The sequence below is a fragment of the Bombina bombina genome, chromosome 5, assembly GCF_027579735.1.
Source record: "Bombina bombina isolate aBomBom1 chromosome 5, aBomBom1.pri, whole genome shotgun sequence".
NCBI lineage: Eukaryota > Metazoa > Chordata > Amphibia > Anura > Bombinatoridae > Bombina > Bombina bombina.
Window position 1 is genome coordinate 966049866 of NC_069503.1, and position 144179 is coordinate 966194044.

The following is a 144179-nucleotide window of genomic DNA, read 5'->3' on the forward strand; positions in this document are numbered from 1 at the left end:
ATTACTCAATCTTTTGTAAATTATGCTACAACACAACATAATGAAATGAGGGAGTTATATGTAATAACTAATAACCCTAGTGGATATGTTTATTTAACTGTTGGCAACATTGCTAAGTAAAAGGCAAATATTTTCTGGTTATCTAATACAAATAAAATGTTATACTAAATAAGCCTATAATTCACTATACAGACTGAAAATGTATCAATCTGAATAAATATAAGGTAAATTTACAATTAAAACAATGAACACAATATAAAATGATGTCTTCTTATATATGAACGATTATCTATAATATTGTTATATCATTGGGAGTAATACCTTACAGAGTGGCGGACTGAAATCATCCCGATCCAATCAGTATGACTGACACCTCCTGCTAGCGGCCAATTGGCCGCGAGTGTGCAGGGGCCGGCATTGCACAAACATTTCACTAGAAATGATTGTGCAATGATAAAGGTGCATCGTCCATGCTACCTGCGCATAAAAACACTTTTTTTAAAGCTCACAAATGATACTCTCATGCCTTCCCCTTCCGCTCACCCTTTGCTGTGAGATTCTTCCTCTCCCACTTTAGATAACGAGGAAGAAGATCTATCTGAAACTGTCCAGATCACCAAATCTTTTTTAGCCTTAATACCCTGCAAGAAAGATTTTAACAACCTCCTTGTCCAGGTACGCCAGTGTATCAAGGAATACATTTCTGAACTTTGCAAAAAGGCTAATGAAATAGGCAACAGGGTAAATACTTAGAGGAGGAAAATGAGACCATTAAATCAGAAATTGCCGCAGTCCAATATGATACTGTAATCCATTGTAAACAGATTTATGCTATGTTGCCCTTTTCTTTCCTTTGAGGATCACCTTTGAGGATTTTTCAGGCAATAAAGACTGTTTTACAATATACCAAGAACTGTTGACATTTGGATATTTTTATGGTCGTTAGCAAAAGTTTTAATATCACTTGATTTATAAACACACTTTTTTATCTGCTCTTATATCACTTTTGACAGAGCTCAAAGGGCCCTTAGGGCAAAGCCACCTGAACATGCACCTCCCAGGGATATAATACTTAAACTTAAATATTTTCAGGTCAAGGAAGACATTATGAGAGCGGCAAGACAACATAAATCAGATCTCATTTAGGGACCATGCCATCCAAATATATGCAGACCTTACACCACGGAGACTACAGCGATACAAAGAGTTCCAACTCTTGAATCCAAGGCCTCTGGAGGGAGGGGGAAAGGGGGGCACTTTCCCCCCCTGGAATTTGCAAGAACACAGCAATTGCCTCCTGTTGCCACTATAGATGATATTAATAGGATCTCAGTGACTGTTCATAAATATTTTTTGTACCTCACATTGTAGATGTACCGGTTGTGGCACAGCTGCTTTACTTTTATTTCCAGTCTGCTCGTTCCCTCATTTTAAAGTTCCTGTGCAGTGACTCACAAAAATTGGAGCGGATGCCTGAGTCATCATTTGCTAGGCTAACATTCTCTCCACCCATCTTGTGCTTCTACATGCTACTGAGGAGGAGAAGTGCAGAAGGGATGAGGAAACTAGCTGGTGCTCAGTTGTAAAATGGGTGTGGGAGCCAGCTAATGCTCAGAATGAAGTTTAGCCCCTGGAGTTCTGCTGTAGGAGATCAGCAACTGGCATGTAAGTGTCAATGTGTGTCACTGTAAGCAAATGTGTAAGTTTGTTCCTGTGTGTGTATGTGTGTCTGCCATAGTGTTAGTTTGTTCCTTTTTCTGTGTGTTTGTTACTGTGTCTGTATGTATGAGCAAGAGAGTGTGTTCCTGTGTGTGTGTGTGAGCAAGAGTGTGTTTGTTTCTGTGTGTTTGTGTAAGCAAGAAAGTGAGTTCGTTTGTGTGTGTGTGTGTGTGAGCAAAAGTGTGAGTTTGTTCCTGTGTGTGTGTAAGCAAGAGTGTGTTTGTTCCGGTGTGTTTGTGTAAGCAAGAAAGTGAGTTTGTGTGTGTGTGTGTGTGAGCAAAAGTGTGAGTTTGTTCCTGGGTGTGTGTAAGCAAGAGTGTGTTTGTTCCTGTGTGTTTGTGTAAGCAAGAAAGTGAGTTTGTTTGTGTGTGTGTGAGCAAAAGTGTAAGTTTGTTCCTGGGTGTGTGTGAGCAAGAGTGTGTTTGTTCCTGTGTGTTTGTGTAAGCAAGAAAGTGAGTTTGTGTGTGAGCAAAAGTGTGAGTTTGTTCCTGTGTGTGTAAGCAAGAGTGTGTTTGTTCCTGTGTGTTTGTGTAAGCAAGAAAGTGAGTTTGTTTGTGTGCGTGTGCGTGTGAGCAAAAGTGTGAGATTGTTCCTGTGTGTGTGTGTGTGTGTGTATAACCAAGAGAGTGAGTTTGTTCCTATGTGTGTGTGTGTGAGAAAGAGTATGGAGTAGATTTTTTTAAGCAGCAGATGCTGCTTTCTACGTTCATCGTTTCTGGCCCGCCTGAAAAGGAAGTTAAGAAGCAGCGGTCGTAAGACCGCTGCTCCTTAACTTCTCCACCACCTTTTAGGTGGCGGACTGAAATCATCCCGATCCGATCGGTATGACTGACACCTCCTGCTACTGGCCGATTAACTGCGAGTGTGCAATGAAATGCTTGTGCAATGATAAATGCCGACAGAGATTACTGTCTACAGCAAATCATGTCCACTCGACTGTTAATGAATCTACCTCAATGAGTTTTTTCCTGTGTTTCTGTATGTGTGTTTGTTTAAGAGTGACAGTTTTTCCTGTGTGTATGTGTGTGAGCAGGAGTGTGAGTTTGTTTGTGTGTGTGTGTGAGCAAGGGTGTTTGTGTGCCTGTGTGAGCAAGAGTGTGAGTTTGTGTGCATGTGTGAGCAAGAGTATGGGTGTGTTTGTGTGTGAGAAAGAGAGTGAGTTTGTTTCTATGTGTGTTTGAGCAAGAGTATGAGATTGTTCCTGTATGTCACTTTGTTCCTGTTAGTGTATGTGTTTGTCTAAGAGTGACAGTTTGTTCATGTGTGTGTAAAAGTGTGAGTTTGTTCCTGTTTGTGTATGTGTGAGCAGGAGTGTGAGTTTGTGTGTTTGTTAGAGAGTGTATGTTGTGTGTGTGTGTGAGAGTGTGAGCATTTGTGTGTGTCAAAGTGTGAGTTTGCGTGTGTGTGTCAAAAAAAGTGAGATATTTGGGTATATGAATGTGTGTGTGTATATATATATATATATATATATATATATATATATATATATATATATATATATATATATATATATATATACAGGTAGCCCTCAGTTTACGCCGGGGTTAGGTTCCTGAAGGAATGGTTGTAAATCGAAACCGTTGTAAATTGAAACCCAGTTTATAATGTAAGTCAATGGGAAGTGAGGGAGTTAGGTTCCAGGCCCCTCTCAAAATTGTCATAAGTAACACCTAATACATTATTTTTAAAGCTTTGAAATGAAGACTTTAAATGCTAGACAGCATTATAAACCTAATAAAATAATCACACAACACAGAATATATAATTAAACTAAGTTAAATGAACAAAAACATTTGCTAAACATCATTATAAACCTAATAAAATAATCACATAACACAGACTTTACTTGCATTTTTCTGCAAACAATTTTTTCTATGCATTCCAAACTGGACTGATTTATAGACAGGAAGATCTTGTTCCTTTGCAAGCTGCTCAATAGCTCAGGTCTAGTTATACTGATTAATTTTTAGCTTGCTTGGCTTGCATATCTTTGCTGCAACACAAGCGGACAGCTCCACCTACTGGCTATTTTATTCAATGCACTGCTTCTCAATGCTTTTCAATAGCAGTCACATGACTGGAAAAAAAAGGTTGTTATTCTGAAACGGTGTAAATTGAACCGTTGTAAACCAAGGGCCACCTGTGTATATATATATATATATATATATATATATATATATATATATATATATATATATACACACACATATATACATTTATTTATATATTTATGTATGTGTGTGTAAATAGAACATTTTCTCATCATATTGCAGCCCCAATTTTTGGGCTGGCTTCTAGTTTTTTTAATCATATTTATCAAACCCTGCCTTATATCTAAGTTACTCACTTGAGTCACACTTGACACCAAGGAGTTACCATGTTTAAAAATATTTGCAGCTCATGTTAGCAACAAGAAACTGGGTCTGCTTCACTAATATTATAATGCTTAGGGCATTTATATTTTTTTGCCCCGCCTCGAAAAATTTCTGCGGACGACCATGCTTGACCCTGTTACTGCGCTTCAAAGGAATTCAATATAGATGGGACTCTCCCTGTTTTCTGTCTGTGACCCATCAAGTTCAAAAACTTATCTTTAAACGATCTTGATCTCAGCTGTTATTTCTACTTTCTTATAATAATTTTTTTTTTCTTATACATGTTTAACCTGCTATTACTTTTATATCTGCTCACATTTATTATCTGTTTAGTAACGTTATCTAGTTTTCTGCTATATTGAAGAACTTAAATATAATATATTTCTTCTTATGATAACTTTCCTTACACAGTAGAGATGGCAGGGCCACACCCTCCCACTACCTTAGAGAATGATTGTAGCTGTTTGTTTTATTCACAATTATTGTGTTATTCACTGATACTTAATACTCTTGTCTAGTTCACCGAAGTCACAAATTGATTATTATTTTATTAATTGGTCTCATCACTTGGTTATACTTAACTTACATGTATTTTATTAGCTTTGAGCTCTGGGACATTAATACTCCTCATTTTGGTTTATTTTAGTTGAACCATTAGACAAATACAATTTTTTACTTAAAATGCTACAGGCCTAAATACCCCCCTTAAACATTCAATAGCCATTTTGGATTGTAAACTTAAACTAGGGGACATATTGTTTTTTTTTTCCAATAGACTTACATTTTTTTAAAGACAAAGAACCCTCTTACATCTCTCCTACCTATCCTATACACTTTCATAGTAGTAACAGAGAAAAAAAAGATAAATGGGTTTAGTATCTTAATCTGTAATACTATCCCTTTCTAACTGTTAAAAATCGATCAGGACACCAAAAGTCAATACCTGGGGGTCCAGGGGCTGATGTTCGGTTGACCAATAACTTTAGTCAACATCTATGCCCCAAACTCTCATCAAGCACCCTTTATCTGTAAGGTGAGGGATGCTATTCTAGAGATGGTTAAAGGCACTTTAGTACTAGCAGGAGATTTAAAGTTACCACTGGACCCCTCTATTGATAGCTCTAATCCTTATCCACAAATAGCTAAGAACAACCTTTAAACATACTTGGGCTAATCTACATTTCCTGCTGCTACACGATACTTGGCAACACTGACATCCAAATGTTTGTGATTATATCATCTTTTCCCACCCTACAAAAATGCACACCCATATAGATTATATCTTTATAGATCAACTAACACTAGGGAACTTAAAAGAATCCAAAATTCTCCCAACAGTTTGGTCAGATCATTCTTCAATAAGCAGCACCATAATTTGGTCTTCAGCACCCTTTAAACCCTTTACCTGGTGTCTAGATGACTCCACAATAAAAGACCCTCTAAATAAACAACATTTGAAACAATCCCTAAAACATTTCTAAGACAACAACACACATGATATCAATATTTTATGTATTATATGGGAGTCCCACAAATCTTTTATTCCTGGAGAGTTGATAAAAATTAAAGGGTACTGCACAAAGCAATTCACAAGAAAGTTAATTGAATTGGCAGACCTCCTATCACAATTAAACCAATCTCATAAACTCAACCCGACTGATGGCAATATCTTAACTAAGCTTTCCTAAACTAAGACTGCTCTTCATGACTTATTAAATGAGAAAGCCCATAAACAGGCACAAGCTTTACAGCAAAAATACTTTACTGAAGGGAACAAACCTGGGAAATTATTGGCTAGAGCTCTAAAAACCAAACCATCTCTGACATATATCCCATACTTAGAAGCCTCGACACATGGTAAGATAGAAGATACTACATCAATTGCATATGAGTTCTGTGACTTTTATTCCAACCTGTACAATTTAAACCCTGAAAAGGATAAGAGTACACATCTAAACTTGTGCCAGACTTACCTAGATAGAGTACGTACCCCCATGCTCACCCCTGAACAAGTGGACCTACTCACAAGTCCCATCAATTCCCAAGAAATAAAAAACTAAAAAAAACCCTGAAAAGATGATTGTGGGCTGATGATCAAAGGTTCGCCACCAAAAATGTGGAAAATTAGGTTTAGCCTTGCAGAGACCTACTTGGTACAATTATAAAAGAAAAAGGGCTGTCCTTCCAAGTGGTGAGATGTCTCCCTTAAAAATAATGAGAGCTCTCTGCTATGTGAAAGTTCACTATGGAGGACGAAGTATATAGGGAGAAACTGACATGCTTAAAGGGACACTGAACCCAAATTTTTTCTTTCGTGATTCATGTAGAGCAGGACATTTTAAGCAATTTTCTAATTTACTCCTATTATCAAATTTTCTTAATTATCTTGGAATCTTTATTTGAAGTGCAAGAATGTAAGTTTAGATGCCGGCCCATTTTTGGTGAACAACCTGGGTTGTTCTTGCTGATTGGTGGTTAAATTCATCCACCAATAAAAAATTGCTGTCCAGAGGCTGAACCAAAAAAAAGCTAAGATGCCTTCTTTTTCAAATAAATATAGCAAGAGAACGAAGAAAAATTGATAATAGGAGTAAATTAGAAAGTTGCTTAAAATTGCATACTCTATCTGAATCACAAAAGGAAAATTTTGGGTTCAGTGTCCCTTTAAACTTAATTTTTCCCCTAATATTAATCAAAATATGCTGTTCACTGTACCTTAAATAAATTGTTATTTTCAAATGCCTAGGTTTTTCTTTCAGAGTAATTAGTGTTTTGAAAATTTTGATAAAAGTTTGACACCTTATAACTGGCGAGAAAAACGTGTGAGATCTGTAGGGACTAAAGGTTTAAATAATTACGCTGGGATTTGAGAGACAATTTCATACATGCTCATTGAACACCCTTGTTGAGCTCATTTTACGAAAAAAACAACAATTACCCTTTGTATTTTGTATTTCTAAGTAGAAATTTCTAAATGCGTTTTGCTAACCCAGTGTACTTAAATAACAATTTACACTATGCATATTTACAGGGAGTGCAGAATTATTAGGCAAATGAGTATTTTGACCACATCATCCTCTTTATGCATGTTGTCTTACTCCAAGCTGTATAGGCTCAAAAGCCGACTACCAATTAAGCATATTAGGTGATGTGCATCTCTGTAATGAGAAGGGGTGTGGTCTAATGACATCAACACCCTATATCAGGTGTGCATAATTATTAGGCAACTTCCTTTCCTTTGGCAAAATGGGTCAAAAGAAGGACTTGACAGGCTCAGAAAAGTCAAAAATAGTGAGATATCTTGCAGAGGGATGCAGCACTCTTAAAATTGCAAAGCTTCTGAAGCGTGATCATCGAACAATCAAGCGTTTCATTCAAAATAGTCAACAGGGTCGCAAGAAGCGTGTGGAAAAACCAAGGCGCAAAATAACTGCCCATGAACTGAGAAAAGTCAAGCGTGCAGCTGCCAAGATGCCACTTGCCACCAGTTTGGCCATATTTCAGAGCTGCAACATCACTGGAGTGCCCAAAAGCACAAGGTGTGCAATACTCAGAGACATGGCCAAGGTAAGAAAGGGTGAAAGACGACCACCACTGAACAAGACACACAAGCTGAAACGTCAAGACTGGGCCAAGAAATATCTCAAGACTGATTTTTCTAAGGTTTTATGGACTGATGAAATGAGAGTGAGTCTTGATGGGCCAGATGGATGGGACCTTGGCTGGATTGGTAAAGGGCAGAGAGCTCCAGTCCTACTCAGACGCCAGCAAGGTGGAGGTGGAGTACTGGTTTGGGCTGGTATCATCAAAGATGAGCTTGTGGGGCCTTTTCGGGTTGAGGATGGAGTCAAGCTCAACTCCCAGTCCTACTGCCAGTTTCTGGAAGACACCTTCTTCAAGCAGTGGTACAGGAAGAAGTCTGCATCCTTCAAGAAAAACATGATTTTCATGCAGGACAATGCTCCATCACACGCGTCCAAGTACTCCACAGCATGGCTGGCAAAAAAGGGTATAAAAGAAGAAAATCTAATGACATGGCCTCCTTGTTCACCTGATCTGAACCCCATTGAGAACCTGTGGTCCATCATCAAATGTGAGATTTACAAGGAGGGAAAACAGTACACCTCTCTGAACAGTGTCTGGGAGGCTGTGGTTGCTGCTGCACGCAATGTTGATGGTGAACAGATCAAAACACTGACATAATCCATGGATGGCAGGCTTTTGAGTGTCCTTGCAAAGAAAGGTGGCTATATTGGTCACTGATTTGTTTTTGTTTTGTTTTTGAATGTCAGAAATGTATATTTGTGAATGTTGAGATGTTATATTGGTTTCACTGGTAAAAATAAATAATTGAAATGGGTATATATTTGTTTTTTGTTAAGTTGCCTAATAATTATGCACAGTAATAGTCACCTGCACACACAGATATCCCCCTAAAATAGCTATAACTAAAAACAAACTAAAATCTACTTCCAAAACTATTCAGCTTTGATATTAATGAGTTTTTTGGGTTCATTGAGAACATGGTTGTTGTTCAATAATAAAATTAATCCTCAAAAATACAACTTGCCTAATAATTCTGCACTGCCTGTAATACAATTTATTTCTGTGTGATTTACATACAAATTTTAAACGGATACTAAACCCAATTTTTTTTCTTTCATGATTCGGATAGTGCATGCAATTTTCAGCAATTTTCTAATTTACTCCTATTATCAATTTCTCTTCGTTCTCTTGGTATCTTTATTTGAAAAAACTGGAATAAAATCTTTGGAGCAGGACAATTTATGTTCAGCAATTGGGTTATGCTTGCTGATTGGATAGCTAAATGTAGCCACCAATCAGCAAGTACTATCCAGGGTGCTGAGCCAAAAATGGGCCAACTCCAAAGCTCTCATTCCTGCTTTTTCAAACAAAGATATCAAGAGAACAAAGACAAGTTTATAATAGGAGCCAATTAGAAAATTGCATAAAATTGCATGTTCTATCCAAATTATGAAAGAAAAAATTGGGTTTAGTATCCCTTTTTTTATAAAATACAATTTTGTGGTGAACAATTTGGTTAGAATTTTTGATGCCCCTTAACAATACATTTTGTTTCCTTTTGTATTTTGCTGTGACTGCTTCAATTATTTGTTTGCATAATTTTTAAATTATGAATTTGATTGTGCACTTTTGTAGTGTATGCATCTCCTCCCCATACGAAAATACAGTATATGCCCCCTAACGAGACGCCCTGATTTCATGGTATAAAAAGTGGCTTTAGATAATTCCACCAGGCAAATAAAAGTACTGGCAAGCATTCTTTAATAATCTCTCCAGCCCAGAGACCTTTAGATCATACTCATAATATTTCTATTTTTACCTAACTAATCATTTCAAGTTATACAGTCTGTATTCACCTGACACTTTAAATATTTATTTTTGTAATTATGGTTGCTCGCAAAATATGAGGGTAACAACATTCTATACAGCAATAGAAAAAATGCTGCTACTACAATAGTGCTTTGAATAATCTTTGTAAGAGTAACATTAAACACTTATCAACGTCATTATAGTATACAGTCAAATGGTGGTGGATTGCATGTGTTATAAGGAACTTCTAATAGTTTTTTTTGAGTAAGTACAATTACAAGAGCACAAAGCAGAATATATTCAAAATGTTGAAAGGAAAGCTAATGAAATTCTTGTTGTGTGGATGATGGTGTGTTTTATTGTAAGCTTCGTACATTCATAAATCATAAGTCAAATGTGACATAAATTACTGGAACCTTTGCCCTATTCACAAGCTGACAACCCTCATTGTATTATAGAATAAAAATATGGTTTAAAAATGTCATCGATGACCACACCTCCAAGTATATAGATATGCTACCATTTTGAATTGAAATGTTGACTGGTATCAACAGGGGAACTTCAGTGATAAAGCTTGGGTGTTAATTGAGTATGATCTTATCAGATCTCCTCCAATAGGAAGCATTTGTTGGCTATTAATTACCCAGACTGTTATCAATTAAATAATTTCCCATTATAAAAGAAACATTTGACACAAAGGATCTGTTACTGTTAGAAATGTAATAAGCTATCAACCATTCCTTCTCCTCTAACCTCTATCTATGCAATACTAATTAAGTCACCAAATAGTTATCTACCTACAAATGTTCATGCATTGCAAAAGAGCTTACCTTGCCAGCTTTCTATTAAAGAATGGCTTACTATTTACTTGTACAAATAAATCATTTTTACTCTGCTACAATATTAAAAACTAATTATAAGCTCCTTACCAGATGGTATTTGTCCCCCCCATCGATTAAATTTCCCTCTGCATTTGTGAAATATTGGAGGAAATGTGGTCAGACAGGAACACTTTATCCTATTTGGTGGGACTGTCCTAAAATCAACAAATTCTGGGAGTATATCAGATCTCATATTAAAGGGACAGTCTACACCACAATTTGTATTGTTTAAAAAGAAAGATAATCCCTTTATTACCCATTCCCTAGTTTTTCATAACCAACACAGTTATATTAATACACTTTTTACCTTTGTGATTACCATGTATGTATCTCAGCCTCTGCAGACTGCCTCCTTTTTTCAGTTCTTTTGACAGACTTGCATTTTAACCAAACAGTACTGACTCCTAGGTAACTCCACGGGCGTGAGCACAACGTTATCTTATGGCACACATGAATACCAAGAAAACAAAGCAAAATTGGAAAGTCGTTTAAAATTACATGCCCTATCTGAATCATGAAAGTTTATTTCTGACTAGACTGTCCCTTTAACTACTTTTTGGGACTACCACCAGATCTGTTTTTTTTAATTACATTTTATCCCTAAATCTCAATCTAATACATGATACATTGCTTCATATACCCCTTAGAAGAGCTAAACAATTAAACCCTTTTCTCTGGAAACAATATGTAATCCCCACTATACAAAACTGGATATCCCTAGTAACCTTGAATCTTTCTTTAGAAAAATATTTTTACATGTCCACAAATAAACTAGATTTTTATTATAACGTTGTTTTTATGGGAGTCACGGCCGCAAATACCTTTATCAGACTTACCTTACCTTAATTAATTATTGCCATATGCTAAGAGTTCTATGCCTTTTAGTTATGAATATCACTAATAAGGCTATATTTTGCTTTCACCTTATGTTTAATCATCGAATAATTATTTTGGGAATCAAGCCATTTATTCTTTTTAGTTCTTTGCATTTACATAAATCCGTTTTGTTGGAATGGGCCGAAATATAATCTCTATGATGCCTGCTCTTTTACTTGTCATTACTTCAGCCTTATCTGATATTTAACAAGATAGCATATTCTGACTTATGTGTGTTAACTATATTGTAAACACTGTAATATCTTAAAGTTATTTTGATATATGTATAGTGTGACCACTACTTTACAATGTACTCTTTATTTCTTATTAAAATTAATAAATACAATTAAGAAAAATGTCATCTATGTTCTCTTATTCGTTAACACCAACAGTAAAACCAATGGCCATGCTCAATAAAAAATATATTAATAACTATTATCTTGTAATTAGCAGTTCATCGGCTTACAATCCAATATTTTAACACAAGATCGACTACTTGTTCTGTTATTTCCATCTCATTAGAAAAAAGTTTAACGTTATTAAATACATTACTTGTTAAGGTTTCTGCCATGTCTCCTATCTTTTCTCCTCCAATCTTTACATATTAATTATCTTCTCTTCTCCAAACTTTACATATTAATTTATACACTGCTGAGATATTACCTCTAGAATAATTTTATATTTAAAGGGACAGTCTAGGCCAAAATACACTTTCATGATTCAGATAGAGCATGTAATTTTAAACAATTTTCCAATTTACTTTTATCACCAATTTTGCTTTGTTCTCTTGGTATTCTTAGTTGAATGCTTAACCTAGGAGGTTCATATGCTAATTTCTTAGACCTCTTTTCAGAATGCATTTTAACAGTTTTTAACCACTAGAGGGTGTTAGTTCACGTATTTCATATAGATAACACTGTGCTTGTGCACGTGAAGTTACCTGGGAGCAGGCACTGATTGGCTAAACTACAAGTCTGTCAAAAGAACTGAAATAAAGGGGCAGTTTGAAGAGGCTTAGATACAAGATAATCACAGACGTTAAAAGTATATTATTATAACTTTGTTGGTTATGTAAAACTGGGGAATGGGTAATAAAGGGATTATCTATCTTTTAAAACAATAAAAATTCTGGTGTAGACTGTCCCTTTAAGTTAATATAAACCAGACAAACCTACATTCTACTATATGTGCCCTTTTCGTGCAATTTTCAATAAAAATGATTATATATAAGTATTTATGTATTGCTTTGCAGAGGATATTTGCTTTGGTCACTTGCTCTATTTTAATAATGCAATGTGTGAGATAAATCTCTATGTATACTACTTATTTGGGGGACATGCCCCTCACCTGGCACCAAATGCCAAAGATTAAAAGATACTGGGGAGTTTGCTGAGGGGGCTTGTGAGGGTGAGATCATGTATGAAATTAATTTAACATTGCCTCCCCTATATTTTCTATATATTTGTTTATTTCTAGTTTATTTCATGAAAACTCAAACATGAAACAAGAGCCTATTGCTAAAATAATTACATATATAGCAACTTTGAAAACACACTTTAAACACGGTTAATGAAAATGTTTGTGAGTGTAAAATATTCTTATGTCTGTCTTGTATCTCACAAACCAGGGGACAGTCAGCATTCCATGGGTGTGTTCAGGATTTTTCACCTATACTAATGCCAAGCTTGCAGAATTCATATAGACTCTTGTCTTTTTGAAGCATCTTGTCTCATAATTGTTCTTTGCTATTGCAAAGATGATGAGGTTGTCTCAATTTCTCTTTTCTTTTTTCTTTCTGATTGGATTGTTTTATTGAGTGAGCTTTTGTCTAATTTTAATTTGTTTGTTCTATGTTTTGAAGGTATTTTCATAGTGGATGTCATCCTATGTGGTGATAGGTGGATGATTCCAAGACAGAGGCAGCTCCACTGACTATAATATAGCGTAACTCACAAATTGCGGTTGGGAGGAGGGGCGGGTACAAATCTCTTTGGATTCTTTAGTGAAGTTGCAGTTGGTTTTCTCAACAAGATAAAAGTTTTATGAAAAGTTTTTATTGAATCTAGGCCATTGTTTGTGTTGATTTATGTCAGTCTAGGAAGACAGTACAGCACAATGAAGTTTGTTGAGAAGCTACCCCAACTTTGTTTTGGTCCTTTAATAGATTAAGGGTTAGAATATGTGTCGAGTGCAAAATTGCGCTTTCGTGAGCGAGATATTTGCACTCCACTCAGTAATACCGGTGCACGCAAAATGGGGCCATTTTGGTAAAAGCTCATTTATATAAACCTGCAACTGAAAGTTAAAGGGACAGTCTGCTCCAGAATTTTTATTGCTTACAAACACCTAGATTACGAGTTTTGCGTTCGTGTTTTAACGCTGAAAAAAATGGCCATTTCAGCGTTAAAACAGCAACGCAGCCATTACGAGTCTTGTCGGTATAGCTGTACTGCAAGCCTTTTAGCCTGTAACGCAACGTCAGTCCCGCACTCAAAAAAAATGATGTTTTTGTGTGGGATTTCCATAGCGCTGCCATTACAAGTTTTGCGGTTAGGCTAAAAAGCTTGCGTTCCAGCCTATACCGACACGATCCGTTTCTCAATCTGAGACCAGTAGTTATGAGTTTCACGCAACAACACTGTTGCACAAAAACTCATAACTAAACTGTTACAAAGCAAACTAACACCCATAAACTACCTATTAACCCCTAAACCGAGGCCCTCCCGCATCGCAAACAATATATTAAAGTTATTAACCCCTAATCTGCTGCTTCCAACATCGCCAACACTAATAAAATTTATTAACCCCTATTCCACCGCTCCCCGACATTGTCGCCACCATAATTAAGTTATTAACCCCTATTCCCCCGCACCCCAACATTGCTGCCACTAAATAAAGTTATTAACCCCTAAACTTCTGGCCTTCCACATAACTACACTAAATATACCTATTAACCCCTAAACCACCAGCCCCCCACATCGCCAAAAACTAAATTAAACTATTAACCCCTAAACCTAACACCCCCCAACTTTAAATAAAAAATTACAAGATCTCTATCTTAAAACTTACCTGGGAAATTAAAAAAAACTACATTTAAACTATAAATTAAACTAACATTTCTATTATACTAAAATTAAAATAACCATCAATTAAATAAATTAAATTACTAATTAAAAAACCTAACCCTACTAAAAAAAAATATTTCTACAGTTACAAAAAAATATAAATACTAAATTACAAAAAATAAAAAAATACTAAATTACAAAAAAAAAATACTAAATTACGAAAAATAACAAAACAAAATTATCCAAAGCAAAATCAATTACACCATATCTAATAGCCCTATCAAAAAAAAAAAAAACCCTAGCCTACAATAAACTACCAATAGCCCTTAAAAGGGCATTTTGTAGGGCATTGCCCTAAAGAAATCATGTCTTTTCCCTGTAAAAAAAATACAAAGACCCCCAACAGTAAAACCCACCAACCCAACCAACCCCCCAAAATGAAAAACCTAACTATAAAAAAAAACTAAGCTTCCCATTGCCCTGATAAGGGCATTTGCATGGGCATTGCCCTTAAAAGGGCATTCAGCTCTTTTTCATTGCCCTTAAAAGGGCATTTAGCTCTTATAAAAATGCCCAAAACCCTAATATAAAAAAAACCCACCCAAAAAAAGTTTAAAAAAACCTAACACTAACCCCTGACGATCCACTTACAGTATTTGAGGTCCGGACATCCATTCTCATCCAGGCGGCAAAGTCTTCATCCAGGCGGCGAGGTCTTCATCCATCTAAGCGGCGTCTTCTATCTTCATCCAGGCGGCATCTTCTATCTTCATCTTGGTGGCGTGGAGCGGATCCATCCTGAAGACATCCGGCGCGGAGCATCCTCTTCATGCGGTCGCCGCCATACACTGAATCTTCAATGCAAGGGAGCCTTTTCAAAATGGCGTCCCTTGCATTCTATTGGTTGTTTTGATTTTGGAAATTTAAATCAGCCAATATGATGAGAGCTACTGAAATCCTATGACTGTTCAAATCAGTCAATAGGATGAGAGCTACTGAAACTCCACTGGTATGCAGCGATGGCATTTGTAATGTCAGTCGCTGTCGGCAGTTGCGAACGCATTCTCAATGGAATGTTGGCAGCACAAGGCAGCCAAAAGAAATCACCTGGATGCAGCAAAGGCAAACGGAGCATTACAAAAAAACAAAAACACCGCCCGCGCGAAGTATAACAAAAACAAACCTAACTTCCCACACAAAGTATTAACACCTAAACCCCAAACCCACACATCGCAAAATAATAACGTAATTAACCCCTAATCCGCAAATAACCTAACATATTAATTCCTTAACCATCAAACACCCACATCTCAATAAACCTAATTACCCTGTTAACCCCTAAATCGCAAACCCCCCACATCGCAATAAACCTAATTAGCCTATTAACCCAAAAACCGCAAAACCCGCACATCGCAATAAACCTAATTACCCTATTATACCCTTAAAGTGAATGTAAATTTTGATGCTCAAGTGCCCAGTTTTTAAAAATTTGATTATAAACAGGGGCACTTTAATTCATCAAAATTTACATTTCACTCCTGTTGAGAAAAAAAAACTACCTTTTAATCTTCACAGCACCTCCATCTTCCTCCGGTCGTTGCAAGCCATTTCTGACGTCAGAAATGATGGATAGGTCATCCTCCAATCACGACTTCCCCCCCGGGGGAATCAGTGCCTGATTCAACGCCGTGATTGGAGGAAGCTGGATTCCTAATTTTAGACCCAGGAAGAGGCTTTGCGACAGGCTGAGGAAGCTGGAGCTGCTGTAATGTTTAAAAGATACGTTTTTTCTCTCAAAAGGAGTGAAATGTAACTTTTGATGAATTAAAGTGCCCCTGTTTTTAATCGAATTTTTAAAAACTGGGCACTTTAGCATCAAAATTGACATTCACTTTAAACCGCCAAAACCCACAACGCAAATAACGAATTAACAGCTAGATTACGAGTTTGGCGTTATGAGTGAAAAAGCATTGTTATGCTTCATAACGATGCTTTTTCCCTAACGCCGCTATTACAAGTCTTGTCAGAATAGGTGTATCAAAATAAAAAAGCCCCCCCAAACTAAAAAAAACCCTAGCCTACACTAAACTGCCAATGGCCATTAAAAGGGTCTTTTGCGGGTCATTGCCCCAAAGAAATCAGCTCTTTTACCTGTAAAAAAAAATACAAACATCCCCCAACAGCAAAACCCACCACCCACACAACCAAACCCCCCAAATAAAATTCTATCTAAATAAACCTAAGCTAACCATTGCCCTGAAAAGGTCATTTGGATGGACATTGCCCTTAAAATGGCATTTAGCTCTTTTACATTGCCCAAACCCTAAACTAAAAATAAAGCCTACCCAATAAATGCTTAAAAAAAACCTAACACTAACCCCCGAAGATCCACTTACAGTTTTCGAAGACCGGGCATCCATCCTCATCCAGGTGGCAGAAGTTTTCATCCAAGCGGGCAGAAGTCCTCATCCAAGCCGGCAGAAGTCTTCATCCAAGCCGGCAGAAATCTTCATCCAGACGGCATCTTCTATCTTTATCCATCCGGCGCGGAGCATCTTCAAGGCATCTGGCGCGGAGCATCCTCTTCTTCCGATGATAGAATTCTATCAGCCAATAGGAATTAAAGGGGAAAAAATCCTATTGGCTGTTGCAATCAGCCAATAGGATTGTACTTTTCTCCTATTGGCTGATCCAATCAAACTTCAGAAACCATGAGTACCAACCTGGGGGTTAGACTTAGGGTTTTTTTTAATTTTTTTGGGGGGTTGTTTTATTTAGATTAGGGACGGGCAATTCTTAAAAGAGCTAAATGCCCTTTTAAGGGCAGCAAAAGAGCTAAATGCCCTTTTAAGGGCAATGCCCATATAAATGCCCTTTTCAGGGCAATGGGTAGTTTAGGTTTTTTAGTGTTAGGTATATTTAATTTGGGTGGTTTGGTGGGTGGTGGGTTTTTCTGTTAGGGGGGACTTAGATTTTTTTGTAACTGTAAAAGAGCTGTTTAACTTAGGGCAATGTCCTGCAAAAAGCCCTTTTAAGGGCTATTGGTAGTTCAGCATTAGATTGGGGGGGGCTTTTTATCTTCATAGGGATTAGGTTTATTTTTTTTATTTTTGATAATTTGTTTATTATTTTCTGTAATGTTAGACTTTTTTTATTTTTTGTAATTTTAGTTTAATTTAAACTTAGTTTTTTGATTTTTATAGTAGTTTTTATTTTAATTGTAATTTTGTATTTTTAATTTAGGTAATTGGGTTTAATTTAGGGGGTGTTAGGTTAGGGGGCTTAGTAATTTACAGCTAGATTATGAGTTTTCAGCGCTATATGGAAATTAACAAGCGTCACAAAAGCGTTGGTAATTCACCTACCTATAGCGCTGCTTTAACAAGTTTTTAAAAACCTGGCTTGTGCGGGCGATATGGTTGCATTGAGCTCCATACCTCACCCAAATACAAGCGGTGTTTTGACGTGCTCGTGCACGATTTCCCCATAGACATCAATGGGGAGAGCCAGCAAAAAAAAAGCCTAACACCTGCGATCGCGGAAAAAAAAGCTCCGTAACGCAGCCCCATTGATGTCTATGGGGAAAAAAAAACACCCTAACATAAAAACCACATCTAAACACCCCTAATCTGCCGCCCCCGACATCTCCAACGCCTGCCTACAGTTATTAACCCCTAATCTTCTGCCCCTAACATTGCCACCACCTAAATAAAACTATTAACCCTTAATCTGCCGCTCCCGATATCGCCTCCACCTAAATACACTTATTAACCCCTATTTTGCCGCCCCCAATGTCGCCACCATTATACTAAAGTTATTAACCCCTAAACCTCTGGCCTCCCACATCACTAACACTAAATAAATATATTAACCCCTAAACCTAACCCTAACCCTAACATAACAATAACCCTAAGTCTAACCCTAACCCCCATAACTTAAATATAATTAAATAAGTCCTCATCGAACCCAGTGGCGATCGGAAGAAGAGGATCCTCCCTGCTCCATGGCTCCGCGGTCTCCGGTCTTCAGTTCTGCCGTCACTGGTCTTCAGTTCCGCCATTGCTGGTCTTCAGTTCCGCTGTCCTGGATGAAGAAAGAAGAGGTCCCCGCTTGGAAGAAGATGTTGGCCCCTTGGAAGAAGCCTTCGATGCCTAGAAGAGAACCTTCTCCACCGGACTTCAGCAACCGTGAGTACCAACCTGGGGGTTAGACTTATGTTTTTTAAAAAATGTTTTTTTTTTTTTAGATAAGGGATGGGCAGCAAAAGAGCTGAATGCCCTTTTAAGGGCAATGCCCGTACAAATGCCCTTTTCAGGGCAATGGATAGTTTAGGTTTTTTAGTGTAAGGTTTTTTTTTGGGGGGGGGGGTTGGTGGGTGGTGAGTTTTACTTTTAGGAGGGACTTTGTTTATTTTTGTAAAAGAGTTGTTTAACTTAGAGCAATGCCCTACAAAAAGTCTTTTTAAGGGCTATTGGTAGTTTAGCATTAGATTAGGGGGTGTTTTTATTTGGGGGGCCTTTTTTATTTTCATAGGGATTAGGTTTAATTTTTTAAAGTTTGATAATTTTGTTTTTTTATTTTCTGTAATATTAGATTTTTTTATTTTCTGTAATTTTAGCTTAATTTAAATTTAGGTTTAATTTTTATTTTTTGGGGTTTAAACTTATTTTTTTTTTTTTTAAATGGGTTTTTGTTTTTTTAGATTAGGGTTATGGGCACTTCTTAAAAGAGCTGAATGCCCTTTTAAGGGCAATGCCCATACAAATGCCCTTTTCTGGGCAATGGATAGTTTAGGTTTTTTAGTGTTAGGTTTATTTATTTTGGGGGGTTTGGTGGGTGGTGGGTTTTACTGTTTGGAGGGACTTAGATTTTTTTGTAACTGCAAAGGAGCTGTTTAACTTAGGGCAATGCCCTACAAAAAGCCCTTTTAAGGGCTATTGGTAGTTTAGCATTAGATTAGGAGGTGTTTTTATTTTGGAGGGGCTTTTTTATTTTCATAGGGATTAGGTTGATTTTTTTTATTTTGGATAATGTGTTTATTTTTTTCTGTAGTTCTATTTTTTATTTTTTGTATTTACTGCCCTCTGGGCAAGCTTACCAACTAGTACATGATAAAAAGACAATGCATTAGCACTTGGGGTAGATTTATTAAATGTTGGACGGACTTGATCCGCTGTTCCCGACATTGCTTAATGCCGACAGCATATGCTGTCCACATTTAACATTGCACAAGCATTTATAGTGAAATGCTTGTGCAATGCCACCATCCTTCACATTCGCGGCCAATCGGCCGCTAGCAGTGGGTGTTAATCATCCCGATTGTATCTGATTGGGATGATTGCAGTTCGCCACCTCAGAGGTGGCAAAGAAGTTAAGGAACAGTGGTCTTACGACTGCCGCTTGTTAACTTCTTTTTCCGGTGAGCCAGAAACTACGGGGGTAGATTGCAGCATCCGCTGTTTAATTAATCTACCCCATAGGCTGAACTTCAAATGAGTAAACGTTTTTTTTCTGACAAATTTCAAAGTTATGTCTATTTCCACTCCCCCTGTATCATGTGACAGCCATCAGCCAATCACAAGTACAAATACGTATATTCTGTGAATTCTTGCACATGCTCAGTAGGAGCTGGTAACTCAAAAAGTGTAAATACAAAAATAATGTGCACAGTTTGCTAATGAAAGTAAATTGGCAAGTTGTTTAAAATTGCATGCTCTATCTGAATCATGAAAGTTTAGTTTTGACTTGAGTGTCCCTTAAATGCTGTTCCATATAATCCAAAAGTGTGCAAACAGGTTTCCTGTGTGGGAACCTTGTTCGCATGGACTAAATAAATGGGGGCCTAATTTTTTATTAAAGCTTTTCCTACAGATATCAGCTCCCAGTGCAGTTGCATTCTAGGAAGGATGACATCAAAATTAAATGGTAAATAGTTGAATGATTGCAAATATTTTATTATGTCTATTGACAAAATTAAACTTTTTATTTCAGATAATGGAATATTGCTTGTCAAAACAAATCAAATTAAAGGTGAATAAGAATATTGTATTTATATTAGTAGTAAAAATATCCTTTTGCAATGAATAAGCAAGCAGCATGCTGTAAAATTATATTCTTATGGAAAGCTAAAAAATATAGGGCTAAATTACAAGGGGAGTGCTAATTTATTGCGCTCAAATTTGCCTGTTTACGGGTGAGTGATAAATAACCAGCCATTACATTAGCGCTAAAAAAACAGAGGTCAGACCTATGGTTAATTTTTAAATGTGCCCCAATTACCCCAAAAATACAGTGTAGTGTGCCTTTTTTTTAAATAAAAAAATAGGAGCAACTGAATGAAGCAGTTTTTAGGGGATAAAGTTGGCGGTTGCCTTTACTTTGTGGTCTATGGGGATTGTGTGTTGGCTATAAATATATATGCATATGCTTATATACATATATATATATATATATATAAATATATATATATATATGTGTTAATGTGTATATATACATATATTAACACATAAATATATATATTTATATTTGCTGCCCATCACTGCACGACTTACCCCCTTTACTGCGCTAGTTCTAATGCCTCATCTCACGGCATGAGAATTAGCCACCCATTGGAGCCTATAGAAGCGCTCTCTCATGAGTGCAATGCTTCTGTGCAATGCGAATGTGAGGTCGCGTTCGCTTTGCACCTCACTTGTAATTCCAGCACACATTTACATGCAATGTTATTACTAAGTTGAGCGCAAATATTGCTATCGCACAAGCGATATTTTGGGCTCAACTTGTAATCTGGCCCAATATAAATGTATTTCCTGAAGTGCATTTTACTATATATCTTAGAAATAATTTACAAAATGTAATGCAAAGTTCACATAAAGATATTGGAAAACCTTAATGTTTCAAGGACTGTAATCCACAACATTTAAGTTATATGTGAGCAAGTGATGTTATTTTTTGGCAAGCATAGAGGGAAAGCTTTGTTTTGCTGCCTAATATAAGTTTCATTGTCTATAACTGAACAAATGATTTCACTGCAGCTTTAGTTTGGTGTGCATGACTGGAATTCTTTTCACTTAGAGAAATGAAACTATACACACTAGGCTGGCAGTTTTTATTCTTTCATTTAGTCTAATGTGAAGACATTGCCATGGTAATTGGAAAAAAAACACACAATTAAATTACATAAAAGTGGCTAAAAATAATTAAAGTGTTTTATTTTGTTTTTGTTAACTAGACATACTTATACATTTTATATTACAGTTTCAAAGTGTTTCATTCACTATTTAAGTGGCCAGTGGACCACTATTGTTGTGTTCATGTTTATTGGTTTAGATTTGTTGTCATGTGGGGGGTTTACATTTATCATTCAATCACAAAATGTTGCCATTTTAAATTTATATAAAATTTGTACTATTCACAATTTGAGCCATAGGCATCTATTTATCAAGCCGTCAACCACAAATACGCTGGAATTCCGCAGCGTATTTGTGGCGAGCCTGATTCTCCTTAGTTATCAAAGCCTACAGTCTGGCAAAAGTAGAAATCTGTGATGTAACATACGATCCACCGGTCTCAGTCTGACACAGATCGATGCTTACATCACTACAGATGTTCCGAAAGCAAGTTCGGCACTATCTGACTACTTTTGCTAGTTATCAAATTCCTAACAGGTACGCTCGGCACTATTCCGGCCCAGCGTACCTGGTTTTCAATCCACCGCCCTGGAGGCGGCGGATGCCATAGGAATCAATGGGAGTCTGAAAGCAGTGAAAGTTTATGTTCGCTGCTGCCCGATATCCCATTGATTCTTATGGGAAAATAAAGTTATGTTTACACCTAACTGCCTAACATGTACCCCGAGTCTAAACACCCCTAATCTGCCGCTCCCTTCACTGCCGCCTCCTACATTATATTATTAACCCCTTAAACGCCACTCCCGGAGCCCACCGCCACCTACATTATACTTATTAACCCCTAATCTGCCGTCCTCAATGTTGTCGTCACTACATTAAATTTATTAACCCCTAAACCTAAGTCTAACCCTAACCCCCCCTAATTTAAATGTGATTAAAAAAAATCTAAATAAAATTACTATCAGTAACTAAATTATTCCTATTTAAAACTAAATACTTACCTATAAAATAAACCCTAAGCTAGCTACAATATAACTAATAGTTACATTGTATCTAGCTTAGGGTTTATTTTTATTTTACAGGCAAGTTTGTATTTATTTTAACTAGGTAGAATAGTTACTAAATTGTTATTAACTATTTAATAAACTACCTAGCTAAAATAAATACAAAAGTACCTGTAAAATAAAACCTAACCTAAGTTACAATTACACCTAACACTACACTATAATTAAATTAATTCCCTAAATTAAATACAATTAAATAAAATTATCTAAAGTACAAAAACAAACAAACACTAAATTACAGAAAATAATAAACAAATTACAAGATTTTTAAACTAATTACACCTAATCTAATCCCCTAACAAAATAAAAAGCCCCCCCAAAATAAAAAAGCCCTACCCTACACTAAATTACAAATAGCCCTTAAAAGGGCCTTTTGCGGGGCATTGCCCCAAAGTAATCAGCTCTTTTACCTGTAAATAAAATTACAAATCCCCCCCATTAAAACCCACCACCCACACAACCAACTCTACTCTAAAACCCACCCAATACCCCATTAAAAAAACCTAACACTAACCCCTTGAAGATCACCTTACCGGGAGAAGTCTTCACCCAACCGGGCAGAAGTCCTCAACGAATCCGGCAGAAGTGGTCCTCAAGACAGGCAGAAGTGGTCCTCCAGATGGGCAGAAGTCTTCATCCAGACGGCATCTTCTTCTATCTTCATCCATCCGGCGCGGAGCGGGTCCATCTTCAAGACATCCAACGCAGAGCACCCTCTTCATCCGACGGCTCTTCTGGAATGAAGGTTCCTTTAAATTACATCATCCAAGATAGCATCCCTTCAATTCCGATTGGCTGATAGAATTCTATCAGCCAATCGGAATTAAGGTAGGAAAAATCCTATTGGCTGATGCAATCAGCCAATAGGATTGAAGTTCAATCCTATTGGCTGATCCAATCAGCCAATAGGATTGAGCTGGCATTCTGTTGGCTGTTCCAATCATTGCATCAGCCAATAGGATTTTTCCTACCTTAATTCTGATTGGCTGATAGAATTCTATCAGCCAATCGGAATTGAAGGGAGGCCATCTTGGATAACGTAATTTAAAGGAACCTTTATTCCGTCGGATGAAGAGGACGCTCCGGGTCGGATGTCTTGAAGATGGACCCGCTCCGCGCCGGATGGATGAAGATAGAAGATGCCGTCTAAATGAAGACTTCTGCCCGTCTGGAGGACCACTTCTGCCCATCTGGAGGACCACTTCTGCTGGATTCGTTGAGGATTTCAGCCCTGTTGGGTGAAGACTTCTACAGGTAAGGTGATCTTCAAGGGGTTAGTGTTAGGTTTTTTTAAGGGGGTATTGGGTGGGTTTTAGAGTAGGGTTGGTTGTGTGGGTTTTAATGTTGGGGGGGTTTGTAATTTTTTTTTACAGGTAAAAGAGCTGATTACTTTGGGGCAATGCCCCGCAAAAGGCCCTTTTAAGGGCTATTTGTAATTTAGTGTAGGGTAGGGCTTTTTTTTATTTTGGGGGGGCTTCTCTTTTGTTAGGGGATTAGATTAGGTGTAATTAGTTTAAAAATCTTGTAATTTGTTTATTATTTTCTGTAATTTAGTGGGGGGTTTTTGTACTTTAGATAATTTTATTTAATTGTATTTAATTTATGGAATTAATTTAATTGTAGTGTAGTGTTAGGTGTAATTGTAACTTAGGTTAGGTTTTATTTTACAGGTACTTTTGTATTTATTTTAGCTAGGTAGTTTATTAAATAGTTAATAACTATTTAATAACTATTCTACCTAGTTAAAATAAATACAAACTTGCCTGTAAAATAAAAATAAACCCTAAGCTAGATACAATGTAACTATTAGTTATATTGTAGCTATCTTAGGGTTTATTTTACAGGTAAGTATTAAGTTTTAAATAGGAATAATTTAGTTAATGATAGTAATTTTATTTATATTTATTTAAATTATATTTACGTTAGAGGGTGTTAGGGTTAGGCTTAGACTTAGGTTTTGGGGTTAATAAATTTAATATAGTGGCGGCGACGTTGGGGAAGGCAGATTATGGGTTGATAAGTGTTATGTAGGTTGCGGCGGTGTAGGGGGGCAGATCAGAGGTTAATAAAATAATGTAGGTGGTGGCGGTGTAGGGGGCGGAAGATTAGGGGTTAATCAGTATAATTTAGGTGGCTGTGGGCTCTGGAGCGGCGGTTTAGGGGTTAAACACTTTATTTAGTTGTGGCTGGGTCTGTGAGCGGCGGTTTAGGGGTTAATACATATATTAGAGTTTCGGTGGGCTCCTGGAGCGGCGGTATAGGGGTAAAACAGTTTAGTTTAGTGTGGGTGTTTAGTGACAGTTTACCAATAAAGCTGGGAACAAGCCGAAGAGCAGCAAGATCGATGACTGTTAGTTAACAACAATCCGCTGCTCATCGCCCTGTACTTGATGCGCGGCTTTTTGACAGCTTTTTTGGTAACTTTGGAGAACGTATTCAGGTCCGCGGCAGCGATGTTAGGCGATTTTAGGCGAGTGTATTGGTGCCGTTGAATGCAAGTAAGTTGACGGCTTGATAAGTAGATGCCATAAAACAAACAGTGTGATGATTTCCTTTTAGGAATTCTAAAATAGACCTCTACATATAAATGTTGAATTCTAATCTTAGATTTTAAACACTACTTCTATGTTTTATGATTAACAGTGGCAATTGTTGGGTCCTATTCTTATATTCTGAGGTTAGAGACCACTGTCAATTAGAGAGTTTAAACATTTATATCAAGCAGCTCTTTTATGTAGTTATAAAGCTACTGCTCTGTTTTTCTAACACAAAGGGTTTAAAGCATCACTATACAGTATGTGCTACCTGAACAAATTGGTTAAATCATTGCAATATGTGTTACTGGAAACATTGGGGATCAAGTAATTTATCTTTGTGTATTAGGGGCAGTTTGGACTGGAACACAGGGTAGAAATGGGGTAGATCAATGGTCCTGAAGTTGACCACAGTGCCATGAGTGTGTGTGTGTGTGTGTGTGTGGGGGGGGGGGGGGGATTCAGGTGGGCCTTAACAATTGTAGGGGCTCTCTTATATTTTTGTATTTTCCTTGATTGATAACCTTGTTGCTGACTCTGGGAACTGTTTGGTGGATTTACTTACTTGCCTGTACTGTCTGCTTTGTTGTATGGCATCCTGTAACCCTTTTGGTTCCTGGTCCTGGCGATAACTTTGACTACTCTTCTGCATTGCTGTGTAATTACCAGGGCTGGACTGGGAATAAAAAGCAGCCCTGGAAAAATATGAAGACCAGCCCTATTTTCTATTGAGTCGGTAGAATACACATGCCCCATTTTTCTCAAAGGGGATTGTTGGGACACTACTTCCCCAATATTTTTTTCAAAATTAAATTATATTACTTTGTATTAAAATACAAATGTCAGATTGATGTTATATAGCACCCCTACAACCAAACTGAATCCATTAATAACCATTTTAAATTGTAGCTTTCCAGCCCCAGCTGCTGCAGCCCACCGGGAAATCTCCTGGTGTCCTGGTAGGCCAATTCGGCCCTGGTAATTACCAACTCCAGTGTTCTTGCGATTATAATATCTGCAGTTCTCTCCGGTTTCTGGCCTGCCCCAAGGTAACTTTGAGTTAGCTTTATCATAACCAACCACCAACTTGCCCCCATCCCTAGTGGGTCAAAGACCTCTCCCCTTTTATTTCCCCTTACATTTAGGTATGAGGTTTAGATTACAGATTGTATTGTTAATTATTTGTGATTTATTTAAGAAGTTTGTATTTGTTTATTTATTTTGCTTCAGAGTAATTATGTAGGAATATCTCTTTGTTGCCTAAAAAGCATAGTTGAAAGCAAGCAAGTAGAACCTCTTGATAGAGCTTACAACACAAGGATACTGTAACATGCTAGTGTAAAAGTGAAAACATGTACAATAAATGTATTATACAAATAAACACAATAGGAGTGTGCACTATCAAACAGATATTTATCTAAAATGTAGGAATTTAAGATAAATATCTGTTTTCAGATGGTACACTCCTATTGTGTTCAAGTATGCACCGTGCACCAGCATTTTAAACACAACACTTGTTCAGAGAGTCTAAGGTGTTTGTACCATCTGGTAATGACTCAATTTGTTAATTGCTGAAATGATACAAGCCCACTGATAATATGAGCAGCTGCATTATTTAAAATGTGGGTGCAGTGAAAATATATAGCTATGCTTCACATGCACGTGCAGAGAAAAATGTTAACACTAAAGCAGTGATAAGTCTTAATAGAAACATTTTTGCCAATACATGTATACTGCAAATATGTTTCTATTCAAAGATGCAATAAATCTATGTGCATTTATATTTTGACTGGAATGTCCCTTTAATGTTTGCTATTGTTACAGGGGATAGCTCTAATGGAAGTTTTACACAGTACATTCTCAGTACTACCGCTGTGGTTTTATTTTTTATTTTTCTTCAATACTTACAAGTTTATAAACCAACCATACCTGTTCCAGGAGAAAATACATTTAATATTTTATGTCATTTTGTGTTTCTCTTCTAAGCATTGGGAGTAGACAGACGTTGTGTTCTCTGAGCATAAGCATTGACTAATCACACTTTAATTCACTAATCATCTGAGTTCTTTTACAAAGGTTGTGAAACTTTTGAGTAAATTAAGAGCTTTAATAATTACAAGATTTTACAATGAAATGAGCAACACCAGAACGAAGAAAGGAGATGATCTTCAGTTGAACAGCAGTGAGTTCAGGAGTAATTTTATTATGCAATTCAATGTGGTTGAATCATAAAATAGACTTCAGGTATAGGTAATAAAGTCATATATAGTAAGGAAATTAAATAATGTTTGGGAAAATCATAATATATATTGTACATCTGTTGCTATATTGTGACGTAATAAGGTTTAGTAACATATATATACAGGGAGTGCAGAATTAATAGGCAAGTTGTATTTTTGAGGATTAATTTTATTATTGAACAACAACCATGTTCTCAATTAACCCAAAAAACTCATTAATATCAAAGCTGAATAGTTTTGGAAGTAGTTTTTAGTTTGTTTTTAGTTATAGCTATTTTAGGGGGATATCTGTGTGTGCAGGTGTCTATTACTGTGCATAATTATTAGGCAACTTAACAAAAAACAAATATATACCCATTTCAATTATTTATTTTTACCAGTGAAACCAATATAACATCTCAACATTCACAAATATACATTTCGGACATTCAAAAACAAAACAAAAACAAATCAGTGACCAATATAGCCACCTTTCTTTGCAAGGACACTCAAAAGCCTGCCATCCATGGATTCTGTCAGTGTTTTGATCTGTTCACCATCAACATTGCGTGCAGCAGCAACCACAGCCTCCCAGACACTGTTCAGAGAGGTGTACTGTTTTCCCTCCTTGTAAATCTCACATTTGATGATGGACTACAGGTTCTCAATGGGGTTCAGATCAGGTGAACAAGGAGGCCATGTCATTAGATTTTCTTCTTTTATACCCTTTCTTGCCAGCCACGCTGTGGAGTACTTGGACGCGTGTGATGGAGCATTGTCCTGCATGAAAATCATGTTTTTCTTGAAAGATGCAGACTTCTTCCTGTACCACTGCTTGAAGAAGGTGTCTTCCAGAAACTGGCAGTAGGACTGGGAGTTGAGCTTGACTCCATCCTCAACCCGAAAAAGGCCCCACAAGCTCATCTTTGATGATACCAGCCCAAACCAGTACTCCACCTCCACCTTGCTGGCATCTGAGTCGGACTGGAGCTCTCTGCCCTTTACCAATCCAGCCACGGGCCCATCAAGACTCACTCTCATTTCATCAGTCCATAAAACCTTAGAAAAATCAGTCTTGAGATATTTCTTGGCCCAGTCTTGACATTTCAGCTTGTGTGTCTTGTTCAGTGGTGGTCGTCTTTCAGCCTTTCTTACCTTGGCCATGTCTCTGAGTATTGCACACCTTGTGCTTTTGGGCACTCCAGTGATGTTGCAGCTCTGAAATATGGCCAAACTGGTGGCAAGTGGCATCTTGGCAGCTGCACGCTTGACTTTTCTCAGTTCATGGGCAGTTATTTTGCGCCTTGGTTTTTCCACACGCTTCTTGCGACCCTGTTGACTATTTTGAATGAAACGCTTGATTGTTCGATGATCACACTTCAGAAGCTTTGCAATTTTAAGAGTGCTGCATCCCTCTGCAAGATATCTCACTATTTTTGACTTTTCTGAGCCTGCCAAGTTCTTCTTTTGACCCATTTTGCCAAAGGAAAGGAAGTTGCCTAATAATTATGCACACCTGATATAGGGTGTTGATGTCATTAGACCACACCCCTTCTCATTACAGAGATGCACATCACCTAATATGCTTAATTGGTAGTAGGCTTTCGAGCCTATACAGCTTGGAGTAAGACAACATGCATAAAGAGGATGATGTGGTCAAAATACTCATTTGCCTAATAATTCTGCACACAGTGTATGTGTGTGTGTGTGTACAGGGTGAAACTCAAAAAATTAGAATATCGTGAAAAGTTAATTTATTTCACTAATGCAACTTAAAAGGTGAAACTAATATATGAGATAGACTCATTACATGCAAAGCAAGATAGTTCAAGCCGTGATTTGTCATAATCGTGATGATTATAGCTTACAGAATCATGAAAACCCCAAATCCACAATCTCAGAAAATTAGAATATTACATGCAATCAATAAAACAAGGATTGTACATAGAATAATATCGGACCTCTGAAAAGTATAAGCATGCATACTGTATGTACTCAGTACTTGGTTTGGGCCCCTTTTGCAGCAATTTTTGCCTCAATGCGGCGTGGCATGGAAACTATCAGTCTGTGGCACTGCTGAGGTGTTATGGAAGACCAGGATGCTTCAATAGCAGCCTTCAGCTCTTCTGCATTGTTCGGTCTCATGTCTCTCATCTTTCTCTTGGCAATGCCCCATAGATTCTCTATGGGGTTCAGGTCAGGCGAGTTTGCTGGCCAATCAAGCACAGTAATTCCAAGGTCATTGAACTAGGTTTTGGTGCTTTTGGCAGTTTGGGCAGGTGCCAAGTCCTGCTGCAAAAATTAAGTCAGCATCCCCATAGTGCTCGTCTGTGGAAGGAAGCATGAAGTGCTCCAAAATCTCCTGGTAGATGGCTGCGTTGACCCTGGACTTAATAAAGCACAGTGAACCAACACCAGCAGATGGCATGGCTCCCCAAATCAACACAGACTGTGGAAACTTCACACTGGACTTCAAGCATCTTGCAGTGTGTGCCTCTCCATTCTTCCTCCACACTCTGGGTCCTTGGTTTACAAATGAGATGCAAAATTTGCTCTCATCAGAAAAGAGGACTTTGGACCACTGAACAACAGACCAGGTCTGTTTTTCTTTAGCCCAGGTAAGACGCTTCTGACGTTGTTTGTTGTTCAGGAATGGCTTGGCAAGAGGAATACGACATTTGAAGCCCATGTCAAGGATCCCTCTGTGTGTGGTGGCTCTTGTAAAAGTCCCCAACACTTTTGAATGGCCTTTTCTCCAGGCTGCGGTCATCCCTGCTGCTTATGCACCTTTTTTCTTACACACTTTTCCCTTTCACATAACTTTCTATTAAGGTGCTTTGATACAGCATTTTGGGAACATCCAACTTCTTTTACAATTACCTTTTGAGGCTTTCCCTCCTTATGGAGGGTGTCAATGATGGTTTTCTGCACAACTGTCAGGTCAGCAGTCTTTCCCATGATTGTGATTCCTACTGAACCAGACTGAGAGAACCCTTTGCAGGTGTTATGGCTTAATTAGCTGATTAGAGCGGGACACTTTGAGCCTAGAATATTGCACCTTTTAACAATATTCTAATTTTCTGAGATTGTGGATTTGGGGTTTTCATGAGCTGTAGCCATAATCATCACAATTATGACAAATAACGGCTTGAACTATCTTGCTTTGCATGTAATGAGTTTATCTCATATATTAGTTTTACCTTTTAAGTTGCATTAGTGAAATAAATTAACTTTTTCACGATATTCTAATTTTTCGAGTTTCACCTGTATATATACTGTATATATATTTTATACATAAAAAAGTCCAGCACTTGCTCACAAGCTCTCAGCTATATACAGTCCTGTTGTTCAGGAGTGGCTTGACAAGAGGAATACGACATTTGAAGCCCATGTACAGGATCCGTCTGTGTGTGGTGGCTCTTGATGCACTGACTCCAGCCTCAGTCCACTCCTTGTAAAAGTCCCCAACACTTTTGAATGGCCTTTTCCTGACAATCCTCTCCAGGCTGCAGTCATCCCTGCTGCTTGTGCACCTTTTTCTTCCACACTTTTCCCTTCCACATAACTTTCTATTAATGTGCTTTGATACAGCACTTTGGGAACATCCAACTTCTTTTGCAATTACCTTTTGAGGCTTTCCCTCCTTATGGAGGGTGTCAATGATGGTTTTCTGCACAACTGTCAGGTCAGCAGTCTTTCCCATGATTGTGATTCCTACTGAACCTGACTGAGAGACCATTTAAAGGCTCAGGAACCCTTTGCAGGTGTTATGGCTTAATTAGCTGATTAGAGTGGGACACTTTGAGCCTAGAATATTGCACCTTTTTACAATATTCTAATTTTCTAAGATTGTGGATTTGGGGTTTTCATGAGCTGTAAGCCATAATCATCACAATACAAATCACAGCTTGAACTATCTTGCTTTGCATGTAATGGCCCGAATTTATCAAAGTTTGGTGGACCTGATCCGTCAGTGCGGATCAGGTCCGCCAGACCTCGCTGAATACGGCGAGCAATACACTTGCCGTATTCAGCATTGCACCAGCAGCTCACAAGAGCTGCTGGTGCAACGCCGCCCCCTGCAGACTCGCGGCCAATGGGCTGCCAGCAGGGGGGTGTCAATCAGCCCGATCATACTCGATGGGGTTAATTTCTGGCGATGTCTGTCCGCCTGTTCTGAACAGGCGGACTGGTTATGAAGCAGCGGTCTTTGTGACCGCTGCTTCATAACTGCTGTTTCTGGTAAGTCTGAAGGCTCGCCAGAAACACAGGGCATCAAGATCCATTCGGAGCTTGATAGATAGGCCTCAATGAGTCTATCTCATATATTAGTTTCACCTTTTAATGAAATAAATGAACTTTTGCACGATATTCTAATTTTTCGAGTTTCCCCTGTATATGTTGTCAGGACAATTGTCCGGAAAAATTCACAATTTTGATAATTCATATTAATCACAAGTGTCTGTGCTTTATTATATAGGTGTAATACTGATCATCTGTATTTACTTATAGATTCAGGTACACACACACATATATATTAACTAGTGTTGCTTGTCAGTATATAATTGCTTACAGTGAAGTTTTTGTACTTTAACAAAATAATTCATATTTAGTTATTATGAAATTCAAGGTCCCCAACATAGCTGCATAATTCCTATCATTATAGTATTGGTATAAATATCAACAAATATCCCTATGTTATTCATGCATGGTTCCAGTAAGTGTCTTATTCTATAAACTTTAGTGGGGTTCAACCTTGATTAACGGTCAACTAGAAATGCAGACTTGTTTTTCAGAACATATTTACAAAAGACATATTTGTCTGTTATAGCTTAGTGACGAGTGCCATCTTCAGAGGGAAAAATATTCTTACTGCTTAATCTTAGCTCATTAACAAAAATGTTAATTAATCTGTAATTAGTGTTAGTCAATGATTTATGTGAACCTAACCTTATCAGTTGGGGTAGAGTTAAAAGTTTTCCATAAAATGCACATTCACCCACAGAAGGGGACACAAGCAGACGGCACAAGGGGCCACACTGAACGTGCATGATGATCACACCCTACTCAATCTGACAGCAAACAGCTACAGTGACTGAAAATTGGCAACTGCCAATGGACAATAATTCAAAGACTTAGACTATCTTTCATTTTAACAGATATTCTTTGACTCCAAGGATTATTTTAATAATCTTACACAAATCCCTGTTTCTGTGTGAAATGTACTCTTAAGTCTCTCTTTTGGTATGTAAATTGAGTCCTGCATTCAACCCCTGCCAAAATCCCTGTTTTCTGTTTGAAATGTACTCTTAAGTCTCTCTTTTGGTATGTGAATTGAGTCCTGCATTCAACCACTGCCAAAATCCCTGTTTTCTGTGTGAATTGTACTCTTAAGTCTCTCTTTCGGTATGTGAATTGAGTCCTGCATTCAACCACTGCCAAAATCCCTGTTTTCTGTATGAATTGTACTATTAAAAGGACAGTCAAGTCCAAAAAAAAAATTTTAGGTTTCAAATAGGGCATGCAATTTTAAACAACTTTCCAATTTACTTTAATCACCAATTTTGCTTTTTTCTTTGGTATTCTTAGTTGAAAGCTAAACCTAGGAAGGCTCATATGATAATTTCCAAGCCCTTGAAGGCCACCTCTTATCACATGCTTTTTAATTGCTTTTCACAATAGGGGAGAGCTAGTTCATGTAAACCATATTGATAACATTGTGATCAAGCCTGAGGATTGTGACAGACACTGCTCTAATTGGTTAAAATGAAAGTCAATAGATATTAAATAAAATGTCATGTGTTCAGTGGGCTGTCAGAAAATGCTTAGATACAAGTTAATCACAGAGGTAAAAAGAATATTAATATAACAGTGATGGTTATTCAAAACTGGGGAATGGGTAATAAAGGAATTATCTATCTTTTAACACAACAAAAAATTCTTGTGTTGACTGTCCCTTTAAGTCTCGCTTTTGGTATGTGAATTGAGTCCTGCATTCAACCCCTGCCAAAATCCCTGTTTTCTGTGTGAATTGTACTATTTAGTCTCTCTTTTGGTATGTGTCTTTATTACGTGAAATGTTACATATTTACTCTGCTGATATCTTGTCTTGATGTTCAAACCTTGTCAATACTTGTGATACTTGCTAAATTTATAATCTCACTAATGGTATAACCCCAGCCTCCTCCAAATTATATTGTCTGTTTTCTCAACTTATCTCACCCTAAATCAAATTTTCCCAATTGACCTTTTGACTGTCTTTAATCATGTCGTTAACTAATTTATTGCTATCAGCTAAATGCTCTGGGCTATAAATTTAACACTGCTATGGGGAAAGCATTGCTGGGGTGAGCATTGCAGTATTGTAACATCATCTGTTCATATCACTTAAGTGAACATCTATGAATTGGACAAAATAATTATACAAGAATTCAACAAGGAGTGGACAAGGCACGTTCTGTTGTAATTCTGTGTTTTATCCACTGTTTAACTATTTTGTAAAAATGCTCAATATCTTTATATTCCTTTTTGCCACCATTTGTCTCTATAACAAACTACTTTACTCAATTACTCCTTCCCCCTCATCACCTGCACTGCTCATTAGCCCATCTTTCTTAACCTCACCTTACTTTTGTATTCATGAACTTCACACATTCCTAAAGACTCTCTCTCCCCCTCACACTTCATCCCAAAAACAGTCTCATTACTGCAAATCTTCATCTGATCTCATGTCACTCTCCCTCTTGCTCATACTAGCTGCTGGTGACATTTCTCCTAATCCTGGTCCCCCACAACTTCCTAGCCTTGCACAACCATGTGTGCCTTTCAATAGACTTCAAAAACAAAACTCTGGTAACCTTAATCTCATTCCTCTTGCATCTAAAGCCTCCACCCCCTTCACTTGTGCACTCTGGAAATCTCGCTCTGTTTGCAAGAAGCTCACTTCTATCCATGACCTCTTTATCTCCCACTCTCTCAATCTTCTGGCTCTCACAAAAACCTGTCTCTCTCCTTCAGACCCAGTTTCTGCCGCTGCACTGTCACATGGGGTTCTTCACTTCAGCCACATTCCTAGGTCTGATAATAGATAAGGAGGTGGTGTTGGTATTTTACTTTCCTCTCACAGCACCTTTCAAAAAATACAGCCCTTTTTTTCCCTCACATTTTCTTCATTCAAAACACACACAATTTGCTTATTCTCTCCCCTTTCTATACGTATTGCAGTCATATACCGCCCCCCCTGGCTCATCAACTTTATTTTTAGATCACTTTGCTGCCTGGCCACCTTATTTCCTTTCCTCAGACACCCCTTCCCTCATTCTTGGCGACTTCAACCTCACTGTTGACAACCCCACTGCCTCCTGTGCAAAACAACTTCTGCAACTCACTTCCTCTTTTGGCCTGTCTCAATGGACACAAACTTCACAAACTCCCCTTTTCCTCTTTTAGACTATCATCTCCTCACTTGTAACATCACATCCCCTCCCTACAACTCTCCCTCCTTCTACCCCTCACACCAAACTTCACAGAAGCATTAAGTCAGTAGATCAGAAACAGCTTGCTAGCTCTCTCGACCTCTCTTCTCATCCACCCCCTCCTTTTTCTGCCCTAATTAATCTATCTTCCACTATAACTCCACCCTTACATCGGTCCTTGACAATCTGGTCCCACTTACCATAGCTCGGAAATCATACACTCATCCTCAGTCCTGGCATACTCGTCTGGCACAGTACCTATGCAGATGTTCACATACTGCTGAACGACACTGGAGAAAATCTCAGAGTTCAGCTGACTTTCTTCACTACAAGTTCATTTTGAACTCTTACTATTCTGCCCTTAATCTATATAAACAACATTACTTTGCCACTCTTATCTCTACTCTTTCTTCAAACTCAAAACATCTGTTCTCCATGTTCAATACTCTTCTCCGCCCACCCCCACATCCTATTACAACTTCTCTCTCAGATTAAGATGTTGCCAGCTCCTTCAATAACAAAATAGACTCCATCAGAAATGAAATCAGCTCTCAACATGCTACCGGTCTTAAACCACCTCAAAACCTCACTATCATCCAAAACCCACATAGCCATAAATGTATCTCTTTTGCCCCTGTTACAGATGATGAAGTTTCTACCCTTATACTATCCTCTCACCTAACTACCTGTCCCCTCAACCCCATCCCCTCACAGCTACTCCCCGCCCCTCTCTTCTACACTTACCCCTATATGTACACACATTTTCAACTTCTCCCTCAGCACTGGTATATTTCCCTCATCTCTTAAACATGCACTGGTCACACCTATCCTCAAAAAACCTTCTCTTGACCCAACTTCCCCTTCCAACTACCGCCCTAATTCCCTACTCCCTCTTGCCTCGAAGTTTCTCGAAAAGCTGGTATATGTATGTCTATCCCATTTCCTTACACTAAACTCCCTCCTTGACCCACTGCAATCTGGATTTACCCTCCACCACTCCACTAAGACAGCAATTGTTAAGGTCACCAATGACCTACTTACAGCAAAATCCAAAGGACACTTCTTTCTGCTTATCCTCCTTGATCTGTCGCAGCCTTTGATACTGTCGACCACCCTCTTTTGCTCCAAACCCTCCAATCCTTTGGCATTTGTGACACAGCTCTCTCATGGTTCTTTTCCTATCTGTCCAACCTTACCTTTAGTGTAGCCTTCTCTAGGGCATCCTCTGCCCCGTTACCACTTTCTGTTGGGGTACCGCAAGGCTCTGTCCTTGGTCCCCTTCTCTTCTCAATCTACACATCATTTTTAGGTTCCTTAATAAAGTCCCATGGGTTTTAATACCATTTGTATGCCGATGACACCCAAATCTACCTCTCTGCACCAGACCTATCTTCTTCCTTACAAACCCATGTCACAAACTGTCTTTCTCATAATCCTCTCACTACCTTAAGCTAAATCTCTCTAAAACTGAGCTCCTTATTTTCCCCTTTTCTTCAAAAATTTCCACCCCCAACTTCTCTATAACTGTCAATAACTCCATCATTACCCCTACCCCACATGCCAGATGTCTTGAGGTCACACCTGACTCAGATCTTTCTTTCATTCCTCACATTCAGTCCTTGGCTAAAGCCTGCTGCTTCCACCTTAAAAACATCTTTAAAATTAGACATTTTCTCTCTCATCCTTTCCCGACTCGATTACTGCAAATCCATCCTCTCTGGTCTCCCTAGCTGCCACCTAGCTCCTTTACAATCCATAATAAATGCCTCTGCCAGGCTCATCTTCCTTACACGTCGCTCTTCATCTGCTGCACCTCTCTGCCAATCCTTTCACTGGCTTCATCTTGCCTTCAGGATTAAACACAACATTCTTACTCAGACATACAAAGCCCTCAACTGCACTTCTCCCCCTACATCTCAGACCTTGTCTCCAGACACTCTCCCTCCTGACCCCTTTGCTCTGTCCATGATCTCCTACTCTCCTCCTCTCTTGTTACCTACTTACATTCCAGTTTACAGGACTTCTCCAGACTGGCTCACATCTTATGGAACTACCTCACTCCAGAAGACTCTCCCCTAGTTTTGAAAGCTTCAAGTGCTCCTTAAAGACACTAACCTTTTCTAACTCCACTGCTATCTCCTTGAACCCCGCGCACGTAAGCCTATGAGCCCAGCTGTTTGTAGATCACCCGCATAAGAGCCGATTACAACAGTGCAACTCTCTGCAGGGACCGCTACCCATTTGACCCCTATAAATGTTACCTTGTATACTGCCTATGTTTATAGAGCTGCAGAATCTGTTGGCGCTCTACAAATACCTGATAATAGCAATTTAAAAAATAATAAGGCTTTTGCCTCTATTTCTCTCTTGTTTATTTGAGCTTTAATAATTGTGTTTTAGCAAAGTAGTAATGATTATTTTTTTCAATGTATTTATAATAATTGTTCATATTCTCCTAGGAGGATATAAAATTATTTTGTTCTTTGAAAAAAAAGTTAAAAATATAGGGAACAATTACAAGAAATATCTATATATAACTAGTTTTAAACAATACAAATGAAATGTGGTTGGAGTTGCAGCACCAATTATTTCCTACTACACAGGCAAATGTCAACAGCAGATTAACTGAGCTAAATTCCAGCTTTGAAACCAAGATATTTAGCACCTTTGTCATCAAGTTACAGCCAATGGAGAACACTGAAAAGGCACATAGTGAGACATTGGTTACATTATATCAATTGTTTTCTACAAGGCGTTAAACTATTTCCACTTGTATTGTGCTGAGATTTTATAAGGTCTCTACAAAATCTTGTTGTTGTACTGTGAGCTTTTGTAATTATATGTATCTACATTTATATTGCTCTTTCATATTTAATTTTTTTTGGGTAACAATTAATTATGAATTTTCTGAATCTGCAATGAAGTTAATTTATTGGTCTTATACATTCCAGCATTAATATACATATCTATCACAATGAAAATTTAAAATGAAAATGTTTTAATCATGTCTTAAGTATCAGGCTTATTTTTTCTTTAGAAGATAAAAATAAAGAAGAAAGGGATAGCTATCAGAATTCTTTAAAATTCAAACTTGCAAAATCATTTTAAACAGACAGAAAAAAAAATGTCATTCATGTGTTACTTGCTTGAAAATGTTGGTAATTTAAGCTTATATAGGGCTAGATTACAAGTGGAGCAATAAATATTGCTAATGTGCGCTTTTATTACAAGTAAATCCAGATGCGAATGAGAGCTCACATTCGCATTGCTAGGAAGCATTTTGTTCATGAGAGCAGGCTTCCATAGGCTCCTATGGGAGCCTTGTTCAAATGCTCCCATAGGGAGCAGTGATGGCAGCATTTTTAAATTTATATTTATATGAATATATACATATATATTTATGTGTTAATATGTGTATATATACACATATTAACACATAAATATATATGTACATATATACACATATTAACACATAAATATATATGTACATATACACATATTAACACATAAATATATATGTACATATATACACATATTAACACATAAATATATATGTACATATACACATATTAACACATAAATATATATGTACATATACACATATTAACACATAAATATATATGTACATATACACATATTAACACATAAATATATATGTTCATATACACATATTAACACATAAATATATATGTACATATACACATATTAACACATAAATATATATGTTCATATACACATATTAACACATAAATATATATATGTACATATATACATATTTACACATAAATATATATGTACATATACACATATTAACACATAAATATATATGTACATATACACATATTAACACATAAATATATATGTACATATACACATATTAACACATAAATATATATGTACATATATACACATATTAACACATAAATATATATGTACATATACACATATTAACACATAAATATATATGTACATATATACACATATTAACACATAAATATATATGTACATATACACATATTAACACATAAATATATATGTACATATATACACATATTAACACATAAATATATATGTTCATATACACATATTAACACAAATATATATGTACATATATACACATATTAACACATAAATATATATGTACATATACACATATTAACACATAAATATATATGTACATATACACATATTAACACATAAATATATATGTACATATACACATATTAACACAAATATATATGTACATATATACACATATTAACACACAAATATATATGTACATATACACATATTAACACATAAATATATATGTACATATATACACATATTAACACATAAATATATATGTTCATATACACATATTAACACATAAATATATATGTACATATACACATATTAACACATAAATATATATGTTCATATACACATATTAACACATAAATATATATGTACATATATACACATATTAACACATAAATATATATGTACATATATACACATATTAACACATAAATATATATATGTACATATATACATATTTACACATAAATATATATGTACATATACACATATTAACACATAAATATATATGTACATATACACATATTAACACATAAATATATATGTACATATACACATATTAACACATAAATATATATGTACATATATACACATATTAACACATAAATATATATGTACATATACACATATTAACACATAAATATATATGTACATATATACACATATTAACACATAAATATATATGTACATATACACATATTAACACATAAATATATATGTACATATATACACATATTAACACATAAATATATATGTTCATATACACATATTAACACAAATATATATGTACATATATACACATATTAACACATAAATATATATGTACATATATATACATATTAATGCATAAATATATATGTACATATATACACATATTAACACATAAATATATATGTATATAAGCATAAACATATATATATTTACATTGGGGTCTATGGGAACACACAATTCCCATAGACCGCAATGTAAAGGCACTTTTCAATGCTGTTTTTCTCTAACACACCATTCCCATCAACTTTAAAGCCACAAAACTGCCTGGTGCAGTTATTTTTTTATTAAAAATAAATGCTACCTTTTGTTTTAATAAAAAACTATAATGCCCTCTATTTTGAGTGCATTTGGGGCACTTTTAGAAAATTAACTAGAGGTCTGCCCTCTGGTTAATTTTCGGGGAGCTAATTGCTACCACGAGTTTGCGATAGCAATAACCAGCTACTTGTAATGCCTTGGTAATTATCGCACTCCCGTAAACGTGCAAATTTGCCTGTTTGCAGGAGCGTGATAATTTAGCGCTCCACTTGTAATCTAGCCCATAGTATATTAATGAAAAATATGAATATCAACCAAAATTATTTTTATGTTTGGAGGTAATATAAGCATCAGCATTCTGTATTGTTAATTAATACTTGCCTCTATCATACATATTTATTTAAAATCTGTTACAGTAGCAAATTAATTTCCTGCCTTTTTAAAAACAAATGATTAAACAGCTGCTCTCAGAACTAGCATTATGTTGTCTAGAGGTATTATGTGACATCCACATGATTTAAAGTTGCTTGGGTGAGTACCAGTTTGGCAGCACAATATTAATAGTCCTTTGTCAAAGCTACACTGTGCTAAATCAATGGCTTCATAGGTTTGTTCCTGTTAAAGAAAACACCAGCTGAGCATTGTCACCAAACATAGAAATGTTCTTGTTTTTAGAAACCATCCCTGTAGAGTTCAGAGGTGCCAACACGTCTGGTACATTACCTCACCGGTCTTCTCTTGGGTCTAGATGCTGGATCATTTAGAAGCTCCACTAAAACCATTCTTTAGTTTTACAAATATAAACAATTTGTGAACAGTAGCATTAAAACTCCTAAAGGATAGAAAGTGTGAGGCGCGTATCTATGGGTGTAGCATGACATTAGACTTGCATATAGAGATAAAATAATGTACAGTATTAAGCTTAATCTTCACAAAGTTTTGTAAATTATAGCCTGCATATTTTGTGTCACACTCAGTAATGTATTTTTGCCCATGGCAGAAATTTTTTAAAAGATAGGTATACGGCCTGAAGCCATATATATAGATTATGAGTAAAGCGCAAATTAATGCTCCCGCTTGAGCGTTAATTGCACTAGAAGTAAGGTAGCGCTCGTATGAGTTGAAAGTAAAATCAAGATTGTGCTCATGGGATCGCGTTTACTATCAACTCGTAATACGGACCGTATGAGCGCAAACCCTCATGATATACCCCTTATTGCTTGGGTACAAGCATTTGCGCTCCACTTGTAATCTAGCTCTTAATATTTGATTTATTCATTTTATTATAAGTCAATGATACCTTGAGGGAATCAACTACAGCTGTGAGAAACATATGAGAGAAATATGAGCACAAAAACTAAACACATCACAGATGTCACTGTATTTCATTGCTGGAGTCACTGGATCATAATTAAAAAATGATTTAGAAGTGTCACATAAGTTTCACTAGGCATGTAGAATGAAATATTCCTAGAATAGGGCATAGAGGAATAGAAAAAATAAAACAGTAGACAGCCAGGTAAATTAAAGAATTTAGGTTTTAGAAGTTTTATGACTTGTGTCTGGCTAAAAATGAAGCTTATTGGAAGAAAATTGTGACATCTGGAGATTAAAGATAAAAATCAAGGGACTATAAAGTATTTGCTTATAGCAGTGGCTATTTTAAATGTTTAGTGCGTAGATGCAAAATAATGTCATTATGTGCCATGGGCTAGATCACAATCAGGCCTCACATCATGTGATAGATTAGTTAGGTAGAAACAACCTACAGTAACAATGAGCATCACCTGTAGCCCACTGCTCCCAAGTAATAGTGACACCAACATAGCAGCAGCACTGTCCTATGTCTGTCACCATTATGTGCATGTAGTTGTTAAACCCCTTTTTGTATCAGGCTGATTGGCCTTATGTAAAGTCCTTACACCATTAAGTTATCTCCCTACAATAAACTAGCCAATCAAATGAACCCTGAGTATGACCTCCATCCTTTAACTCCCTTTATCTAGAAACACCTGTACATATCCCCCAGATAAATCCAAATGAACAATAAATTCTCTTACAGCAACTCCCAAAACCTAAACCATCCCATATAAAATGGTTACTAAATTAATAAAATCCACTAAATAATCCTTAAATTTCTAAACTGCAGTACATTTAAAGAATATTCTTCCTTAAGCCTTCTTTCCGGCAGTAACAGGTCAGTTATAGTTTGCTTTCTCGCTTCAATCTGGGCCTTCTTTAGTGTTCCCTCATATATACAGATGATTTTATCAATCTTGCTTTGTTAAAAAAAAATAAAAAATGTTAACAATTGGGGAAGGTGGGAGATCATGTAGGGCCAGGCTGATGGGGCTTATAAAGCTTACAAGTAAACATGGTGAGGGTGCTGGTTTGTGGTTAGGGATAGTTCAAATGTTTTAGGTCAGCCATGGATAGAGTTCATTATGGTGAGAATATTGAGCTAAATGACTGTTGAGCTATAACACTGGTAGTTACATGACATAGAGTCCAGTGATATAGAGGCTGGGATTGGCAGCTCCTTACATGATTAGTTGTAGTGAATGGCCATAAGATGTTGCTACATTTTGATAAACTATATATAGAGCCCCATCATTCAGCCATGCCCACTGCTCCAGTTCAACCACTCACGTGAGATCAGGGCTTGTCAATCATCCTGGTCGGTCTTAAGAGATCTGCTTCTTAACTAGTGTGCTAGGGCTCCAAAGCTGAAATCGCAGCCCATAAATTTTAGTGTTAAAAAACATGTTGGTCTTTTGTGATACAGTCATACAAATAGTGATACTACATAAAATTTGTGGCTGCTAAATTTTTGTGTCTATTTGTAAGGCTTGAATGAATTCTCAAGTTTTCTGTTAGATAAATGTAGTAGAATAATTCAAGGTTTAAACATATTAAAATAGATATACCTAAAAAAAATAATTTAGACAAATTACCATGTTATTATTATTATTATTATCAGGTATTTGAAGAGCGCCAACAGACTCCGCAGTGCTAATATACCATGTGTACATTTTTTCATGTAGCAAATAACCTTTATTCCTTCATTACAGGGTCCATAGTAACAAACATCTACAGCATTTTGGGCCTACTATAGGCCCTTAGTCATGTATGTATGTTAATAACACCTGTAATTAACATACTTGACTAAGAGCCTATAGTAGGCCTGAAACGTTGTAGCTGTTTGTTACTATGGATCCTGCAATGAAAGAATAAAGGTTATTTTAAACAGAGGTTGGAATTGATTTGTATGTTTGTTGTTTGGAGAGGACTTGGCAGTCTGATTTTGTGCCTAGTATCGGGACTGTGCTGTTTTCCACAGTGTTGAAGAATTGTAAATTTTTTCATGTAACATTGCTTCATTTTCATGTAACAGTCATATACTGTACATCTTATAAGCCAGTTGCACATAGATTGCGCCACTATCTACTTTTTAAAAAGTTTTTAAAAATGGCCATGACATCTGTTCTACAATTTCCCATAATGTATTAAGTACTTTCTGAGTTAAATTGTATCATCTAGTTAATTATTTAACCCTTTATGTTAACTTGAAAATTTAAAAACACGTTTAAAGGAACATTATACACATTTTTTATTTCTTCCATATAAAAGTGTTGAAAAGTTTCAAAATATATTCCATTATTTTATTTTTTTTTACCTGTGTTTAATAAACCTATTGTTTGTTCTCATGCTTGTGAAGGATTGACCTTGTCTACCAAAAAGCCATTATTATCCAGTGACCAATTTATACTTCAGTATCAGACGGTATAAATAGGCATTTCCTGTTTCCTTTCATTTAATGTGATTTACTGAAACCTTTTTTTGTTTGTTTTTATATGTTTCATAGGTACATTTTTGTTTCTTCTCTTGTCCCTTTCTATACTATAATTGCATTTGTAATGTCAGTCGCCGTCGGCAGTTGCGCACGCATTCTCAATGGAATGTTGGCAGCGCAAGGACAAAAGAATTCACCTGGATGCAGCTTTGCTGCATCCAGGTGGATTCCAAAAATGGCAGGGTGGTGAAATAATCCACCTGAATGCAGCGTAAGCTGCATCCAGGTGGATTCTTACACAACCCTGCCGTTTTCAGAATCCACCTGTATGGCAGGGTGGTGAAAGGATCGATATGGATGCAGCATAAGCTGCATCCAGGTGAATTCAGAAAATGGCAGGGTGGTTCCGTCACCACTATAGACTGCCCTTCAGAAAATGGCAGGGTGGTTCCGTCACACTATAGACTGCCCTTCAGGAAATGGCAGGGTGGTTCCGTCACCACTATAGACTGCCCTTCAGAAAATGGCAGGGTGGTTCCATCACCACTATAGACTGCCCTTCAGAAAATGGCAGGGTGGTTCCGTCACACTATAGACTGCCCTTCAGGAAATGGCAGGGTGGTTCGGTGGTTCTGTCACCACAATAGACTGCCCTCTGGGCAGGCTTTCCCACTAGTAGATAATAAGATTTTTGGTCCAAGGCACTCCTCCTGTTTTATGCTTTATGTACACTTGGTGCAACCAAATTTGGCTTCGCTTCACAAAGAAATGATAACAATAATAAAAATGTTAATTTAATTTATAGTTAAAGGGACATGAAACCCAAACATTTTCTTTCATTAGTCTGATAAAGAATACAATTTCAAAAAAGTTTCTAATTTACTTCTACTATCAAATTTGCTTCGTTCTCCTGTTATTCTTTGTTGAAGAGGCACTACATGACAGGAAATAGTGCTGCCATCTAGTGTTCTTGCTAATGTATAACATTGTTGCAAAACTGCTGCCATATAGTGCTGAAGACACGTGCACATTCCCAAACTTACATCCTTGCTTTTCAAAAAAGAATAACAAGAAAACAAAGAAAATATGATAATAGAAGTAAATTGGAAAGTTTTTTTAAATTGTATGTACTATAGAATTCATGAAAGAACATATTATCTAATACCTATATCAATATAAAGAGAATGTAGAAGCACAATACAAAGATAAAGTTAATGTATTAATTTGTAATAATTTAATACCTAAAACAGATAATATCACATCATTTATATCATAAACGTTCCATATTTTCAGTGCACTTCATTTTAATTGTTATGGTTTTAAAGAACAAACCATCTGTTGTCTTCTTCATGATATAAATTTCCATTTTCTGGATGCCTGGCATTTAGTTTTTCATAATAAGATGTCAGATTTATAAAGGTAAAGATCATGCATGTGATAATCCTTTGAAATATTAAGTATTAGAGTGATACATTTTATCACTTCATATAGATGATTTGGTTACAGTCAGAATGACAATGCTCGTGCCCTTATGTAGTTGGCTTTTGTTATCCACTTGTGATCAGGTATAATATTTCTACTCTTTCCAATACTAAGAAGGGATTATAATATTTAGAGCAGTGTCCCAGGAGAGGGTATGGCTTGTTAAGCAAGATAACATTGTTATTGCCTCATTGTCCACTGACGACCAGAATAGGCTGTACTCAAATCAATCTGACAAGTACAAGTTAGTGAAGTCTATAAAATACAGCTCACAGCCCCGTGCAACTTGCCTCTCGCCTCGCAAGAAGAAGTGACAGATCAAATTAACTTACACGGTAATAGCAATGTCCCGAAGATATGATTGGGGATATGCCAGTAACAATGGTGAGTAGCTTCATTTTCAATCCAGTCAATTTAACACCTGTTCTAAGAAGTAAATAATTATTTAAGTAAGCATAAATATTAAATTCATAGTACTAATAATAATTGTAATAATAATAATAATAATAATAATTATAATAGCCTATCCATTTTGTCATGAGAGGACTATATTTTCCTTTTGTACCAATTACATTTTTTTATTTTTACACAGTAGAAAAATATATATTTATTTTTAGCATATTGTTTCATTTGATATTAATGAATATAATGCATTATTAATACTGTAGTATTTTCATCTTTAAAAGGAGTATGTATCCTGTTAAATAGAACATATCATTTTTGCACCATAAGGGCCCTTTAACTTATAATGAAAGTTTTATAATTCCACACATAGAAAAAAGTAAAAATAGCAGTAGTAATTCATTTCCACAACAAAAAGTAGACAGCATTTCTAGATTTTATGTCAAAAGCTGTTTGTCCCAGTGCAGAAGAATCAATACATCACCCAGTTAATAGGTTATAATGAATTCTATCCAATCATATGTTCAGCAATGTTTTCTTTTCAAAATGCTTAAATGGATAGAAAGGTCAAAACTGAAATATGCATAGGTACATTTCAACATTAAATGGAACTATTTTTGCAATATATTTCCATTAGCAAAAATGTTTGTAGTAAAAGTTATTAGTTTTTCAGCAGCATTCACACATATGCTGTGAGTGCCTGTGCACAAGTATCCAAGCTAAGAGAGCTGACAGTGAAATGTATTGAATCTGTGAATACTAAAAGGGACAGTTTACTCAAAAATGTTATCCTCTTTAATTTGTTCCCAATGATCCACTTTACCTGCTGGACTGTATTCAATTTTTTACATTTCCTTTACCCTTATATTGGCATTTGAAATGGTTGATTTAGCCTGTGGTATCCCCACCTATTCTGAAAGTTTCTGGCCTTAGGTCCAAGCTATAGATAATGTGTGTAAACACAGCCAGCAGAAAAAAATGCACTCCCAATGGGGTATAGAAGATATAAGGTAATGAAATGTTAATTTTCCATTGTTCTCTCCAAGTATTGGTCTTTGGTTTAAGGAAATATATAAGATTAAAGAAACATGTATATGTACTCAATGTGATTAAGTAATGAGAACTCATTATACTGACAAGCTCAACCCATTTTATTAGGTTGTAGCTTCAAAACACAAAACCAGTGCATTCATATACACAAATAAACATTAAAAAACAAATTTTAATACATTTTATACTCTGCAGCTGGAAAAAAAGTAATGGGAAAAAGGTTAAGGGAAAAACAATTCTTCCTGTTATTTTCGGAGTCAGAATGAATTGTACTAGTATACGGCTAGATTACGAGTTTTGCGGTAAGAGCTGCTCAGTACTAACTTGCAAGTTATTGTCACCGCTCACTTACCTACAGCTCTGGTATTACAGGTTTACAAAAACCCGGCGTTAGCAGGCAATAAGTGAGCGTAGAGCAAAATTGAGCTCCATACCGCAGTCCAATACCAGCGCTGCGGTAAGCTGGTTTTACGTGCTCGTGCACAATTTCCCCATAGCCATCAATGGGGAGAGCTAGCTGAAAAAAAGCCTAACACCTGCAATAAAGGAGCGTAAAGCTCCGTAACGCAGCCCCATTGATTCATATGGGGAAAGAAAATGTATGTTTACACCAAACACCCTAACATAAACCCTGAGTCTAAACACCCCTAATCTGCTGCCCCGACATTGCCGACACCTACATTATACTTATCAACCCCTAATCTGCGACTCCCAACATCGCCGACACCTACATTATACTTATTAACCCCTAATTTTCCGCCCCCGACATCGCCGACACCTACATTATACTAATTAACCCCAAATCTGCCGTGACCGACATCGCCAACACCTACATTATACTTATTAACCCCTAATCTGCTGCCTCCAACATCGCCGACACCTACATAATGTTATTAACCCCTAATCTCCAGCCACCAATGACGCCGCAACCTACCTACACTTATTAACCCCTAATCTGCCGCCCCAATGTTGCCGCCACTATACTAAATTTATTAACCCCTAAACCTAACTCTAAGTCTTACCCTAACCCTAACACCCACTAACTTTAATGTAATTAAAATAAATCTAAATAAAACCTACTATTAATAACTAAATAATTCCTATTTAAAACTAAATACCTATAAAATAAACCCTAAGTTTGCTACAATATAACTAATAGTTACATTGTATCTATCTTAGGTTTTATTTTTATTTCACAGGCAAATTTGTATTTATTTTATCTAGGTAGAATAGTTACTAAATAGTTATTAACTATTTACTAACTACCTAGCTAAAATAAATACAAATTTAGCTGTAAAATAAAACCCAACCTGTCTTACACTAACACCTAACCTTACACTACAATTAAATCAATTACATAAATTAAATACAATTTACTAAATTACAAAAACAAACAAACACTAAATTACACAAAATAGAAAAAGAAATTATCAGATATTTAAACTAATTACATCTATTCTAATAGTTCCAATCAGCCAATAGAATGCAAGCTCAATCCTATTGGCTGATTGTATTTATTTTAGCTAGGTAGTTAGTAAATAGTTAATAACTATTTAGTAACTATTCTACCTAGTTAAAATAAATACACACTTGCCTTTGAAATAAAAATAAAACCTAAGCTAGATACAATGTAAGTATTAGTTATATTGTAGCTAGCTTATATTTTATTTCACAGGTAGGTATTTAGTTTTAAATAGGAAATATTTAGTTATTAATAGTAGGTTTTATTTAGATTTATTTTAATTACATTAAAGTTAGTGGGTGTTAGGGTTAAGGTTAGACTTAGGTTTAGGGGTTAATAAATTTAGTATAGTGGCGGCAGATTAGGGGTTAATAAATGAAGGTAGGTGGCGGCGATGTTAGGGGTGGCAGATTAGGAGTTAATAATATTTAACTAGTGTTTGCGATGCGGGAGTACGGCGGTTTAGGGGTTAATATGTTTATTCTAGTGGCTGCTATGTCCAGAGCGGCAGATTAGGGGTTAATAATTTTATTTTGGTGTTTGCGATGCAGCAGGGCCTCGGTTTAGGGGTTAATAGGTAGTTTATGGGTGTTATTTTACTTTTTAGCACTTTAGTTATGAGTTTTATGCTGCAGCTTTGTAGCGTAACACTCATAACTACTGACTTTCAGTTTATGGTATGAATCTTGAAGTTTTAGGGTGTACCGCTCACTTTTTGGTCTCCCAAGCAGACTTGTAATAGCGGCGCAATGGAAGTCCCATTGAAAAATAACTTTTTGAAAGCTGCGGCAGTTACGTTGCATTACGGCCAAAAAAGTGTGCGGTGCCCCTAACCTGCAAGACTCGTAATACTAGCGGTAGTGAAAAAGAGCCTTAACGCTGCATTTTCACTCATACCGCAAAACTCGTAATCTAGCCGATATTTTGTTTTACTATTCTATACTTTATTTTATGTTTCCAATTTTATATTGATTTTCCAATTTCTATCTTTCTTTTTCTTTCTCTCTTTTCACTTTCCCTCTTCCTTCTGCCAATTTCACTGCTCTTTCTGTATTTCTCTGATATTCTTTCCCTCTTCTTTCTGTAAAACAGCCACATCTGAAAAAGCTGTTTGTTATATGTAAGATATTAGAATAAGGATGTAGGAAGGAGCGCCCAAAACAAGGGCTTAGGTACACTAAGAAAGCGTGAAAAAAAAGTACACACTTACTGTAGGTCTCGCACTTACTGTATATAACACAAAAATAGCGCAGAGGGCAAGTTGCACAAACGGAACAATGTTTAACGCAAAGAACAAGGATTAGAGGTATATCTATAAAGAGCCAATAAATATTGTTTTATGAGTTATCTCTTAGGGTAGGTATAACCAAATAGTAGGTAAGTGTAACCGGCGTGTAGCAAATTTGATTATCTATTTAAAACAGTGAAAGAAACTGTGTAGCAAATTGCTATGTAAATGACAACTAATAGTGACGGGTTAAGAAGGTCCTATACGGAGCTAAGGCAACAAATACTGAATATCTAAAGATGGATGAATTCTGATAAAATATAAGCAAGTGAATAAAATCCAATGGAATATGATTTTAAACAAATCCCTGTGAGCGATCAAAGTGGAGCTTAAGAAAAGCTGGACAAAGGGAGGAGCAATATACAGAAGTTGTCTGCATAATTATCAGCTGAAGATGTGTAAAAAAATATATATATAGTGAGACAAAAAGGGATGAGAAATAGATAGTGAAACAAATAATAAAAGGAAACAAATTGATGTGTTTTTGCGTGCAATATGTGTATGCTCCCACTGTTATAAAGTGAGACAAAGGAGCATATGTATCAAGCTCCGAATGGAGCTTGATGCTCCGTGTTTCTGGCGAGCCTGTAGGCTCGCCAGAAACAGCAGTTATGAAGCAGCGGTCACAAAGACCGCTGCTCCATAACCTGTCCGTCTGCTCTGAGCAGGCAGACACACATCACCGCAAATCAACCCGATCGAGTACGATCGGGTTGATTGACACCCCCCTGCTGGCGGCTGATTGGCCACAAGTCTGCAGGGGGCGGCGTTGCACCAGCAGCCCTTGTGAGCTGCTGGTGCAATGCTGAATACGGCGAGCGTATTGCTCGCCATATTCAGCGATGTCTGTTGGACCTGATCCACACTGTCGTATCAGGTCAGACAACATTGATAACTAGAGGCCAAAGTATCATATGGTTACGTTGAAGTGAAAAAACAAGTACTGTGGGCGCCTTAAAGGGCAGGTCAAAAGAATATATGAGTTGATTATGTCCTAATACATATGAAAAAATCTTTTAACAAATTATAGGTAAATGATCAAGAAGAAAAAAAAATCTTTTAACAAATGATAGGTAAATGATCAAGAAAAAAACAACAGCCAATTGAAATGAATGTTAAAATATAATTAAATTAGACTTTACTAAATGTATTAAAAGAGTTGTAAGCAAAATAATTCATACAATGAGATAAATATAAAAAGGCAATACTAAATGTACATAAATAAATGCATAAAAACTTGTTTATATAAAATGAGTAATTCTCTGTAAGTGACCTATCTATGTAGAGAGAAGACCTCTAAAGACACTTCAAAAAACTTAGCCTCTGCTGCAGACAGGGTTAAGGAAGCAAAAAAGCAGTACTAATGAGAGAAAATGAATCCTGGTTATTTAAGCAAAATAACAATGAGCTGCAACAATGATGCTCAATTCAATTTCAAAGTTTTAGTATTGGTGTAAAACGGCAATCCTGAGCAGGTTATAGCCGTGGAGAAACAGTACCTTAATTTGTTCAGGAGCTCCAAGTGTTTTTGTAATCCAGTGTAGCAGTTATACCGCCAGCATGAAACAGCTCTGGGAACCCTCTGTGTGTGATGGGAAGAAAGCCGCCGAGCTCCTCTCCCCTGCACACTCTGGAATTTCACCCTCAGCTGTGTGATGTCCGTTTGTTGCTTCAGTGTTTCCTGGAGTACGGTGTTCTTAGTGAGCCACAATAGTGTGATGAAAGTAGTTCCGGCAACGTTTCAGCTCTTAGCAGAGCCTTTGTCAAGCTTGAGTTTATTTTATTGTGGGGGGCTTTTGGTTTAGGGGTTAATAGTTTATATTAGTAAATTTCGCTGTGGGGGCTTACGATTTAGGGGTTAATAGGTTTAGTATAGCGGCGGTGTGGGCAGACGGCAGTTTAGGGGTTAATAAGTTTTTTATAGTGGCGACAATGTCGGGAAATGGCGGAATAGGGGTTAATAAATTTTTTTAGTGGTGGCGATGTCGGGAGCGGCAGATTAGGGTTAATAAATGTATTATAGTGTTTGCAATGCAGTAGTGCCTCAGTTTAGGGGTTAATAGGCTGTTTATGGGTGTTAGTGTACTTTTTAACACTTTAGTTATGAGCTTTATGTTACAGCTTTGTAGTGTAAAACTCATAACTACTGACTTTAGATGGCGGTACAGATTTTGTCGTTTTAGGCTGTAACGCTAACTTTTTAGCTTTACCGCAAAACTCGTAATTCCGGCGCTATGGGAATCCCATGAAAAAACGTCATTTTTACGTGTGTGCAACTGACTTTGCGTTACAGGCTAAAAGGTGTGCAGTAAAGCTATACCGACAACACTTGTAATAGCTGCGGTGCCATATTTTCAGCGTTACAAGCCGCAACACAAAACTCGTAATCTAGCTGTAAGTTTGTTAATAGAGGTAAATTGGAAATTTTGTTTAAACTTCGATGCTCTATCTGAATCATGAAAGTTTAATTTTGACTTGAGTGTCCCTTTAAGTTAAAACTGTTTACTTTTATTTTGAAACAATTAAGAAGTTTATGACTGTGCGATGGTTACTGGCTGATAAAGACAATAACCACAGCTCTGTTGGTGGACCATGAATAATGACCCATACTGACCACTAACCATAAATTATTTATACATTTATCAATTATATTTAACTTTTTTTGCTTTTTTTTTGGCATGTGCTTCCTCTTTAAGGGTGATCAGACAACTGATAAGATATATTTTCGTATTATTAAACAAACTTTAAGAAGATAAATGGGCATTATAGCATAATGTAAACTGTCAATGTCTATTCCAAATTAAGAATGCACCAAATAATTTAATACTTCTGGGTTTTTTTTCTATTTGTATTTATTTATTTATTTTAGGACCAGAACATTGGCCTGAGTTTTTTCGGACAGCAAAAGGAGAGCGCCAATCCCCCATCGAACTCCATACCAGATATATAAAACAAGATAGTTCTTTGCGTCCCTGGACTACCACCTACCACCCATCAACATCACTGACAATCGTAAATGACGGAACCACCTGTAGGGTGGTATTTGATGACTCAACTGATAAGTCAGGTGACCATTGTATCATATGATTTTAGCTATGTTTTATGACATAGAAAACAAGTTTTACCAGAAAAGTTTCATTATAAATTTGCATTTGTTGGATAATAAACTGTCTAAGGCAGTCTCATTGCTACTTAAGCATTCCCTGAGTCATATGAGAAATATCCACCTCCACTTAAAGATATATCTACCTAGACTGCTATTTATTCTTTTATTTTAAGGTGCTGGTATGTTAATATTTATAGTTTGAAAATATATATTAAGGGTCCATGAATGGCTCTATTTATTTGTTATATTTTCAGGTTCCAAGAGTAGCTCTATTTGCCCCCCCAACAATTCCCCCTCACTAGAAAACTATTATATAAGTGGCTTCTATTTATCATCTGGGGATATCCTTTTTGGCATGTTTTGATATTTGATAATAGGGGATATTTTCTGCCCATACTAACTTCCCCTTAACTCATGCTTACATTTTATGTGGTCTAAAAGGGGCCACATTTTTATTTAGCGTCAGCCTATTTCTTTTCAATATTTGTATGCTTCAAGGGGTTACCTGTTTAACGAATATATTGAGAAATTAGGTAACTAATTAGTGTTGATGTGCACAGCTATTTGTGTGTTGTCTTATTATTTGGTTGGCCAATCAGGCCTCCTTGCTGCATGTGCTTCTCCAGTGTATTACTTTGTATTTTATTACAAAAGAAATTCAAAGTCCCTTTGGTATCTGTGAATATCCCCCAATTAAAAAAACTGTCACAATGTTATCCAAGTGCACAAAATGTGTAGTTGGAGCACAATGTGGAAAGCGGTATGTGTCAGTATGGTTGTCGAAATACTAGCCCGTCAAAGAAGGCTACCTCTGCCTCCTCTGTTATAGCTGGGTCACTGTGCTGTCTCCAGATCCGGCTGGTGGGTTAATTTTAACAGACGCTGTGGCTTTTGCTCTGCAGCATTACTCACCCATGCAGCTCGACCCACTCCGCTATTGTTCTAAGAGGCGTCCGTAGAGGAATAAAGCTTTCAATAACAGGTGTCGTCTCGCTATTGTCTTGACTCCTTTATTCACATGTATCCATTACTGACACCGCTTCCAGTCTTCGGCCCGCTTCTATGATGTCATTGGGTTAGTGTCGCTGACCATATGGTTCTCAAGAAGGCTGCCTGGAATATAGTAAAGCACCTTCCGGATGGAATTCTGGTGCATAGGCAATATTAAAGTACGATGAATGGAGATCCAAACGGAGCAGCTAAAAATCTTCAATTCTTTATTATCAACATCTTAAAAACAGCAAACTTGCAAAATAACAGGTAATATGTACAGACTACATAGTCTAACGCGTTTCAGCTTACTCAGCCGTACTCATAGACCTATCTTAGGCCTAGATTTGGAGTTTGGCGTTAGCCGTGAAAACCAGCGTTAGAGGCTCCTAACGCTGGTTTTAGGCTACCGCCGGTATTTGGAGTCAGTGATTAAAGGGTCTAACGCTCACTTTTCAGCCGCGACTTTTCCATACCGCAGATCCCCTTACGTCAATTGTGTATCCTATATTTTCAATGGGATCTTTCTAACGCTGGTATTTAGAGTCGTTTCTGAAGTGAGCGTTAGAGCTCTAACGACAAAACTCCAGCCGCAGGAAAATAGCAGGAGTTAAGAGCTTTCTGGGCTAACGCCGGTTCATAAAGCTCTTAACTACTGTACCCTAAAGTACACTAACACCCATAAACTACCTATGTACCCCTAAACCGAGGTACCCCCACATCGCCGCCACTCGATTTAAATTTTTTAACCCCTAATCTGCTGACCGCCACCTACGTTATACCTATGTACCCCTAATCTGCTGCCCCTAACCCCGTCGACCACTGTATTACATTTATTAACCCCTAACCTGCCCCCCACAACGTCGCCGCCAGCTACTTACAATAATTAACCCCTAATCTCCAGACCGCAAAGCGCCGCCACCTACGTTATCCTTATGTACCCCTAATCTGCTGCCCCTAACACCGCCGACCCCTATATTATATTTATTAACCCCTAATCTGCCCCCCTCAACGTCGCCGACACCTGCCTACACTTATTAACCCCTAATCTGCCGAGCGGACCTGAGTGCTACTATAATAAAGTTATTAACCCCTAATCCGCCTCACTAACCCTATCATAAATAGAATTAACCCCTAATCTGCCCTCCCTAACATCGCCGACACCTACCTTCAATTATTAACCCCTAATCTGATGACCGGAGCTCATCGCTACTATAATAAATGGATTAACCCCTAAAGCTAAGTCTAACCCTAACACTAACACCCCCCTAACTTAAATATAATTTACATCTAACGAAATTAATTAACTCTTATTAAATAACTTATTCCTATTTAAAGCTAAATACTTACCTGTAAAATAAATCCTAATATAGCTACAATATAAATTATAATTATATTATAGCTATTTTAGGATTAATATTTATTTTACAGGCAACTTTGTAATTATTTTAACCAGGTACAATAGCTATTAAATAGTTAAGAACTATTTAATAGTTACCTAGTTAAAATAATAACAAATTTACCTGTAAAATAAATCCTAACCTAAGATATAATTAAACCTAACACTACCCTATCAATAAATTAATTAAATAAACTACCTACAATTACCTACAATTAACCTAACACTACCCTATCAATAAATTAATTAAACACAATTCCTACAAATAAATACAATTAAATAAACTAGCTAAAGTACAAAAAATAAAAAAAAACTAAGTTACAAAAAATAAAAAAATATTTACAAACATCAGAAAATTATTACAACAATTTTAAACTAATTACACCTACTCTAAGCCCCCTAATAAAATAACAAAGACCCCCCAAAATAAAAAATTCCCTACCCTATTCTAAATTAAAAAAGTTAAAAGCTCTTTTACCTTACCAGCCCTGAACAGGGCCCTTTGCGGGGCATGCCCCAAGAATTTCAGCTCTTTTGCCTGTAAAAAAAACACATACAATACCCCCCCCCAACATTACAACCCACCACCCACATACCCCTAATCTAACCCAAACCCCCCTTAAATAAACCTAACACTAAGCCCCTGAAGATCTTCCTACCTTGTCTTCACCATCCAGGTATCACCGATCCGTCCTGGCTCCAACATCTTCATCCAACCCAAGCGGGGGTTGGCGATCCATCATCCGGTGGCTGAAGAGGTCCAGAAGAGGCTCCAAAGTCTTCCTCCTATCCGGCAAGAAGAGGACATCCGGACCGGCAAACATCTTCTCCAAGCGGCATCTTCGATCTTCTTGCATCCGGTGCGGAGCGGGTCCATCTTGAAGCAGGCGACGCGGATCCATCCTCTTCTTCCGTTGTCTCCCGACGAATGACGGTTCCTTTAAGGGACGTCATCCAAGATGGCGTCCCTTGAATTCCGATTGGCTGATAGGATTCTATCAGCCAATCGGAATTAAGGTAGGAATATTCTGATTGGCTGATTCCATCAGCCAATCAGAATAAAGTTCAATCCGATTGGCTGATCCAATCAGCCAATCAGATTGAGCTCGCATTCTATTGGCTGATCGGAACAGCCAATAGAATGCGAGCTCAATCTGATTGGCTGATTGGATCAGCCAATCGGATTGAACTTGATTCTGATTGGCTGATTCCATCAGCCAATCAGAATATTCCTACCTTAATTCCGATTGGCTGATAGAATCCTATCAGCCAATCGGAATTCGAGGGACGCCATCTTGGATGACGTCCCTTAGAGGAACCGTCATTCGTCGGGAGACAACGGAAGAAGAGGATGGATCCGCGTCGCCTGCTTCAAGGTGGACCCGCTCCGCACCGGATGCAAGAAGATCGAAGATGCCGCTTGGAGAAGATGTTTGCCGGTCCGGATGTCCTCTTCTTGCCGGATAGGAGGAAGACTTTGGAGCCTCTTCTGGACCTCTTCAGCCACCGGATGATGGTTCGCCAACCCCCGCTTGGGTTGGATGAAGATGTTGGAGCCAGGACGGATCGGTGATACCTGGATGGTGAAGACAAGGTAGGAAGATCTTCAGGGGCTTAGTGTTAGGTTTATTTAAGGGGGGTTTGGGTTAGATTAGGGGTATGTGGGTGGTGGGTTGTAATGTCGGGGGGGGGTATTGTATGTGTTTTTTTTACAGGCAAAAGAGCTGAAATTCTTGGGGCATGCCCCGAAAAGGGCCCTGTTCAGGGCTGGTAAGGTAAAAGAGCTTTTAACTTTTTTAATTTAGAATAGGGTAGGGAATTTTTTATTTTGGGGGTCTTCGTTATTTTATTAGGGGGCTTAGAGTAGGTGTAATTAGTTTAAAATTGTTGTAATAATTTTCTGATGTTTGTAAATATTTTTTTATTTTTTGTAACTTAGTTCTTTTTTATTTTTTGTACTTTAGCTAGTTTATTTAATTGTATTTATTTGTAGGAATTGTGTTTAATTAATTTATTGATAGGGTAGTGTTAGGTTAATTGTAGGTAATTGTAGGTAGTTTATTTAATTAATTTATTGATAGGGTAGTGTTAGGTTTAATTATATCTTAGGTTAGGATTTATTTTACAGGTAAATTTGTTATTATTTTAACTAGGTAACTATTAAATAGTTCTTAACTATTTAATAGCTATTGTACCTGGTTAAAATAATTACAAAGTTGCCTGTAAAATAAATATTAATCCTAAAATAGCTATAATATAATTATAATTTATATTGTAGCTATACTAGGGTTTATTTTACAGGTAAGTATTTAGCTTTAAATAGGAATAAGTTATTTAATAAGAGTTAATTAATTTCGTTAGATGTAAATTATATTTAAGTTAGGGGGGTGTTAGTGTTAGGGTTAGACTTAGCTTTAGGGGTTAATCCATTTATTATAGTAGCGATGAGCTCCGGTCGTCAGATTAGGGGTTAATAATTGAAGTTAGGTGTCGGCGATGTTAGGGAGGGCAGATTAGGGGTTAATACTATTTATGATAGGGTTAGTGAGGCGGGTTAGGGGTTAATAACTTTATTATAGTAGCGGTGCGGTCCGCTCGGCAGATTAGGGATTAATAAGTGTAGGCAGGTGGAGGCGACGTTGTGGGGGGCAGATTAGGGGTTAATAAATATAATATAGGGGTCGGCGATGTTAGGGCAGCAGATTAGGGGTACATAGGGATAACGTAGGTTGCGGCGGTTTACGGAGCGGCAGATTAGGGGTTAATAATAATATGCAGGGGTCAGCGATAGCGGGGTCGGCAGATTAGGGGTTAATAAGTGTAAGGTTAGGGGTGTTTAGACTCGGGGTACATGTTAGAGTGTTAGGTGCAGACGTAGGAAGTGTTTCCCCATAGGAAACAATGGGGCTGCGTTAGGAGCTGAACGCTGCTTTTTTGCAGGTGTTAGGTTTTTTTTCAGCTCAAACAGCCCCATTGTTTCCTATGGGGATATCGTGCACGAGCACGTTTTTGAGGCTGGCCGCGTCCGTAAGCAACTCTGGTATCGAGAGTTGCATTTGCGGTAAAAATGCTCTACGCTCCTTTTTTGGAGCCTAACGCAGCATTTGTTTGAACTCTCGATACCAGAGTTAAATTTATGGTGCGGCCAGAAAAAAGCCCGCGGAGCGTTAACAGCCCATCTACCGCCAAACTCCAAATCTAGGCCTTAGTGTCTGACATGATGGTCTCTTATACACATGTTAATTAAAAACATCTGAACATATTTAGTATTTACATTCAATATAATCAATTCATTTTATATTACATCATAACACAATGTTTTTATTAATTTATTCATAGTTGGGTGTCTTTTCATTAGGAGAACAGAGAAAATCTAAAGCAAATTATCAGTTTTCTAATCTGTCTGTATGTTATATAGCATTTTAATGTGTTACCATTTGAAACAGTTTTATTTTGGAAGCTTTAACACTTTTGATATTTCTTGGTAAGTCAATGGATCAATTTACTAATTATCGGCTAGATTACAAGTGGAGTGTTAATTTATTGCACGCCATAAAGGGCAAATTGGCCCTGTTACAGGCGTGTGATAAATAACCAGCCAATACAAGTGGCTGATTATTGCTACTGCAATTTTTTTAAATGTCCCCCAATTGGCCCCCAAATTATGTATAATGTGCTTTTATTAAAATAATAACATGTAACATATTTATTTTATTAAAAATAACTGCACAAAGATTTTTGGGCTGAATGTTGGCTGGTGAAAACTGCCTTTGCATTGTCTTCTATGGGGAACTGTGTGTTCCCTGTTAATATATATGTGTACACATATAAACACATAAATATATATATATATATATATATATATATATATAATACATATATATTTCAAGCTGCTGCCCATCGCTGCATGAGCTACCCCATTCGCTGTGCAAGGTTCTCATGCCGTGTCTCACTGGAAGACATGGAATGAGAACTAGCACAGCTAACGAGGAAAGTCGCGGAGTGAAGGCAGCAAATTGTAAATATGTATATGAAAATATACATATATATATATATATATATATATATATATATATATATATATATATATATATATCCTGAACCCAAAAGTGTTCTTTCATGATTCAGATAGAGCATGAATTTTCAAGCAACTTTCTAATTTACTCCTATTATCAATTTTTTTTTGTTCTCTTGCTATCTTTATTTTAAAAGCATGAATATAAATCTTAACAGCCAGCCCATTTTAGGCTCAGCACCATGGATAGCGCTTGCTTATTGGAGGCTTACATTTACCCACCAATAAGCAAGCCTAACCCAGGCTCTCAACCAAAAATGGGCCAGCTTCTATGCATCACATTCCTGCTTTTTAAATAAAAATAGAAGCATATACTTACAGGTAACACACAGTTCCCATAGTGAACACATAGGGGACAATTTATTAATGTTCGAGCAGACATGATATGATGCAGCGTATCATGTCCGGTGCATATCAATAAATTCCAAGAGCATACGCTGTTGACATTTATCATTACACAAGCAGTTCTTGTGAACTGCTGGTGCAATGCCCCCCCCCCCCTGCAGATTCGCGGCCAATCGTAGCTTGATAATTTGGCCCCATAGTATTCACTATTCACAGCACTTATAGCCAGATCTGCATAATAAATAAAAAAACAACAACATTTATTTACTTTTAATTTACTTTTAATTATTTATTGAAAACAATATTAATCATTGTTTTATATTAAAGGGATAGTAAATTAATTATCATAGGTTTATATTATAAGTTTGTTATTTTTTCCAGTTTATTTTTAAGTTGTAACATTAATTTTCACAATATCACACAAGTACACCTTATCACAGTTTTAAAACACAAGGTGATAAACACATTATCATTTTTTCATTTACAATATCATTTCCAAAAATTGTTGTTATTGGACCACAGTAGTCAATGCATCACTTCATATTGATTTCCATTTTCCCAGTCATCAGATTCATAGCACCTTATTTTACATTGATTTCTCTGCTGAGTTTAAAATAAATGCAGACAAAATGAGAAACCAATTTTATTTTGTTACTGTTACAACTTATTTAAGCTGATTATCTGACAAAGGTACATTGTCAAGTATATGATCCAGACTGCAGTAGCTGTGTTTTTTGATGATGACGTTCTTCATGATCACGTGATTTCCTATGTCCAATCAGAAGTTGAAGTCATGCATAGATGATGATACATATGCTATTTAAGGCTGCTTCAGTGGCGACCTGTAACCTTTAAAAAAGTTGGCAAGGCGAAACACATCAGGGCAAGGTGGAACGATTGGGGACTTATTTTTAATGGGACTGAAGCACTTTATAATATACAACCCCAATTCCAAAAAAGTTGGGACAGTATGGAAAAGGCAAAAAACAAACTAAAATAGTAATTTGAAAATTCAATTCACCCTGTACTCTATTGAAAACACATTATTAACACATAATTTGATGTTTTACTTTGTGAATTTAATGTATTTTTAAAAATATACACTCATTTCAAATTTGATGACTGCAACACACTCCCAAAAAATTGTGACAGTCGACTGTTTACCACTGTGTAACATCACCTTTTCTTTCAATGACATGTATTAAGAATTTGGGAACTGAAGACATTGGTTGGTTAAGTTTAGCAAGCAGAATTTTCCCCCATTCGCCCATTATGCATGTCTTCAGCTGCGCAACTGTATGGTGCCTTCGTTGCCTTACTTTGCTCTTCATGATGCGCCACACATTCTCAATCAGAGACAGGTCAGGACTGCAGGCAGGCCATGCTAGCACCCGCACTCTCTGCTTATGCAACCTTACGCTTGTAATCTAGGCAGAATATGGTTTGGTTGGAAAATGCAGGGACGTCCCTGGAAAATACGACATCTGGATGGCAGCATATGTTGCTCCAAAATGTATACATATTTTTCTGCATTAATGGTGCCCTCACAGATATGCAAATTACCCATGCCATGCTGGCTTTTAGACCTGATGCCGATAACAGCTTGGATGGTCCTTTTCCCTTTTGACAGAGAGAACATGATGGCTGTTTTTTCCAAAACCTATTTGACATATTGCTTTGTCGGATCACAAAACACAATTCCACTGTGCTATTTTCGATCTCAGATGAGACCGAGCCCAGAGGAGTCGGCAGCGCTTCTGGACAGTGTTGATGTATGGCTTCTGCTTTGCATAGTAAAGCCTTAAAGGGACATGAAACCCAGATTTTTTCTTTCATGATTTAGAAAGAGCATGCAATTTTAAACATTTTAATTTACTTCTATTATCTAATTTGTTTTATTCTATTAACCCCTTAATGACCACAATGTAACCTGTATGTCACTGGTCGTTAAGGATTTTTTCAGGACATAAAAGCACAAGTCTAGCAAGAACATGCTATTAATGCCCTCCCTCCAGAAGGCTTTGTGGAATAGAGCAGTCTCAACGCTGGTGGCAAGACCGCACTATAAAACAATCAAGTCCCCAAAAAAGGCCAGCGACATACAGGGTACGTCGCTGGTCCTTAAGGGGTTAATATTCTTTGCTGAAAAGCATATCTAGATAGGCTCAGTAGCTGCTGATTGGTTGCTGCACATAGAAGCTTCATGTGATTGGCTCACCCATGTGCATTGCTTTTTCTTCAACTAAGGATATCTAAAAAAATGAAGCAAAATAAATAAAATAAGTAAATTGGATTGTTGTTTAAATTTGTATTATCTATCTGAATCATGAAAGAAAATTTTTGGGTTTAGTGTCCCTTTAACTTGCATCTGTGGATGCAGTGGCGAATTATGTTGACTGATAAAGGTTTACCAAAGTATTCCCAAGCCCATGTCAAGATATCCATTACAGACTCATGACGGATTTTGAAACAGTGATGTCTAAGAGATAGGAGATCACGCGCATTCAGAAGTGGTTATCAGCCTTGCCCTTTGCGCACCGAGACTTGAACGTATACTTTGAATCTTTTAATTATATTGTGCCCTGCAGAAGGTGAAATGCCCAAAATCCTATCAATTTGTTTTTGGGGAATGTTGTTCGCAAAGTGTTGGATTAGCCGCTGACGCATCTGTTGGCAGATTAGAGAGCCTCAACCCATCCTTGCTCTTGAAGGACTAGGCCTTTTTTGGAGGCTCCTTACATACTATGATTACATGATTGCCTCACCTGTTTCACATCACCTTCTTATTTCAACTTGTCACATCACTAATAGTTCTAAATTGCCCCTGTCCCAACTTTTTGGAACGTGTTGCAGTCATTAGATTTGAAATGAGTGGATATTTTCAAAAATACATAAAATTTAAGTAAAACATCAAATAATGTGTTAATAATGGCCTAGATTTAGAGTTTGGCGTTAGCCGTGAAAACCAGCGTTAGAGGCTCCTAACGCTGGTTTTAGGCTACCGCCGGTATTTGGAGTCACTCAAAATAGGGTCTAACGCTCACTTTTCAGCCGCGACTTTTCCATACCGCAGATCCCCTTACGTCAATTGCGTATCCTATCTTTTCAATGGGATTTTTCTAACTCCGGTATTTAGAGTCGTTTCTGAAGTGAGCGTTAGACATCTAACGACAAAACTCCAGCCGCAGGAAAAAAGTCAGTAGTTAAGAGCTTTCTGGGCTAACGCCGGTTTATAAAGCTCTTAACTACTGTGCTCTAAAGTACACTAACACCCATAAACTACCTATGTACCCCTAAACCGAGGTCCCCCCACATCGCCGACACTCGAATAATTTTTTTTAACCCCTAATCTGCCGACCGCCACCTACGTTATCCTTATGTACCCCTAATCTGCTGCCCCTAACACCGCTGACCCCTGTATTATATTTATTAACCCCTAACCTGCCCCCCACAACGTCGCCTCCACCTACCTACACTTATTAACCCCTAATCTGCCGACCGCAAAGCGCCGCCACCTACGTTATCCTTATGTACCCCTAATCTGCTGCCCCTAACACCGCCGACCCCTGTATTATATTTATTAACCCCTAATCTGCCCCCCTCAACGTCGCCTCCACATGCCTACACTTATTAACCCCTAATCTGCCGACCGGACCTGAGCGCTACTATAATAAAGTTATTAACCCCTAATCCGCCTCACTAACTCTATAATAAATAGTATTAACCCCTAATCTGCCCTCCCTAACATCGCCGACACCTAACTTCAATTATTAACCCCTAATCTGCCGACCGGAGCTCACCGCTATTCTAATAAATGTATTAACCCCTAAAGCTAAGTCTAACCCTAACACTAACACCCCCCTAAGTTAAATATCATTTTTATCTAACGAAATAAATTAACTCTTATTATATAAATTATTCCTATTTAAAGCTAAATACTTACCTGTAAAATAAATCCTAATATAGCTACAATATAAATTATATTTATATTATAGCTATTTTAGGATTAATATTTATTTTACAGGTAACTTTGTATTTATTTTAACCAGGTACAATAGCTATTAAACAGTTAAGAACTATTTAATAGCTAAAATAGTTAAAATAATTACAAATTTACCTGTAAAAGAAATCCTAACCTAAGTTACAATTAAAACTAACACTATACTATCAATAAATTAATTAAATAAACTACCTACAATTACCTACAATTAACCTAACACTACACTATCAATAAATTAATTAAATACAATTCCTACAAATAAATACAATTAAATAAACTTGCTAAAGTACAAAAAATAAAAAAGAACTAAGTTACAAAAAATAAAAAAATATTTACAAACATCAGAAAAATATTACAACAATTTTAAACTAATTACACCTACTCTAAGCCCCCTAATAAAATAACAAAGCCCCCCAAAATAACAAAATGCCCTACGCTATTCTAAATAACTAAAGTTCAAAGCTCTTTTACCTTACCAGCCCTGAACAGGGCCCTTTGCGGGGCATGCCCCAAGAAGTTCAGCTCTTTTGCCTTTTAAAGAAAACATACAATACCCAAGCCCCCCAACATTACAACCCACCACCCACATACCCCTAATCTAACCCAAACCCCCCTTAAATAAACCTAACACTAAGCCCCTGAAGATCTTCCTACCTTGTCTTCACCATACCAGGTTCACCGATCCGTCCTGAAGAGCTCCTCCGATGTCCTAATCCAAGCCCAAGCGGGGGGCTGAAGAGGTCCATGATCCGGATGAAGTCTTCATCCAAGCGGGAGCTGAAGAGGTCCATGATCCGGATGAAGTCTTCTATCAACGGCATCTTCAATCTTCTTTCTTCCGGATCCATCTTGCAGACCTCCGACGCGGAACATCCTGCTGGCCCGACGGACTAACGACGAATGACGGTTCCTTGAAGATGCCGTTGATAGAAGACTTCATCCGGATCATGGACCTCTTCAGCTCCCGCTTGGATGAAGACTTCATCCGGATCATGGACCTCTTCAGCCCCCCGCTTGGGCTTGGATTAGGACATTGGAGGAGCTCTTCAGGACGGATCGGTGAACCTGGTATGGTGAAGACAAGGTAGGAAGATCTTCAGGGGCTTAGTGTTAGGTTTATTTAAGGGGGGTTTGGGTTAGATTAGGGGTATGTGGGTGGTGGGTTGTAATGTTGGGGGGCTTGGGTATTGTATGTTTTCTTTAAAAGGCAAAAGAGCTGAACTTCTTGGGGCATGCCCCGCAAAGGGCCCTGTTCAGGGCTGGTAAGGTAAAAGAGCTTTGAACTTTAGTTATTTAGAATAGGGTAGGGCATTTTGTTACTTTGGGGGGCTTTGTTATTTTATTAGGGGGCTTAGAGTAGGTGTAATTAGTTTAAAATTGTTGTAATATTTTTCTGATGTTTGTAAATATTTTTTTATTTTTTGTAACTTAGTTCTTTTTTATTTTTTGTACTTTAGCAAGTTTATTTAATTGTATTTATTTGTAGGAATTGTATTTAATTAATTTATTGATAGTGTAGTGTTAGGTTAATTGTAGGTAATTGTAGGTAGTTTATTTAATTAATTTATTGATAGTATAGTGTTAGTTTTAATTGTAACTTAGGTTAGGATTTCTTTTACAGGTAAATTTGTAATTATTTTAACTATTTTAGCTATTAAATAGTTCTTAACTATTTAATAGCTATTGTACCTGGTTAAAATAAATACAAAGTTACCTGTAAAATAAATATTAATCCTAAAATAGCTATAATATAATTATAATTTATATTGTAGCTATATTAGGATTTATTTTACAGGTAAGTATTTAGATTTAAATAGGAATAATTTTTTTAATAAGAGATAATTAATTTCGTTAGATTAAAATTATATTTAATTTAGGGGGTGTTAGTGTTAGGGTTAGACTTAGCTTTAGGGGTTAATACATTTATTAGAATAGCGGTGAGCTCCGGTCGGCAGATTAGGGGTTAATAATTGAAGTTAGGTGTTGGCGATGTTAGGGAGGGCAGATTAGGGGTTAATACTATTTATTATAGGGTTAGTGAGGCGGATTAGGGATTAATAACTTTATTATAGTAGCGCTCAGGTCCGCTCGGCAGATTAGGGGTTAATAAGTGTAGGCAGGTGGAGGCGATGTTGTGGGGGGCAGATTAGGGGTTAATAAATATAATATAGGGGTCGGCGATGTTAGGGCAGCAGATTAGGGGTACATAAGGATAATGTAAGTAGCGGCGGTTTACGGAGCGGCAGATTAGGGGTTAATAATAATATGCAGGGGTCAGCGATAGCGGGGGCGGCAGATTAGGGGTTAATAAGTGTAAGGTTAGGGGTGTTTAGACTCGGGGTACATGTTAGAGTGTTAAGTGCAGACGTAGGAAGGGTTACCGCATAGCAAACAATGGGGCTGCGTTAGGAGCTGAACGCGGCTTTTTTGCAGGTGTTAGGTTTTTTTTCAGCTCAAACAGCCCCATTGTTTCCTATGGGGGAATCGTGCACGAGCACGTTTTTGAGGCTGGCCGCGTCCGTAGGCAACTCTGGTATCGAGAGTTGAAGCTGCGTTAAAAATGCTCTACGCTCCTTTTTTGGAGCCTAACGCAGCCTTTATGTGGACTCTCAATACCAGAGTTATTTTTATGGTGCGGCCAGAAAAAAGCCGGCGTTAGTTTTTCGGGTCGTTACCGACAAAACTCCAAATCTAGCCGAATGTGTTTTCAATATAGTACAGACTGAATTGAATTTTCTTTTACTCTTTTTATTTGTTTTTTTGCATTTTCCATACTGTCCTAACTTTTTCAGAATTGTTGTTGTATAACAAGGATCTCATACTAATTGAATATTAGTATGGCAGCTCACTACATAAGATTAACAATAGAATTTGTTGTATAGCGGACATGTTTGCTGCAATAATGTGATGATATGGAGATATAAACTCATTTAGTGATTGGCACAGTTACTGTATTGATAAATTAACCATTCATAATATAGAATCTATATAATTCAATTTGTGTATTTCAACATTGTAAATTCAAGTGTGAGACACACATTAGGTTCATACAGTACTATAATGTCATCTATTGGTCTGGACCGCCTCATACATTAAATTGTATATAGTAACCCCAGTTTTTCTTAATTTATGCAAATAAAAGTTACGTTTTATTAGTCATCTTCCAGAATCCCATTACTAGAATGCTGTAGGATTACCGCTTTTCAAATCTTCTTTTAGTTTGTGTATAAATATATCCTTTAAGAACTGTTCTCATATGCACAGTGTACACTAATTATATGTGTTTTTTTCTGGTTAATCTTTTCACATTTTTTGTTTATAATAGTGTACACTGTATTTACACTTTAATGTTTATATATTTATAGATTATACCAGTGTTAACATGTTATCCAATCTGATTAATTAATACTGTGCTTTGTTAGCCTTATAGCTGTCATAGTATAAATAATCATTAAAAAAGATATTAATTTAATATAGACGTGTCGCCAGTCTGAGGTTTTAGAAATGTGTGCACTATGTATCAGTTAGGAAGGCTTACAAAAACCACAAGCATAAACCTTTGTATAGCTACACACACAAAAAAGGTCTGGGAAGTTAATTTGCATACATTATAATTTTGTGTATATCTAATCTAGCTCTAAACCAGGTGTATTTACAAAAATCTAAAACTAAATTTCATGTATATCAAATTAAAATTTAAAATACAGACATTTCAGCAGGGGTCAAGTCCAGCAGGAATGCATGGAAATTGAGTTCCTGTACTATTTTTGCTGGTGAAACCCTGGACAGGGAACAGAAACACTTTAGTAAAGACTGCTGTTGCTAGTGGGAGGAGCTGGAGCACAGTCTGGTTAGAGGGATAGTGAGATCATCTAGTAATGGGCAGTAATATTTCCTACAATACACTAAGTGCAAACCTGTCAGCGGTCCTGGTGTGTGATCACCCTGCACTATGTGGAACACATGGTGCTTACATTTCTGTGTAGCTTGCTCTGAGTTTTTTTTTAAACTCCCCTGAGCAGAAATAGGTCTATTGCACCTTAAGCAGGGGAGACTCTTTGACAGAGGAGAAGTCTGGAGTTGCTGTCAGACATGGAGGTCTCAGCCTGCCCTGGAAAGGAAGTAGGGGGTAGAATGGAGAGTGTGAGGAACTGAAGCTAAGCTGGCGATGCACCATGTGATTTAAAAACTAATTATGGACACCCTGGATCTTGATATTCATGAGCGGGCAGGAGATGTCAATCTCCCCGATCAGAAGAGATCAGGAATATTGAAATTCTCCACCTAAGACAAATTGTTTAGTGCATTGCAAACATCATTACTGCTTTATGCATATCCCCAATGTTTTACATTTTCCATAACGTCCTAATCCCAGGCTGGAAATCTTTCTGTAGAGTAATACATTACTAAAACAAAAATAGACTTCAAGACCTGGGGTTGACTTTTATAAATCGAGGTCATAAGACTTAATTATAAAACCATTGATATGTAGGTAATCAATATGTTTTTAAACCATAAATGATTTATAAAGTTTAAATACCTGCGATGATAACATTATATTTCATCTCTGGGTGCTGACATCATCTTCACTAAAACCCTGGAGTAACGCTTAAAGGGACATTATACACTCATTTTTTCTTTGCATAAATGTTTTGTAGATGATCTATTTATATAGCCCATAAAGGTTTTTTTTTTAAATGTATAGTTTTGCTTATTTTTAAATAACATTGCTCTGATTTTCAGACTCTTAACCAAGCCCCAAAGTTTTATGAGAATACTGTCAGCTACCTTGTATGTATGGGGTACTTGTAAAGCATGGCTAATCACCCGTAAGGGTCTCAAGGCGCTGCTCATTTTATTGACCTTGGAAGGATGAAAGGCTGAGTGGACCTCGCTGGGGTTCAAACCTGCAACCCTTGGGTTGCTACAGAGCTCAGCCACAGTGCCTTAGCATGCTGAGCTATCTGTCCGGCCCCTTGCTCCTCTTTGTGTTAAGGGTCTTTTCATATGCAAAAGAAGGGGGAGTGGGAAGTGTCTTATTTCCCACTTGCAGTGGGCTTTCCAGCTACCTTTTCAACAGAGCTAAACTGAGAGCTTCTAAGTACGTTTTTAAACAGTTTTATACTGGATTTTTATATCAGTATCTGTGCATCTTATTCTTTATATTAGTGTATATTACATGCAGTTATATGAAAATTAGTGTATACTGTCCCTTTAAATGTTTTAACTTTTGGAAAACAGATTTTTTGTTAAATGGGTTGGTAACTTCTTGTAGGCAATTATGTTTCATGTATCGAGTAATAAAGCTGTGTGAAAGTTTTTTTTGTAGGTGCATAAGAAAATATTATATAATCATATATGTTGCTAGAACCATATGAGCAGAGAACACATGAAGAATATTGGATTCCAAAAAATATGTGAATAGTGGCAATATGTATATGTAATAATTGTGTCCGTAGCACCTCCAATTTCATTTTTTCTGCGTCGATAGTGTAGAAACAGGACAAATAACATAATTAAATAATACATAAATAAATGATTGTGCTACTGCACAGACAATACATATACAGTACTTTTTCTACTAATTGGAATGACATACTTTACCAAAGATTTTGTTTAAAATAATATAGGTTCAGATTAATTCTAATTTATTTGTAAATATATATTTCTATAGAGCTATAGATATTTGTTTTACAAAAAAAATATTCAGATATATACAGTGGGGAAAAAAAGTATTTAGTCAGCCACCAATTGTGCAAGTTCTCCCACTTAAGAAGATGAGAGAGGCCTGTAATTTTCATCATAGGTATACCTCAACTATGAGAGACAAAATGTGGAAACAAATCCAGACAATCACATTGTCTGATTTGGAAAGAATTTATTTGCAAATTATGGTGGAAAATAAGTATTTGGTCACCTACAAACAAGCAAGATTTCTGGCTCTCACAGACCTGTATCTTATTCTTTAAGAGGCTCCTCTGTCCTCCACTCATTACCTGTATTAATGGCACCTGTTTGAACTTGTTATCAGTATAAAAGACACCTGTCCACAACCTCAAACAGACACACTCCAAACTCCACTATGGTGAAGACCAAAGAGCTGTTGAAGGACACCAGAAACAAAATTGTAGACCTGCACCAGGCTGGGAAGACTGAATCTGCAATAAACAAGCAGCTTGGTGTGAAGAAATCAACTGTGGGAGCAATAATTAGAAAATGGAAGACATACAAGTCTAATGATAATCTCCCTCGATCTGGGGCTTCACGCAAGATCTCACCCCGTGGGGTCAAAATGATCACAAGAATGGTGAGCAAACATCCCAGAACCACACGGGGGGACCTAGTGAATGACCTGCAGAGAGCTGGGACCAGCATAACAAAGGCTACCATCAGTAACACACTACGCCGCCAGGGACTCAGATCCTGCAGTGCCAGACGTGTCCCCCTGCTTAAGCCAGTACATGTCCGGGCCCATCTGAAGTATGCTAGAGAGCATTTGGATGATCCAGAAGCGGATTGGGAGAATTTCATATGGTCAGATGAAACAAAAGTAGAACTGTTTGGTAGAAAAACAACTTGTCGTGTTTGGAGGAGAGAGAATACCATATCTACTGTGAAGCAGGGGGGTGGCAACATCATGCTTTGGGGCTGTTTCTCTGCAAAGGGAACAGGACGACTGATCCGTGTACATGAAAGAATGAATGGGGCCATGTATCGTGAGATTTTGAGTGCAAACCTCCATCCATCAGCAAGGGCATTGAAGATGAAACGTGGCTGGATCTTTCAGCATGACAATGATCCCAAACACACTGCCCAGGCAACGAAGGAGTGGCTTCGTAAGAAGCATTTCAAGGTCCTGGAGTGGCCTAACAAGTCTCCAGATCTCAACCCCATAGAAAACCTTTGGAGGGAGTTGAAAGTCTGTGTTGCCCAGCGACAGCCAAAAAAAATTACTGCTCTAGAGGAGATCTGCATGCAGGAATGGGCCAACATACCAGCAACAGTGTGTGACAACCTTGTGAAGACTTACAGAAAATGTTTGACCTCTGTCATTGCCAACAAAGGATATATAACAAAGTATTGAGATTAACTTTTGATATTGACCAAATACTTATTTTCCACTATAATTTGCAAATAAATTCTTTCCAAATCAGACAATGTGATTTTCTGAATTTGTTTCCACATTTTGTCTCTCATAGTTGAGGTATACCTATGATGAAAATTATAGGCCTCTCTCATCTTCTTAAGTGGGAGAAGTTGCACAATTGGTGGCTGACTAAATACTTTTTTTCCCCCACTGTATATAGAAATATATTTAAAAAATTAAAACATGACGGGCGGAGCCTGGCCACGCAGGGACATGGCTGCTTAAACCCTGGCTCCTATGCCCTGCGCCCAATGTTTTAAAATAATCTAAGGAAGCAGCCTTTAAAATCTAACTGCAACTCAGGGTACTAGTTTACAACCTCCCCTGGCACTGTATTGGAACCTATTTGGAGCCCCTCGCTACACCTAGGGAGCTGTTAGCAGTTGCGGCCTAATCAACATAGTGGAGGAACGGACTGGAGCCTCATAAACTGTGCCGCATCACCAACTAACTCTGCCGGAGATCACCCGACCGCTCATTGCCTATAGCGGTCATCTGCGGGCCACGGACTAGCTCTCCCCAGCGATAAGCCGGCAACCTCACCTGAATATCAGCCGACTGCGACACACAGCGATTGGGCTGCTCTCCACGCGGTTCACTCGCCAAAGAAGGTACGTCTGTCATCAGAGCCAGAGGATAAGGGGGCCCAGGCCTTCCACTTTCAAATCACCTCCTATACATACCACGCATCTGTGGGGAAGTAGGACTTCCGATTAATATAACGAGCATAACACTTAGACCTCTGGCTCACGGTGGCTGCTAATTATCAGGGGCTGTCAGGACCGACAAACACACAGAAATAGGCGAGTTTCTGAGCAATCCCACATTGACAAGCTACTGAGGGGAAACGATAATCTAGAGGGGGTGGGTTGTAGAGAGCTGACACAGACTCAGGGGGGAGATTGTGTGCCCTTACTCAGAATCTGCCACGGACAGGCCTGTTTCCTCACTTTATCAGCTCCTACAGTAATACAGGACTTTGATCTATCTGGGGGTTGCCTCATTGGCAGGGCCTAGCTCAGGAGAAGATCCTTTCCACATTGTATATAGCTCAATAGAATTATATCCTTTAATTCCCCTATTAGCAATGTCCAGCAGAAAAAACACGAAGGGGGACAAGGGGCCTAAGAGTGCCAGCCTTACCAACTACCTAAAGATGGCATCAACTGGACCTGACCTAGCAGGCAATGAACCCACGACATCTACCCCCCCCCTTAACAGCTATTTCTGATGCAGTACTGCCAACACAAACACAGGGACCACTATCTGGAGAGGACCTTAGTGTTCATTCCACTAAAGCTGACATTAATGTGGTATTGTCTGAGATGAGAACTCTCTTTGGGGACTTAAAAAAAGATTTCCATCAGGTTAGCCGGCGGGTTTGCACCTTGGAGACAAAGCAAGAGAATATGCAAGCTCAAGTGGCAGCTAACACTCAGAGAGCTCTTGCCCAGGAGGGGGATATTCAATTTCTGTTGTCCAGGGTTGAGGACTTGGACAACAGAGGCAGGCGGAACAACCTCAGGATTAGAGGAGTCCCAGAAACGGTCAATAATTCAGCAATAGACGGCTATTTACAGGACTTGTTTCGTACCATAAAGGGTACACCAAATTCCCCGGATGTTCTCTTGGAGAGGGCGCATCGTGCTCTCCGCCCTAAACCATCCCCCAAAGCCCCCCCACGAGACATTATCGTGAAATTTTTAAGTTACAGAGACAAAGATGCGTTTTCCCAGAAAGCTAGAGCTATTAAAGATCTTACTCATGCCGGCATTCCTATCCAAATATTCTCTGACTTGAGTCAACTCACGTTACAGAAGAGAAGAGACCTACGGTTTTTAACAAGTGCACTTCAGTCCCATAAGATACAGTACAAGTGGGGTTTTCCAGTTTGCCTCATCGCTGCTTGCAATGGGAAACAGGCAATTTACAGAACCCAGGAGGACCTACAGGATTTCTGCAAAACACTGGACATTGATATCCCTACCCCAGGAGAGGAGATTGCTCCCCCAAGAGACTAGAACATGCGGAATAGTTCTTCATTGACATAATGCTTGTTTGGCATTGGAATGCAGAGACACCCTCCTGGACTTCAGATAAGTAATGTATGCATAATATCACACTGTTGATAGGCTCTCTTCAATGTGACTGTCCACTGGCTCTACCTATGCTCTGTGTGTGACTTGGTTGTCTTTATTTGGTAGACGAAGATCACACTTAAAAGTTATCCAAAATGTTACCTGGACCATGCACGGGGCCCACTGGCACACTACTAAGATAAGCTCCTTTGGCCAGACGCATAGCAAGGCCTTTATAACTATAGTGCGTATACCTATTCCAAAATGGTGCACTAGGCAAATGGTAAATAATCATATAAGATGTTACATTTGTTATGATGTTTTTGTTTTGTTTAGTGTTTTTGTGGGGAGGAAAAAAAAATGTAGCTGGCCCTGGGCCAAGGTTTCTTACTGAGTTGGAGATTATGTTTTGCTTGAATTTGTTTAACTAAACATTTTGTCACTTTAGACTGCTCATAACGAATGGATGCCCACACCACATGCCAATCATTGTTTAGGCTTTTGTACTTATTATCCTGTTATTAATGTTTTTATATTGACATTTGCTTTGTGTAACCTTAAAAAGCTATTAACTGTGTTTTACATGAAAATGCTTCTTTCTGTGCCTTATTACTATATGTTACTCTGAGTTCCTTTTGAATGTCTACTTCGTCTGGGCATAATATGCCCCTTCCTTTCATCCTATATCTCTTCTCTAACGGCATTGGGCGCGGGGACACAGATCCCACACCTTTTCTCACTTCCTTATCTTCTATTCTTTTTGGTCGCTGTCTTGACTGGTCGCCTTCAGTGGCGGCTTGGCCAACTAGCGCCTCTCCCGGCCACTCTCCATTTTTTGGATATAGTGACCGGAACTTCTGTTTCTTATATACTATCTTATTCCCACATCACTCTTTCTTTCACTAGTCTATAACTTCCTTTGTTTCTTTTATCTCATTGCCCCATCTATCTTTCCTCTACCCTTACATTGATCCATCTTCCTTCCCCCTCCTAACCTCCTCTATCTCCTCCTCCCCCCCCCCTTTTTTTTTTTTTTTTCTTTTTCTCTCCCCACAAACATGGTCGGGCACGGCACGCACACCTTGTCCTTTATGACTTTAAACGCTAAAGGCTTAAATATCCCAGAAAAGCGATCACATTTAATTAGGGACGGGATAAGGGCACACTGCGACATTATGTTTTTGCAGGAAACCCATTTCTGTAGAGGTAAGGAACCAAAGTGGTTTACTCCTAAATTCCCAACCTCCTTTTTTGCCTCAGGACCCTCTAAGAAAAATGGGGTAGGTATCCTGATAAAGCACTCTTCCCCATTCTCCCCCACCCACATTGAGCGGGACCCGGAGGGTCACTATCTGCTTGTAGTGGGCACTCTCTTTAATAGAATAGTTACTCTTGTCAATGCCTACTTCCCTAATCAACACCAGAACAAATTCATGTCCGTCCTCACTAATAAAATCTCAGAACTACGCAAAGGCGCCTTGATTCTAGGAGGGGACTTCAATGTCCCTCTCAATCCAGTTTTGGACACCTCCGCAATGACAGCCTCAGTTGCCAAAAAGGTGCTTCGACAATGCAATGCTAGACTGGAGGAACTAGCGGTACACGACACTTGGCGCACACTTTACCCTACAAGACGTGACTACACTTTTTATTCCCACCCGCATGAGGTTTATAGCAGAATTGATTACTTCTTCACTGACCAGTCGACCTTAGCGGGGGTTATGTGTACTTAGATACTCCCGATGACCTGGTCTGACCACGCCCCAGTCATTTGTAAAATAAACTGTCCCTCTGTACCGGACAGGCCGTTCATCTGGAGGTTTGATGAATTCTTGTTGAACAACCAAGTGATCCAGAATCAAATTGAAACTAAATTGAGAGATTATTTCCAAAACAATGAAACTGGGGATGTGTCGGACCAGGTGGTGTGGGAGGCACACAAGTGTGTACTCAGAGGTGAGCTGATCCAGCAGAAAGCACATCAATCTAAACAACTTAGACTTAAATATACTGACCTTCTAAAACAGATAAAAACACTGGAGGCCAGACACAAAGTGACTCCCACTGACTCACAACTTAAACAGGACTTGACACAGGCTAGGAAAGAAATACAGGACATGCACTCCAGGGACCACCAGGTTCTAGCTCTAAAGCTACAGCAGAAATACTACGAGTTTGGGGATAAACCCGGAAAACTTCTGGCAAGAGCCTTAAAGAGAAGGCAATCTAAATCTCATGTCCACAACATTTTAAATCACCAAAACCAGCCTTGTTTGGATAGTCCAGCTATAACAGAGGTACTACGCTCTTATTATCAAAAACTTTACAATTTACAAAACGACGATGTATCACCCCAAAATACAGCGGAAGCCCCACATGGGTCCTCTATAGAATCATACCTGGATTCCCTAGCTCTCCCGGCTCTGTCCGAGGAGGAGAGAGAGAGTCTGGAAACAAACATTACTGTAGAAGAAGTGACTAAGACTATAGAGAGTCTGCCAGCAGGCAAAAGCCCAGGCCCAGATGGGTTTAGTGCAAAATACTATAAAACTTTTAAAGAAGTTTTGTCACCCCGCCTTGCCTCCCTGTTTAACGGGATTGGGGATGCTCATGGCTTTCCGCCATCCATGCTACTTGCCCATGTCACTACTATCCCGAAGCCAGGGAAGACACCAGATCGACCTGGAAATTTCAGGCCGATCTCACTTTTAAACGTGGATCTGAAGATATTCGCAAAAATTCTTTCGTTGCGATTAAACAAATTCCTACCTCGGCTGGTATCTCTGGACCAGGTGGGGTTTATCCCTGGAAGGGAGGCCAGGGACAATACCATCAAGGCTACCCTTCTAGTGAATTATGCGCAACTTAATAATATCCCCTCGGTGCTTATATCAACAGATGCCGAAAAGGCTTTTGACAGGGTCAGCTGGAGCTTCCTCAGGGCTGTCCTGTCAAAGATGAACATTGGCCAAATTTTTATGCAAAAGATTTTCTCCCTTTATTCGGACCCTACGGCACAAGTAAAAATTAATAACATTCTATCGGACCCCTTCAAAATTTCGAATGGCACCCGTCAGGGTTGCCCTTTGTCCCCTTTATTGTTCGCTCTCTCCATTGAGGTATTGGCGCAAAAGATTCGGGACAACCAACAAATTTCTGGAATTAAGATAGGCGACCGCGAGCATAAAGTTTCCTTATACGCGGACGACATCTTGCTCTCAGTGACGGATCCCGTGACTTCAATCCCGGAAATCCTTGAGGATTACGGCAGAATGTCCAATTTCCACCTAAATCACACTAAGTCGGAAATTTTGAACATCAACCTGCCTCAGGCGGACTTAAACCGCATATCAGACATTTGCAACTTGCGAATAAAAACCTGCACGCTCAAATACCTAGGGATAAATCTTACCCCTAGAGTGGAGAGCCTTTTTGAAGCCAATTATACCCAATTATCGCAATCCATTTTGGGAGACCTCTCGTCGTGGAAAAATAAAAAAAATTCGTGGTTGGGCAGGATAGGAGTGGTGAAAATGAATATCCTTCCTCGGATTTTATACTATCTTCAAACCCTCCCGACTCCGTTTCCTGCTCATTATTTATCAAAATTACAGGGACATTTAGAGGAATACATATGGGGAGGTCTTAGACCGCGGGTTTCCAGAAACACCCTTTATTTACCTAAGGAGAAGGGCGGATTGGGTATTCCAAACCTCTTACTTTATAAAAAGGCCATTAATCTCCAAAATCAGGTGGAGTGGTGTATCAACTCTATGGATAAAACATGGGTCCAGATGGGTCGGACAATCTTGGGGGTACAGAACGCGAGCTCTCTGGGATGGATCTCGGGCAAAAACAGACCTAAAGTGATTGGTCTATACCCATTTATGCGGGAATTTTTCTCACAATGGGATAAATCACTTGTGGAACATCCGCACACTTTCTCTATCCCCTCCCCTTTAACACCTTTTGTACACAACCCTGACATCCCATTCTCCAACTCAATTCAGATGAACGTTAATAAAACGCAACTGGATCAGACAATGTTTCATAGGTTGTTATCAAACAAAAACTTCAAAGATCTTGAAGAATTGACTGAGTCAGGTCTCAATATATCGTGGTTTTTCCACAGACAGTTACGACACTACCTATTTACTCATAAAAGAGCAGATAATATAACTAGACAACCGACTCTCATGGAATCACTATGTTTGTTAACCTCCACTCCGAAGCATCTGATATCTATTATGTATAGATTATTGACGTTTCACAAAGACTTCTGCACACCTACCTTTGTTAGGCAATGGAATCATGAACTAGGTCAGGCTCTCACAGACACTGAATGGCAAAACATATTCCACAACCATACCAGAGCCTCAGTTTCGGCCAGCACTCTAGAATCCAACTATAAATTTCTGTCCCGCTGGTACCTCACACCAGTTAGACTTAAAAAAATATACAAAAAATCGGATGGCAGATGTTGGAGGGGCTGCGGGGAGGCGGGCTCCGTTCTCCATATTTGGTGGTCCTGTGAGTTGATCCAACCGTTTTGGAGAGACGTGCTGGACAAGATAGAGTCTATATTGGGCGTTGCGTTGCGGAGGTGTCCAGATCTCCTGTTATTTCATGGGCTACCTAAACTGACAGAGAAACCCAAAAAAACATCTCTTGTACATACTACTAAACAGCGCAAAAGTTCTTGTCCCTAGGCATTGGAAAACAGATAGAATCCCCCAGATTTCAGACTGGGAATCCCAAGTAGATAGGAATCTATCCCTAGAGAGGTACCGTTATATGAGGGATGATAGAATTGAAATCCACGAGTACATGAAAGAACTCTGGAAACCTTTAATTAGATGAAATCTATACAGCAGGGCCCTCCGGTCTCCTTCCCTAAGAGTGTGTGGTTTCGTGCGGGGTTGAATGTTCCCCTCGCACGGGGTTGTATGCTCCCTTTTTTTTTTTTTTCTCTTTCTTCTCCCCCTCTCTTCTTCCCTCCACCTTTTCACCCTTCCCCTTCCCGACGGTGAACTCCTCTTCCCTCCCCATCCCTTTTATTGTGATCATCAATACTTACTTTCTCCCACTATTACTCCTCATCTGATCTCCTTTCTTTCTTCTTCTGCCTTTTCTTTTTCTCAGGATATACATTTGAATTTCAGTTGTATATCACACTTTATGTTAATAAGGGTGTTTGTTACTACACCCGAGCTGGTTTCGTCATAACCATACACTTATGATTACCTGAGTGTCTTACATAGCGGATAGCTACATATTGACCTTTGGAGCCTAACATGCTCATTCTGGGACCTTGCTCCATGGACTTGAGGTAAATGACTTTGAATGAGCATTACTCACCAATTTGCTTGCTCCTCGCTTTAACCCAGATTTCTTGTGTTAACTAAAGTTTCAGTATGTTGAAAAATGGAAAAAAAGTCATATTTTGTAGCAAAGATTGTTATAATTTACCGTCTCACTCATTGGTGTATTGTACTTTGACGATTTTCAATAAAGCTTGTTTGAAAAAAAAATAAAAAAATTAAAACATTTTCTTCTAAGTGAGAACATAGGTATTTGAAGCATTCTTTACGCACTTTTGGCTTTAGTTCTCCTAGCGCACCTTCAGGTTAGCACTTGAGTGAAAGCCAGAGGAGGCTTTTTTTTTAGAGAGCAACATAGAAGTCTATGGGGAAAGGAAGAGCGGTTGCGTTATCCAACATTCAGATGTTAGTACGCCTTAATCTTTCGCTTGAGCGATAACTTTTTACTTTCAACTTGTAATACCAGCGGAAACATGGAAGCGCAGTTGATTTACCTCGAGTGATGATAGCGATCAGCTGCGCTAAACTTGTTACGCTTCACTTGTAACCTAGTCGAAAATAAATTGAAATGTTTTAACCACTTTCATTTTGCTTTAATGTCTTGGTTATAGGAATACTAAGCCCAATTTTTTAAGCAACTTTCTAATTTTCTCCTATTATAATTTTTTCTTCATTCTCTTGCTATCTTTATTTGAAAAGCAGGAATGTATCATTTAGGAGCCGGTCCATTTTAGGTTACATTTAGTCACCAATGAGCAAGTGCTACCCAGGTAATAATAGGATAATAGGAGTAAATTAGAAAGTTGCTTAAAATTGCATGCTCTATCTGAATCAGGAAATAAAAAAATTGGGTTTAGTATCCCTTTAATACATATTACTGCAGTACTTTGCATAGCAATACATTGTATTTCTCTCTGGAATCTAAATTGCTTTATTTCAGAACATGAGCTTGCATCTATAGAAAAAACAGTTATTCTCTCAGCTTTAAATGAAATTCATTTTCACATTTTCACATTTCTAACTAAATTTCTAAGGGAAATCAGATCAAAATTGACATATGAAAAAGCTGATGATAATTACACTGCAAAAGACATATATATTTATATTGGGTAATTTAGTATAGAGTTAGACAATCTTTTACAAAAAAAAAAAAAAAGCCAGCTAAGTTAGGGTCCAATTCAAGCAAAGCAAATATTGACATCTTGTGGCCATTTGTGGTACTTGTAATGATTCACAAGAATATATACAACCAGCATTATGGAGGGGGAAAAAAAACATCAAAAGTATTTAATTGCATGCTAAAGTGAAAGTTTTACCCTGTATAACTATTAGTGGCTTACTTAAAACTTAAATGATTAAACAATTATTAAGTAATACAAAACCATTGTACTTTTGGATCTGCAAATAAGTCTGAATACTATACATACTATGGGGCCGATTTATTAATGTGCATACTATGTCGGCATTTATTATTGCACAAGCATTTCATGTGAAATGCTTGTGCAATGCCGCCCCCTGCACATTTGTTAGCAGGGGGTGTCAATCATCCAGATTGTATCTGATCAGTAGATATGTGCATGATCGAAAAATTAGTTTTGGTTCGGTCCGGATCGATTCAGAGTTTTTCGAATTTTGTTTCGGATCGATTCGAATTCGGAAAACTTTGAATGAATTTGTTTCGGATTTGTTTTGGATTCATTCGGATTCGAAAAACTTCGGCTGGATTCGGTTCGGTTCGATTCGGTTCAGTTAGGAAATTTGGAATTTTGGAATGTGTGCTGTGTATTAGACTAGTATTTTGTACTGTATATTTGGTGTAACCCATAGCAGAACCTAATATACTGTACAATACTAGTGTAATCCATGGCCATCCGAATTTACTGAATAAATCCGAACTAATTCGGATTTATTCTGTAAATTCGGCAGTATTTTAATTCAGAAATTCGTATCGATCATAATCTCTGAATTTTCAGAATTTCCGAATCGATCCGAACCGAATTGCACATGTCTACTGATCGGGATGATTGCTGTCCGCCACCTCAGATGTGGTGGACGAGTTAAGGATCAGCGGTCTTTAGATCGCTGCTTCTTAACTTATGTTTCCGGTGAGCATAAAGGCTCGCATAGAAACAGCTGCATACGCTGCTTCTTAAATCAGCCCCTAAGGCTTAGATTACAAGTAAAGCAAAAATATATTAGCATTATTGTGCACAAACAGCACTCCAGTAAAATCAATAGTGCTTTTATTTTTGTGCTCATATTACAATTTCAAAGTAATTAGTTCTATAGCAAACATCTGGATATAGAGTAGCCACCATTTCTGGAAAAAAATACCCTCAAAGCTCATTAGCATACATTTGCATAGATAATTACACAACATAAATCAGGAACTAAAGCTGCTAGGACTGATTTTAAATAATTGTTTGTAATTAGATTTGAATACACTTAACAGAAGTTTAACCATGACAGCATCTTTATGTCTATATTTAATCTATCTTTTTAACTTTGGCTTGAAGGCCATTAAACAAAAATGTTATTTTGCTATTCAGACCGAGCATACAATTTAAAAAAGTTCCCAATTTACTTCTATTATTAAATTTGCTTAATTCCAAAGTTATTCTTTGTTGAAAAGATACCTAGTTCGGTGTCTGGATAACTACATGACAGGAAATAGTGCTGCCATCTAGTGCTCTTGCAAATGGATAATATTCATGCAAAACTGCTGCCATCTAGTGCTCTTGCAAATGGATAATATTCATGCAAAACTGCTGCCATCGAGTGCTCTTACAAATGGATAATATTCATGCAAAACTGCTGCCATCTAGTGCTCTTGCAAATGGATAATATTCATGCAAAACTGCTGCCATCTAGTGCTCTTTCAATTGGATAATATTCATGCAAAACTGCTGCCATCGAGTGCTCTTGCAAATGGATAATATTCATGCAAAACTGCTGCCATCTAGTGCTCTTTCAATTGGATAATATTCATGCAAAACTGCTGCCATCGAGTGCTCTTGCAAATGGATAATATTCATGCAAAACTGCTGCCATCGAGTGCTCTTGCAAATGGATAATATTCATGCAAAACTGCTGCCATCTAGTGCTCTTGCAAATGGATAATATTCATGCAAAACTGCTGCCATCTAGTGCTCTTTCAATTGGATAATATTCATGCAAAACTGCTGCCATCGAGTGCTCTTGCAAATGGATAATATTCATGCAAAACTGCTGTCATATAGTCCAGAAATGGACCAGCTCCTGAGATTATGTCCCTGCTTTTCAACAAAAGATACCAAGAAAACAAAAAATGGTAATAGAAGTAAACTAAAATTGCATGCTCTATCTGAATCATGAATGAAAATGTTATGAGAATCTTGTTCTACAAGAAGGGAACAAAGAAAAAGTATTAGCATGTTCAACATTCAGTGTTAAAATTAATATTTAACATCATTTTAATATAGAAATGTTCTGGGTCACTGAAATAACTGTCCTATCCAGAAGATGGAGATGTCAAATATTTACTAATTCTCATTGGTCACTTTAATATTATACGTGTCATCATCCAATGTAAGTTTTTTTTCTTTGAAGCTATTGAATAGTAAAGAAAAAAATTGTTGTGTTATTCAAATTAGATTTACTAAAAGACTCTCCTGTCTTTCCAGCTTCCCCTGTTCTCAACATTTTCAACATAGTAGAAAAAAAGAGGTCTTTAGTAAATCAGCTACTTACATAAAACCTAATAAACTAGATATGTGCATGGCGAAAAAATTTGGTTCGGATTGATTCAGAATTTTTCGAATTTCGGTTCGGATGGATTAGAATTCGGAGAAATTTGAATCGATTCGGTTCGGATTCGTTTCGGATTCATTCGGATTCGAAGAAATTCGTCTGGATTCGGTTCGGTTTGGAAATTCGGAATTTCGGTAAGTGTTAGGTGGGATTAGACTAGTATTATATACAGTATATTAGGTGTAACCCATAGCAGAGTGATATAACCTAATATACTGTACAATACTAGTGTAATCCATGGCCATCCGAATCTACCGAATACATCCGAACTAATTTCCGATTTATTCGGTAGATTCGGCAGTATTTTAATTCGGAAATTCGGATCAATCCGAATGCCAAATTTTACGAATTCGGCCGAATTTATGAATCGATCCGAAACGAATATCACATGTCTATAATAGACTGGAGATAATGAATAGACTGGAAAGGGCCTTAGTAAATTTACCTCAGTGTATTTAACAAAAAGCTTATTTTAATATGAAATGCTATGAAAACTTGTTTAAAGGACCAGTCATAGTCAACACAGTAGATTTGCATAGTCAGCAAATGCAAGATAACAAGATAATGCAATAGCATTTAGTGTGAACTTCAAATGAGTAGTATATTTTTTTTCTGACAATTTTAAAAGTTATGTCTATTTCCACTCCCCCTGTACCAAGTGACAGTCATCAGCCAATCACCAATGCATACATGTACCAAGTGAAAGCAATCAGCCAATCACAAATCCATACACGTTTAGTCTGTGAATTCTTGCACATGCTCAGTAGGAGCTGGTGACTCAAAAAGTGTAAATATAAAAAGACTGTGCACATTTTGTTAATGGAAGTAAATGGGAAAGTTGTTTAAAATTGCATGCTCTGTCTGAATAATGATAAACTTTAATTTTGACTTGAGTGTCCCTTTAATGAAGGTTAGTGGGCAAATACTAGTATTCATGCATTATTATAATCTTTTAATATTTTGTGAACACATCTCCTTACCTTATCTCTTCATTACTTTTGTGGTCTTTCCACAACATATCAGTTCCTTCGTACTTGATAAACAAAAATAACTTTTAAAAACGTGTTACTATAGAATGTTAGACCAATTCAAACATATCATTATACAGTATTATATGTTATTATTATTTAAATGTAATTTTCTATATTTTTACATCTCATTGGTAAGAAAATATTTTATGGTGATGAAACGGTTCTTATTTTTTCAACTAGAAAACAAAATCTGTTATGGTTAAGAGTAATTCAATTATAGTTGTAGGATATTTACCAGCTTACTATTTTTATTACTGTTATATAGATATCCTAGTGTACATAATTCTTCAGTTTCCTATTCTTGATATATGTTTTTTTTTTTTTTTTAAATAACATTGTGCTTTAAATCTATTTGCTCCTGTAGAAAGTCCTAGCTCATTGAGTTTGCTAAATCATTTATTAGGCTTGGGAAACATTACGGAAAAAAGCAATATCTTAATCTGACAATTAAATTAAAGTATATCATGTTGCAAAGACAATTCTAAAATATTTTGGAAGATCTGGATTTTCCATTCTTATTGCCAATAAAACCATATTTCAACATTTTAAGAGCATGGTATATAAGTAGTTTTAACAGTTAACATTTCATTGCTAATATAAACCACCAGGGAGTTTAAATTAATACTATTTACATTGTTTTTATAGATACTAGTATCAACTCTACAAGCACTGTGCTATACCTGTCACAACAATGGGTCCTCCTATTTTTAATTTCTACACCATAATTAAACTCTTTAATGGCCTCTACAGCACCTATCATTCAATACACAGGTGCTACTCCAACCGACAGTACTCAGGTCATGTAAAATTGCCCATTTATTACAAAACCCATCACTCAGTGGCCTTTATGCAATATTTTCTTAATGGGAGCCTCTATCCATGGTCCCTTGAACTTCAATGTAAACCCCCTATGCTTATACCCCATAATCTCAAAGTAGTGAACTACCAGGACCCTTGTTGAAATATAGTTAACAATGGTCTTTGCTTCTTCAGTCTTGATTAAAGCCAAAGTTCATAATTTACTCATCAAAAGGAGCTCTTCTTAATTGATTGAATCTCATGCTCCTTTATCTTCAGCTACTCATAAAAATTAACAAAATTAACAAACTGATTAAGAGGTCTCTCATTGTAATTCTCCCCAGTGCTAGCAGTGGGGCATGAGAAACCCAACCCTGTTAATGCTAGTGGCAACTTCCGTCTCATTAGTAATTAACTAACTAGGGGTAAGGCACTAGTAAAGGGCCAGAATTGATCCTATCCTTTTTTTCTCATTGGTTGGTGCAGATACTACTAATATTAGAAGGTGTAAGATAGTGTTGTTCTCTTTAAACAACACGTGATCCAGTATGCCTTAAATAGGATTGCAATAGTAATGCTAATTTCTTGTTTCCCCAGTTTTAAAAGATGGTCCATTAAATGGAGCCTACAGACTACGACAACTGCAGTTTCACTGGGGCTCCTCTGATGAATATGGGTCTGAGCATGTTGTGGATGGGTTGAGATATGCTGGAGAGGTATTGAATAACATTAACTAAGACACAGTAATTGGATTTATTTTATGTGTTTAAATTTCACTGTTCATATGTGGAAATCGGTTGCATTATTGTTTATTTTCTTTATTCTAATTTAAAGGGACACAAAACCCAAATTTTTTTCTTTAATGATTCAGATAAAGCATTCAATTTTAAGCAACTTTCTAATTTACTCCTATTATCAATCTCTTCGTTCTCTTTCTATCTTTATTTAAAAAGCAGGAAAGCTTAAAGGGACACTGAACCCAATTTTTTTCTATTCAGATAGAGCATGCAATTTTATGCAACTTTCTAATTTACTCCTATTATCGAATTCTTTTCATTCTCTTGGTATCTTTATTTGAAATGCAAGAATGTAAGTTTAGATGCCGGTCCATTTTTGGTGAACACACTGTGTTGTTCTTGCTGATTGGTGGGTAAATTCATCCACCAATGAACAAGTGCTTTCCATGGTGCTGAACCAAAAAAATAGCTTAGATGCCTTCTTTTTCAAATAAAGAAAGCAAGAGAACTAAGAAAAATTGATAATAGGAGAAAATTAGAAAGTTGTTTAAAATTGCATGCTCTATCTGAATCACAAAAGAAAACATTTGGGTTCAGTGTCCTTTAAGAGCTGGCCCATTTTTGGTTTAGAACCTGGGTTACGCTTGCTTATTGGTTTGCTAAATGTATAATGTATAAATATAAATGATAAGTGCTATCTAGGGTTCTGAACCTAAAATGGGCTGGCTCCTAAGCTTTAAATTCCTGCTTTTTAAATAAAGACAGCAAGAGAATGAAGAAATTTTAATAATAGGAGTAAATTAGGAAGTTGCTTAAAATTGCATGCTCTATCTGAATCATGAAAGAAAAAAATTGAGTTTATTATCCATTTAAAGACACATGGAAAAGATGCATACGTTTTTTTTATGAAGCAGGAGCAAGAAAGTGGAGATATAGCTGTTGCCTTTTACGTGTCTAGTTAAAGGGACATGATATTTCATGATTCAGATAGAGAATACAATTTTAAACAACTTTCCAATTGACTTCTATTATTTAATTTGCTTCTTTCTCTTGTTATACTTAGCTGAAATGTTTTTCTAGGCAAGCTCAGGGGCAGCAAAGAACCTAGGTTCTAGCTGCTGATTGGTGGCTGAATATATATACAGATTGTCATTGGCTCACTCATGTCAGCAGTTAGAAACCAGTAGTGCATTGCTGTTACTTCAGCAAATGATACCAAGAGAATGAAACACATTTGATAATAGATGTAAATTAGAAAGTTGTTTAAAATTGTATTCTCTATCTGAATCATGAAAGATTTTTTTGGGGTTTCATGTCCCTTTAAGGATCTAGAGGTCTAATTATAAATAATCAGCACTGCAAGGGTACATGGGTTACTGGCGGGGGACACTTATCTTCAACTACCTCTACCTGCTTTTATTTATTATTATTTTTTATCCCCTTTTTTCTTATTTACTTCTCTTCTTACATATTGCACAAACACGTACCCCTGCTCTCACTATAACCTCTGAATATCTACAGAAATACTGAGCCCAATTAATGATTTCAGCTTCCAACTTCCCTTCAATGTACTTGTATAGTATTGTCCAGACTTAGGAGCTGTGTCCCTCCTTCATGTCATCATTTTTCAAATATAAACCTGGAATAATCCAAACCTGCCTATAAATGCCCCAAACCACACTCTTGTGCTGCTTTGCCCTGCCCTACACTTCCCAGGGGATGCCCCTTATGCAAAGTCAACAGGTCTTAAAAACATTTAACATTAGTAGATATATTTCTCACATCATCAGATGACTGTTAGGAGCTATGTGAATATCGGTCAGCCTCAGGCGTATGTGAGACACTAGAATATTCTGCTCATTAGCTAGAGATAAGCAAGTTTACAATCTCAGGTGAGTCGGTGATCAAAACTGGAAAATAGAAATTCATAGAAAAAATAATATTACTCTGGTACAATAAAAACAGAAAAATGCAGAAGTAATTGAAGTTCATATTTTAGCTTAACAGGAAACCATTACACCATGTCAACAAACATTACATTTTCTTTTAGATTCACTTTATTCATTGGAATTCAAAGTATGACAATATTACAGAAGCTAAGAAAAATCCAGATGGTGTAGCTATTATAGCAGTATTTTTAAAGGTGAGTTTGAATATGTACTGGGATTATGTGGTTAAACATATAATACAATATATATATATATATATAAACGATCCAGAGATACAGGAACTCACTGGGCTTTTCTTAAAATATATTTCATTTATTAATTGCCTTTGTCAAATGTCAAGAGAACAAGTACAACAAACCACCTAAAAGCAGGTGAGTGCCTGTATCTCTGGATCGTTTGGATACTCTCTCAGCAGTGCACCGTGGCATTACTGTTTGTGGGTGAGATTTTGCTGTCCTTTTTGGACTCTGTATATATATATAAAAATGATCCATATCTGAATATATCCATCACTTCTTCTGATGTGTTCCCTATCAATTAACTTGGGAATAATAGTGCAGAATTGGTGCATGTATATACATTTCCTCGAAGGCCCGTAAAGTCAACAATAGAGTTTTATAATTCAGATAAAGGACTAGATTACAAGTAGAGTGCTATTTAAAGGGACAGTAAACCTTAAAAATAATGTTATATAATTCTGCACATAGTGCAGAATTATATAGCATGATATTATCGCAAACTTTATAAAACAAAATTTCCCCTTTTAATTTTTTTAAAAAAACTGCTGTTTTACAGACCTGCTCTCTGTGATCTTCTGAGCGGGTCTGTTTTTTCCAAACAGCACATCGGGCCAGCTGTATAGTCACAGCCCGGCCTGACCGCGCCATAGCACTAAGTGCAGCTCGCTCCTGCTCTGTCAGACAGCAGGAGCAAGCTGCACTTAGTGCTATGGCGCGGTCGGGCCAGGCTGTGACTATACAGCTGGCCCGATGCGCTGTTTGAAAAAAACAGACCCGCTCAGAAGATCACAGAGAGCGGGTCTGTAAAACAGCAGTTTTTTTAAAAAAAAGTCAAAGGGGAAACTTTGTTTTATAATGTTTAAGCTAATATAATGTTATATAATTCTGCACTATGTGCAGAATTATGTAACATTATTTTTAATGTTTACTGACACTTTAATGCTCCCGGGTTAATATCGCTAGACAGAAACTTCTGGCGTGCATCAGGTTGCACTCTTATTACAAGTTGAAAGTAAAAATGTATCAAAAAAGTGAAAACAAACCCTGACACAGAGTTTAACTTCGAATAGGGCATCCGCAATAATGTATTCCCCCATAGACTTCAATGGCGCACACAAAGTAAAAAAAAACTAACATCCATACTTGCGTGCTAACCCAACCGTGTTTATTCAAGAGTGTTAAATCCAACATGAATTATGAATATTTCACATCCCAATGTTCTTCACATAGAAGAACATGTTATATTTATTCTTAAATATATATATATATGATTTTTTTGGTAAAATATAGTCTTTTTCCCTCTAACACCTAATATGTATGTAACAGTACTGTTAAAAGTATTTTTGATCTATTTTGTGCAACTTTGTTGTCTCACATAACAATTAACCAGAGTCCTGAAGTCATGCTAACCTCACCTGTCTTAAATTTGATTGCACTCAAGCGAACAGGTGTATTTTCAACTCATAATATGTGCCCTATTTCCGTCGCTTGCAAAATGCTAAGAAATACCCCATATTGCTTGTGCGCTACAGTTAGAGCGCTACTCGTAATCTAGCTCAAAGCATGCAATTTAAAAAAGAAAATCCAATATACAGTACTTCCTTTATCCAAACATGCAAATTCTTTTTATATGCACAATTTCTGAGGCTACAACTCCTTCTGAGCATTTGCAAAATGGCACAGTATATACGTATATATATATGCATTTTGTGATTGGCTGCTACCAGTCACATGGCACGGTGGGAGTGAAAATTGGACCAACTTTGAAATTTGCCAGAAAATATTCTACTGCTAATTTCAAAGTGTTATTGCATTGTCTTTTTATTGTGTATTTATCAGTTATTCAATTTTACTGTATTTAGTGGTCTTTTAATCTGTTTTCCTGCCAGTATCTTGCATTTTATCTGTGCACCATTTGTGAAAAAGCAAAATATGAATAACTAAAATATTTGTTTTATTCATATTAAACAATTTTTTATTTAAGATGATTTGATTTTTTCTATTTAAGATTGGGAAAGCGAAACCGCCCTTGAAGCCTATTCTGGAAGCATTGGATTGCATAAAGACTAAGGTAAAAAGAATACAGTTGTATAGTAAATATAACTCTATATGACTGTAAAAGAAAACAAAGAAAAGTGTGTACCTTTAATCCTGAATGGTAACAGCAATGACAGCATGACAGATCCTTGTCAGGAAAAGAGAATTAGTAAAGAATGGCTTTCCGTTTGTGAAGAAGAAATAGTACTTACATCAAATATTAAACTGTGAAGTTTCCAGGCTCTGTCTGCTTTTCCTATTCTTGTCTATAGTGATACTGAATTTGTTGGCACATTACAATTCAAGATGATAATAATAATAATAATAATAATAATAAAAAATGAGTGGTCATTCAATTGATAGTTTTACTAAATTCAAACTGCTCTTAAAAAAAGGTTAAAATATCTGTCAGTCTACTAAATCCTGTTGAACCAATTGATAATCACGATTGTATGGTATTTGTCTTGAAAATCAATGGAAAAAAAAACTTAAAAATTTGTGGAGCTCCACCCTCTATTGTCAACCAATTATGCAGAGCTTGTCAATCATCCAAAGGGTACTGGGGTGATTTAAGGTGGAGATTTTAGGAAACATAGCTCTTATAACTGCTGCTCCTTAAAGGTGCAGTGTACTGTAAAATTGTATATGCTTTAATTTGTTCCCAATTATCCATTTAACCTGCTGGAGTGTATTAAATGGTTTAGAAAAGGATCATTTACTTTTACTTTGTAACCTGAAAATGTCAATACTTAAGTATTGGTTATAGCAAAGCTATGTAAACATAACCAGCAGAAGAAATTACACTTGCAATGGGATGAAGGAGAGGTAAGTAATAAAATGTTAATTTCCAATGGCTCTCTCTAAGGCCCCAAACATTTACAGACTGACGAGAAACTGCCTGCTTGGGTTTACCAGGCTCACAGTCCATCAGTCTGTTGATATATTCCAAAAAATGATGTACCGATGAGTTTCCCATAAGATATAATGGGGATCTCTACGCCACCAAAGTCCAACGGCATTCCCACTAGTCTGCGTTATCAGCAGAGGGGGGCTGTGGTTGAAGTGACCCTACACAGCACAGACAATGAAACAAATAGAGGTTTTCTGTGTAGGAACACTTCAAATAATACATACCTAGCTTAACTGTAACTAAACCTACACTACCTGCCTCCCACTGGAAAATTTCACTACTTAAAATGTGGCTACACAAATATAGCTGGAACCCTGTACCTAACCTGCAGGGCAGTGCTTGGAAGACTGTATATTGCCCTACTAGCAATGTTTTCAACTTAAAAAGCAGGTTACCTCTCTGGAACGCCCAGCAAACTCCCACTGAATGCCTACATCTACATCATGTCTGCTATCTACCTTACTAGCGGCTAGATTTAGAGTTTTGTCGGTAACGACCCGAGTATCTAACGCTGGCTTTTTTCTGGCCGCACCTTTAAAAAAACTCTGGTATTGAGAGTCCACAGAATGGCTGCGTTAGGCTCCAAAAAAGGAGCGTATAGCATATTTAACGCAACTTCAACTCTCGATACCAGAGTTGCTTACGGACGCGGCCAGCCTCAAAAACGTGCTCGTGCACGATTCCCCCATAGGAAACATTGGGGCTGTTTGAGCTGAAAAAAAACCTAACACCTGCAAAAAAGCCGCGTTCAGCTCCTAACGCAGCCCCATTGTTTCCTATGGGGAAACACTTCCTACGTCTGCACATAACACTCTAACATGTACCCCGAGTCTAAACACCCCTAACCTTACACTTATTAACCCCTATTCTGCCGCCCCCGCTATCGCTGACCCCTGTATATTATTTTTAACCCCTAATCTGCCGCTCCATAAACCGCCGCTACTTACATTATCCCTATGTACCCCTAATCTGCTGCCCCTAACACCGCCGACCTCTATATTATATTTATTAACCCCTAATCTGACCCCCACAACGTCGCCTCCACCTGCCTACACTTATTAACCCCTAATCTGCCGAGCGGACCACACCGCAATTATTATAAAGTTATTAACCCCTAATCTGTCTCACTAACCCTATAATAAATAGTATTAACCCCTAATCTGCCCTCCCTAACATCGCCGACACCTAACTTCAATTATTAACCCCTAATCTGCCGACTGGAGCTCACCGCTATTCTAATAAATGTATTAACCCCTAAAGCTAAGTCTAACCCTAACACTAACACCCCCCTAACTTAAATATAATTTTAATCTAACGAAATTAATTAACTCTTCTTAAATAAATGATTCCTATTTAAAGCTAAATACTTACCTGTAAAATAAATCCTAATATAGCTACAATATAAATTATAATGATATTATAGCTATTTTAGGATTAATATTTATTTTACAGGTAACTTTGTATTTATTTTAACCAGGTACAATAGCTATTAAATAGTTAAGAACTATTTAATAGCTAAAATAGTTAAAATAATTACAAATTTACCTGTAAAATAAATCCTAACCTAAGTTACAATTAAACCTAACACTACACTATCAATAAATAAATTAAATAAAATACCTATAATTATCTACAATTAAACCTAACACTACACTATCAATAAATAAATTAAATACAATTCTTAGAAATAAATACAATGAAATAAACTAACTAAAGTACAAAAAATAAAAAAGAACTAAGTTACAAAAAATAAAAAAATATTTACAAACATTAGAAATATATTACAACAATTTTAAACTAATTACACCTACTCTAAGCCCCCTAATAAAATAACAAAGCCCCCCAAAATAAAAAAATGCCCTACCCTATTCTAAATTACTAAAGTTCAAAGCTCTTTTACCTTACCAGCCCTGAACAGGGCCCTTTGCGGGGCATGCCCCAAGAAGTTCAGCTCTTTTGCCTGTAAAAAAAAACATACAATACCCCCCCAACATTACAACCCACCACCCACATACCCCTAATCTAACCCAAACCCCCCTTAAATAAACCTAACACTAAGCCCCTGATGATCTCCCTACCTTGAGTCGTCTTCACCCAGCCGAGCCAAATTCTTCATCCAAGCGGAGCAAGAAGAGGTCATCCATCCGGTAGAAGTCTTCATCCAAGCGGGGCAGAAGAGGTCTTCCATCCGATTGAAGTCTTCATCCAAGCGGCATCTTCTATCGTCATCCATCCGGAGCGGAGCGGCAGCATCCTGAAGACCTCCGACGCGGAACATCCATCCTGGCCGACGACTGAACGACGAATGACGGTTCCTTTAAATGACGTCATCCAAGATGGCGTCCCTCGAATTCCGATTGGCTGATAGGATTCTTTCAGCCAATCGGAATTAAGGTAGGAATATTCTGATTGGCTGATGGAATCAGCCAATCAGAATCAAGTTCAATCAGATTGGCTGATCCAATCAGCCAATCAGATTGAGCTCGCATTCTATTGGCTGATCGGAACAGCCAATAGAATGCGAGCTCAATCTGATTGGCTGATTGGATCAGCCAATCGGATTGAACTTGATTCTGATTGGCTATTTAATAGCTATTGTACCTGGTTAAAATAAATACAAAGTTACCTGTAAAATAAATATTAATCCTAAAATAGCTATAATATAAATATAATTTATATTGTAGCTATATTAGGATTTATTTTACAGGTAAGTATTTAGCTTTAAATAGGAATAATTTATTTAAGAAGAGTTAATTAATTTCGTTAGATTAAAATTATATTTAATTTAGGGGGGTGTTTGTGTTAGGGTTAGACTTAGCTTTAGGGGTTAATACATTTATTAGAATAGCGGTGAGCTCCAGTCGGCAGATTAGGGGTTAATAATTGAAGTTAGGTGTTGGCGATGTTAGGGAGGGCAGATTAGGGGTTAATACTATTTATTATAGGGTTAGTGAGGCGGATTAGGGGTTAATAACTTTATTATAGTAGCGGTGCGGTCCGCTCGGCAGATTAGAGGTTAATAAGTGTAGGCAGGTGGAGGCGACGTTGAGGGGGGCAGATTAGGGGTTAATAAATATAATATAGGGGTAGGCGGTGTTAGGGGCAGCAGATTAGGGGTACATAGCTATAATGTAGGTGGCGGCTCTTTGCGGTCGGCAGATTAGGGGTTAATTATTGTAGGTAGCTGGCTGCGACGTTGTGGGGGGCAGGTTAGGGGTTAATAAATATAATATAGGGGTCGGCGGTGTTAGGGGCAGCAGATTAGGGGTACATAAGTATAATTTTAATAATTAATAATCGAGTGTCGGCGATGTGGGGGGGCCTCGGTTTAGGGGTACATAGGTAGTTTATGGGTGTTAGTGTACTTTAGAGCACAGTAGTTAAGAGCTTTATAAACCGGCGTTAGCCCAGAAAGCTCTTAACTACTGACTTTTTTCTGCGGCTGGAGTTTTGTCGTTAGATTTCTAACGCTCATTTCAGACACGACTCTAAATACCGGAGTTAGAAAGATCCCATTGAAAAGATAGGATAGGCAATTGACGTAAGGGGATCTGCGGTATGGAAAAGTCGCGGCTGAAAAGTGAGCGTTAGACCCTTTTTTGAATGACTCCAAATACCGGCGGTAGCCTAAAACCTGCGTTAGGAGCCTCTAACGCTGGTTTTCACGGCTACTGCCAAACTCCAAATCTAGGCCTAGTAAAGTAATAAAAAAACAACTTCCTATAAAACTATAGGAGCTATGTTGATACATGTACAGTATATACACGGTATTATGTATTTACATTTTATGGGATAATGCATATTATTGTAATTATTGTTTTGATTTTAAACTGCTTTTTTTTGCGTATTTTTTTAAACAATAATATGAAATTTTCGTTATATAAATATGTTATAAAAGACGGTATCCATACCTTTATAGTTTTACATAACTGCATAATGTTAAACATTGCAAAGTTAATCAAATGCAGTTATGAAAAAAATTGTGGCTCATGACTTTTATAACAAATTTATATAACTAAAAATAAATATTATTGTTAAAAAAACACACACAAAACAACAGCTGTTTTTGAAAACATACAATGATTACAATAATGTGCATTATATTAGAAAATGCTCCTCTAAACTATTAACCCCTTATTCTCACTCAACCCAAGGGCAACTTCAATCCACTATTAACCCCTTATCTGCCACAACCCCCACACCATTAACTCCTAAACCATCATTACCTTCACCAAAATAAACCATCTAAACTATTAACTGCCTGGCAGCAAACTCCCCAAGACTCCTAACCTAAGAACCCTTAAGTTACACAAAATTAAAAACACTAGCATTACAATAATTTTTAAAACAAAAAATTAAAAAAATACTTTCCAAAAATAAAACCCCCCACCAGTAAGACCTATCCTAAAACTAAAGTCCCCTTAAAAAAAGCCCACCCCTAAAAAAGTTTGTCATTAGCTCTTTTGTGTAAAAACAATTCCTATATTAAAGCCAAAGTAACCGACCCCTAAAAAAAAAACTATCTTTCTTTTCTTCTAATCTTCTATTCAAAGCTTCTATTTTTATGATCTTCCGTCCAAAGTCCTGTCACCGCAGCAAACTGAAGCTTGCATTTGAGGTTCTCCCTTATATAGGAGGGCCTTGCATTTCTATTGTCTTATTTTCCAAATCAATTTCAAATCAGCCAATAGAATGAAACAATTTCCTACCAGCTGATTTGAAATTGATTTGGAAAGCCAACCAATAGAAATGCAAGGAACCCCAATATAAGAGTGAACCTCGCACTCAAGCTTCAGTGTACTGTGGTGACAGCATGAAAAGGACATCAGACGGAAGATCAGAAGAAAATAGGAATCTTCAGATAGAAGATCAGAAGAAATGAAGAAGCATTGGATATAAGATCAGATGGGATAGTTTTTTTAGACTGGCAAAAGAGATATGATCACTTATGCCCTTTTCAGGGCATACTTTTTTTTCATGGTGGGGGTTTTAGTATAAGGACTTTTTCATGCAAAAGAGCTAATCCTTTCCACTGCCCGACAAATGCCCCTTTTAGAGCAATTGTTAGAGTAATTGTTAGTGTTATTTTAGGGTTTTTTAGGGATCAGCTTTTTTAAGGGGACTTTAGTATTAGGATAGGTCTTACTGGTTGCTTTTGTTATATTTGCTAATGTATTTTTTGTTTTTGCTAATTATTACTTTTTATTTTGTTGTAATGCTAGTGTTTTTTATTTTGTGTAATTTAGGGGGTCTTAGGTTAGAGGTCTTGCAGGGTTAGCTGTTAGGGGGTTAAAGATTAGGGGTTAATGCAATGGGAGTTGTGGTGGTTAGGGTTTAGAAGTTATTGCAATGGGGGGTGCGGTGGGTTAGGTGTTTATAGTGTTGTGTGCTAGTTTGCGATGTGGTTTGTGGCAGTTGAGGGGTTAATAGTGTAGCGGGGTAGTTTGCGAACAGGGTGTGGTGGCTTAGGTGTTAATAGAGTAGTGGGGTAGTTTGCGATGGGGGTTCTGGTGGTTTGGGTGTTAATAGTGTAGAGGGGTAGTTTGTGACAGTTTAGGGGTTAATAGTATAGCGGGTTAAAAAAGTAGGGGGATGTGATAGTTTAGGGGTTATAAGAGTAGGGGGGCTTATTTTGATGGGGGTTAATGAGCAACTGTAAGTTGCTTTTTTAGATTGCTGCTCCAATGAATTCAATGGGTTACTGTTATATTGCAAATGAAATATCACAGCAATATGGTTACGTTTTTGTGCACGTTGTGTTTCATACTAGCTCAAAATGTTTACTTTCAAATTGTAATACGTGCGCTACCTGGCAAGTTAACTTCTAGCAATGTCAACATGGGAGTGGTAATTACCACTCCCCTTGTTATGTAGTCCTTAAAGGAATAGTCTAATCAAAATTAAACTTTCATGATTCAGATAGAGCAGGCAATTTTATGCAACTTTCTAATTTACTCCTATTATCAATTTTCTTCATTCTCTTGTTATTTTTATTTGAATGTAAGGTTAGGAACAAGCCCATTTTTGGTTCAGCACCTGGGTAGCGCTTGTTGATTGGTGGCTACATTTAGACACCAATTAGCAACCACTACCCATGTGCTGAACCAAAAATGTGCCGGCTTCTATGCTTACATTCTTTCTTTTTCAAATAAAGATACCAAGAGAACAAGGAAGAAATGATTATAGGAGTAAATTAGAAAGTTTAGTTTTGACTAGAATATTCCTTTAAACAGCTAGGAAGGGATAATCTTTGTCTGGCATATCTGCAGTCCTACAAGATCACTTCTGGTAACTCTTGATGCATTCTAAACTAGGATCACCCAGATCACCATTAATGTAAGTCTATGGAATTAAATCATAGGTCAGTGATCCAAGTCACAGAGGAAACTAGGGGCGCGATCCGATATACGGCGTAGTTTTCGGCGCAAGCGAGGGAACCCGCGTCGCCCGCAGTTTCAGCTCGCAACTCGAGCTATCCAATATCCAGCGCCGTCAGATGCTAAACTGGCTTAAGTAGGAAAAATCGGCGATCAGCTAAAATGTGCGCAAATACAAATTTTAGTACTTACGCCAGTATTTTGTTCACGTAAAGTCCCAATAAAGTGTAGTTTTATGCAAATTAGCCTACGACTCGTAAAAACTTACGCCAGTTCTAAGAGATGTGCCACGTAATGATGAGATTCAAAATTCATACTTAAACCCCTGCGCAGCCGCCATTTTCTTTAGTGTGTTTGGTCGGTTCTTGGAGCTACAGCACACTACAGTGAGTAGGAGAAAGTCGTTAGAGTAGAGAGAGAGGCGCATTGCATAATATTTAGTTAGGTCAGATTTGGTGGATTTGTTAAGCTTGTACATTACTGTCACTTTTTTACATATTGCACACATTTTGCATACACACATATACAAAATACACCACACTTTTTTTTATTATAACACCTTACACATTTTATTTATCTTTACAGTGTTTGGTTGTGATTGTGTGTGATTGAAGTGGGAGTGAGTGTGTGAGTGTGTGTAGTGTGAGGATGTCAGGGAGAGCTAGGACGGGGAGGAGGAGGGAAGGGGAGTTGCAGGGAGAGGATTATGGACAGGAGGAGCAGCAGGGTCCCCGTCATGGAGTGAGCGGAGTGGGGAAAGGGAGAGCTAGAAGGGAGGATGGGAGTGGGGTTGCCCCAAGGCCAGGCACACTCAGAAGAGGGATAGAGGGTGCACATGGGGATAGAAGGGGGGAGGAGGGAGAGGATAGGGAGGAACCCACACCAGGGACATCCCAGGGAGGGAGCCAGGCGGACCAGGACGATGAGCGTATGAGGTGCCCCAACTTCACATTCGCTGAAAACCTCGCTCTAGTCCAGGCTGTCCTGGAGAACCATACCGCCCTCTTTGGCCAAGAGAAGGGCAAAGGAGTTGCCCATAGGCGTAAAGATGCCTGGCAGAAGGTGGTGGAGGCCGTTAATGGTGTGTCCCAGCAGAGGAGGAATGTGGATGGCCTAAAGAAGAGGTGGAACGACTGTAAGAGGAGAGTTAAGGAGAAGATGGGCCAAGAAGCAATGTCCCAGAGGGCAACAGGAGGTGGGCCTCATTATGAGGCGGAATACAACGAGTGGCAGGAGCTGATTCATAGGTCCCTGAGCGTCACAGCAGTCCGTGGACTTCCAGGGGCTCGTGACTCAGGGATTGCAACATCAGCACAGCATGCTGGTGAGTAACATCCCACACACCAGTATTATATGTATTTGAGTTATAACATCCTATATTGTCACACATTCATGTACACAATGAGGAGCATGGTATTTGGCCTACTAACAAAAACATCTACAATGAGATTTAACATTAAAGGGATATGAAACCAAATCTTTTTATTTCATTATTCAGATAGAGAATACAGTTTTCAACAACATCCCAATTTACTTCTATTATCTATTTTGATTCATTATTTTCTTAATCTTTGTTTATTAAATATCAATGCACATGGGTGAGGCAATCACACGAGGCATATATGTGCAGCCACCAATCAGCAGCTTCTGAGCCTATCTAGATATGCTTTTCAGCTAAGAATATCAAGAGAATGAAGCAAATTAGGTAATGGAAATAAATTACAAAGTTGTTTACAATTGCATGCTCTAGCTGAATCATGAAAGAATCAAAATGGGTTTAATGTCCATTTAACGCTACTTAACACATTGATATTAGGTGGAATAGTGAAATACTAACATATCTCAGAGTAACACAGGCCACAAGCCACATGTAGAGTTTTCAGTAAATGGACACTATAGTCTATGTATACTTTGCATAAACCCCTCATATCACAAATCTCAATGTGCACATGCATGTTATAGAGTTTGACATGAGATTGTGTATAGGCCCTAGCATGTACATTGTATGCCCACATGGATATATATCTGACTGTACTAATCCCTCTCATCATTTGACTCCTCCACAGAACCTCCAGTCACCAGGGTGCCAACACCCATGCATCCCCCTCCACCACCGGAACAAATTATTTCTCCACCTCGACCACCGGTCCGGAGAGTCCAGCAGGAGTATGCCAGGCATGACCTGGGTTGGACAGCCTCAATTGACAATCCGAATGTCATGCCGCCAGCATTACAGGAGGATACCTGGCAGGAGCCCTGGCCGGAGGACTATTCCTTTGGCTTGGAGGGGGAGCCAAGCCAGCCCCGAAGGGTAGATGCCTTTACCCCCCCCCCAACAATATCAGGCCACTCCGGGATTCTACCAGTAGGCTGAGTGGGTGCACACCAGCAGGCAATGGGACTATCAGTCCATCCGGACATCTGCACCATCTGCTGCACTTGGAAGAGCTCCACCAGCTGAGATTCCCCAGCCCGCACCACCAGCTGAGATTCCCCAGCCCGCACCACCAGCTGAGATTCCCCAGCCCGCACCACCAGCTGAGATTCCCCAGCCCGCACCACCAGCTGAGGATATAGAAATGGAACTGGTGCCTAGAGTCCCTGCTGGGGAAGAGCCCATGGACCCGCTGACTTCCGCCATGGGCGATGAATACATTGCCCTACAGAGGAGGCAAACAGTAACCTGCGAGAGTCTCACATCAACCTGCGAGAGAATGCAGAGGGACCAACGCAGGTTTTACAGGAGTCAACAGACTTTACAACAGTGTTCCATTGAGCTGCAACGGGACATGGCAGCATCTTTAACTGCTATGGTCCAGAATCAATCTCAGATGGTGAGAGTAATGTCTGACATGCAGATTCAGAGTGACAAAAGATGGAGGGAACAGAACCAACTGTTGGGTGTGTTGGTGGAGCATTTCACCCACCAGCAGGACATTGCCTCCAGCATCTCATCTGTGGCCAGCACTCCTGCAGGATCCTCGGAATCAACACAACCCAGGAGAGGCAGGAGACCCACTCCAGGCCCCTCAGCCCCCTCATCTAAGAAGCCTAAAAGAAAATAAATCTTGTTTTATTTAATCCTAAATCTTGTCCTCTGTTATTTACCATATAATTGTCATCCACATCCATGTGAGGGGTGTTTTAGTACACTAATATTTTTGAAAAATATAATAAGGCCTGTGTGGAAATGGCCCAGAAAAGGTAATATCATCATGTTTATGACATATTCATGTTCTCTAAACCACATCACATAGTTGTGTATGAAGGGTACATATGGTGATATTCACTTTTAAGATGTAAATCAAGGTTTCTCACATCCAATAGAAATTGACCCATGTGCAGGGATAGGCACGAGCCAAGGCTGTTGCTGACATTTTCTAAGGTAAAGAGTTTTAGTGAAGTACACCTTGCCTATCCCTGCACATGGGTATATATATCTAAATAATAATGTTTTTACAGAAGGTGTGAACATAAGGTATAAACATCCATTTTCATTCCTCAAAATGATAGTCAATAAATCATAGTGACCAAAACATGAATTGAACTAATTATATATTTTCAGTAATTAGGGTGGTTAAGGGAATAGGGGTGGGATGTAGTAGTTTCCCTTACATGCAGTGAAACTCTGCAGTATGTAATTTGATGACCAGCTGCAGCAGGGGCAGCACCATCACCATGGACCTCAGCAACAACTATAGATTCAGCATGTGTAGACAGAACAACAGGGGATTGTAGGGCTTCCAGCACCCCTTGGGCCCCATGATGTCCCCCTGGGCCCCATGATGCACCCCTGGGCCCCATGATGCACCCCTGGGCCCCATGATATCCCCCTGGGCCCCATGATGTCTGTTACGGTTGCCTCCAGGCTGGCTGGAAGTTGGACCGTAGAAAGGATGCTCCTAGCGCTCACCAAAGGAGCAGCAGCACCGTAGACTCTATAACTGCTGCGTAGCCACCATCAGTAATGCAGACTATATGAACCACCGCTGCTGGGCTGGTATCTCGCCGTCTGCTCTGCGCCCTGGACCTACGACCAGGCTCCAGTAGGCGAACCTCTTCCTTCTGTAGCAATCCCTGTAGCTAAGGGAGTATGAAAAACATAGCAATCCCTGTAGTGATTATAAGCTGTCCCCTACAAACATGAGTCAAAGCTGCAAGTTAGAGGGTCAAAAATAGGTCTGATGTGCTGGAGCACACAGCCTCCTTTTTATTGAGGTTACATGCAAACAGGACACTCTCAGGGGGAGGCATAAAATCCCCCATCACACATTTGATATTAGATAGAGAGACACTCCCTTTGACAGGCCACAACATTTACTTCAGCAGATAACATTACACACAATAAAACAATGCAGTCCACCTTATCAATACTAGTCTGATTAGACAATGGGAAAGTTGATCACTAAACCTAATTAGAGCTAATCCCAGCAGACTTGTATGTAGAATAGGTTTCTTGAAGCTGAACAAAATTTAACTCTTAATGGCACACAATGAAACTGAACCAAGTGGGAGAAAGCCAGGGACAAGTCATTTCACAGGTCTGGGGACATAGTCTTAAAGGGGGCATTGTTCACCAGAGTCACAATATGTCCCCAGACGTTTCCCAAAGGGCCACACACACCCAACAAAAGTCAATATACTCTCAGGGGCACAATCTTCCAGGGGCCATAGTCATGAGGAAGGAGGCTGGCAAATAGGCTTCTCCAAAATCCAGGGAAGCAGGGCAACCTTCCATTTAAAGGGCCAGTCACAAATAGCAGTTTGTAACATATCTCCCCTTTTGGAGGGAGACTAACAAGGCACCTGACCTTCTGTCGGTCAGTGCCTAAGTTAGTCTCGCAACCCACCCACAAATAAACACTAGCAGCAAAGCAGCCCCCCCACAACAAGTAGCACTGGCCTGTAGGTTCCAGGTTATAGGATGAAAGTGTAGCATCCTCTGCCTTCCTGGCGCAGCTGTGCAAATAGCTGATGGTACTTGGGGGGCAGAAGCCAGCGGCACTCTGCCCTGGTGCCAGCGCTTCTGCTGGGGTGAGGGGTTTGCAGGCCAGTCCTGTAACAAGGGGGTCTGTAGGGCAGAGGCCAGCAGCGCTCTGTTCTGATGCCAGCTCTTCTGCTGGGGGAATTGGGGCATAGTCCTGCCCGGTGGCAAAGGGAACGTGGGGGTCAGTGGGGGTTAACATCTCCACTGTTAACCCTGGGCCCAAGTTAGGAGTTAGCTGGGGAGGGGGAGATTGGCTTACCTCCTCCTCCTGATACTCCGGTGGCCGTTGGGAAGGGAGGTCGATGCTCTCCGCTTCCTGTGGAACATGCTGCGGCTGGGGAGAGAGACCGGTTGTCTCCTCTCCCTGGAAGGCACACTCCGGCTGGGGAGGGAGGTCGATGCTCTCCCCTCCCTGTAGCTGGGTCTGTCGCTGGGGATCTGGGCCACCTGCCCAGCATCCCTGTAGGGCCGGTAGAGAGACTGCGGTCCCATCTCCACCTGCCTGCTGGGGGTCCTCCCAGGACCAGTCTATGAGGCCTGCTGCCTCTGGTATCTCTGGCTGGGGAAGGGGACTGGTTGTCTCTTCCCTCTGCACAGTATACTGCCGCTGGGGAGGGAGGTCGCTGCTCTCCTCTCCCTGTAACTCTGGCTGCCGCTGGGAAGGGAGGTCGTTGCTCTCCGCTCCCTGTGACTCACTTTCTCGCTGGAGACCAGGTGTCCAGACCCTCAAACTCCACAGTTGGCGCTCAAAGGCTCGTGCCGCTTTGTTCTCCGTATCCAATTCCCGGATGATGCGACTGACTACCTCCTGTGCAGGGTCTGGACCATATCGGACTAGCCGCCTCTTTACCTCTGGAACGAAATCCGCGCCCTCATAGCGACGGATCAGGTTGAGGTGCTCTTCACAGGGTTCTGAATAGTGTCTTGTCAGCTCCATGCTGCTGTAGGTAGGGACGCTGCGCAGTGGCTAGCGTTGCCCTCAATAACTCTCCTACGATACCAGTGCTGTTGTGGTGCTGCTCCTTGCGCTAGGACGCCAATCCCACCGCTGCCACCAAATGTTACGGTTGCCTCCAGGCTGGCTGGAAGTTGGACCGTAGAAAAGGATGCTCCTAGCGCTCACCAAAGGAGCAGCAGCACCGTAGACTCTATAACTGCTGCGTAGCCACCATCAGTAATGCAGACTATATGAACCACCGCTGCTGGGCTGGTATCTTGCCGTCTGCTCTGCGCCCTGGACCTACGACCAGGCTCCAGTAGGCGAACCTCTTCCTTCTGTAGCAATCCCTGTAGCTAAGGGAGTATGAAAAACATAGCAATCCCTGTAGTGATTATAAGCTGTCCCCTACAAACATGAGTCAAAGCTGCAAGTTAGAGGGTCAAAAATAGGTCTGATGTGCTGGAGCACACAGCCTCCTTTTTATTGAGGTTACATGCAAACAGGACACTCTCAGGGGGAGGCATAAAATCCCCCATCACACATTTGATATTAGATAGAGAGACACTCCCTTTGACAGGCCACAACATTTACTTCAGCAGATAACATTACACACAATAAAACAATGCAGTCCACCTTATCAATACTAGTCTGATTAGACAATGGGAAAGTTGATCACTAAACCTAATTAGAGCTAATCCCAGCAGACTTGTATGTAGAATAGGTTTCTTGAAGCTGAACAAAATTTAACTCTTAATGGCACACAATGAAACTGAACCAAGTGGGAGAAAGCCAGGGACAAGTCATTTCACAGGTCTGGGGACATAGTCTTAAAGGGGGCATTGTTCACCAGAGTCACAATATGTCCCCAGACGTTTCCCAAAGGGCCACACACACCCAACAAAAGTCAATATACTCTCAGGGGCACAATCTTCCAGGGGCCATAGTCATGAGGAAGGAGGCTGGCAAATAGGCTTCTCCAAAATCCAGGGAAGCAGGGCAACCTTCCATTTAAAGGGCCAGTCACAAATAGCAGTTTGTAACAATGTCCCCCTGTGATCAAGCTGCTGATATGTATGTTGTTAAGCATGCACTTGTTAGGCCTTCCGAGAGTTACGTTGGTTTCTAAGTCAGTGCAAGGGTTCCTGCGGCTGAAATTTGTGGCGAGATGAGATTGGAGTAGATTTTCTGAAATCTGCGCGCGTAAGTACTTACGCCATATATTGGATACCAAACTGCGCGTGTTTTGTATGTCAGTCTATGGCCCAAAAAACTACGGGCGACGCCAGAAATCTACGTGCGTAACTTCTAAGTTACGCTGTATATAGGATACCAAACCAGCGCAAATATTGGCGTCGCCAGCTTTTGCGGGCGACGATTTTTATCGGATCGGGCCCTAGAGGTTTGTTAACAAACACATCTTAAAAAAACATATAAATTAACAAATGAATAAATAGGCAAATAAATATATAGAAATCTAATCTTCCTGCCAGTTTCAAACCTTTATATAGATTTTGATGTGTGAAACACTTAGAGGAAAGCTCCTTTAACCATCAGGTACCAGACATAAAATACTTTTGCTGTTTTGTAATGCTCCATTTCATTTTAACAATACATCAGATTTAGGCATTATTCTGAAGTACAGCTTAAAGGGACAGTCAACACCAGAATTTTTGTTGTTTAAAAAAGAAAGATAATCCCTTTATTACCCATTCCCCAGTTTTGCATAACCAACACTGTTATAGAAATACACTTTTTACCTCTGTGATATTAACTTGTATCTAAGCCTCTGCAAACTGCCCCCTTGTTTCAGTTGTTTTGACAGACTTGCATTCCAGGGTAACTTCATGTGCATGAGCTCAATGTCATCTCTATGAAACACATGAACTAATGCCCTCTAGTGGTCAAAATGCATTCAGATTAGAGGCAGTCTTCAAGGTCTAAGAAATTAGCATATGATCCTCCTAGGTTTAGTTTTCAACTAAGAATACCAAGAGAACAAAGCAAAATTGGTGTTAAAAGTAAATTGGAAAGTTATTTAAAATGACATTCCCTATTTAAATTTTGAAAGTTTTTTTGGACTTGACTGTCCCTTTAAGTTACTAATTAGACAAAAGCTGAATTGGTGATACGTGAGTGGTGTTAAAATGTGTTGAATGATTATTCACCAATAAAAAGATATTGACGTCATATGCTAATTAAAACATGTCTCTTAGGGAAAGAAAGCTCATTTTACGGACTTTGACCCTACAATTTTGTTTCCGACATCCCGGGATTACTGGACATACCAAGGTTCCTTTACAACCCCACCATGTGAAGAATGTGTGACTTGGTTGCTACTGAGAGAGCCTATTACAGTGAGCTCTGAGCAGGTAAATGTAGTGAGCACAAAATACTATGATTCCGGAGTGAATTCTGTTTTATACTATGTTTAAAGGGACATTGAACTTTTATCATTTTTCTCTTGTAATGTGTTATCAATGATCTCTTTTACCTGCAGGAGTGTATTAAAGTGTTTATACATAGTTCCTTTACCTTTATTTTGTCATTTGAAATAGCTGCTATTGCCTGTTGAAACCACTACTTATACGGAGAATATGAATCTTGCTGTATACTGTATAGAAAAGCTATGTAAATGGGAGGCAACAGTTGTGATATTTTTATTAAAATGTTAATTTTCAATTGCATTCTCAAAGTATTGGTATTTGTGTATACAGAAAGAGATAAGATAAGATGGGTTTTGTGTATAAAAGAAAGATAAGATAGCATGTCTGGCTTTCCTTACAAGCTTAACCCATTTAAATGGGTTGTGACTTCAATGAGCAATATCATGTCATGCATATACAAAAATAAACCTAAAGGAACCATTCCCATACATATTTTACTCTGCAGCTAGAATAGCAAGTAATTGGGAACACATTAACGGGAAACTAATTTTATAGTACACTGTACCTTTAAAGAAAAAAAGGAAGTAAATATGACTTGATAGTCAGTTGGGCTGTGCAGCAAGAACAATTTTTGTTAAAATGTTATTTTCCTGGCTGCTTGACACTATTTAGCAAAGTCAATAACAGTGCAACATTTGCAGGGTCAGTTCCATTTTTTAGGATTCCGTCCCAATAACCCTTACCCTAGTATGTCTACATACACGTATATGTATATAACAATGTATGCACTTAAACATAATGAGATACACAATAACCCTGATGTGTCTACGTACACTGATATGAATATAACAACGTATGCGCTTAAACATAATGAGATACACAATAAACCTGATGTGTCTACGTACGCTGATATGAATATAACAACGTATGCGCTTAAACATAATGAGGAACACAATAAGACTGATATGTCTACTTACACTGATATGAATATAACAACATATGCACTTAACCATAATGAGGTACACAATAAGACTGATATGTCTACGTACGCTGATATGAATATAACAACGTATGCGCTTAAACATAATGAGGAACACATTAAGACTGATATGTCTACGTACGCTGATATGAATATAACAACGTATGCGCTTAAACATAATGAGGTACACAATAAGACTGATATGTCTACGTACACTGATATGAATATAACAATGTATGCGCCTAAACATAATGAGATACACAATAACCCTGATGAGTCTACGTACACTGATATGAATATAACAACGTATGCGCTTAAACATATTAAGGTACACAATAAGACTGATATGTCTACGTACACTGATATGAATATATCAACGTATACACTTAACCATAATGAGGTACACAATAAGACTGATATGTCTATGTACACTGATATGAATATAACAACGTATACACTTAACCATAATGAGGTACACAATAAGACTGATATGTCTATGTACACTGATATGAATATAACAACGTATGTGCTTAAACATAATGAGGTACACAATAAGACTGATATGTCTACGTACACTGATATGAATATAACAACATATGCGCTTAAACATATTAAGGTACACAATAAGACTGATATGTCTACGTACACTGATATGAATATAACAACATATGCACTTAACCATAATGAGGTACACAATAAGACGGATATGTCTACGTACGCTGATATGAATATAACAACGTATACACTTAACCATAATGAGGTACACAATAAGACAGATATGTCTACGTACGCTGATATGAATATAACAACGTATGCGCTTAAACATAATGAGGTACACAATAAGACTGATATGTCTACGTACGCTGATATGAATATAACAACGTATACACTTAACCATAATGAGGTACACAATAAGACGGATATGTCTACGTACGCTGATATGAATATAACAACGTATGCGCTTAAACATAATGAGGTACACAATAAGACGGATATGTCTACGTACGCTGATATGAATATAACAACGTATGCGCTTAAACATAATGAGGTACACAATAAGACTGATATGTCTACGTACGCTGATATGAATATAACAACGTATACACTTAACCATAATGAGGTACACAATAAGACGGATATGTCTACGTACGCTGATATGAATATAACAACGTATGCGCTTAAACATAATGAGGTACACAATAAGACGGATATGTCTACGTACGCTGATATGAATATAACAACGTATGCGCTTAAACATAATGAGGTACACAATAAGACTGATATGTCTACGTACACTGATATGAATATAACAACGTATGCGATTAAACATATTAAGGTACACAATAAGACTGATATGTCTACGTACACTGATATGAATATAACAACGTATACACTTAACCATAATGAGGTACACAATAAGACGGATATGTCTATGTAGACTGATATGAATATAACAACGTATGCGCTTAAACATAATGAGATACACAATAAGACTGATATGTCTATGTACACTGATATGAATATAACAACGTATACACTTAAACATAATGAGGTACACAATAACACTGATATGTCTATGTACGCTGATATGAATATAACAACGTATGCGCTTAAACATAATGAGGTACACAATAAGACTGATATGTCTATGTACGCTGATATGAATATAACAACGTATGCGCTTAAACATAATGAGGTACACAATAAGACTGATATGTCTATGTACACTGATATGAATATAACAACGTATGCGCTTAAACATAATGAGGTACACAATAAGACAGATATGTCTACGTACGCTGATATGAATATAACAACGTATGCGCTTAAACATAATGAGGTACACAATAAGACTGATATGTCTACGTACGCTGATATGAATATAACAACGTATGCGCTTAAACATAATGAGGTACACAATAAGACTGATATGTCTACGTACGCTGATATGAATATAACAACGTATGCGCTTAAACATAATGAGGTACACAATAAGACTGATATGTCTACGTACGCTGATATGAATATAACAACGTATGCGCTTAAACATAATGAGGTACACAATAACACTGATATGTCTACGTACACTGATATGAATATAACAACGTATGCGCTTAAACATAATGAGGTACACAATAACACTGATATGTCTACGTACACTGATATGAATATAACAACGTATGCGCTTAAACATAATGAGGTACACAATAAGACGGATATGTCTATGTACACTGATATGAATATAACAACGTATGCGCTTAAACATAATGAGATACACAATAACACTGATATGTCTACGTACGCTGATATGAATATAACAACGTATGCGCTTAAACATAATGAGGTACACAATAACACTGATATGGCATTTTGAAATTTGATTTTGGCTAATTTAAATCACGGTAAAAATACAATAAATACTTAAAATAATTAGAACCTTTATATTAGAGTGGCTATTGCAGCTAAGATGCAGTAAACGCAGGCATGATACAAAATGTAGTAATAAAAATAAATGAAATAAAAATAAATTATAAAAAGGATAGTGACAATTGTGCAGTGTGCTTAGCTGAAGCAGCAAATAAATATAAATTGTGCTTGAAAGAAACAAATTACATTGAATGTCAATAAATGTGAATGCAGGTGAACTAATGCAAACAATTATAGCTACAGTGCATGTGACGTTTATAAGTAACAATTTCTGTCATGAAAACTTAGATTGCATTTATAATATAACCCAATAGTTTATAATATCCAATTAGAAAATCTGTCAGGCTTCTCCTTTATTTGCTTTATTCAGTCTGTAAGCCCCTATCTCTTTAAGGCCCAGATTACAAGTGGTGTGCTAATGATTGCGCAGGTCGCAATAAGCAGTATTGCTGGATCACACTAACAATAGCACGCAACTTAATATTACAAGTCCATGATAAATTTAACAAGGCTAACATCGCTCTAGCGCAACCTATACTTTTAACAGGTATTGCTGCCACCACACTAAATAGTGCTGATATTACAAGTTGAAGCTTATAGGCTGTGCTCGAGCAAATGATGAAACTAAATATTAAGGCCTGCATTTATCAACTGCCGGATGGACAGTGTTTGCTCACATTAAGGTGTCCGTCAGAGATTGCAGAATGAGGGCAGAATATTGTGCAATACCGCCCCCTGCTCGCACTAGCCCAATGGCGCGCGAGTAGGGGTTGTCAATCACTCTGGGGCAAATGTATCCAAGGTTATTTAATCAGCTAGCTGATGGCCACTGCTTCCTAACTTTCGGCTGCAGGCTCGCTCAGTCCCCCGAGTTGTATACACAGCTTGATAATTGGGGGGACTTAGCATGACTTAAGACCTGAAGTAAATTCTAAGGGGTCAATTTATCAAGCTCCGTACGGCTCGCCGGAAACAGAAGTTATGAAGCAGCGGTCTAAAGACAAAATTTACAAGGCAATCACAGAGTTAAAAAGTGTGTTAATATAAATGTGTTGATTACTTGCAACATATCATCCCTCCCTACAACTTTGCCTCCTTCTGCTCCTCACACCAAACTTCCCAGAAGCATTATGTCATTAGATCAACAACAGCTTTCTAATTCCCTCAAACCTCTCCTCTCACCCTTCTCCTCCTTTTCCTGCTCTGAGGCGGAGGACAGAAATCAACCAAATCGAATACGATCGGGTTGATTGAAACCCCCTGCTAGCGGCCGATTGGCCGAACTGCTGGTGCAATTTATCAATGTGCAGAGGACATGATATGCTAAATCGTATCATGTCCGCTCGCACATTAATAAATTGACCCCTAAAGGTTAAAAAAATATATTTTTACAAAACACATCAAAAGCATATTAAAACAAAGAATTACATTCATGTTTAAAAAATGTAATTAAAAATATAATTTTAATATTGATAAAAATGTTTTAAAAGGGTTAAAAGTGATATGATATATGTCATGGTGTTTGACTGTAAGGGCTCGTATATATATATATATATATATATATATATATATATATATATATATATATATATATATATATGTTTATATATGTGTATGTATATATGTGTATATGTGAGTATTTATGTGTTTATATGTGTAAATATGTATGTGCACACATACATACACATATAAACACACACACACACATATATATATATATATACATATATATATATATATATATATATATATATATATATATATATATATATATATATATACATCCTCTCAGTTGTTTAAATCCCACCAACGGTCATCCATCTGGGTGCAATATTGGAGTACAATAGACAAATAACCATGTGCGCTCTCAGGATTTGTGAAAAGCAGGTCAAATTTTGACCTGGTTTTCACAAATCCTGAGAGTGCATATCCTTATTTGTCTATATATATATATTTATATATATACTGTTTGTTAGGGAGTTAGCACAGTCACAATATCCAGTCCTAAAGTTAACTGGGTCTTTCGCACACTGACTTTTTTACTTTCAGCTCAGTTAGTATGTGCAGCACTTGTAATCTAGCCCTAAATATGGTACCTACCTGCACATTCAAAGAGTTTGCTTTGTTCAGTACATAAAACTTCCTAAATATGTCTCAAAAAGTTTTTGATGTTGTCTATTATGTTCCTTCAAAGGGATGTGTGGTAAAGACTATGGGGTCAATTTAGCAAAGTGCGATCGGACATGATACGGAGCTTGATAAATTGACCCCTTTATATTACTGTTAACAAATTGCAAGTGTTTAAAAGAAAAAAACAAACAAATAAGCACAACAAAGTACAATACAAGCAATGTTTTATATGAAAGTTTTGTTTAGTATTGTGTCAAATACCCTTGGATATTAAAATGATTTAAGAGTGACAGTAGGCTTTTTGTAATTTGAATTAAAGGGACAGTCTTATCAAAATTAAACTTTCATGATTCAGATAGGACAGCAATTTTTAACAACTTTTGAATTTACTTTTATCATAAAATTTGTTTTGTTCTTTTGGTATTCTTTGCTGCAAGCTAAACCTACGTAAAAACCATCTCCTATCTCAGTGCATTTTGACAGTTTTCACAGTTAGACAGAGTTCGTTCACGTGTGACATATAGATAACATTGTGCCCACTCCCGTGGAGTTATTTAAGAGTCAGCACTGATTGGCTAAAATACATGTTTGTCAAAGGACTGAGATAAGGGGGCAGTCTGCAGAGGCTTAGATACAAGGCAATCACAGAGTTAAAAAGTGTGTTAATATAAATGTGTTGGTTACTTGCAACATATCATCCCTCCCTACAACTTTGCCTCCTTCTGCTCCTCACACCAAACTTCACAGAAGCATTATGTCATTAGATCAACAACAGCTTTCTAATTCCCTCAAACCTCTCCTCTCACCCTTCTCCTCCTTTTCCTGCCCTGACCAATCTATCTGCCACTATAACTCCACCCTTACATCCGTCCTTGACAATCTCGCCCCTCTTACCATAGCTCGGAAATCAAACACTCATCCTCAGCCCTGGCATACTCCTCTTACACGATACCTACGCAGATGTTCCCGTACTGCTGAGCGGCACTGGAGAAAATCTAGGAATTTAGCTGATTTTCAACATTACAAATTTATCTTGAACTCCTACTATTCTGCACTTAATTTCCATAAGCAACATTACTTCTCTACTCTTATCTCCAATCTTTCTTCAAACCCAAAACGTTTATTCTCCACTTTCAATACCCTTCTCCGCCCTCCCCCACCTCCTAATACAACTTCTCTGTCAGCTCAAGACTTTGCTAGCCACTTCAATAACAAAATCGACTCCATCAGAACTGAAATTAGCTCTCAACATAATTCCTTTCTCTCACCCCCTCAAATGCTCTCAATCAACCACAACCCACATAACCTTAAACTTAGCTCATTCTCCCCTGTCACTGAGGAAGAAGTTTTGGCACTTATACTGCGCTCTCACCTCACTACCTGTCCCCTTGACCCTATCCCCTCACAGCTACCCCCCTCCCTCTCTGCTACCCTCACCCCTATACACACACACACACACTTTTAACCTCTCCCTCAGTACCGGTATATTTCCCTCATCACTGAAACATGCACTGGTCAAACCTATCCTCAAAAACCTTCCCTTGATCCTACCTCCCCATCCAACTACCGCCCTATTTCCCTCCTCCCTCTTGCATCAAAGCTTCTCGAAAAACTAGTTTATGAACGCCTATCCCATTTCCTTACAATAAACTCCCTCCTTGACCCACTGCAATCTGGATTTCGTCCCCTACTTACAGCAAAATCAAAAGGCCACTTTCTCTGCTTATCCTCCTTGATCTCTCCGCAGCCTTTGACACTGTTGACCACCCTCTTTTGCTCCAAACCCTCCAATCCTTCGGCATCTGTGACACAGCCCTCTTGTGACTCTCTTCCTACCTGTCAAACTGTACCTTTAGTGTAGCCTTCTCTGGGGCCTCCTCTGCCCCGTCACCACTTTCTGTCGGAGTACCGCAAGGCTCTGTCCTCGGTCCCCTTCTCTTCTCAATCTACACGTCATCACTAGGTTCCCTAATAAAGTCCCACAGTTTACAATATCATTTGTATGCCGACGACACCCAAATTTACTTCTCTGCACCAGACCTATCTCCTTCCTTGCTAACTGTCTTTCTCACATCTCTAACTGGATGTCTTCTCACTATCTCAAGCTAAATCTCTCCAAAACTGAGCTCCTTATTTTCCCCCCTTCCTCAAAACTCTCCACCCCCAATCTCTCTATAACTGTCGACAACTCCATCATTACCCCTACCCGCACGCCCGATGTCTCGGGGTCACATTTGACTCAGATCTTTCTTTCACTCCTCACATTCAGTCCTTGGCTAAAGCCTGCCGCTTCCACCTTAAAAACATCTCTAAAATTAGACAATTCCTTACACAAGACATAACTAAGATTTGAATCCACTCTCTTATTCTTTCCTGCCTTGATTACTGCAACTCTGTCCTCTCTGGTCTCCCCACCTGCCGCCTAGCTCCTTTACAATCCATAATGAATGCCTCTGCCAGACTCATCTTCCTTACATGTCGCTCTTCATCTGCTGCACCTCTCTGCCAATCCCTTCACTGGCTTCCTCTTGCCTCTAGGATCAAACACAAAACTCTCACTCTGACATACAAAGCCCTCAACTGCACTGCTCCCCCCTACATCTCAGACTTTGTCTCCAGATACTCTCCCTCCCATCCCCTTCGTTCTGCTTATTACCTCCTACTCTCCTCCTCTCTTGTCACCTCATCACACTCCCGTTTACAGGACTTCTCCAGACTGGCTCCCATCTTGTGGAACTCTCTGCCTCACTCCACAAGACTCTCTTCTAGTTTTAAAAGCTTCAAGTGCTCCCTAAAGACTCTACTGTTCAGGGATGCATACAACCTACACTAACCTTTCCTAATACCAGTTCCTCTCCTCCATTGCTATCCCATGAACCCCCTTAGCATGTAAGCCTAAGAGTCCAGCTGTTTGTAGATCACCTTCTTAAGAGCTGACTACAACAGTGCAACTCTTGGCAGGGCCCTCTACCCATTTGATCCCTATAATTGTTTTGTTGTACTCCCCCTTTGTTTATAGCGCTGCGGAATCTGTTGGTGCTCTACAAATAACCGATAATAATAATAAATAATAAAATAATAATTATGCAAAACTGGGAAATGGGTAATAAAGATTATCTATCTAAAACAATAAACATTCTGGAGTAGACTGTCCCTTTAAATCTAAGAGCAAAGCTACCTAAAGGAAGACTATTGACAAACTCCAAGGACAGCCTTATAGGGAGAAAAGAATCTCCTGCCGACAGTCTAAAAATGACAAAGGAACCTCTAGCATTAGAGAACTCTACATAGATACTAAAAATTACACTATCAAATCTATTATCCTGACCCCAATATGTCAGACACCCCTCCCCATTTCTGATTCTTAATCCCAACCTATCATTCCTTATCCCTCCATAGTATCAATAACATCTAGTTAATGTATACACAACTTATTATATTGCACCAGGGTTACATTTTTTCACTCTCTTCTGAGTGGATTAAAATAGCTCATTTAACTATTTCCCTCAAAACATTGACTGCGTGCAGGACCATAGAAAAATGCCATCAATTCTCAAAATAGAGTAGACCTGAACATCCTTACCTTCTTGACCAAACAGGTAGGGGTCCCAGAGAAATTACTTAGAGATTGTTTCCCCTCAAATGTATTAATCAGGCTGTCCTAACTAGATTGTTCAGAACAAGACATGGGTCTATTTTAAAACATCTTTCTACATTTAGCCCCTAATGTTGCCTTTCTCTTATCCATAACATTTAAAGCATCTTTGTATAATAAAATACCTTATAAAATGATATTTTGTTAAAATATGTTGTACATCTGGTCCCAGAAGCATTACTGCTCTGACTCAAGTCTTTTATTGCAGATGGAAAAATTCCGTAACCTCTATTCGAGCTCAGAAGGAGAAATCGCCTGTCAAATGGTAGATAATTATCGTCCTCCGCAACCTCTGAAAGGAAGAGAAGTCAGAGCTTCATTTGATTAAACTCAACAGAAAAAGCACAAAGTTTTTACAAAGTTTTATTATTTATAGATAAGCATGGTTCTGTTACTGTGTGGTGTAGGTTTGCTGCTTTTGATCATAAGTCTGTATTTACATTGAATACATTTGTCACCAAAACATTTCACAGTTTACTATGATGTGCACAAGCATCAGTTATAGAAAAATTTTAATATTATTTTAACATACAGTAGGTGTTCTCACCACTCTTATGTTTTTTCTGCTTATCTACCAAACTTTGGGGTCGATTTATCAAGCTCCGTACAGAGCTTTATGTCCCTGTTTCTGCGCGAGCCTTCAGGCTCACCAGAAACAGAAGTTATGAAGCAGCGGTCTAAAGACCAGTGCTCAATAACTGATCCGCTGCCTCTGAGGCCGTGGACAGAGATCAGCCAGATCGAATACGATCGGGCTGATTGATACCTCCTGCTAGCGGCCGATTGGCAGCGAATCTGCAGGAGGCGACATTGCACAAGGAGCTCACAATAACTGCTGGTGCAATGATAAATGCCGACAGCGTATGCTGTCAGCATTTATCGATGTGCAGCGGACATGATTCGCTACATCGTATCATGTCCGCTCGCACTATCATAAATCTACCCCTTTATGTATACAATATTCCGCTCTCCACTGGTTGACACAATACCAATATAGTAATGCATGCCTTTATGTTGAACACACATTAGAATAATGTTGCCCATAAATGAATAAATCTCTTTCATCATCAAGTTGTTACATTTTTACAACATACATTGTGGATGCACTGCATGTGTAAGTGCACATTTGCATGTAAGACTACCATTAAAAATCATGAATACAGAAACATACATTGCAAGGAATTTTATTTCTGATTTTATAGACTCTAAATTGACAGACCTTTAAAGTGTTATTAATCTACGTATGACGAGATAAGAGTATTAAATTAATAAGGCAACATTTTGTTCTAAAGAAGATTCAGTGTTTTAAAAGGGTGTTAGAAATTGTGTTTATATTCCATTTTTCTCAAAGTAAATTATGTTTCATACAAATTAGGTTTTATACTAATGGTTATTAATGGTGCCCTGTATTTTATTGGTTTGTTATTTGTTGAATTCTAATTGCCTTAGAGTGGAATATTGCTTTAGGCGCAACAAATATAAAATAATGTTGAGACACTCATTAAAAGAAACATTTTTATGCAAAAATTACATACTTTAATTTGACATTTTTGCATTACTACTCATAGGTTACTATGGGTCAGATTACAAGTGGATCGCTAAATATCTATTTGATGAAAGCGATATTTGCGCTCCACTGTGTAATATCAGCGCACAATAATGTGTGCTGGTATTACAAGTTTTCAGCAATGCAAACACGACCTCGCGTTTACATTGCTGGGAAGCATTGCGCTTATGAGAGCGTGCTTCCATAGGCTCTGATAGCATCAGAATTTCAGCGGCAGCAAAAGGGGGTAAGTCACGCAGCGATGGCAGCAAATATAAATAATATGCTGATATACATATATTTACTGGGAACACACAGTTCCCATTGACCGCAATGTAAAGGCACTTTTCAGTGCCGTTTTTTTTTCTAACACCCCGCTCCCACCAACTTTAAGCACAAAATACTGCCTAGCAGAGTAATGTTACTTACTAAACTAGACAGGTTGTTGGGGCCATTTGGGGAATATTTATAAAATTAACCAGAGATCTGATCTCTGGTTAATTTTATAAGTGCTAATTGCTACCGCAAGCTGGAGGTAGTAATAACAACCCACTTGTAAATTTGTTATCTAGTCCAATGTGTTTAACTCCATACAAAGGGCTTAAACCCATAGGTAGCGTACCGATTGGGAGCAACAGGCCCCACAGCTAGTGAGCAGGAAATAGCTGGTGAGCCAATCAAGTGTGTCAGTTATACATACTCACGTGGATTCCTACACAGGAAGCTACAATGCTTCTTGCTTTAAAAAAGGAGATAACATATTTTTTTATTATTATTATAAAAAAAATTAACATAATTACCATTTAGCTCAACACACTTCTTTAAGAGATTCTGCACATTGTTATGTCTTAAAAAACAACAACTTTGCTCTTGATTCTCCAGTTGATCAGTAACAGCTGCCATCAATTGATTATTACTCGCAAAACTCTGTCCTCACAAGTAGCCCTTCAAATGTGAGATCATAGTCACTTGGGAAAGTCCTGGTGGATATGGTGGGGGGGAATTTTGATCCAGCAATTTGAATCCAGCAATCCAGCTTTAGCAAAGGACGTCAAGGAAGACATCACAACAAAGGACTTTAATAAGTCAACTTAGCTTTGTCTTCTTTTTGCCTGTGGTGTTCCAATTAATTTGTCACAATGCTGTTTGAATGAGTTATAATGTCTACATTTACAGATAACTTGTTTTATTGATCTGTGAAAGCTGATCCAATGACTACAGGCAGCATATGTGTGTATGCCCCTGAAAAAAAATTCTAGAGGCATTTTTGCTAATGCAAATATATTGGAAAATCCCATATCCAAAACCAAAATGCAGTCGTTTACTATAATGTCCCTGGAAGGAATAAGCAGTCAATGAAAAACAAGAACATTGTCACAAATTTGAAACATTGTATCAAATACAAGGCAATGAATTAATTTTAGCTGCATAGTTACATTTGGAAAGACAGTAATGAAAGAGGAGGAGGATTTTTTTTTTCTCATAGGACAGGAATGGGTAAGAGATATGAGAGGGTCTGAGAGGAAATGATGAGCAAAAGTATTAGGGATGGAAAAACCATCCTGTAGGAAAAACAAATCTTAATGCACATCCCCTTAAAGAATCAGGAATAAAGATGAAAAATAAGACAGTTTTAAAATCTGTAATTAAAGGACCTGTAAATACAGTAGATTTGCATAATCAACAAATGCACAATAAAAAGAAAATTCAATAGCACATAGGGGCCGATTTATAATTGTCAGTCCGACATGATACGCTGTAGTGTATGCTGTCGGTATTTAACATTGCACAAGCAGTTCTGGTGAACTGCTTGTGCAATACCACCCCCTGCAGATTCACAGCCAATTAGCCGCTAGCAGGGGGTGTCAGTCAACCCGATCATTTAGGATCTGCCGGTTTGCAGACCGCAGCCTCAGAGGCAGCGGACCAGTTATGGAGCAGCGGTCTTAAGACCGCTGCTTCATAACTGCTGTTTCCGGCGAGCCTAAGGGTTTGCGTGTAAACAGGGGCATCGGGGACCATTCGGCCCTTGATAAATCATCCCCATAGTGTGAACTTAAAATGAGTAGTAGATTTTTTCTGACAAATGTATATTTCCACTCCCCCTGTACCATGAGCCAATCACAAACGCATATACGTATATTTTGTGAATTCTTGCACATGTTCAGCAGGAGCTGGTGACTCAAAAAATGTAAATATAAAAAGACTGCACACTTTCGCTTAGATTACAAGTTTTGTCGGTAAGGCTGTACAGTCTTAATGAGCAGTTTATGCTCACCGCTCACCTACAGACAGTGCTGGTATTACGGGCTTTTAGAAACCCGGCGTTAGCCGCAAAAAAGTGAGTGTAGAGTAAAATGTTGTTCCACATCGCACCACAATACCAGCCCTGCTTACGTTAGCGGTGAGCAGGTAAAACGTGCTTGTGCACAATTTCCCCATAGGAATCAATGGGGGAGAGCCGGCTGAAAAAAAACCTAACACCTGCAAAAAAGCAGCATAAAGCTCCTAACGCAGACCCATTGATTCCTATGGGGAAATACTTTTAATGTCTACACCTAACACCCTAACATGAACCCCGAGTCTAAACACCCCTAATCTTACACTTATTAACCCCTAATCTGCCGCCCCCGACATCGCCGACACCTACATTATATTATTAAAGGGCCATTATACACCCAAAAAAATATAGGCTACTTAAATAAAGCACCAACAGAAGATCAAGTTTGTATTTGACAAGTATTAGCAATTTTGCAGCTAAATCTCCTAAAAATGATTATAAAGTTTGTAATCCTCTCAGTGAATGAGAATACGAACGTAATCTCCACTAGCTTTAGAGCAAGGATTTTTCTACACTCCCTATCTAGTGTCTTTAACAGCCATGCTGGGGCTGTCTGTGTAATAGATAAGGCTGTCACAAATCCCCAGCGTTTCTCCCTGACTGTTTACAGTGGCACGGATCTCACTCCCCACTCTGTCCTCCCCGGTAAGCTTTCTGTAGAAACAAGAGGAATATTTCACTCACAGCTCTGTGGAACATGATCCTGAGATGTTTTACAGAGCTGTGTGTGAAATATCAGAGTCAAAAGTATATTGTGTTTTTATTCCATTCAAACTAGATAGGGAGTGTAGAAAAAGCCTGGCTCTAAAGCTAGTGGAGATTACGTTCGTATTCTCATTCACTGAGAGGATTACAAACTTTATAATTATTTTTAGGAGATTTAGCAGCAAAATTGCTAATACTTGTCAATTACAAACTTGATCTTCTGTTGGTGCTTTATTTAAGTAGCCTATATTTTTTTGGGTGTATAATGGCCCTTTAACCCCTAATCTGCCGCTCTGGACACCGCCGCCATCTACATTATACTTATGAACCCCTAATCTGCTGCCCCCAACATCGCAGAACCCTACATTATATTTATTAACCCCTAATCTGCCACTCCCAATGTCGACGCAACCTACCTACACTTATTAACCCCTAATCTGCCGCCCCGAAAGTCGCCGCCACTATAATAAACATATTAAACCCTAAACCTAAGTCTAACCCTAACCCCCCCTAACTTAAATATAATTTAAATAAATCTAAATAAAATTACTACAATTAACTAAATTATTCCTATTGAAAACTAAATAATTACCTATAAAATAAACCCTAAGCTAGCTACAATATAACTAATAGTTACATTGTAGCTAGCTTAGGGTTTATTTTTATTTTACAGGCAACTTTGTATTTATTTTAACTACGTACAATAGTTATTAAATAATTATTGACTATTTAATAACTACCTAGTTAAAATAAAGACAAATTTACCTGCAAAATAAAACCTAACCTAAGTTACAATTACACCTAACACTACACTATAATTAAATAAATTACCTAAACTAAATACAAATAATTACAATTAAATAAAATGATCTAAAGTACGAAAAAAAACCCACTAAATTACAGAAAATAATAAAATAATTACAAGTTTTTTAAACTAATTACACCTAATCTAATCCCCCTAATAAAATAAAAAAGCCCCCAAAAATAATAAAAAGCCCTACCCTACACTAAATTACAAATAGCCCTTAAAAGGGCCTTTTGCGGGGCATTGCCCCAAAGTAATCAGCTCTATTACCTGTAAAAAAAAGTACAATACCCCCCAACATTAAAACCCACCACCCACACACCCAACCCCACTCTAAAACCCACCAATCCCCCCTTAATAAAACCTAACACTAACCTCTTGAAGATCACCCTACCTTGAGAGGTCATCACCCAGCTGGGCCGAAGTCCTCAACGAAGCCGGGCGAAGTGGTCCTCCAGACAGGCAGAAGTCTTCATCGAAGCCGGCCAGAAGAGGTCCTCCAGACGGGCAGAAGTCTTCATCCAGGCAGCATCTTCTATCTTCATCCATCCGGCACGGAGCGGGTCCATCTTCAAGACATCTGACGCGGAGCATCCTCTTCCATTGAAGTCTAACTGAAGAATGAAGGTTCCTTTAAATGACGTCATCCAAGATGACATCCCTTGAATTCCGATTGGCTGATAGACATCTATTAGGCAATCGGAATTAAGGTAGAAAAAGTCCTATTGGCTCAGCCAATAGAATGCAAGCTCAATCCTACTGGCTGATTGCATCAGCCAATAGGATTTTTTCTACCTTAATTCCGATTGCCTGATAGATGTCTATCAGCCAATCGGAATCCCTTCAAGTACTCCTTATAAACGTTCTGATAGTCATCAGAGAAAAAGGTTTGACTACAATTAAAATGTGTAATATAAAGTTTAATTAAACATTCCAACATGTCATTATTTGTTTCTGAATTAAGAACTGTTAAGAAGAATGATCTCTTACATTGGTATTGTTAGTTACAAGAATAAATCTGTAAATTGTATAATTGTAAGGCTGATGTAAAGAGAAGATAGGTATCCTTGAAATATTATTATTATTTTCATTTATTTATAAAGTGCCAACTTATGCAGTGCTATAATATAAAGTTGTAGAGTATAACAATCAGAAAACTTTTATATACAGTTAGGTCTCTAAGTATTTGGACAGTGACAGTTTTCATATTTTTGGCTCTGCATGCCACCACAATTAATTTTCAGTGAAGCAATTAAGATGTGATTGAAGTGCAGACATTCAGCTTTTATTTGATTATTGTAATTAATTGAATGAACCCTTAATAATTACAACAATTTTCATATATAGTCCCCTATACATTGCAGTGGATGACTGACTGAGGTATGGAACCCATGGGCATCACCAAATCCTGGGTTTCCTCCATTGTGATCCTGTGTCAGGCTTTTACTGCAGCTGTCTTAAGTTACTGTTTGTTTGTGGGTCTTTCAGCCTTCAGTTTTTTCTTCCACGAGTGAAATTCAATTTGGTTGGATTGAGGTCGGGTGACTTATTCAACTTCTTTGCCTTGAAAAGCTATTCCGTTGCTTACACAGTATGTTTTGGATCATTGTCCATTTGTACTGTAAAGCAAGCTATACACTTCAGAGATCATCCCTTTGCTTCTGTCAGCAGTCAAACCATCAATAAACACTAAGTACCCAGTTCCATTAACAGCCAAACATGCCCATGACATAACGCTACCTGTACCTTGTTCCACAGAAGATGTGGTATGCTTCGGATCATGAGCCATTCCTTCCCTTTTCAAAACACTTCTCTTTCCATCATTCTGATACAGGTTGATCTTAGTTTGATCTGTAGAAGTATAGTGTTCCAGAGGTTTTTTATTTGTTTTCTGTAAAAGTCTAATTTGGCCTATTCTAAAGACTTACCAATGGTTTTCACTGTGTGGTAAAACCTTTACATTTACTTTCATGAAGAGTTTTGCTGTTTGTAGACTTTGACAATGATAAACCTACCTCCAGGAGAGTGTTTTTGATGTGGCTAGATGTTGTGACGCAATTTTAATTCACCAAGGAAAGAAATTTGTGATTAACTACCAGTCCACAGTATTCCATGGTTGTCCAAGCATTTTGGTGTTACTGAGCTCACCAGTTCATTCCTTATTTTTAAGAATATACCAAATTGTTGATTTAGCCTCTCCTAATGTTCCTGCTATTTCTCTGATAGGTTTTTTTTTCCAGCCAAAAAATGTCCTGCTTTAATTGCACAGGCAGCTCTTTGGAACTCATTTTGAGAGTTCACAGCAACAGCTTCCAAATGCAAATTTCAGATTTATAACAGCTCCCAAATTTAAATTCCACATAATCTCCAGACCTTTTAACTGCTTAAAGAGAAATTAAACACCAAAAATGTTATTGTTTAAAAAGATATATAATCCCTTTATTTACCATTCCCCAACATAACCAACACTTTTAAATTAATATACTTTTTACCTCTGTGATTACGTTGCATCTAAGCTTCTGCAGACTGCCCCCTTATTACAGATCTTTTGACAGACTTGCATTTCAGGCAATTAGTGCTGACTCTTAAATAACTTCACAGGTGTGAGCACAATGTTATCTATATGGTACAAATGAACTACACCCTCTAGCTGTGAAAAACTCTCAAATGCATTCAGATAAGAGGCCTCCTTCAAGGGCTTAGGAATTAACATATGAGCCTACCTACTTTTCGCTTTCAGTTTTAAGAATATGAAGAGAACAAAGCAAATTTGATGATCAATGTAAACTGGAAAGTTGTTTAAAATTACATGCCCTATTTGAATCATTAATGTTAAATTTAGACTTTACTGTCCCTTTAATTGTTAATAAAATAATAAGGGAACAGTCCACACCTGGCAATGAAACAGCTACTCATTTAATTGTCTAATTACAATTGTTCTCTTGAGAATGGACTATGTATAAAAAGTGCTGTAATTCCTAAATCCTTCACTTAATGTAAATATAAATGGATACAAATTAAACCTGACAGTCTGCACTTAAAATCAGATTTATTATATATATATATATATATATATACATCTTCTTGTCTTACTGAACATGGCAAATATTTAGGAATGTAGGTGGTGGTACTCCTATTGCCATACTACACAATTCCTCTTTAAAAGTAGCCTATGATGAGTTATTGGGGGTTAGCTATAAAGGAAACAGTGTGGATATAAAAATATTTTGAGCACTCGTCATTGCCTTTTATTGAATTTTTCCTTTTGCTATAGTTTTGAACAAATTACATACATATGATTTTTATTTGTAGTCATTGTATAAAAAAGTATTCTGCATTCCCAAGACTGTAATGTCAGGTACAGACTAGTCATAATTAAACTTTCATGATTCAGATAAGGCATGCAATTTTAAACAACTTTCCAATGTACTTTTATCATCAAATTAGCTTTGTACTCTTGGAATTCTTTGTTGAAATCTAAACCTAGGTTGGCTTATATGCTAATTTCTTAGCCTCTCATCTCAGTACATTTTGCCAGTTTTTCCGTCAGAGACGGCATCAGAACCTAAGTGCAGCGAAGGGGGTAAATAGTGCAGCAATAGCAGCAAATATAAATATATATGTATATGATTATATACATATATATTTATGTGTTAATATGTGTATATATATGTATACAAGCATATACATATACATATTTACATGCAACACATACGGCTAGATTACGAGTTGTGCGTTAGGGTAAAAAAGCAGCGTTAAGAGGTCCTAACGCTGCTTTTTTACGCCCGCTGGTATTACGAGTCTTGAAGGTTTAGGGGCACTGCACACTTCTTTGGCCTTACCTAAAAACGACTTAAGTAAACTTCGTAAAGTCTTTTATCTATGGGACTTCCATAGCGACGGTATTACGAGTCTGTCCTGGGAGGCCAAAAAGTGAGCGGTACACTCTACCCTGTCAAGATCCCTAACGCATTTAAAAGTCAGTAGTTATGAGTTTTATGGTACAACGCCGTAACATAAAACTCATAACTAAAGTGCTAAAAAGTACACTAACACCCATAAACTACCTATTAACCCCTAAACCGAGGCCCTCCCGCATCGCAAACACTATAATAAAAATATTAACCCCTAATCTGCCACTCCGGACACCGCCGCCACCTACATTGTATGTATTAACCCCTAATCTGCTGCCCCCAACATCGCCGACACCTACATACTATTTATTAACCCCTAATCTGCCGCCCCCAATGTCGCCGCAACCTACCTACATTTATTAACCCCTAATCTGCCGCCCCCAACGTCGCCGCCACTATATTAAAGTTATTAACCCCTAAACCTAAGTCTAAACCTAACCCTAACACCCCCTAACTTAAATATAATTAAAATAAATCTAAAGAAAATTACTATAATTAACTAAATTATTCCTATTTAAAACTAAATACTTACCTATAAAATAAACCCTAAAATAGCTACAATATAACTAATAGGGTTTATTTTTATTTTACAGGCAAGTTTGTATTTATTTTAACTAGGTAGAATAGTTATTAAATAGTTATTTAGGGGGTTATTTAATAACTACCTAGCTAAAATAAATACAAAAGTACCTGTAAAATAAAACCTAACCTAAGTTACACTAACACCTAACACTACACTATAATTAAATAAATTAACTAATTTAAATACAATTACCTAAATTAAATTAAATTAGCTAAAGTACAAAAAACCCCCACTAAATTACAGAAAATAATAAACAAATTACAGATATTTAAACTAATTACACCTAATCTATTAGCCCTATTAAAATAAAAAAATCCCCCCCCCCCAAAAAAAAAAAAACGTAGCCTAAACTACCAATAGCCCTTAAAAGGGCCTTTTGTGGGGCATTGCCCCAAAGTAATTAGCTCTTTTACCTGTAAAAAAAAATGGAAACAACCCCCCAACAGTAAAACCCACCACCCACACAACCAACCCCCCAAATAAAATACTATCTAAAAAAAACTAAGCTCCCCATTGCCCTGAAAAGGGGAATTTGGATGGGTATTGCCCTTAAAAGGGCAGTTAGCTCTATTGCAGCCCAAAGTCCCTAACCTAAAAATAAAACCCACCCAATACACCCTTAAAAAAATCTAACACTAACCCCCTGAAGATCGACTTACCGGGAGAAGTCTTCATCCAAGCCGGGCCGAAGTCCTCAATGAAGCCGGGAGAAGTCTTCATCCAAGCCGGACGAAGTGGTCCTCCAGATGTACAGAAGTCTTCATCCAGACGGCATCTTCTATCTTCATCCATCCAACGCGGAGCGGGTCCATCTTTAAGAAATCCGACATGGAGCATCCTCTTCATCCGACGACTAAAGCTGAATGAAGGTACCTTTAAGTGACGTCAACCAATATGGCGTCCCTTAGATTCCGATTGGCTGATAGAATTCTATCAGCCAATTGGAATTAAGGTCGAAAAAATCCTATTGACTTATGCAAACAGCCAATAGGATTGAAGTTCAATCCTATTGGCTGATCCAATCAGCTAATAGGATTGAGCTCGCATTCTATTGGCTGGCAAATCAGAATCTAAGGGACGCCATCTTGGATGACGTCACTTAAAGGTACCTTCATTCAGCTTTAGTCTTTGGATGAAAAGGATGCTCCGCGTCCGATGTGTTGAAGATGGACCCGCTCCGCACCGGATGGATGAAGATAGAAGATGCCGTCTGGATGAAGACTTCTGCCCGTCTGGAGGACCACTTCGCCCGGCTTGGATGAAGACTTCTCCCGGTAAGTCGATCTTCAGGGAGTTAGTGTTAGGTTTTTTTAAGGGTGTATTGGGTGGGTTCTATTTTTAGGTTAGGGACTTTGGGCTGCAATAGAGCTAACTGCCCTTTTAAGGGCAATGCCCATCCAAATGCCCTTTTCAGGGCAATGGGGAGCTTAGTTTTTTTTAGATAGTATTTTATTTGGGGGGTTGTTTGTGTGTATTTATTTTTTTTACAGGTAAAAGAGCTGATTACTTTGTGATAATGCCCCGCAAAAGGCCCTTTTAAGGGCTATTGGTAGTTTAGTTTAGGCTAGGGTTTTTTTTTATTTGGGGGGGGGGCTTTTTTATTTTAATACGGCTATTAGATTAGGTGTAATTAGTTTAAATATCTGTAATTTGTTTATTATTTTCTGTAATTTAGTGTTTGTTTGTTTGTTTTTGTACTTAAGCTAATTTAATTTAGGTAATTGTATTTAATTTAGATAATTTATTTAATTATAGTGTAGTGTAAGGTGTTAGTGTAACTTAGGTTAGGTTTTATTTTACAGGTACGTTTGTATTTATTTTAGCTAGGTAGTTAGTAAATAGTTAATAACTATTTCGTAACTATTCTACCTAGTTAAAATAAATACAAACTTGCCTGTAAAATAAAAATAAACCCTAAGATAGCTACAACGTAACTATTAGTTATATTGTAGCTAGCTTAGGGTTTATTTTACAGGTAAGTATTTAGTTTTAAATAGGAATAATTTATTTAATTATAGGAATATTTATTTAGATTTTTTGTAATTATATTTAAGTTAGGGGTTGTTAGGGTTAGACTTAGGTTTAGGGGTTAATAATTTATAGTGGCGGCGACGTTTGGGGCGGCAGATTAGGGGTTAATAAATGTAGGTAGGTTGCTGCGACATTGGGGGCGGCAGATTAGGGGTTAATAAATATAATGTAGGTGTCAGCGATGTTGGGGGAAGCAGATTAGGGGTACATAAGTAAAATGTAGGTGGCGGCGGTGTCCGGAGCGGCAGATTAGGGGTTAATAATATAATGCAGGTGTCGGCGATGTCGGGGGCGGCAGATTAGGGATTAATAAGTGTAAGATTAGGGGTGTTTAGATTCGGGGTTCATGTTAGGGTGTTAGGTGTAGGCATAAATTTTATTTCCCCATAGGAATCAATGGGGCTGTGTTAAGGAGTTTTAGACTGCTTTTTTGCAGGTGTTAGACTTTTTTTCAGCCGGCTCTCCCTGTTGATTCCTATGGGGAAATCGTACACGAGCACGTACGACCAGCTCACCGCTGACTTAAGCAGCGCTGGTATTGGAGTGCTGGAGTGCGGTAATAAGCAAAATTTTGCTCAACGCTCACTTCTTGTCTTTTAACAACAGGTTTCTGAAAACTCATAATACCAGCGCTGCATGTAAGTGAGCGGTGAGGGAAAACTGCTCGTTAGCACCGAAAACTCGTAATCTGGGCCATAGTTCCCATAGACTACAATGTAAAGGCACTTTTCAGTGCCATTTTTTTTTCTAACACCCAACTCCCGCCAACTTTACCCCCAAAATGCTGCCTAGTGCAGTTATTTTAATTAAAAAAAAAAGTTTTTATTTTTTTATTTTTTAATGAAATACACTAAACTATATTTTGGTTGCATATGGGGCATATTTATAAAATTAACCACAGATCTGATCTCTGGTTAATGTTATAAGCACCAATTGCTGCCGCGAGCTTGCAGTAGCAATAACCAGCTACTTCTAATGGCTGTTTTTTTTATTGCATGCCCACGATAAATTAACGCTCTAACTTGTAATCTAGCCCATTGTCTCCGCTATTATTATTAGGGACATTATTAACAAGAAGATGCACGCACACGTCACATGTTTTTAACAAATAGTAAACATACATATTATGATAAAAAAAAATGTTTATACGCAATCAGTTAAAATAGTAAATAAATAGTAAATCATGTCCCTAATGTAAGTGTTTAAATACTATTAGTTACATAATAGAGGCAAGTGGCCTTTTTTTAAAGAGAGATGGCTTAAAACAATAACACATGGTATTTTTTAAATAATGTAGACATTTTTTAATGCTACCAGTAAACTCTGATTCCCTGGCCCCAATTTACCAAAGTCTGGCGGACCTTATCCGACAGTGTGGATCAGGTCCGCCAGACCTCGCTGAATACGGAGAGCAATACACTCGCCTTATTCAGCATTGCACCAGCAGCTCACAAGAGCTGCTGGTGCAACGCCGCCCCCTGCAGACTCGTGGCCAATGGGCCGCCAGCAGGGGGTGTCAATCAACCCGATCGTACTCGATCGGGTTGATTTCCGGCGATGTCTGTCCGCCTGCTCAGAGCAGGCGGACAGGTTATAGAGCAGCGGTCTTTGTGACCGCTGCTTCATAACTGCTGTTTCTGGTAAGTTTGAAGGCTCGCCAGAAACACGGGGCATCAAGCTCCATTCGGAACTTGATAGATAGGCCCCATAATCACAATTTTCTGTCACTCAGAAATCAAAGTATAAATAAATACTGTGTCCAGTATAATTATATAAAATTGTTTATGGAGGTTTTTTTAATAAAAATGTTATAAACAAAAAATACACTCTGAGCATAAGGGTTTAAAAGCTTGTAAAATAAATACTTTACAAAGGCTGTCCCACCCTAACACCTTCACATGAGCGCTATCTATCACAGCAGCAGTGAGAGCTAAGAGCAGCACTTCCCAGTATTTCACTGCCGAATGCCGATCTGCCTAGTGGAGAGAGAAAGTGAAAGGCTGACTTGTTGCTAGGCTTTCTCATAAATAAAAAGGGGATTTATGGGATAGCGCTTTTGTCTCAGCTTTAAAATCTTTGATTGAGATTTTCTTCAAAATGTCTAACTAGAAAGAGAGTAACAGATATGTATATATATATATATATATATATATATATATATATATATAGAGAGAGAGAGAGAGAGAGAGAGAAAGAGAGAGTATAATTATAAATATGCCTTGTATGTGCAATAAGGCCAGTAAAAAAAATGCAGACTTTCTCTCTCTGTCTCCCTCTCTCTTTCACAACTTACCAAGGAAGGGAACAAACACAATTGTTGCTAATTAAATTTAATTTAATGACAAGCTCACAGAGGCACAGAAGCCATACATCTGCATGCTCTGTGTGATTGAAAAATGGCTCAGCTTCCCCTAGTCTCCCACCTCCCTATGCTATGTTAATTCTTGACTGGACAAGCCTATATGACTAAACAACATTTAGTACCTGAGTAGCTGTCCCTAGCAGCAGTAATTAGTAATACTATGGCAGGACTGGACAGGGGACATTAGACACATGAATGATCAGACTCCCTGTACTTCATTACAGATGAAGGGCCTAAAAAGCCAAACTATCAGCTCCTTACCACTTAACTGTCCCTTTTATGCCATGGAACAAAATTAACAAATTGATTTGTTCAAGTATTTGTTTACTTCAATATTTAGTCTGTTATTCATGTATCAGATAAATCACTAAATTGACATAATTTGGTCGGACTCCCTGTACGTCATTGCATACAAATGAGCTGTTTATCGCCAAACGATATACAACATAACTTCAGATACATTTCTATTTGTCTGAAGCCGAATGCAAATGTATAAAAATTAGGCTGACCATATTGCCACTTTAAAAAGGGACACATATGAAAAATACATATGTCTGGGCTGTTTAAAGAAATGGTTTTGAATAATGTTCCATTATGAGAACCCTGACTTATGTATTTTTCATGTGTGTCCCTTTTTAAAGCAGCATAGCCTAATAAAAATAGACATAAATTGGTCAGACCCCCTGTACATAATTGTATATGAAGGAGCTGATAAGCCAAACAATATCAGCTCCTTTCCCCTTTCCTTTTCCTTTTAATGGTATTGAATGAAATTAACAAATCGATTCCTTCAAGTATTTTATAGTTCATTCTTTTATGTTCAATATTTATTTGATTATTTGTGTATCCGATGAATCACTGAATCTCAATAAATCAGGGTTTTACATCCCTTTATACTTTGCTATCATGCTTGAACTTTTCCCTGTTGCCACTAGATGTCAGCACAACCTTTTGTACTAATGCTTAATATTAGAACTTTCATAAACCAGAAAAAAAGCAAAGTAAATTCACTTACAGGGGCTAACACATTATTTGGTAATGTTTTGCTTGAAAATGAATGGGTGACGAGTAGCTGAGACATTTTAATGAAATCCTAAAGCTGTTAAATTGAATTCTGCCTCATACTACTGGTGTGTTTGTGTTCCAACCTGTCTGAATGAGTTGGCCATCCTGAGTTAAATAAAACAATATTCCCTGAACACTTAAATTGGGGAAATGCACATAGTATGTGTTACTTCCATTTATTTGGATTTTTTAGAGGGATACACAGCACAGGACATTGGAAATGATTGTGGTAGCTATTTCAGTTTTGTTTAACAAAAGTAACACAGGCATCAACCCACATCAGATGTGCAACACAACTACATTAAATTGCACACACAAATATTTTAATTTCTTATACAAATGCATTTTATAGATTTTTTATACAGTCTGATTATGTGTTTGAGGGGACTGAGAAAGTGGAGGGTGATGAATGAGTGTGTGCTGGTCTTTGTCCTCAAAATGTCCTCTTTTCCTGGTGCTTTCTGTATAATTCATCTTTGTAGTTTTTAAATAAAATAGAATAACATAGTCATTACAATTACAGTAATAAAACAATCACTCATCTACCTGGTATACATGAATAATTCATTAAGTTTGTCAAACAAGCTGCCCTACAGCAGACATGAAAACATTTACAGACAGTAAACAAACACATACATTGTACTATTTAAAATATACCACTAGTAAGTATTATAGTAACATAGAAGATGAAAAAAAAGGCTGAAGTCCATTGAGTTGCACCTATACAAATCTAATATACTTACAAAAAAGCTCCAGTTGAATCCCATTGTTAATTAATAAATAAATAATACTATGTAAATGCTTTCAAGTAAATGGTTTTCAAGTCCAAATATTCATGCCTTAAAGTGACAGACACTAGGAGTCCATTAATGTTAGCTGTACACCCAATACATCAGATCAGATGCAAGTGTCAAAGTACAGATTGTGGGCTAGATTACAAGTGGAGCGCAAATTACCGCTTTCGCTAGAGTTGTAATAGTGCTAGAAGTAAACCTTTTGCGCTCGTTGGGTTGCGCTGGTATTACAAGTTGATAGTAAAATATTGCTCCAGCACTAACCCAACAAGCACAAAAATCCAAATTTACTCTATTGCATGCACGATAACTTATTCCCCTATAAAAGACAATGGAGAAAAAAAGTGGGAAAAAAAACCTAACATCCTACTCGCACGCTAACCTGAATCGCCTACTCTAATAGCCCCTAAACCACCACTTAGCCCACCACAAAGTCCTCTGCTACACTATTAACCCTAAACCACCACACCCCCACATCGCAAAGTCTCAACTACACTATTAACCCCTAAACCACCAGCCCCCAAACACAAAGTATTCACTACACTATTAACCCCGAAACTGTCAGCCCCCAAACGCAAAGTAACCCACAAAAATTTAAACCCCCAAACCTAACACCCCCTAAATTAACCCAAAATAGACTAACCCTACCTTTTAAAAAAAAAACTACCATTACAAAAAAACTACAATTACAAAAATAATCCTAACATTTAAAAATAAAAACAAAAAAATACCATTAAAAAAAATAAACCAATGACCAAAAATAAGAGTTATGCCTGTTCTAAAATCCCAAAATAAAAATCCTACCCCAAAGTAAAAAACCTATTCTAAAACTAAGCTACAAATAGCCCTTAAAAGGGCCTTTTGTAGGGCATTTTCTAAAGTGATCAAGCTCTTTTTGTGAAAGAAAACCTACCAGCCTCTAACATTAACCACCCCACACCCCCACCCCAAAAAAAGAAAAATATCTAAAAAACAAAAATAGTCTAAAAAGTGCCCTGAAAATGGCATTTGGCTGGGCATTGCCCTAAATTCTTTTGCCCCTAATTGCCCTTTAGCTCTTTTGCTGCCCAGATAAAAAAACACTAATCTTAAAAAAAAACAAAAAAAACCCCAAAACCTTACACTAAACCCCAAGATGGTACTCACAAAAGATTATAACGGCACTCCATCTTCTTTCCGACGATAGTCCTTCTTCATCCTGGTGGCGGTCCATCTTCTTATCTTCATCCCAGCGACAGCGTCAGTGCTCTTCATCCATCTTCAACAGGGAGGTCCTCTTCATGCGGTCACGAGCCGCACACTGAATTTTGAATGTGAGGTACCCCTTTTACATAGGGGTACCCTTGCATTCTTATTAGTTGATTTCCATGTTCAAATTCAAATCAGTGAATAGAAAAAGCTTTTATTCTATTGGCTGATTTCAATTTGGATAGCCAAAGTCGAGAAGCCAGTTTGACAACAGGTGGACTAGAGCAGGGAATACACAGGCGAGATTATCGGGAGCAAAGGAAGCTAACTTGGATCTGTTAGAATTTCCAAGCACAGACTGAGGGAAAATCTGGTAGCTTTATAGGTTTAGGGGCTGAGTCTTAATGAAGTAATACAGAACATACCTGATGATAGGTACAAGGAAGCCCGCCTAGAACAGGTATAATAGGTAGCATCTTCGCGCCCGCTCGCAAACCATCCAGGCTGACAGGAGATAGCGCACTCTGTACAGCAGGAGCTATGCAACAACCAGGAACATCTTGAGAGCTATTTAACACACCCATGCTAAGTCCAGAAGAACCAGGTATAGAGAGAGCTACAATTTCTCTCCTGCGTACTACGCGACTTAAAGATAGCTTTCCTGGATTCCTTTAAAGCTTTCTGCCTTGTTGGCTTAGCACAGTCCTTGTTCCCTGCGCTACCCGAACTGAGGTTAAGGCTCCTGGCTCCTGCAGCGTTGTCAGCTTAGCTCACCTGGTCTATATCACATTCTGTAAATCGCAGCGCCTTTCCTGGAAGGTTGTCCAGCAGCAGGTACAGTTTAGGGATCCTGACATGTACAGATAATTTCTTATTTCCCCACAATATACCTTTAATTTAATGTTTTAAACACATTTCCCTATTTTGCAACCTGTCTAGGATATCTGAAAGCAAAAATCTCATCTCTTAAAGGGACACCAATTTTCATATAACTGCATGTAATAGACACTACTAGAAAGAAAAATATGCACAGAAACTGATCTAATAATCCAGTATAAAACCTTTTAAAAATTTACAGGTAGATTACGAGTTTTGCGTTACGGCTTTTAACGTTAAAAAAATCTCAATTTCAGCGTAATGGCTGTAACACAGCTATTGCAAGTTGTGACAGTATAGCTATCCCTTAGCCTGTAACGCAACAACCATTCCGAACTAAAAAAAATTAAGTTTTTGCATGGGATTTTCATAGCGCCGGTATTACAGGTTGTGCGGTGAGGCTTAAAAGCTTGCGTTACAGCCTATACAGACTCGATCCATGCCGCCATCTGAAACCAGTAGTTATGAGTTTTGTGCCACAAAACTGTTTCACAAAACTCATAACTAAAGTGTTACAAAGTACACTAACACCCATAAACTACTTATTAAACTCTAACCCACCACCATCCCACATCGCAAACACTATTTAAAACTTATTACTAAATTAAACTATTAACCCCTAAAACTAACACCCCCCTAACTTTAAATTAAAATTACAATATAACTATATTTAAATAAATAAAAACTCACCTGTGAAATAAAAATAAACCTAACATTAAACTATAAATTAACCTAACCTTACTATTCTAATAAAATAAAAAATACTACCAAATAAAATATATAAATTACAAATTTAAAAAAATCTAACAGAGAGAAAAATTAAAACATCTAAAAGTATAAAAAAATAATAAACACTAAATTATGAAAAATAAAAAAACACTAAGCTTACAAAAATAATAAATGAAATTATCAAAAATAAAAACAATTACACCTAATCTTATAGCCCTATGAAAATAAAAAAGCACCCCCAAGGGGGCGTGTCCAACCACCGACTAAGATGGCTGCTGTTAGCTAGTGCTCCACTTTGCAGTCAATAAAAAAGGCTGTTTATTCTTCCTTAGACCCTCAGATCTGACTCCCGTTAGGGGATCTGAGATACCTACAACTTGAGGATTAGAGTAATCTGAATTTTCAGATCAGCGAGAATAAGCAGACCTGATTGGGGAAGGTACGCCATCGAGGCCTTGGAGCGGCCTATACCTTCTCCTGCCCTCCAATAATAAGCTGACCTGTCAGCCCAGCCAGCCATTTGTGCTGAAGCAAATCTTCCTAACGCTTCCTAATGCTAACGCTTTACAATACATTAGGTCTTAGTGTGGAAGACACCAACAACAACATTACAATATGTTAATGAAGGACATATTGAGTGCTTTGGGGCAAGCCCTAACTGACTTTGAAAATAATCTTTGTGCCACGATACAGGGGACAACTATGCCTCAGCAACCCAGCAGTTGTGTAGCAGAGCCTAGATCAGAAACCTACGCTTCCGATAGCAACCTCCAGCAAAGCCCGACTGAGGCAGGACAAAGTGTGGAGCCATCACCTCTCCTAGATGGAGGTTTCTGCGCCATATATCATGCAGTAGACGGTTTGGAGCAACGGGCGCACACGCAACAGGTGAGAGTTGAACACCAGCCGAGCGCGCCCTGGGTAGCTGCGGAGCTTCGACCTCAGGCTCAGCAGAACCCAGTTGCAATGCAGGGGCCTCACAAGATGGAAACCGTGCAGAGGGTAGTACAGAGGAAGGTGCAGCTCAATCCTATAGAGAATACTGCGATGTGGCACATTTCGGCTCTGATTTGGAGACGCAACAATACAGGGACTTTGCTCTGTGATATGAGTGACATTTCCATTGCTACACCTTGTCCACTTTGCCTCTTCTGGTTCACCGATCTGAACTTTTTTGCTAGATCAGGATGTTGGTTCCTGGCTGCCAGAACTGGAGTAGGGTAATTTTATACTTAACGGACTGTGGACTGGTTTATGGCTACTAGATCTCTTAAGCTGATATGATTTTGGAACTCTGAATGTTTGATATCTTTTGGTCTCCAGTAAACTATTTTCATTTATTGTCTGCAAGGGGTTTACTACCTACGCCACTCCTAAGTTCCTTTGGGCTAGCTAAGATGTGTCTATACTATTTATATTATACGCAAAGGAGAGAAGTTACCATCTATCTATAGTAATTTAACCCATATATTTGCCTATAGTTAAGGGACTTGCTGAAAACAAGGAGAGTATGTGTTTATCGAGGGAGGAGGTAATGTAGATTTGTTCCAGTTAGCCTGCTATTTAATGCTATTTGCTCATTGTTCTATATATTTATGTTATCCCTAGGCTGTCTCAGTAATCCCACATTTTATAAGGCAGGATTAGGAGTGTTATCCTAGTTTATCTTAAATACTCAGATTTGACCCAGTGTCCTATCCTTTTAAATAGTCCTGAAGGCTAGAGGCCACCCTAGACAGCATCTTAAGTATGCAACTACACCTTGTTGTCCAATATTTCTGTCACTAGAAGGGAGAGATAGATTAGTGGAAGTCAATATAACACAGCAGACTTAATTTAGATATGCATGTCTGTACACTATATGTATCAAGCCTCTGATTTTTCTCTAGGTTTCCTTGTTATTCTATATATGTGGTTGCAGTGTGTTGTGTTTAGCTGGTATGGTATGCTAAATTGCTCATATGTACCTAGATGATTAGAGTAATTTATTGTTTATCGACCTTATTGTATTTCATTAAGTTTTGCCCTGGGTATCTGTGACCCCTCACTACCCCCCCTAAAAGGTTTGTTTATTTTATAAACAGTGAACCGCAGATTTCATAAATGCCATAGCCCAACCTGCTTTTAATTAAACTGATTATTCTGGATGTGGATATAAATAACTCCGCCCCCCCGCACATATAGCCTACTGGTTAGGCCTAGGGGCACAGACCCCACACGTAATCCTTACTTCAATCTCAATGTGTTCTCTACTAGTACGTAATTTTTATACCCCCCTTTACCCTTTAAAATGAGGTGTTGTTTCCATAGGCTCTATTATCTCATTTCTTTTACAACTAGTTTGAAAATGTGCTTGCCTTTTTCTTATTTTTTCTTATATTTGGCTGTGGATAAATGATACCAGGACGAGAAATATGTCTATTTAATTGAGCATAAACTGTTCTATTTATGTTTTGTAAAAAAAAAAAAAAAAGCACCCCCAAAATAAAAACACCCCCTAGCCTACAATAAACTACAAATAGCCCTTAAAAGGGCCTTTTGTAGGGCATTAGCCTAAGTTAAACAGCTCTTTTACCTGTAAAAAAAAAACTACAAAGTCCCCCCAACAGTAAAACCCACCACCCAACCAACCCCCCAAAATAAAAAAACCTAACTCTAAAAAAACCTAAGCTACCCATTGCCCCTAAAGGGGCATTTGTATCAGCATTCAGCTCTTTTTCATTGCCCTTAAAAGGGCATTTAGCTCTGCATTCTATGGGGCCGACTTATCAAGGGCTGAATGGCCATGAATACAGCAGTTTCCGCATGAGCCTTAAGACCGCTGCTCCAGAGGAGTAACTAGGAACCACAGGGCCCAGGTGCAAGAATCTAAGAAGGACCCCCCCCCCAAAAAAAAAGGTGAATTTGATACATTTCTTTTTTTTTTTACATTTAACACAGAAAAAAAAAATGTGAATCAGATTACATGTCTGCAAAAGGAGATACCCTGTGCCCACAGTCTGTGAGATGGTCTGACCCCCTGTCAGTGGCGTAGCGTGGCTTCTCAGCGCCCAGGGCAAGGCAAGAATTGCGCCCCCCTAATCCATTAGCACTGACTGAGTCTCTTCCACCAGTACAGTAGGGATTGGCACATTTGCTTTGAATCTAGGAGACAGCTCAACAACTTAGGAGACAGGTTTGTTTTAAAACAAACAAAGCTTTATTTTAACAACAAAAATATATACTATATATATATATATATATATATATATGTATATATATATATATATATATATATATATATATATATATATATATATATATATAATTCTAAACTCTACATTCATCCTTAAAAATTAGGATTCAGTATGGTTGCAGACAGCCATTACTTTATTATATACATTAAGTAAGTACATTATATAACTTAACAATTCATTTTTTTATGGTTTAATATTTAAACATGGGATTTAATTTTTAAAATACATCTGAGCCAGCATGCCAGAGTGTGAGAGTGATCTATGCTGCTTTAAAGTGAAAGCCAGTTATTATTTTTTTTAAATTCATTTTTAACCTGGGTAAAACATACAAGATGTAGATCATCTACATCTTGTATTTTTTATTTTACCCAGGTTAAAAATGAATTTGAAATAAAATAACCAGCTTTCACTTTAAAGCAGCATAGATCACTGAACTCTCACACTCTGGCATGCTGGCTGGCTCAGACTCTGTGTCCTTTGGAAGTTGGAACTCGGCTGGCTGGCCCTGCAACGTCACCTGGGTAACGGTAGAGGCTAAGCTGCATTTTGCGTGCGTTGCCATTTCCAATCCCTATTCCCCAGGGTCCAGGCAAAAACAGGGGCTATAATAATTTAATTATAATTCTGGCTGTCAGTGGCACTGGTGGTCTGGTTCTGATACGGACCCGGTGATGAGTTTGGTAATTTCTGTAGACACTATTTACCTTATCATTGCGGGCGCGGCGTGCTAGTCAGTCTGACTCCACTCTGGCTCTGCTGCTCTGACTTCTTCCTCCCTCCTGACATGTGCGCTGGGAGTGGGAGTGGACCGTGCTAACTAGTGGCGTAAACACTAGTCTAGCAGCAGGTAACGGTCGGTTAGGATTACACTCATAAAATTATGATAATTAAATCATTACACAGCACCTCTTGACTTCAGAGTAGTAGACAGTTCACTTGAGAGACAGAACGGCTGGGTGCAGGCGCCTGTCAGATTTTTTAGCCTCCCTGTAGCGCCGCTGGGAGTGGGACTGTGACTGTCTACTGTCTTTAGATGGTGGGGACTGGGGAGGCTGGGAGCCAAGCATTTTGCGCCCCTCAGAATTTTGCGCCCGGGGCAACCGCCCCTGTGGCCCCCCCCACGCTACGCCACTGCCCCCTGTTACTGTATATAGTGACACTGTTTAACCCCCCAGTACTGTATATAGTGAGTTAGTGACACAGTCTGTAATCTGCTGGTGAGATGACTGGCCTGACCCTACCCACCCCAGTACTTTATAAAGTGACCACAATAGTAAGTGACATGGTCCAGGTCCCCCATACTGTATATATATGTGGTATTGTATAGTGACACTGTTTACCCCCTGCCCCCCCCCCATGCTGTAGTAATAAGGTCTGTAATTTGCTGATTCAACAAACATACACACACACACACATACATGCATAAATACACACACAGTCACATACATACACACATATACACCATTGGGTAAAACAGAAACACTAACCCCTGTAGTCAGAGACACTAGTAAATCATCATGTCACACTCACATGACATCAGTGCAGGCAGTGGCAGGTCAACGTTTTTTTGTTTTTTTTAAGCTGGGCCCCCACCCTCACGGGCCCAGTCGCAGCTGCGAACTCTGCACCCCTTGTAGTTTTACCCCTGCACTGCTCCTTAACTCGTCCGCCGACTCTGAGGCGGCAGATAGCAATCCGTCTGATCTCATACGATCAGAATGATTGACACCCCCTGCTAGCGGCCAATTGACAGCAGGACGGCTTGTGCATATGCTGTCGGCATTTAGCGATGCAGGGCGAAAATTATTTAGAATTTTTACAGTATGTATAATAATAATTATATACAATTGATACCTTCACATCACATCCTAGACATTGTATTGTAATTAACACACTTTTTTTTGTCACTTTATTGTAACTATATTGTCACTTGTTATAGACTTTATATCCATACGTGCTTATTTACCTTGGTCATTATAAGCTATATCTGATTTTCTCAGTACCCTTTTTTCTCTTCGAGGTTTTTTCCAGTCTCTATCCTCTCTCAGGCTGGGACACTTTTCAATACTATTGACTTACCTTATGAGTGTCTTATAACATTTGGGACACCGTTATCTAGTACCCCTTTATTTCTACTTTCTTTAGTATACTTAAGCCTCTTTTGGGGCGCTCCTTCACACATCTTATAATTTCCAATTAAAAAAAGTAACAGAGCAAGTACCACCAGCATTAAAATAGAAAAATGTCTAATCAATATATTTGTAACAATCAATGTACCAAATGAACTATTAAACTTCTGAATAGTATTTGTTAAATCGAATGTTACTTCAAAATTTCGAATGTGGATATTCAATCTAATTATGAGCATTCAAAAATGAAAGTAACATTCGAAAACTGGAAATAACATTTGATTACAACATTTTTCTTTCTTATCAACATTCAATAGTCCAAAGCAAATGTCCACAGGACTATTCGTTCTACCAAGTGAATTTCTCAAATTTATTTCTTTTGTTTGTATTGGTAGGACACAAAAAAAGTGGAGAAAAAAAAATCCAAATCTGACACATTCCACCCAAAATTCCAAAAATGGACTGGACAAAATTATTGGCACCTTCTCAAAATTGTAAGAAATAATTTCATTCCAAGTTTGTGATGCTCCTGTAATTTGTAATTAAACTCACCTGTATCAATTAACAGGTGCTGACAATATGGAAATCACACTGGCAACCAGGTTAAAATGGGGAAACATTGACTCAATCTTTCTGTTGTGTGTCTCTGTGTGCCATACTGAGCATGGAGAAGAAAAAGAGCCGCAAAGAATTGTCTGAGGATTTGAGAACATAAATTTTGGAAAAGCATGGACAATCTCAAGGTTACAAGTCCATCTCCAGAAATCCTAATGTTCCTGTGTCCACTGTGTGCAGCATTGTCAAGAAGTTTACAGTCCATGGCACTGTAGCTAATCTTCCTAAACGTGGACAAAAGAGAAAAATTGATCAAGGATTTGCAACAAAGGATTGTTCGGATGGTGGATAAAGAACTTCGATCAACTACCAGACAAATTCAAGCTGACCTTCAGGCACAGGGTACAAATGTATCAGCCACGCACTATACGTCACCAGCTGAATAGAAAGGGACACTATGATAGGAGACCCAGGAGGACCCCACTGCTGACATGAAAACATAAGAAACCCAGATTGTACAGGGAGTGCAGAATTATTAGGCAAATGAGTATTTTGACCACATCATCCTCTTTATGCATGTTGTCTTACTCCAAGCTGTATAGGCTCGAAAGCCTACTACCAATTAAGCATATTAGATGATATGCATCTCTGTAATGAGAAGGGGTGTGGTCTAATGACATCAACACCCTATATCAGGTGTGCATAATTATTAGGCAACTTCCTTTCCTTTGGCAAAATGGGTCAAAAGAAGGACTTGACAGGCTCAGAAAAGTCAAAAATAGTGAGATATCTTGCAGAGGGATGCAGCACTCTTAAAATTGCAAAGCTTCTGAAGCGTGATCATCGAACAATCAAGCGTTTCATTCAAAATAGTCAACAGGGTCGCAAGAAGCGTGTGGAAAAACCAAGGCGCAAAATAACTGCCCATGAACTGAGAAAAGTCAAGCGTGCAGCTGCCAAGATGCCACTTGCCACTATTTTGGCCATATTTCAGAGCTGCAACATCACTGGAGTGCCCAAAAGCACAAGGTGTGCAATACTCAGAGACATGGCCAAGGTAAGAAAGGCTGAAAGACGACCACTACTGAACAAGACACACAAGCTGAAATGTCAAGACTGGGCCAAGAAATATCTCAAGACTGATTTTTCTAAGGTTTTATGGACTGATGAAATGAGAGTGAGTCTTGATGGGCCAGATGGATGGGCCCGTGGCTGGATTGGTAAAGGGCAGAGAGCTCCAGTCCGACTCAGACGCCAGCAAGGTGGAGGTGGAGTACTGGTTTGGGCTGGTATCATCAAAGATGAGCTTGTGGGGCCTTTTCGGGTTGAGGATGGAGTCAAGCTCAACTCCCAGTCCTACTGCCAGTTTCTGGAAGACACCTTCTTCAAGCAGTGGTACAGGAAGAAGTCTGCATTCTTCAAGAAAAACATGATTTTCATGCAGGACAATGCTCCATCACACGCATCCAAGTACTCCACAGCGTGGCTGGCAAGAAAGGGTATAAAAGAAGAAAATCTAATGCCATGGCCTCCTTGTTCACCTGATCTGAACCCCATTGAGAACCTGTGGTCCATCATCAAATGTGAGATTTACAAGGAGGGAAAACAGTACACCTCTCTGAACAGTGTCTGGGAGGCTGTGGTTGCTGCTGCACGCAATGTTGATGGTGAACAGATCAAAACACTGACAGAATCCATGGATGGCAGGCTTTTGAGTGTCCTTGCAAAGAAAGGTGGCTATATTGGTCACTGATTTGTTTTTGTTTTGTTTTTGAATGTCAGAAATGTATATTTGTGAATGTTGAGATGTTATATTGGTTTCACTGGTAAAAATAAATAATTGAAATGGGTATATATTTGTTTTTTGTTAAGTTGCCTAATAATTATGCACAGTAATAGTCACCTGCACACACAGATATCCCCCTAAAATAGCTATAACTAAAAACAAACTAAAAACTACTTCCAAAACTATTCAGCTTTGATATTAATGAGTTTTTTGGGTTCATTGAGAACATGGTTGTTGTTCAATAATAAAATTAATCCTCAAAAATACAACTTGCCTAATAATTCTGCACTCCCTGTAGTTGCCAAAACTTACCTGAGGAAGCCAAAGTCCTTTTGGGGATAAATGTGCTGTGGACCGGCAAAACAAAATTACAGCTTTTTGGTAAATCCTATAATTCTATTGTTTTCAGAAAAAGAAATAAGGCTTTTAAAGGAAAGAATACAGTCCCTATAGTCAAACATGGTGGCGGTTCACTGATGTTTTGGGGTTGCTTTGCTGCTTCAGGTACTGGATGTCTTGACTGTGTGCATGGCATTATGAAATCTGAAGACTTCCAAAGAATTATGTGGTGCAATGTAGGGCCCAGTGTCAGAAAGTTAGGTCTCCGTCAGAGGTCATGGGTCTTACAGCAGGACAATGACCCAAAGCTCATGTCAAAAAGCACCCAGAAATGGGTTAAGACAAAGCACTGGAAAGTACTGAACTGGCCAGCAATGAGTCCAGATCTCAATCCCATAGAGCACCTGTGGAGAGATCTCAAAACATTAGTTGGGAAAAGGAACCCTCCCAATCTGAGAGACCTGGAGCAGTTGGTGAAACAAGAGTAGTCTAAAATTCCAGTAGAGATGTGTAAGAAACTCATTGATGTTTACAGGAAGCGATTGATTTCAGTTATTTTTGCTAATGGATGTGTTACCAAATATTAAATTGAGGTTGCCAATAATTTTGCATGGAATGTGTCAGATTTGGCTTTTTTTCTCCACTTTTTTGTGTCATATTTAAAAAAAATCTATTTCTTGGCATAAACTCTGAAGGATTTGTGCAGTAACCAGCTATATAACCCACATCAATTTGAAATACTGGCTGATTCAAAATCTGCCATCAGTTTGTGACATATGACCTGATAATGTAAAATAACAATATATCACTCATTCTTGGTTCAGAACTAAATACAACACTGAATACAACATACACTGTTAATTTTTAATTTAAATTCTGTCTATTTAAAGTTTGCACAACATATCTGACATCTTTTATACAAACATCATATAAAAAAGGTTTACACAACATCACTGGAATTCACTGATTTATTATTGGTTTAATTGATCTTCTATTACTATATATAGCACAGAGTGTGCTTTATACTAATAGTCTGTTTCTTCACCTTGATATTTACTTTGCACACTAGACACCCTCTAGACATAAATATGGAAACGGATGTTTATCTAATCTGTATATATTTGTATGATCTCCTGTACCCCTTAGAGTTAATAACATATATGTTGTTGTAATTTACGCTCTAATTTTATTATTATGCTAATTATCAGAGTAAGCCTTTTTGACATACGACTGTGTGTATATAATTAATAAGTGTAGGCAGGAAGTTACTAATGTCACATGTGTGTTAAAATGTAGTATGTATATTTAAAAGGTGAAACCAGTATGTGCAGTCTATAACAGTGAACAAGTGTGGAGGTCCCACATGAAACATATCTGCCATTCTCTGCACTATTGAATACTCCTTCCTGATCGTGTGAGCCTTGTGCTCACGTTCTGTTTTTATGCTGCACTTGCTACAAATTAATAAACTTTCCTATTTTATTATACAGAAAAAGGATTAAAAAGGATTTGAAAGAATTAACCTCAATCTTGCTGCAATATTTATAAGAAAAAACATTTGATTACCGAATTTTTCTTTCTTATCAACATTCAATAGTGCAAAGCAAATGTCCACAGGACTTTTTATTTCTACCAAGTGAATTTCACTTTCACCACATTCGCCCATCCCTAATATATATATATATATATATATATATATATATATATATATATATATATATATATATATATATATATATATAGTCTTGGCCAAAAATATTGGCACCCCTGAATTTCTGTAAAATAATGCACCACTTCAGCCAGAAAATTGTTGCAATTACAAATGTTTAGGCATTCTCAAATTTATTTATTTTGTTTGTATTGATATCACACAAAAAAGTGGAGAAAAAAAAGCCAAATCTGACACATTCCACGCAAAACTCCAAAAATGGACAAAATCATTGGCACCTTTTTAAAATTGTAAGAAATAATTGCATTCCAAGCTATTGATGCTCCTGTCATTTGTAATTAAACTCACCTGTATCAATTAACAGGTGCTGACACTTTGGAAATCACACCGGGAACCTAAACTAAAAACAAATTACAACAATTTTCTGGGCGAAGTGGTGCATTATCTGACAGAAATGCAGGGGTGCCAATATTTATCTTAAATTAAAATACAATAGCTCTGTTATGATTTGTCTTTTCAATATTTCTTAATTAAAATCTATTTCTTGACATAAACTCTGAAGGATTTGTGCAGTAACCAGCTATATAACCCACATCAATTTGAAATACTGGCTGATTCAATATCTGCCATCAGTTTGTGACATATGACCTGATAATGTAAAATAACAATATATCACTCATTCTTGGTTTAAAACTAAATACAAAACTGAATACAACATACACTGTTAGGTTTTAATTTAAACTCCATCTATTTAAAGTTTGCACAACAAAAAGACGTCTTTTATACAAACATGACTTAAAAAAAAAAAGGTTTACACAACATCACTGGAATTCACTGATTTAATTAATCTTCTATATATAGCACAGAGTGTGCTTTACTACGAATAGTCTGCTTCTTCACCTTTGTCCACATATAGATAATACAGTACAAGAAAGAGAAGAAAGAGGTCAAGGGTAGAAAAGAAAAGGAATTGGAAGAACAAACCTCAATCTTGCTGCAATATTTATTTATTTATATATATATATATATATATATATATATATATATATATATATATATATACATACTGTATGTATATATATATATATATATATATATATATACAGGGAGTGCAGAATTATTAGGCAAATGAGTATTTTGACCACATCATCCTCTTTATGCATGTTGTCTTACTCCAAGCTGTATAGGCTCGAAAGCCTACTACCAATTAAGCATATTAGGTGATGTGCATCTCTGTAATGAGAAGGGGTGTGGTCTAATGACATCAACACCCTATATCAAGTGTGCATAATTATTAGGCAACTTCCTTTCCTTTGGCAAAATGGGTCAAAAGAAGGACTTGACAGGCTCAGAAAAGTCAAAAATAGTGAGATATCTTGCAGAGGGATGCAGCACTCTTAAAATTGCAAAGCTTCTGAAGCGTGATCATCGAACAATCAAGCGTTTCATTCAAAATAGTCAACAGGGTCGCAAGAAGCGTGTGGAAAAACCAAGGCGCAAAATAACTGCCCATGAACTGAGAAAAGTCAAGCGTGCAGCTGCCAAGATGCCACTTGCCACCAGTTTGGCCATATTTCAGAGCTGCAACATCACTGGAGTGCCCAAAAGAACAAGGTGTGCAATACTCAGAGACATGGCCAAGGTAAGAAAGGCTGAAAGACGACCACCACTGAACAAGACACACAAGCTGAAACGTCAAGACTGGGCCAAGAAATATCTCAAGACTGATTTTTCTAAGGTTTTATGGACTGATGAAATGAGAGTGAGTCTTGATGGGCCAAATGGATGGGCCCGTGGCTGGATTGGTAAAGGGCAGAGAGCTCCAGTCCGACTCAGACGCCAGCAAGCTGGAGGTGGAGTACTGGTTTGGGCTGGTATCATCAAAGATGAGCTTGTGGGGCCTTTTCGGGTTGAGGATGGAGTCAAGCTCAACTCCCAGTCCTACTGCCAGTTTCTGGAAGACACCTTCTTCAAGCAGTGGTACAGGAAGAAGTCTGCATCCTTCAAGAAAAAAATGAGTTTCATGCAGGACAATGCTCCATCACACGCGTCCAAGTACTCCACAGCGTGGCTGGCAAGAAAGGGTATAAAAGAAGAAAATCTAATGACATGGCCTCCTTGTTCACCTGATCTGAACCCCATTGAGAACCTGTGGTCCATCATCAAATGTGAGATTTACAAGGAGGGAAAACAGTACACCTCTCTGAACAGTGTCTGGGAGGCTGTGGTTGCTGCTGCACGCAATGTTGATGGTGAACAGATCAAAACACTGACAGAATCCATGGATGGCAGGCTTTTGAGTGTCCTTGCAAAGAAAGGTGGCTATATTGGTCACTGATTTGTTTTTGTTTTGTTTTTGAATGTCAGAAATGTATATTTGTGAATGTTGAGATGTTATATTGGTTTCACTGGTAAAA

General features: G+C 38.0%; 1 protein-coding gene across 1 annotated transcript; it reads left to right on the top strand.

The window, feature by feature from the left end:
- The first annotated feature begins 45421 nt into the window (after window positions 1–45421).
- Window positions 45422–114279, top strand: LOC128659582 (carbonic anhydrase 3). The gene is made up of 7 exons (XM_053713172.1): window positions 45422–45461; window positions 52149–52346; window positions 83956–84074; window positions 86146–86238; window positions 88292–88354; window positions 103748–103903; window positions 113318–114279. The coding sequence occupies exons 1-7, from the start codon at window positions 45422–45424 to the stop codon at window positions 113435–113437; spliced, it is 789 nt and encodes a 262-aa protein (XP_053569147.1). The 3' UTR covers window positions 113438–114279.
- The last annotated feature ends 29900 nt before the right edge of the window (window positions 114280–144179 follow it).

Excerpts from the sequence above, each read along its gene's own strand:
- LOC128659582 (XM_053713172.1), top strand. The coding sequence starts at position 45,422 with ATGTCCCGAAGATATGATTGGGGATATGCCAGTAACAATG. Across the intron at positions 86,239-88,291 it reads TTATAGCAGTATTTTTAAAG|ATTGGGAAAGCGAAACCGCC; the intron begins GTGAGTTTGAAT and ends TTTCTATTTAAG. Across the intron at positions 88,355-103,747 it reads TGGATTGCATAAAGACTAAG|GGAAAGAAAGCTCATTTTAC; the intron begins GTAAAAAGAATA and ends CATGTCTCTTAG.